The sequence below is a fragment of the Salarias fasciatus genome, assembly GCF_902148845.1.
Source record: "Salarias fasciatus chromosome 23 unlocalized genomic scaffold, fSalaFa1.1 super_scaffold_20, whole genome shotgun sequence".
NCBI lineage: Eukaryota > Metazoa > Chordata > Actinopteri > Blenniiformes > Blenniidae > Salarias > Salarias fasciatus.
In genome coordinates this window covers 13,010,056-13,138,534 of record NW_021941230.1, presented here as the reverse complement: position 1 = coordinate 13,138,534, position 128,479 = coordinate 13,010,056, and the positions used below count along the sequence as shown (strand labels likewise).

The following is a 128,479-nucleotide window of genomic DNA, read 5'->3' as shown; positions in this document are numbered from 1 at the left end:
GTAGCAGCAACATTTAGGTATGGGAGCAAAGTATTCAGACAGTAAATCAGCCTTCCAGACTGCTTTGTTCCAAACTTCATGAGGCTATATCTCTTCATTGACGCAGCAGGCGAGCAGGCGGGCAGGCAGGCCGGCTAGCAGGAGTCGGGCTCTCGCTTGCTCTCATTTAAGAGCAGATTTACAAGCTGTTTGCGACAGGAGCTTAGGTGCCTTTTCAGGATGCGTTGTGCCTAGCTGGAAGGAGGCTGCCTCGCGAATACATCTGTTGTGTCATCCAAAGTGCAGCAAACAAGCTGTCAGGCATTCTGTCTTATGAAATTGAAAAATCTGAGCCCTCTAATAGCTCAGGTGCTTTGTTGGTTTGCTCTGAGGGGAGGATTTGTTCCTTGTTGGAGGGATTTCTCTTTTTTTTATTATCATTATTATTATATTCATCCATACACGAGCACACATACAGCACTGTTACCTCACAATTACACTAATTTAATGCCCCATTCCCCTCTATTAATGCTGAATTCTGTCCACATTTTTATTCTTGTTTTAAATGAAGGGGCTGCCACATGCATCAATCCCAACAAAAGGGGAGGTTAGATTTATTCTACATTTGGGGCAGTGTGGGTGGCTGTGGGGTGGGGGGGGGTTCATGCATGGGCATAACCCGGCCCCTTAAGGAAGGCCCCCGCTGCCAGCTGCCAGCCATAATTAAGCAGCCCTGCCATGTCTATCACTGATTATGTTTGACCTGGCTAATAAGGCGAGTGTGTGTCACCTACGTGTGGCGGGACAGAGTGTCACGGCCCACGTGACGGCGTCCATTGTCCTGTTTCAGATGGGTTTATTAGTTTGATGTATTAAAAATGACAAAAAGGAGAAAGATGAAGTGATTTTATGAAGGCATGCTGTGTGTGACGACAAACCGTAAACCGCCTGTGTGTGTTACATAGGACGACGTGGTGTGTAAACTTCAACTCAAGATGACAAAGTCTGAATTACTTCATAAAATCATAAAATTTACATTTAGGTTTTCAGAATATACCTGTTATGCCCTGATATCTATCTTTTAGAGCCTTGTTGTCTCGAACAAAGGAAGAAATCTGTGACAAGTTGACATCAGTGTGAGCGAACACGGTTGAAGCACTGACAGCAGCCTCAGTTTTCTCCTGACAGAACTTAGTTAAACGTGGTTTCCCTTTAATAATCACTGTTGAAGTGTGATGCGGAGAAGCACACACAACGACACCTATAGAAGCATTCATTCCTGCTCCTGTAAAGATCACTGTGTTCCCAAATGGCAGTCTCGGGAAGGGGTATCCTTCAGTAACCGCCTCCGTCTGCATGTACACCAACATTGCAGCAATCAGTATAAATTAATAATAAGTAAATCAAAGTGCTTAATTTAATGGAGGCTATGAAAGATTAATATGTGACATTATCCAAGCTGCTGTGCTGTAAGGGGAACCACCCATGCCTGAGGTAAACCAATCACATTTCTATGAATATGGCATTAGACGCGTTGATGTGATGTGTTACATCAATGTCAGCGAGTCTTCAGTACACCAGGTCTGGGCGAAAAGTCCACTGAGTGTGACTGGTCTATTTCTGTCTCTCCTCCCTCCCTCCCACTGCGGGTCTAGAGGCGAGAGATCAGTTCAGGGTGGAGGAGAGCTGGTGTTTGGCCTGCAGGCCCCTTGGACACAGATTCTGTCATTGTTCCACAGCTGCCACTCCGCCCCTCCCCGCTCCACTCAACTCCACTCGCTGGCTATCCTCACCTTGAGGGCGTTTGCTGCTACCCCGCCTCCCTAATGAAGAGTGACACGCGTCCGGAGGATCTGATCTAGTCTCAAACCGGGGCCCTTGCCTCCTCTGTTTTGTCTCCTATTATTGACTGAGCTGGCTCACACTGAGTTGCTGGTGATGAGCGTGCCATATACCCAAGAGGCATCGCTCCCAAATCGGAGGGGGGGCTCAAAGGGCAGATTCAATTGTATGGAATCGTGAAGACCTAATTGTCTTTATTCATGAGCTGTGTGATTGATATTAGGGGAAAATGAGACACTCTAATTGTCCTCTTATATGAAGAATTTCTTACAGGCCCACACTGCGTGTGTCTGTGTGTGTGCACGCATGCACGCACGCGCACGCATGTGTGTGCGTACGTGCGCACATTACTGGGTGAGATATCAAACCGACAACTCCTAAAGGGCATCCATGCAGCGGTCTCCCAACATATCACTTGAAATAATTCACAGTGCCTTGTTGTCTCTTCTGACAGCTTCTTGCCTTTATGGCATCCAGAATCCACAAACAACACATCACCAGGAAGAAGAAATGGATACACGGCGTCGTGGAAAAATGGCAAGCAACGCTTCGGTTATCCTCCAGGCCACAGACCACAATTTAACACTGCTGCAATTTTTTGGGAAGTGGAAAAACATAGTGATGGTACACAATACTGAGTATATTTCAAGTATTTGCCTCCAAATTTACAATAATTTCAACACGTATAAGCAACAAAGCATGACCTGGACCTTAAATATTTACAATATATATCTGAAAACTGAAAAAAGACACAATTCTACAACCAACACATTGAATTCTGGTAAGACTTTAAACATAAAACAACAACTTTGTTAGACTATGATTTGTCCGACTGCTGCACAACAGAGACAGATACCACACACGTTTCGAGTTTAACCACATTCGGAGCATTAAAAACACTTAATTTGGGGAAATATACTAGTTTAAGTTTAAATATCTATTTTTGACATAACTTTATTTATATGTGTGTGATGAAAAAGTACATTTTGTCAGTCATTGTCAGATTTTGTGCTGAGATTGCCTTCATAATATACAGTTATTGTGACTAACTCCTGCAGGAGCAGTTGGGTTTGAGTAATCCGTTTCTCTCAGATAAGCGGTTTGTTTAAGCACCGGGAGGTCCCTGTTTGTTGGTCTGTGTAGCTTGAATACTTCAAATTTTTTCAAAATGTTCCTTTTAATCACGTATATGAGCAACAAATACTTTATTTTTGTGACTCTACATTGCTGCCATCACAGTCGCTCCTGCCACTAGTTGTCACCATAAACATCACTTTCTAACTGCACTCGAGCTTCTTCTGTAATACGCTGATAAAATCTGCTGCCATTCAATTATCCTGACGGTTTAGATCTGCCGACTGTGTTTTGAGTTGGCATTAAGGCATCTGAATGCAGCCACAGAAATATGAAACAGTAATGGCTCCGGTGTGAGTCTGTGCTTCCATGTGTCGACAAAACAGCCTGCCGACTGCACCTTTCTGCTCCACATACGGCTTCCCACTGAACCACAATCAGAAGCCACGAGGGAAAACACCTTGACTGGCTCAGGCAAGCGTAAATTAATGTGTCCGTGTGTGTGTTTATGTGGGCCAATGTGCACACATCCGACCCCCAACAAATGAAGATGAAAGCGGTGCGTATGCATGTATGCGTGAGTACAGGTTTGTGTGCGTGTGTATGTGTGTGTGCGTGTGTGCGCACCCACCAGTGTAATGTGATAAGCTCCAGCAAAGCACATACCTGATGCCATTAAATGCAATTTCCCCTGTGTGTCAGCCGAGCCATTTGTCAGCTGCTAACACTGCACGCTTTATTAAAAACCTCATCCGCTTCAATTAACTGCGCCCGCAAAGCAGTTTAACTCCACTCTAATCCCGTCAAGATGTTTAAACAGGCCTTACGTACAGTAGGTACATCATTCCAAACCTGTCAGTGACTTTTTCAGGATTACATCACTTAAAGTGTGGGTTCAGATAAGGAGCTTTACATGGCGACTGATTCTGTTTCCTTTGCTGAGGCATCGTGCTGATTCTCACTAACTTTTCCAGTAACGATATGTCTTCAGTGATACTCAACTTGCTATGCTCTGGCCCTGAATGTTAACCCCGTAAATATGAAATTTAGGTCTGTGACGGTAAAATCAAGCCTTAATTTTGGTGCGGTGGCGAGCAGCTGTGTCCCTCCATGGTTTGTCTCATTGCTTAACTGGGTTGTGACTGACAGGAAGCGCAGTCGCGGCCAAAGTGTATGTGGGAAGGAATGAAAAAGGAATCAAGTTAGGAAAAAGTACAAGGTAAGGAAAAGCTGAAAACTTGTACCACAATCGAAGTGGAGAAGATGCAACTCTTCAAGGCCAATTGTGTAACAATTGGTTGCTGTGAAGGACAATTTCTGTTTACACAATTGTATCTGTCACTATTACAGGAAATATTATAGACTCTCTTTCATAGGTTAAATTCAACCCCGTAAACGATGGTGCTGGGTGGTCAGCCCCAAACAAAGCATCAATCACCTCCAAATGTTTCTCGACTTCAGATGTGAACAAAAGCTTTCTTTCCAGAACAGTCTCTTGAAAAGAGAGAAAGAAAGAAAAAAAAAAAGAAAAAAAAAAACCACAATAAAAAAATCCCCCTGCAAACATGTACCCAGTCCGAAGGTCTGAAAATCACCTCCCCCAAGGACACCACACATGCTGCTTTCTCACACACTCACACACACGCACACACACATGGTCAAGCCAGCAGGGAAGTGATGGTTAGCATGGTGCTGTCACCAGGGGATCCAGGGTGGGGTTTGCAGGAAAGGGAGAGGTGTAAATTGGGTGAATGCTGGGTGCAAAGTCTTCTGAGTGAAGGCTTGATGCTCTTCCTCTTGATGCACACACACACACACACACCCCAAGAGATACAGGTGGTGTGTAAGGTGAGGAGAAAGAGGAAGCAGTTTGGCTCAGCTGTCTGCGCTGTATTATGTTTGTATTAGGACGCGGAGCTCCTGAGTGTGTGTCTTTCACGGCTGCTCTTTCTTTAACCTCTTTGCCTACTTTCCTTGTCGCCCAACACGCTTTGAAACACTCAATTAGATTTCCAAAGCCAGAGCAGAAAAACAAAATGTCAGGCAGAACGGGGGATTGAAAGTTGGGGAAAAAGATGAGGATTGTGGCGGTGGCGCTGACCACAAGTGGACAGGTTTGTCGGGTAATTTCATATCCATCCACTTGACGTTGATCAAATTTGAAAGTGTAATCAGCGAAACGAAAGCTAAAGGCGAGCAGGTGTGACTTGCCTTTGATCATAACGGAAACCAATTGCAATTAGACCCAAAATGGCCTGACAGCGGTATCAGGGGGCTGTTTGCAGATTATGTATTTTTAATCAGAGCAGTTAGCATCTGTGATGGATGCCCGATTTACTCACACCAGCATCTCATGACATACGTCACGTTCGCAAGCTGCCAATTATCACCGTGTGTGAGCTGTCCTTTCGCGATGCACATTTCCCCACTATGTGACTCACCGCCTCATACTCTGTGCGAACTTTTTCTGCCAGGTGGAAACAACAAGTGGCGTCGACGCATGTTCCGTGGGTTTTAGACTTCCATTGCTTGTCTCTTTAAGAACTCCTACCGTCTCTTTATGCATGTGTTGCTGTTGCTGTTATCGCCAGTGACAGCACCCATGCAGTTCATTTCAGTTATTTCTGGTTAACATGTAAATATATAATATATATAATAATCATAGTGCAAAGACCCAAACAAGTTGAAATGTTTGATCAAAAATAAGTACAACCCTAAAATTGAACTATTTTTAAAAATGCAAACGTGGAAAATACAGTGAGAAGTTCTCCAATTGCAGCATTTTGCAATATTCGGCATGCACGTTTTTACAAATTTACCATCCCAGTATAGCTATGAAAACTGTATATGAGTGAGGATATGTGTTTATGCTCTTTAGTCCAGGACACATCTCAAATCGTCTCCTCGGCCAAGTGGCTTCATGAGTGTTTTGTCAAGGACGAAGCATCTGATGAAGCCGCTGGAATACAAGGCAAAACATCTTCCAAGACATATGATTTAAGTTAGGCAGCTTAATGTTACCATCGTCGTGCAGTCGAGGGATTTTTCAAATCAGCTGAAGTATGAAAATCATTCCAATAATCATTTATCTTTAGATTACAACTTCCTACAGTTTACACAGAACAAATATGGCATATTTACAAAGACCAAAGGCTGTGTTTGTCAGTTTGAGCGTGTGTGTGTGTGTGTGTGTGTGTGTGTGTGTGTGTGTGTGTGTGTGTTTGTGTGTGTGTGTGGCCCCTAACTCGACCATGTGCTAACCCCACACAGCTGCAGAGCCCCCTTGAGGGTTTGTCGTACAGGCAACAGAGGATGGGAGGAGGAAGAGGGGGAGGGAAGGGGGAAGGGGGAGGTGGGGGGGCTGAACACTCATTTCCATGCCACACTGTTCTGGCAAAGACATTGTACACCGCTGTGGTTGTGTGTCTCTCGTGCTATTGCTCAATCTTTTTAGGCCTGTCAGTTAGGGTTTCCATCAGACGGTTCTCTGGGCGCCCAGGCTGGAAAGCTGATTGTGTACTTCGGTGTGGCACATGTCTTTCCTCTGTGTGTTAATGTGTGCGTACAGGAGACCGTGGAGGAGACACGGGGACTCTACAAAAGGAATTAAAAAGGACAACATTTTATTGTTTATTTTGTTGCTGCAAGTTAAACGCTGATTAATTCCGTTTCATGTGCCGCAGCTGAATGAAAAGTCCGATTGTCATAAGACTTCCCAGTCAATATTTTCATGAAAACGCTGAGATATTTTTTCTGCAGACGCACAGGGGCTCAGTGTCCAGCCTGAAAGCAGTAATGGAGAAACCAAGGAGTTTCAGGTTCCTCAAATATCCCTGTCAATCAAACGCCGTTTCCTCTGAGTGCGTTTTCTATCTGTCAAGGGTCATAGAGAGTGAGGATGAGACTCATCCCCCCGCCGCCACCCCCCTCCATTTCCTCCACCTCCACCACCACCCCTCCTTCCCGTCCCTCCCGCTCCTCAGAGGTGTATCTCTACCTTGTGCATCACGTCTGGGCATGACCTGTTGCTAGGTAACCCTGGGTCACAGCTGCACACTATGGCAGACCCTTTTTTTATTTATCAGCGAGTTATGTGGGAGACGGGGGCTGTAATTTATTAGTTTGATATTGGGCAGGCAGCGCAAGTTTGGGATTGTAAAAAGAAGAGACGGCCTATAGCTCATCAAAATGCTCATTCTGATCCCAGGCCTCGGCTCGCTGAAGAGATTCACAACAGAGGGGATCACAACATTATAAATTCATCTGCTTTTTTACTAAGAAAATCAAGCATCTCCAACAACAAAGCCAATGGTAATGCACTTTCCATGCTGGTAATTGAACAGATGTGGTCAGAGCTTAGAGGGCCGAGAGAGAGGAATTCATCTCAGTACAGTATGTGACTGATTCATGTCCAAGGATGAAGTGGGTGCAGACAAATAGTGTTATCTGGCTTTGTAGTCAAGATATTGTGAATCTCTGCTGCATAAATTTATGCAAAACTTGCATCAGACAGATTAAAATGTTTCCAAACAGAATGGATTTTCACACAAATGAAACAAACATTTGCTGGAAAATGTAAGAGCACCGCATTTTATTTGGTTTGTTTTTAAAAATACAATTAAATTTGGAACTGATCTAAATTTCTCTGATCGTGAGAGACTTTTCATGCCTTCAGACAACCACAATTAGTTGGTTCAGTTAAAAAAATGTTTTGGTCATAAAACTATAATGATGTTTGAAATACATGCAACTGAACAACAAAACTCTGCAGGTGTCGAGAAGGGAGCGAGGCTGACCTTCAACACACTCAGAAGTCTAAAAATCACTAGTTATTACTGAAGTTGAATTGAAACCCTCTGTGTTGGGGTGACTGCAGGGATACCACATCAGCACTGAGTCTCACATCCTTCATTTGGGCAGATAGTGAAGCCTCATTCATTCAGTCATTCTGTGATTTGTATTTTTTATGTTGTTATTTGGGCAACAAAAACAAAAGTAACCACAGCACAACAGGCTTTACGAACAAGCAAAACTGCACGATCTTCCAATTTTACTCTATTTTTATGTACTTGGCAGTGAAATAAAATTCTGCATAAAAAAAGGTTCCCTCCACGATTTGCTGTATTATCTTATTATCAACACCGATTTTGGGCCAAACTGCTTCCAAGTGAAAGTTTGACAGTTTTTGCAACACTTTGGTGTGACATTAATTTGTGCTGCATCTGCTGCTGTTGACTCAGTCACACGTCTCCTCCCTCTCTGTCCCAGACAACGCAGCGCTGCATCCCGTGTCTCACCCACAAAGCTTTTGTTAAATCCTCTCTCTCCCTAATGTGCGTGTGATGAATATTTTTCAGATGCCTCCTTCAGGCCATTGCTGATCAAAACAAATGCACCTGCACTTTTTTCTCTTCCCTCTCTCTCCTTGCAACTGCAACTCCCCCAGGACGGGTAAAAATTGACTCCCTGGCTTCCTCCACCAGGCAATTACGTGCCATCTGTTCCCATCTTGGTTGTTCCAGCTCGTTTTGTTTCTGCGATTGTTCGTCTAATATCATAGGCCTGAAAGTGTTAGAGAGGATGGAGTGTGTGTGTGTGTGTGTGTGTGTGTGTGTGTGTGTGTGTGTGTGTGGGGGGGTTAGCGTAAGAGTGGAGGGTGAGGAGGGGACACAAAAATGAGGAGTGGCATGAAGAAGAATTAATCGAATCTAACAGCCGAACCAGATCTTCCCCTCTGAAAGGAGATAGTCCCTCCAGAGTGAGGACCATTACCATATTCATCACCCAATATTGCCTGCTGTATGCAAAGTGGAGGAGAAGAGTGCAATATGACTTTCTTGACCATCTTTCTAATCCCATTTGTGAAAGCGTGCAGACTTTATTTTAATTGTTGGCTGCAACAAGTCGGTTTTGTACCTGCGCTGCTGATGGTTTTTTTTTTTTTTTTTTTTTTTTTTTTTGGGAGAACAGGTAATAATAACCTATTAGCTTCTCTGTCACATATCACACTGATAGATATATATGGTTGTTGTGCTGCCATGCTGAATCACATTAATGTTTTGTTACAGTAACTATTGGGCCCATTACTCTCTGCCACACACACACAGGCTTGGAAGCAGCGCTATATGGATTTAATTGCAGAGACGTTGCTGGCAAGGCGAGCAGCTGGACCGCAGATTTTAACAGTGATATCAATAACGGAGCGCCACCTTAGGCCCATATAATATCCAGTCTTTCCTGACAGAGTACAAGATAGAAACAATCAGTCACAACACCATCCCAGGCAGCCTGTAGGACCCCATGTGACATCTAGCAACACTGATGGTTCAGGACCCATCTGTGTCCAGGGGCCAGCTCTGTGTGTGTGGGTGAGAATAATTGGTGAGAAGACGCTGTATCCTATAAGAGGCGGGAATCTGTTACACTGCTCAGAGGCTTATACAGTAGATACTCAACATGGCTCGATCAGCAGAGAGCAAGCCATCTCAAAAGTACGTTCAGTGCCAGCTTTGGCAAACCAAATTCATCGATCAATGCTTGCAAGGTTGACCAATAACACCCATCATCCAAACGCAGCAGACATTTATAATGCTTTTTTTTTTTTAATTACACAGGCAATTTTAAATAGACAGCTCAACTCCGAGTTAAACACTGAAGCTGAAACTTGTGGAGTAATTTTGATAAATTGCAGTTCAAACTTGCCATCCAGACTTGAGAGCTTCAAATCATCCATGTATATAAACAGATTTTTTTTTTTTTTTTTTTTTTTTTAGAGGAATGTTTGAGAAATCCTAGTAAGACAGACACTTTATACAAATGAAGTTGAAGAAGAATAAAACCAAAGGGATCTACATTACACCTGTTTTAAAGAAAAGATCAGCCATGACCGTCTCTCTGGTCAGACACGTTAGGTAATATACAAGCTAAACATTTCTGCAAACTACAACAACTGAATTAACAGCCTCCTCTAACAGTTTAAACACACTGCGTTGATGTCTTCTTCTTCTCTAATTATATCCCGAGTCTTTCCCCAACAGAGTTAAAAAGCTAATTTGGTTGATAAAGATAGCAATTAAAGCACTCCAAGTCAAGCAGTGAAAATAAACATTGAAGGATGCATCTGGGTTAAGAACTAAATATATATCATTATCTCATTGGAATCGTTTCATTTCTCAGGCTCTTTTGCTTTTGATGCTTTGTGTTTGCTGCCACCTAGCGGTCAAAATGTGCACAAGCGGGACAGGAGGCCTCAGTGAATCTGTTTATTCCAGGGGTGTGAAACACGCAGCTCTGGAGCCACATGAAGCTCTTCAGGCCCTGAAACATTCACACATTTATATGTTGACAAACATTGTTATCTTGGTTTTTTTTTTCTTTTATTCAAACACCAGACTCATTTTCAAAATGACCCAGAAAAGGTAAACGGCTAAAACAGCTACATAAACAATAATCAAAAAGACGTAAAACGAAAAAAATGGCATGAGAGTAAAAATAAATTTTAGCTCTTCAGGCTTTACAAAAAGAGGGGGGTTGTAAAAACCAGTTCAAATGGATAAAACCACTAAACCCTTAAGGTGTTGCTGAAAATGAATCCTGAAAGCACTAAAAACTGTTGGAATTGTGATAACATTGTTTACCGTTCCAAAACTGTTTCAGGGTCTGTTGTATTGATGGTTAACCACTATTCCAGTGAAAATCAATTTGATGGAAAGTGACAAAGCTGGCTCCTTTGGTCATAAAAGTTGCAGACTCCTGATTTATTCAATAAGACCACAGTTCACATATAAATGTGCTCACTTCACAACTCCTCCGTATCTGACAGCTAATTTGCAATCACTTCCCAAACTCATCAACTTGTGATGTATTTGGTTTAAACTTTATATCCATTCAGTCCTCATGCCACTATTCGAGGACAAAAGAGGACTCTATGTTCAGTGGCTGTGGTCTGAGTGAAATGACATCCAGGACATGCAAACTATGAAGAATGAAATAAAAGAAAGAAGGAGGGACGAGGGGTGCGATGGGGGAGTATCGGTCAGAGGAGGAGGGAAAAGCTCAGCGCTGCAGGACAGAGGAAGCGCGGCAGAAGAAGAGGCAGCACACACCTTCCACCCAGGTAGGACTCAAACTTATTCATCACATTGACTGTACTGTAAATTTCATGACTGAGCAAATTTTCATTATGTTGAATATTACATGTCTGAAAGAGCCAATGCGATCTGTTCTGCAATCAAAATGGAAAAAGAGTAGAACTTTGGGGGTAATTTTGCAGCTGACAGATTTCTTCAGCTTTCTGACAGCTTTCAGTTGCTGTTTCTTCATGTTAACTGGACTCCTCTCTCTGCAGCTCGCAGTTCTATAGCTACACTGTGTAGTTGGGATGTACTGGAATGCTCCTGACCGTCCTGCGTAATCTGCTCAATTATGAATGGTATCATTTATTCTATAGTCTCAGCACCTCGTCAAAGGTCGCCTGGTAACTTAGCAACGAGCGCCGCTCATTCAACATTAAAGTCGGGGTAACATGAAACGATGAGGCCGCCTGGCTGCAGGGAAGCGACACGGATTTCTTATTGACACATTTACATTTTCCCTGCGGCCAGCAGAATGATCCTTCTTTACATCAGTCTCTTAACCCATCCATGCACTAAGTATGTTTTCTTCATCACTTCCACAACTTTTAACTTCCCCTTCAGGGTCTTTTTTTTGTGTGAAGTCAAATCTGTACTTCCTAAACAATGCTTTATGAATGTCACCCTCAGATAACATCTGTAACTTCTCTAAATGTGGGAAAAAGATTTTATCCATTGACACTTTGAGGTCACATGTTTCCAGGGGGACCTGACAGTGAGCAGGTAAACCTATACCACCTCCTTTCATGCTTGAAAAAGCCTTGTTGTTTACGCTCGAGGGGAGGCAGAACACACTCTGGCCTCGGTCTACATTGTAAACATACACACACTCCTTTTCCACAGATGCCACCTCAGAATATGACCCATTTATGCCGGGGCATAAAAAACCCGACACCTCCGTCACAAAGTGCTGCCCCCTCGTCTGGCGGCGGGCCACATACCTCGTGTCGGTGATGAAAGACGGGGTTCAGTTTCCGTGCTCTGAGCAGATAAGTGCTGCTGTTTCCACCACAAGTGACAATGGAGGCTTGTGCTGCGCGCGGAAGCAGCTACTCCAGACTGGTGCGCTTTCACGATGAGTGATATTAAAAGAGGGGGTTTGGGGAGTAAAGACTGAGCCCCAAGAAGCACTCAAGTCTTTGAAGTCAGAAGTCACAACTACACATTGTTCAATCAGATACGTTTCTGCAAACTGTTGATTACCATCGAATTTAGGGCATTTATAGTTGTAATGGTAAGTGGCTGTCAGCGGAATCCAACAACTGAATATAACAATGACCTCTGGGAAAACAGAAGGATGGTAACCTAATAGCACCTTGGAGTCTCGTGAGGAACTGGATATTGTGTGGGACAGATAGAGTTGCAACCAAAGGGAAAGAGTGTCCCAGTTTTAAAGCTGTGACAGTGACGTTCACAGGTCAGTCCTCTTGAGGTTTATATGACACTCCTCAGTCAGCAGGTGGGTCATCAAAGAGTACATTTACAAAACAACACAGGATGACTGCGGGTATGGTGTTTCAAATGAATGGTACTCTAAAATATGGACATTTCAATAAACACATGTATGCTCCTTCAAATCTGTTGATGAAGATAAATCATAAAGCATTTTTAAATCAGGCATTCTGAATAGCACTGTGCTAGGGTAGACTGAGTTCACTTCAAGCTTTACACACTGGGAAGGGGGCGCAGACATTTAATATCTTTTTTTTTGTGTTTGTTTTTGTCTTTGCAGATAAAAAAGAGTAACAAGTAAACCTCCACTTCAGTACAGGACAGTTCAAGTCTATCTATCACCATGTTAATGAGGTCTCACTCTGAAAGAAGAGCCCTCCTTGGGTTCTCAGCCCTGCTGACACACAGCACCCCAAAACTAAACAATGAGTCTGCCTCAATGTCTCTCTCTTACACCCCACGGGAGTCCATTTTCACCCCAACGTCCCTGACTCCACCCCCTCCATGGGTGACTCAGGCTCTTACCAGCCTGGAGAAAGGGGAGCAGGAGCTGCAGAGCCTCAGGGAGAGGCAGCAGGCTGAGGTGGAGGAGGTCAACCGGGAACTGGACAGTGCCGTGATCGAAGCACAGCGAGAGGAGAGGCGTCTTCTTGAGAAGATCGAGCACGACCACCGAGAAGCTCAGCGGCAGCTGAGTCAAGTGAAGAGGGAAAACGCTGCGGCGGTAAGAGTCATGCAGTCCCTCGTCGATCAACAGCTGCGAAAAATTATACAACTGAAGAGCCAGATCCAAAGATGGGGGAGTACAGCAGGAGGAGCAAATAAAAATCAACTCCAAAGAGGGGTAGCAGAGGTCACCCAGCCATGGGAAATCTCTCTAACACTGAAAAGGGTCAACTTCTTACCCAGCTCCGAGACCTTAAGCTTAGGGGAAGTTGATGTTCATGAGCAAGGTATGACCTACCCCATTGGAGTCTGTGGGGTCCAAGGTCAGAAGTGTGCCTTACACTCAGGAGATGCAGCATTTTCAAATAAAACCCCCCTTGAAATTCGAAAGGAACCACAACCAATCAGAAGTGGGCCAAAGAACGGTTCCCAAGAAAGCCTGAAGACAAACAGTGGAGACCTGCGTGTTGTTCGGAAACTACAATTGTCAAACTCTACAGAGAACGAAGAAGATCTCAAATCACCCAAGTCTCCAGTAGAAAGACATCGTGGAGTTTCGGAGTCTTCCCAGGACGAGGAAGTGGAGTCCCTGTGTTCAGATACACAGGGACTAGACCTCTTTCTGCCAATCCCACCGGTTTCCAGTCAGGGTGAATCTGAAGGTGACGACTGTGACGGGAGACTAAATGAAAAGAAGACACGAGCCACAGCAAAAGGTCAAAGAAAGAGCAAGGCCCTTGTCTTGGTTTCTTGCGAAGAACCATCCTGTCCTCCTGAAGAAAGTGATGAAAAGGTCAATGATGTGTCTCCAAAGCCGAGACGCAAAGGTTCACTAACCAGGCAGAGTCTTGTTAATGTTCCCACTAAACAGCTCAGAAAAAAGAGCTCCAATGAATCTTCAGTGGATAGTGGTAGCCCTCCATCTCCGGTTGACAGTGAGGAGTCCAGCTACACCTACACCGTGAGTTCTCCTGTGAATGAACCCTTCAAACAAGAGCGCTTTCGTTCAATGTCTACTGCTGACCTCTCTGGAAAACTACGCCCTCTCATTAAAGAAGACAATGATGAACCTAGAAGAATCCGAAAAATCAACCGAATGCGTCTCGCCTCAGAGTCATCAGCTCTTGACCAGGGAACAGTGCAAAATCTGACAGGATCACCACAAGCTCTGACGAACGACAGTCCCAGTCCCAGACTCGTGTTACAAAGGGTTCAAACTTCAACCGTGTGAGCAGATCTCTGTCCATGTCAGCCATTGAAGGTGACAAGTTACACCAGACCAAGGAACAGCAGCAGCACTGCAAAGACAAGAAGGAGAAAGTTGAGCCAGCTTTGAGGGAAGTTGATGAAGAAGGTGGTCCAAGTGCGCTTGACGCAGCTTATCTGGTTAGACAGTTTGGAAAACAAGGATCGGGCCGCACCGACTTCAACCTGCCAAGTGGCGTCCACGCAACTACCAAGGGGCAGCTGTTTGTGGTCGACTGCGGTAACGCCCGAATCCAAGTGACAGACCTGCAAAAGAACGTTGTCCAGCAGGTATCTCCTTTAGGCTCAGAGAGGTCCTCACGTATCTGCAACTATTTTGACGTTGCCGTGAACTCGAAGGGCCTCATTGCGCTGACCTGTGCCGCTGAGCGTGCCGTGCTCGTGTTCAGCCGTCACGGACGCCTCCTGCAAACATTCGGTGGCACAATGATTGGTTCCACCAATGAAGAGCTGGACGCTCCCCGAGGCGTTACTGTCAACCGCTATGACGAGTTTCTGGTTGCCGACATTAAACGTGGCACCTTAACGGCCCTGAAGCTGGACCCCAAAACCGGGGCCAGGCTGGAGCGCACGGTAGTGACGGGGTACCACAGACCCTACTTGGTAGCGGCATGTCTCGCCACCGGGCTCATGGCTGTATCCGAACGAGGCAACGAAACCGGCCGAGTCCCATGCATTCGAGTCCTGGAGCCGAGCTGGAACACCATTCGTATCCTGGGAGTGTGCTCTGGCCTGGGGCCCGTCCTGACCTGCCCCTGGGGCCTCTGCATCGACAGCGACGGGGATGTCCTGGTGGCAGATTGGGGCAAGCAGCACCACCGTATTCTGATCTACCCAAGCAGGAGTGTCGGATGGCCTCTGGTGGCAGACGGCCTCAGCAGTCCGAGGGGCCTGGCTCTTCTCCCCGACGGCCACATGGTGGTTTCAGACAGCATGAATCACTGCATCAAGATCTACCAGTACAAGTGAACTGGAAACCATGGTGGAACCAAAAAAGGTAGAACCAAGACAAATCAATGTGATGAATGAGGCGTGTTTCACCTTCAAGTCTGTTTCACCTCCTCTACCTCTTACCTATCTTAAACTAAATATGATCAAAAGTTTCTTTGACCCAGTCTTGAAAAAGCAGGTGATTTTATTTTTCTTCAATAGAAATGTAAATAAACTGATACACTAAATCTTCAAATTAACAAAATATTAGATTAGACTTTCCTAAGAATGACTTCTAATCAGTTACCATGATAACTTTAGGTGATTGTTTAACATAATCGTTCATTAGTATTTTTACTGCTGTATCTATATTGCTTTATTATCTCACACAATTTAAATATATCTCAAATAATTGAAGAGGAAAAAGTCCACCGTCAAAGAATTGTGGAAATTAAAGGGGGGGAAAAGGAAACTGTGACCAGCAAAAATAATGCAGGGTTCAGTTTAACTGATATTGCTTCACTGGCTGGAGTGACATTTACCTGGAGGGACAGGTTAACACAAAAACAGGGATTGATCTTTCCTAAATAATATTATAATGTAGATCTGCCATCTTGATACAGAGTCCCTGATTTTCTTTATTTGTACTGTTGTCATAGTTAATGGATTGATCTTGAAATGGCGGAAATCTACAAAGGATATTGTGGGGAAGATGTTTTCAGGTTTTAAAGGAGACAATGCATTTTGATTTCATCATAATTCAGAGAGATGAGTTATTGAAGTGTTTTTCCCTGTATTTCTGAAAATCAATTTAAATTAGAGTTAATTATATTGGCACAATTTCCAGTTGAGTGTTTGTGTGTTTGATTATTTTGATGCACAATGGTATGTAATGCTGGCTATCTGAATCATGTATAAATTCTTCCTTTAAATTGACTGGATAAAAGATAAATTTAGTTTAGCATTAATGAACACAGATAAATAGTTTTGTTTTGTTTTTCTCAAAAATGCATAGATCCAGATTTAAAAATAAGCAAGGATATGTTAGGAAATCAAAATCCAAACTGTGTTTTATAGATTGAGACAAAAATTACATTGGAGTTGAGTCTCAGCTTTGAAATGTTTGTTTCTTCACTCAGGTTTTATGAAATACATTGTCACATTCATAAGTGTGGGTTGGAATTACAATAGCTAAGTTTGACAACATTAATAAAGATTCAAATTCAGAACAGTAACAAACCTATATTCTACTTAAAATAAATAAGAAAAACTTGTTGTAGAAAAAGTGGAAAATTTGGAGCATTATAAAATTCTGATGTATTGGATTTTTAAATGTACTGAAAAGCAAAATCAAATTTATTACTGATCATATTTTCAATTTATGTAAAAACAAATTGCACAAGACAAAATCATCTAGGCTTAGAATTAAAGTCAGATTTCAAACTGGTATTAGTTTCTAAATTTTGGTGCAGCAATTTAGAAATTTGGAAGATTTAAATCAGGTTAAAAAAAACAGTGCGACTGGCTTCGGATTGGTTGGCTTATTATGACTTTGTACTTTGTCAAAGTAATTAAACATTGATTTATATCTGATGTTGCTGTTTGTGGACTTATTTTGAAACGCAATTGCAAAATCTAATTCTGCGGGATGATGAATCAGTTTCTTGGTATCAGTATTGCAGCATTAGTATCCTACTGGGAAATATATTTCAGAAAGGCAAACGTGTTTGTCCAACTTCTAAATATCTTGTCACACTTAATATCAAAGTAAACAATGTTTTTGTTTATCAGATGAAATGTTTCCAATAAGTAAAATTAAATTTAAAAAAAAAAAAAAAAAAAAAACGTGGAAAACTATTGATTTGTATGTGTTGAAATATTCTGGCTGAAAACTACACACACACACACACACACACACACACACACACACACACACACACACACACACACACACACACACACACACACACACATTTGGTAAATACCTTTGAAAGACAATTCACCAAAATGAATTCCAAGTCCAATAGAGGTTAATGTTGATGGCCGAGCTGTAAAATCCATCAGAACATGAACTCATAAACTACTGTTCTCATATTTAAAGGAAATAGAGGCAAGAGGCTTTTTCCATTGGTGAACTGAACTGACTATGCCAAAGGCACATTGCAAGAACAAAAAACTTCCAATGGTCACTCTGAGTAAACACAAACAAAGTCCAGACAAACACACCCACACCCACATTTCCAGATAAAAGCCCATGTTGAGCTGCTGCACCGCTGCACTTCACTCCTGCCCCAGAGGACCTGATCGGGACGGACATGGACATGGACATCACCAGGACGCTGCTCCTATGCCTGGCTCTGGCCCTCACATATGCAGACCACCATGAGTAAGTAGGAATCAGGGCCATGCGTTTAGACAGCTTCCTATTGAAAAAGTGTTTTTCCTTTTTGTTTGATTGTGATTCCTAAACCCTGCACACCTTGCATCAGATGCACTGAGCTTTAAGATTTCCAAGCTCTCTGTGAAAATGTGGCATAATTATACGTGAAGTTCATCAACTCTCTCAGAATAAATCTGTAATACAGCAACATAATGCCAGTTTCATATGAAGATTTAATGCTTGGCTTTTACTTATTTCATATTTCTATTTGTCAATTAACAAAGTCCACAGAGCAGGTCGATTGAGTAAATCCAGCAGCGTTGCATAACCCTGTTGTTTGTTGCTGATTGACTCATAGTTCAGGTTACAGAGATCAAATCTAATGCTGTGCCATCTGTTTTTTTGTTTTTTAACCATCCATAGGGACCATGTCACAGCAGCAGAGGGTGGGTTTTTCATCATTACACGATGTTACAGAGAACACGTTTAATGCTTACTGAGTGACCTTGTTGCTTTAACAGTATTCTTCTTTTGTTATAAAAAGATCCAGCTCTGCCAGATCGTTGCCAGGGCCTAGAGTTTGACGCCATCACTCCTGATGAGAATGGAAACACTTTCTTTTTCAAAGGTGTTTTTTCTTTGGTTTTTACATTCTGTCAGTTATCCATTGAGAGTTTCATGACTGAATCAATTTCCATGGTTTGTCTGATGCTGCCTAACCAGGGTCCCATGCATGGAAGGGTTTCCACGGTCCAGCCCAGCCCTTCAGCGAGTTCTTCAAGGGGCTGGAGAGTCATCACGTCCACCACGTGGACGCAGCTTTCCGCAGGCATGATGAAGAGAACAAAGATGATCACGATCACGTCTACATCTTCCTGGTAGAACCGATGCAGATTAAAGCAATACGACCAGTGATAAGCAGGAGGTGATATTAATTCTGGGTCTTTTGCGTTGACCTTATGTCTCAGGATGACAAGGTTTTCAGTTTTTACAACTCCACTCTTGAGGATGGCTATCCAAAACCCATGCAAGAGGACTTTGATGGAGTGCCCACTCACTTGGACGCTGCTGTCGAGTGTCCCAAAGGAGAGTGCATGACCGATTCAGTCCTGTTCTTCAAAGGTATGTCTTCATCCACAAACTGGGAAAATTGCTTCATGCATAATAAAGATAATCCTGCCCTCTCATGGCGAAAACTGGTCACTACAGGAGCACTTCATGATGAAATTTAATGGTAATGGTATAATAACTCTAATGTAATGATAATCACTCTGTTGCTCTGTATGGGCTCCCTCAGAGCAGCCCTGGGGGGCATCAGAGTAATTAAAGGAATATCCAAAACTCTGAGCAGCAACATCAAAAAGAGTAAAACCGGCCATCGAGTGACATAGAGTAAAACAGCACAAACAAAGCAAAACCTACAGTGAAATGACTGAGCCTGAAACTTCTGTTGACAGGACAAGATGTACACATTTATGACATTTCCACAAAGACAGTGAAGACCAAGACGTGGCCTCATCTGCCTGCCTGCACCTCCGCCTTCCGCTGGCTGGAGCACTACTACTGTTTCCATGGAAACAACTTCACCAGGTTTCACCCTGTAACCGGAGAGGTGAGTCCCGGATACCCAAAAGACGCCCGCAACTACTTCATGAAGTGCCCAGATTTCGGTAAGTGTGTCGAGAGAAGGAAAAGGACAATAACATGACTTAGAATGAGGAAATGCCACAAGCGATTGGGTCCACTGACTGCAGGTCATGGAGGCAACGGAAGAGTCCCCAAATGCAATGAGGTCAAACTGGACGCCATCACAACAGACGATTCTGGAAAAACATATTTATTCAGTGGTAAAGTTATATATTATTTTTATTTATCCATTTTCTATCTTAACCTGTTGCCAAGCTTCTCCTAAGATTACAGTTCACTTTACTCAGGTCCCTTGTACATGCGACTGGACACCCACCGAGACGGCCTCCACAGCTTTCCAATCACCAGAGCGTGGAAGGAAGTGACCAACGGCGTAGACGCAGTTTTCTCCTACACCGACAAAATCTACTTGATTAAGGTAGAGGGACAGAAGAAACCAGACCGAGTTCGTCCAGAGGTTTAACTTGGCAGGGAAACTGAGAGCTCTGACTCTCCGCTCACAGGGTGATCTGGTTTACATCTACAAAAGTGGTGCGCACTACACTCTGATCGCAGACTACCCTAAAAGCCTGAGGGGTGAGCTGGGTGTTGAAGGCCAGGTGGATGCTGCTTTTGTCTGCCCCAATGAACACACAGTACATGTAATCCAAGGTGAGGAAACCGAGAACTAATAATTACATCTTCAATGTGCTATATTCATAATATTTATATTTGAACCAATAGGAGGCAGGATTCGTGACGTCGACCTGACTGCCACGCCCAGGGTTATTCAAAGGGACCTACCCCTGCCTCTGGTCGGCATTGATGCCAGTCTGTGCGGTGCAGATGGAGTGAAGATCTTCAAAGGGTCACATTATTACCACTATGAAAGCACAAGGACGCTGAGCACGGCCAGGATTGCTCCTGAGCCACTGCCCATCATTCCAGCATTGATGGGCTGTGACGATTCGCAGTGAAGAGGAGGAAAGAAGAGGGAAGCTGCTGCCAGATTACCCTTGGATGTAAAACTCTGAATAAAATGTTCCATTCAAAAGGTGTAATTGAATATTTACTTCACAAAATATGAAATCCTTTATAAGTAGTGATGATGGAAAGGCTTGGCTCACCGACAGAATCCACAGTTTACTGAGCAATTATTGAGCGATGTCAGAGTTCGGCCACTAGAGGACATACTATAGTAAAGCAAGTGCGATAGCAGAACTCAGCATGTAGTCATGATACAGACCTAGACGGATGTTTTTAGACTGAAAAACATATATTTTAATCTTCGTTTCCAAAATTTCAATAAAAAAGTCTGATTAAAAATTAGTTAAACCGAACACAAACGTTAGAATAAATATCAAACAGCAAAAAACGTAACTTGGGTAACTTTAGCGAAACATATTTCTAAATGCAGGTGCAAGTTGAGCTCTGCAAAAGTCACAGTGCTGAGTGTTATAAATGAACCTATGTGTGTGTGGACAATGGGAATTGAAGAGTGCAGCGTGATAGCTTGTGTGATAAAGTGTACTTTTGAAAGACACCATACAGTATTTGAAGCAGCCGCTGGTGCTGGACAGTGTGGAGATGTGTGCAGAGGTCGGGACAACACCAGCAGCCATTCAAGGCCTTTTCACACTCTGGAGAGGTTTTTTTGTTCAGCCAAAATCCCTGGGACTTTCAGCACTCATAAAGGAAACGCTGGCCTCAGCATAGCGCCACAGGCGAGCCAACGGGTACACGCATGCATACACACACACACACACACACACACACACACACACACACACACACACACACACAGACTCGTGCACATAAAGACATCAGCATGTGGTCACACAGAGCATGGCAGAGAGCATCAGCCAGGCCTTAGTAAGAAACAGCTGTCATATAAATCCAAAACTATTAGTTTAAAAAAAATAAAGTTAAATTAGAATGATCAATTTCCTCAATGGTCAGTTGTGTTTTTTGTGGTCAACGTGGTTTTGGAGCCCAGTACATCCTGAAACAAACAACAAATATGGTACAAAAAGTTTATTTAGTAACAGTTTTGTAAACATCTGAGGTAAATGAACATTTACATCAACATGTTCTTGAACAAAAGGTGCAGACGCAAGGCACTTCTCTTGAAAGACAGTCATGTTTCTTCATGTTTAACAGGTGGGGAATGTGTGTCCCTGTCCGATGATAATCCCATCACACAATCTCCAGTTTTCCAATCAAAGTGGTTCAATCCACATTCAAGACAGAAAAAGATCAACTAAAAATCACTTATCGTTTAATCCATGTCTAATTTTGGTTTTCAATATATATATATATATAAAAAAAACAAAAATATGTTAAAATCCTCCTCACAGGACACCCTCTGTTATGTTTTCTTCTCTATTTATAAATCTCTTCAGACCCTCATCTCACTGTGCAAATCTTTATCTACATAGCAAAGGAACTAAAACAGCTCGGAACAACAAAGTTGTGAAAAACATTGTTGTGAAAGGAATAGGAAAAATAAAACTAGTTTCAACAATATTTAGAGACAAAGTTCAACATGATGTCTTTCTTGGGTTTAAGTGTGGGGCTGTAAAAGCATTCCTGTTGGAGATATATGATCGCTTCTCTTTGGTTTGCTAAATATCTTCAAATCACAAAAAATCTTCACAGTGAATAACTTTTCAGAAAATACAAATGAAGTGCTTCAGCTGCCTCTCTGGGCTGAAATTTTGTATTGCCACTAAAGTCTGACCATAATCATGACTTTCAGTGGTTTATCCATGATAACCTGCAGGCTGTCAGCTCTAACAGTGATTTTTATCACAGGGTGATGATAGTTATACAGATTTGTCCAACAACTCGCCTCAACTTCATCTAACTGCTTGGTTTGGACGTATCAGAAGCTTCAGTTTTTCATGAAAGTGCATCTGAATACGCATGCAACACATGAACATATCAATAATTAAGAAGTGAGTATGAATGGCAATATTGAGCTCATTTACTTGGATCACAGTTCCAACTGTGGAGCCACTGAGCAAACTCTCAATCTCACGAACACAACTAAATTAACTGTGTCTTTATCTCTTCATGGTGATTCGTGGCACATTGAGAGTCAACAACTCTACTGGAGCAGCCCTTCAGCACCATTTCATGAAAGGCAAGAAGACATTGCCAAACTAATGATCAAAATATTTCATATGGCCAACTTAAAACTAAAAAAATAAATTAAAAAATCAATGACGACCCCAGAAGGAAGCACTGGAAAAAGCCAGAACAAGAAGAGAAATTTTCTTTTAAATGTCGATCATGTTGCCCAGAGCGCTCACACAACTTACAATTCTGTCAAGCAGTTCTCTAAGTGCTCCAAACAATTTCTCCCATGCTTATTGTTTCAGGGTTTTCATACAATTAAATTCCTATCGACGATAGAAATAAATGAATATGAACTCTTAACTCATCCCAATAACCTATTTTCTCAAAATCTTTTGTCTATTTTCGGCAGGAATTGAAGAGAAAAACGGTTAAAAAAATTCCTAGTTAGGATATCCATTAACCTAAAGTTTAAAATAGAATTCTTTCATTAATTTTTACCTCCAAAAAAAATCTAAAAGCTACAATATATTCTACAGCTCATCTAAGAAATGAACGTGGAGTTCTCTCATACAGAACCCAATAGCTCTTTAACACACTGCAAACACAACCATCACAAAGAAGGTGTACTGATATGTTCAATACTATTTTCAAGCTGCAAAGCTGAATACGGGGCACTGTGGCATTTTCTCAGCCCTCAGTCCTGTGCTGTGCCTGAATCATTCTAACACTGGGTTTGCATAAAGTGACTAGTCAGGACAGTGTTTGAAAATACCAAAGTCCTTTTTTTGGTTTTCAAAGGTAAAAGTAGTTATAAAATGCAGCTTGAGCAGACACCCACTTAAAAAAAAAAAAAAAAAAATCAGAAGTTATGTATCAACAACTTCTTGTGCATATTATCCATAGTATATTTACATATTTATATATTTGATAGAGTTTACCCTGATGTAACTGCTGAGATGTCATTTTGTAAACACTGAAACAACACACGCGCGCACACACACACACACACACACACACACACACACACACACACACACACACACAGGCACACACACAAGCACTGACACACAGCCTGTCAAGCCTGCGGACTTACACCTCAGGGTGGGATTGCATCACTGTTTGCCTCAAGTTGCCCTACACGCATACGTGCATCCCTCTCTTCATTGAAACTACAGGCTGAGTGAGACTGACACTCCATGACTGAGGGGTCTGAGACCGCTCGGCTCCACCAATGCGTCACAAAAAGAAAAGAAAGAAAGGAAAAAAGAAAACAACAAGTGCAACCCTTTCCTCTGGTGTTTCCCAGCAAAGGAATACAAAAAATCTTGCTGCTACTAGGATGTAAAACATTTTAGTACGAGTCTAACCATCACCACCATCATGATCATCATCGTCATCATCATCACAATAATTCTGTCTCTTATCTGTGCATTCTCTTTGTGTAATACAGCTGTCTGCTTGTTATAATCACCCTTTAATGTTCCTTTTTTTACTTTCATATTTTAAGTTCTATTCTAATCTATTATTTTTAAGTGTATTAATATAGTATTTGTTGATGTTGTATGAATACCTTGATACCTTCAAATCCTGGTGAAAAACTCTGACAAAACTTGATAAGAATTACTCTGTGCTCGTGTCTCAAGTTTAGAAACTCATGTAAATATTATGGCTGTAATCAAAACTGCCTCCTCCATAGTCGAGTATGTACTGCATACATGAAGGAACTGTCAAATCACTGTATTTTGCCGGAACCACGGTCATGCTGCAGCCGTTTCTAGTTAAAGTTAATAAGGACGCAAGACAAAGTCCTTACACACTGAGTGATGAGATGCTATGAATCTGGGATTCATGATTTCACAGAAGAGGACATATTCTAAAAAATTGCAATCCTGTGACCTCTTTTGTGATTCTGTCCAGCAGGGCAGTGGCTGTGCATCATTTCAACTGATTGAGTGCTACAAGGATAATGCATTTATGTGGCTAATCCCTGCAGTAAGGATGCACCTGGTCCCCGTGACCAAAAGCAGATGGGATTTTTACATCCATTTCTCAGATGCTACAGAAATTAATTCTTTGTTCAGAAAAAGTTAATAACATACATTTTAAGTCAACAATAATATGTAGAAAGCTAATGTTGAATGCTAAAAACAAATTACACTGCTACTGTCAAGGGACTTTCACTCACTAAGCACTTCTACCAAAGTTTTACCTTATGACCTCACCTGGAAAAAAAAACTACAAACACATCTAACTATGAATTGGGTAGTTTAATTTTGAATAGTTTATCATATATGTACAAACACAAGAATGTGATGGAGGAACATTACATGTTTAGTGGTCTGACATATCGTCTTGGACTGACACTGTCACCACTGGGTAGCAACTCCGTTTTCAACGATACGTAAAAACCTTCAAAAAATTCACCAGTGGTGTATTTAGTGATGCATACAATTAAATCCTACAGTTCCTGTGTTTAGCACAGTCCTTATCTCAAACATCAAATCAAATACACATTTTTAAGGAAACCCATCTATTTCAGAACAAGGGAACCAGAAGCACCAGTACTGCTAACTGAAGTCTGGCTTTTGAGATCATTTCTGCATTCCTATAATACTACTGCTGATGTAGCAGGCAGTTTCTGATACAGCCACAGTTTTCTTACTGTTATGTAGGTATTGTATCTCTGGGACTAAACTCTTTATGCCCTTAGATAGATTCACAACTCTGAGGTTAAACTAATCAGCTGACACCTGATCTGTGAAAAAACTGCATACTGCACTTGCTATGTGTATGCTTGGTTGTGTAAATGACAGTGTGTGTGTGTGTGTGTGTGTGTGTGTGTGTGTGTGTGTGTGTGTGTGTGTGTGTGTGTGTGTGTGTGTGTGTGTGTGTGTGTGTGTGTGTGTGTGTTTAGCTACACTGCCAGGTCATCGGGGCGAGCACGGACACCGCTGCTCCTGCCGGCCCGGCTTGGTTTCCGGATGTCGGCGGGAGGCTGATGGAGCTCCACCCTGGTTATCACTTTGGAGTCGTCATGTGGGATCACGGAGGGCGCAGTGGCGGTGTCGTCTCCCTCGTCCACTGATGGCTCCTTCGGCGAAAGCGGTGCAAGAGGGGTGTTGCGGGGAAGGGTGGGAAAAGTAGAAGGATGTGGAAACTCCTCCTGAGGAGAAGAGGAGGAGGAGTTTGGAGCAGAAGAGGGTTGATGATGAGGAAGGGTGGAGGAGTTCTTTCCATTCAGATTGTTGAGCTCCAGTGCCCTGTTGCTCCAGTTCTGTTCTGCTGCAGCCAGATGTCCGTTGCTTGCATTCTCACTTCTGCTGAGAAAAGAAGCCGGCGAGACCTCCAGCGGGAGGTCATCTGGGTGGAATCCTGTGCCATCCATCTTGCATTCACCAGGCACCAGGGCAGAGATCACCGTGGGGCAAGACTCAGCTAGACTGTAGGCTCCCTCATGAGCTGCTCCACCCAGCACACTTATGCTGGCATATGCTGGTAAGCACTCAAACACAGATGGAGACGTATGCTCAGGAACAGTCTCGATTTCCCCGGGTTTCTCTCGACCCAGCAGCGACTCACTATCGGATACAAACTCATTGGTAACCCCCTGCTTGACTTTCTTCCAGCCCAGGTGGTAAATCTCAAGCAGATTGAGGACCAAAGAGATGCAGGCAACCACCAGCATAAAGATGATGAAGATTGTTTTTTCAGTGGGCCTGGAACAAGAGGAGAACATACACAGATTTAATCTTAAAATGCATTATATTAAAATTCAACAATATGTACAAAAACAACCTGAAGTAATAAAATAAAACTTATGTATTAGACAAATTAATGTACATATTAAAGGTAAACACCTTTATTTATCTAGCCTGACAACACAGTTTAGCAAAAATGGCAGGTTTAGCTCAATTTTAACACTGCTTTACCCACAAATAAATAACAAATAGAGATATGTTCAAAAACTCAATAGTTTGGGAAATGCAGCTATAAACACGTCAATACACGCAGAGAAGAAGTCATGTCAAATAAACTGCTTAAATTGAACTTGCTTACTTTGACATTAGTGTGACATTTGAAAAATCAAAATCATCAAAATATATGTTATCTACTCAGTAAGTGCATTATTTAGAGACTGTTTATTCTTTATGGGAAACAGAAGAATTTTTAGTTTCTAAGCTAATGTTGCGAAACATAGCACAACAGCCGTTAGCATTAGCATAGTAAAATTAGCAGTGAAAAATACAAAGTTTTCGTCTTCTTTTTACCGTGGGGTGTAGCTTTACCCTCTTTCTTCTTCCAAAGATTTTCCAAAATATTTAGTTAAGTGTTTAAGTAGTTGTCAAATAAATCACGTAAATGAACAAGATCGAGAGAGTTGTTGCCATGGCAACAGTAAAGGGCGGGGCTGAGCACGTGAAGGTAATGTAAAGCACTCACAGTATATTACAGAGATTTTTTTTTCGTGTAATATATTGTAATTATCACGTTTTACTCTTCACTTTTTTTAGTTGGAAAGGCTTTTTCCAATGATTTTTGTTCATCTCCTTATAATTCTTTTGCTTTTGTTTGCATCTGCCTCTGTTTTGCTGATTTGGTAAGAAAAAGCACTCAGTAAATGTCCTAATTAGTTAAGTCCAACGGTTACTATTGTTGTTGTTGTTGTTGTATTTATTATTATCTCTAGTAGTAGTAGTAGTAATAGTATTAGAAGTGGTGGTGGTACTGATAGTAATAGTAGTTATAGTAGTAGTCTGACCTAGAGATGAAGCAGTCCACAGTGTTGGGGCAGGGCCAGCGGCCACATTTATAAAGAGGCCTCAGGTGGAAGCCATAGAGGAAATACTGTCCTAGGATGAAGCCCACTTCAAACAGAGTCTTGAAGATGATATTGAAAATGTAGGTCCTCAGTAACGCCCCACGGATCCGGATCTTCCCATGCTCGTCACGGATTGGTGGCTTCTCCTTCTTCCCACCACCTCCATCACCAACTCCATTGTGATAGAGATTGTCATGGTCCTCCTGGTGGCGCCCGGCCTTTCTGAGCTCCTCCTCTCTCTCTCTCCTCTTCTCCTCCATGCGGACAATGTGCAGTACATGGCCCAGGTAGATGAGGGTGGGCGTGGAGACGAAGATGATCTGCAGCACCCAGAAGCGGATGTGGGAGATGGGGAAGGCCTCGTCATAGCAGACGTTCTCACATCCAGGCTGCTGTGTGTTGCAGGTGAAGTCTGACTGCTCGTCGCCCCAGACTTCTTCAGCAGCTGCACCCAGGACCAGGATGCGGAAGATGAAGAGGACAGTCAGCCAAACCTGGGGAGAAGGTGGAGAAACACAGTCGGGTTCGACCCCAAAACCTGAAAGTGTCCCAAATCTGGCAGATTCAGGAAATAGATTATTTGAAATTATCTTGGTCATTTTCATGTTTTCCACCAATCAACACACCAAAATATGAACTAATCCAATCCAAAGTCACACCTGATACCTTGGTAAATTAACTCCGGGTCTCTATTTACACCTCCTGCATATCCAGGAATTCAAACTCATCCTGAATCCATATAAAATATTTGACTTTTCTGAAATAATCCAAGGGCCAGACACAGGATTAGCAGTCACTCACCTTTCCAATCACAGTGGAGTGTTCTTGAGCATTCTCCAGCAGCCGCCCCAGAAAGCTCCAGTCACCCATGCTTCACTTGGTTTTCTAGCCTGCAGAGAGCAGAAGAGTGCACATCCACAGCAGTCGGGATATTAATACTCATCTGTTTGATATTCAGATTTTTAAAATTTCTCAAATTTCAATCATTGGACCAGAAGAAGGATATTTAATTACAATGTATTTTGGATGAGAATCATTTCCATTTTCATAAAATTCACAAAATTTGTTCTATATTTGCTCACAGGAACAATTCAAAACTATTTATTATAGTCAAGGACTTAAGCAGAGATTAATTTGATATAATTCATATAGCTTTCATACTTGCAAGTAAACACCATCATGTGATTGTAATGCTGCATCCTTAATAACATGAATTCCCATGTGAAGTATCTGATGAGTATTGGCACTGAGTAAAAAAAGGAAATTCAGGCTTACTAAAATATTGTTGTGCTGTCACTGATAAATCCATCGACCAGAGATGAGAAGGAATTCTACACCTAGAAAGGAGATACAAAACAATTTTTGCACCTTTAATACACAATGTACATTTGCTTGCAGACAAATGTGTGTGTATGTCACTGTGCTGGCTGCTGGCAGACAATGGGCAGGCATCTGTGGGAAGTGAATGAGTGGATAACAGGTCGCTGAAGCTGAATGCCAGACTCATCACATCCCTGGAATGCTGAGGGGGGCAAATGCTCCAACCGTATTCAATGATCCAAACAAATCTTGAAAGTTACGGTTGTACGAGATGATCTTGTGTGTGTGTGAGATGTGTGTACAGCGTTATTATAAAGAAAACTTGACAACTACTTCAGTTTTCACCTGCAAAACTGCTCAGCCGTCTAAAGATATGAGAGCAGCCTGTGTGTGGACAGTCACACGATGTGTTGACATGATGAAATACCAGCGGACAATAGAGAAGCTGCCAGATCGGCTTTGTCCGTGTGTGTGTGTGTGTGTGTGTGTGTGTGTGTGTGTGTGTGTGTGTGTGTGTGTGTGTGTGTGTGTGTGTGTGTGTGTGTGTGTGTGTGTGTGTGTGTTTGATAGATCAGAGGACTTTGTGCTAAAACAGCCCAAACCGTTAACTCTTGGCCTGCCATTTTGCCATTTGCACCCTGAAAAAGTCAGTCTTCTCCCTCCATTCTGAACAAATCGTGAGTTTTCTCATTTAGTGTCCATCTGCATGTTCACATAGCTCAGCTCATCGTCAGCAAGAGGTCATTAGGACATACACACAGAGGACAAAGTGGGTCAAGATACAGAAAATGCCAAAGTATATAAAGGTGTGAGAAATTTTATGATGGTAACAAAGCATAAAGCTGAAAAAAAAACTGTATTAAAAACAGATGCAATTATGAAAATGTGCAAAGAGTGAAGGTGCATACATAATAAGAAATTATTGCCTTCACTCACTGTACCGATATTTCGGTCTAATTGGTTTACAAAAAGTGATAGTGATGAGTAATTGCAGTGATTTTTGTATAATAATAGTATGTAAGGTAAATCAGTGATGCTGTCCAACATCACAAATACTGGGATGAGAAACCCTTTAAGAAGTTGCATTCATTTTTGTTGATATGAGGTAAAGTTCCAGATGTAGCTTTATAACCAAGTAGACTTTGCAGCAGAAAGAGGCTGACTATTTCAACACCCCCGTAGCCACCACAAACCACATTTTCATGCACAGACTTAAAATTAAAAATTAAAAGTGGAGGTTTTGTCAGTGCTTTAACACCTGACACGACTTTCTTAAGACTCCTGTCTGGTTGGAAATTCTTGTAACCTAAAGTGATTTAATATGAGTAAATCTAAAACCTCGCAGCACTGCTTTCATTTCAAAGACACATCTGTGTTTTTTTTTTTTTTTTTTTTGGTATTGAATATTACTGCCTGCCTTCTTTCCCACAGGAAAGTGAACGCAGCATGAGAGGCGCTGATATTCCAGCAGGTGGAAGGATGATAATCCCTCCTCTTCCCTCCCACTTCAGCCACAACAGCATCACTCCAGCATCCACCTGCTTACCCCTCTCCCTTTTGAAACGCGTCTCCCTCCCGGCTTCTTCCACTTCCACGACTTTCCTTCTTCTTTCTTCTTTTTTTTAGTCCCACGGGTGCAATCAAGAGAGGTGGCAGGAAAAGAGGAGGGAGGGAGAGAGACACACACAGAGAGAATTACAGAGTTACAGAGAGGGTGAGAGAGTTTCAAAAAAAAAAAAAAAAAAAAGACAACAGGCCAGTCTGGTGTAAAAAGGGAGGAGGGAGGAGAGTGTGGGCAGAGGCAGAGGCGAATCACCCATCACATTCCTGACAGGCCATCATGAAAACACAAATAAATCAACAGCAAGTTTACCTTTACATTATAAAGATCACATAATTTATATCAGTGATTCAATGTTTGGAGAAGTTATACAATTTTTTTTTCCCCAATCATGGTTTTAAGTACAATAAACAGTCATTTGTTACCAAATTTAAGAAAAGTTTGGTTGATTTTTCTGAATTTGTATCACTTCTTCTGTCTGTAAATTATCATGTAAATTACATTTCTAAAACATTTTTCCCCATGAACATAATATGAAACATATTCATTTTGAATTTGAAGAAGAAAACCATGATTAAAACAAATGATATAACCATGAAGAAAAGCATTATGGACTGTTTAATATCCTCTTGAACAGACAAGTGTTCTTAGAAATGTGAGACGATGTCAATATTGCAATAGTTAGTTCTGTCATTTCACAGCGAGCACAGCTGTGTTTGACACGTCTTGGTGTGGAGTTTGCATGTTGTCCATGTGCCTGCATGTTTTTTCCTTCCATAGCGTGGAGACATGTGTCAGGGATGTGGCTGTGTATTTGGTCAGAGTTGCATGTGCATGTTGACTATGTGAAGGACTGAAAGTGTGCCTGAAAAAAACAGCAAATATGCACAATGCTGCAATTCTCACCTCTCATCAGCTGGTGGCAGCAGAGAACCGCATCAACGGTGTGTTTGGAAAATCCTGCTCAATCTAATTTCATTCAGTGATGGGATGTTTGGTGTTTGGTATCAGCAAGTGGTTTTCCACAAAGAATCAAACATGAGAAAAAAGAACTCTGAACTTTATTGGATTATGTGAACCGAGAAATAGTGAGTATTTTCATACACAATGAATCAATATTCTATAAATTAAATGGAAAATAAACTATTTCCTGTGTATGTGTGTACAAAGTATAAAGTAGCTGCAGGTGAATACTCACATTCAGTCTCTTGTGACCTTTTCTTATTGCCCAGTAGTTGATAATGCCTCTAAACTAGCTGTGTTTATGAGTATCATTGAACCAGATATTGTATTATACAAATATTAAAAAAAAAATTATGGTATCTTCACAATTTGAAAACTTTTCATATTAATTACAAGAAAAAAAATCTAATCTGACTCACTGACATCTTCTCCACCACTTAAATGTTGCATCTCAACAATTCGGGTATCACAGAAAATGTTTTTCATCATTTACACGTGTTTACAGTTTTATCATCTGTTCATCAATTCTTCTTCTTGCTGCCTCTTCAGAGCGAGACACTCACTTTCGCATTGGTCCTCTCTTTGTTGGATTTCCTCTTCTTTGAATGGCAGAGACTCCTGCAGAACAAAGGTTGCAGTCATTTGGTTAGACAGATAAACAGCTGTCGTCTTAACAAGCCTTTTTGACATCATTCAATTGGATGATTTCTCAAAAACAATCATAATTGATGGAATTATTGCTGATTAATCACCTGACTGTCTGACCGATTAATACTTCTACCTTGTGACAGCCTTGGCCACAAGATAAGCCAGTTCCACCATGTTGAGGACGATACAGATGGAAGAGGCTGTGGCCATGAAAACCGTGAAGATGGTTTTCTCCGTCGGCCTTGAGATGAAGCAGTCCACCAGGTTAGGACACGGCCACTGGTCACACTGCACCAGCCGGGGCATCTGGAAACCGTCGTACACCACATACAGGGCGTACCTGGACAGACAGATGTCAAGTGTGCCACACTTTGCATGAGGAAGAGTGAAACAGACTTCCAGCTCTTACATGAATCCTCCTTCAAACAGCAGCCTGAACACCAGACTGCAGGCGTACGTCCACCAGAGAGCACCGGCGATCGGGAGTCTCCGCTTCTTCAGGGTCTCCAGCTCCTCCTCCTGGCCTTTGGCGGCCAGAAAACCGGCTCTGCCCGAGCTCTGGTTACAAGATGCCATTGAAAAATTCCTTCAACACACCTGGTAGTCATGACTGGCCCATTATCAGGCTTTCAGACAAAAAGAGTAAAAACCTGATGACCACACATAATGCCATGCATTTTAAAAATCAAACAGCGGACACACCTGAAGGAGCCTCTTCTTGTCCTTATGGTTGCGGTAGGCTACATACATGGCAACCAGGAGCGTTGGAGTGGAGACGAAGACAAGCTGAAGGCACCAGAGTCGGATGTGGGAGACGGGAAAGAATTGATCGTAGCAGACGTTCTCGCAGCCAGGCTGAACAAGCAAAGCAATACAGATACCAGCAGGCAAAGGTGAGGTCAAATGTCAAAGTTAACCCGAATAAAAGACAAAATATGCAACACATTACTGTAACAGGCCATTTCCATTAGGTCCTTCCCACATGGGTGACCACTACCTACCTGCAGGGTGTTACAGGTGAAGTCGGACTGCTCGTCCCCCCAGACGCTCTCTGCAGCCACGACCAGCACCATGACCCGGAATATAAAGAGCACAGAGAGCCAGACTTTACCCAGACTGGTCGAGTGGCGGTTTGCGCCGACCAGCTGAGCGTACAGAGCGGGCCAAGACATCCTGAGGAGGGCACACACAGAGCAAGGACAGTCAGAGGAGCGGCTTGCTCGCCGAAAAGCTGCCGCGTAAAGACATCCATCTGTGCTTCCTTGGCGAAAACTTGAAAGCAGAAAGCGGCACTGAGACAAAGGCGAAGTCTGAAAGAGGATGAAAAGGAATGAAAGTGAGTGGAGGAGGAGTGGCGAGCAAGTGCCAACATTCATGTGAACCCATGAACCTCTCTGCCCACTGTGGACTGCACTGAACTGAACCCTCTCTGCTAAAACTACTCGGTCCTCACTGAGTCACGACCATCCACACTCAGCAACTTACTGATTCACTGCTCTGATGGTTTAAAATGACATGCTGTGGACTGAGAGGGAAACTGCGTGGACGCACCTGCTTTCTTCTTAAAGACTGCTGATAATAAAGCAAGAGAAGGCAAAAAAAATGTGAGAGAGTTTTCTTACCTTTTGTCTGGAGCGTCAGGTGGTTTGGCAGAAAACCCTCCTCATGGTACTGTAAATAAATGTGTGGTCACATCAGCTCTGTCCCATTTATAAATGAACACAGCATGAGACAAACCTGCAAGTCCTCCTCTCTGCATGAAGCTGTAAAGATGCTGTTCAAGAGAGAAGTGTGTGTGCAGCTGTAACTGGACACAGGTAGAAAGTCCTTGTGCCTCCTCAGATCTAAACCATCGCTTGGCAGTAGTTGGTCCTCAGGACAGGGCAGCTCTGTGTGCCGCTGACAGCTGTGACCGATGAGCCTTTCCCACAGTTTGTGAAAGTGTGGGAGCAAAAACCAACTTCCTCAGCTTACACTAGCACGCTCGCAACAGAGACACCAGGACTTCTGGAGGCAGTGTGTGCATGGTCTGTTGTCGCTAGTGTTCAAACAGCAGTAAAGACTGCACAACAAGTTCATGCAGAACGAGGGGAAATAATCTCAAAGGGCAGGAAAAGTGAGACAGAGAGGGCGTCTGTGATTCTAATGGAGTCATTAGAGGAAAAACAGCAACACTTCTTCCTGATGCATATCAGTGAATGGGGATCAGTGTCGGGGGCATACTCAAAGAGCCACTGTTTGGTCTCTCAGTCAGGACAGGGCTTAAACAGAAGGATAAAAGGAGAGAGGTGAACCACAGCCGATTGTTAGAGTAACTCCAGAGAACAGAGAACAGCACTGTTAGGAGATACACAACCGCACACTGTCCGGACGCACAATCACATACTGTACAACGCTCACATGGATGTAACTCCGGAAACTACACACAGTCACCCACACGCAGTGTAATGGGTGAGGGGGAGACCGAGTGGCATGTGACTGAGCAGCAGGGTCCACTTCTGGAGGTGGATTTAATCACAGATCAGTCACTCTGTCACTATCAGTACAAATGCTGCAAGAGGTCACTGATGTTTTTAAAAACATTATTTTTTCCCCATGTGAAAAACTGTAAAACAGCACACAGAGGGCCCAACCACAAAAAATTAAATGCAAACTCCCACAAAGAACTCACAAAAGAAAACTATATGAATATACATATAAATACTGTCCATCTTCTATTCTACTTTATCCTTTTTAGGGTTGCAGGTCACTGGAGATAACTATGAGTGAGGTCAGGGAAGGGAAGGTACACTTGGACTGGTGAGGAAAAATACACCTGGACACATTTCCAGACCACCACAGCACGAACACAGAGAGACGGACGGTCATACACCAAGCTGCAAAGGCTCACCAGTTGAGCTTATATGCATATTTTTAGACAGTGGGAGTACCTGGAGGAACCCCAGGCACACTCGAGGACAACATGCAAAGCACACAGACAGACCCAGCCATCATTTCAAGCCATGACCTTCTTGCTGTGAGGCTAAAGCAACAACCACTGCTCCACCATCTGAAACACCAAAAAGATAATTGAAAGATGGTGATTGCTTTTTAGAGATAATAATAAATATGTGAAAAATTGTTTTACAATAGAGTGTGAAGTTACCAAAAATACCATAAATGTTGTTTGATCATAAAATAATAATGAAAAAGCCCCAAAGTGACAGAAAAGGAAAACAACAGTAACACACTTACTAACGCACATGAGCAGCAGTACCATCCCCAACACCAGGGGGCAGTGAGACGCTACAGTCAGATCGATTGTAAATCAACAAAGAAGAAATTCCCTGTGCCCGTAAGTGGAGCCGTTTTCCATGTGAGCAGGCTAAACCTCTCCGTCATCATATTTATATCTGTGCAACATAAGCATGGCTCTTGAATCCCGGATCACACAGGAGGAGATAAAGAAGGAGCCCGAGAAGCCCATCGACCGAGAAAAGGTAGAAGAAGCAGCTCTGTGCAGCCTGTTTACACGTCGAGCTTCAAGCTAACTAGCTAGGCTTTGCTAGCTCTCGACTCGAAATGTTCATGGCTGGAGGATTGAAAATTATTTTCAAAGTGAACATAAAGGCGCAGAAACGCATGCACTTAATTCAGATGCTGTTAACATCAAGGGATCTTCCCTTTTTCGCTTAGAAGGTCTTCACAGACCGGAACCTACGGAGAATGCTAATGCTAACGTTGCTATGAATGGAGGACTCCGATGTCGACCTGCAATAATGGTCTCAAAAGCAATACAAATAATTATAGAATAACAATATGAAAGCTCATGCCGATAGGAGAAGATTCAATCGATGTCACACAGTGGTCCAGCTGTTCAGCAAATCCGGTGTGGAAAATTTTCATGAAATCGCCAAATTATTAGTTTCATTGTATCAATCAAAGTAGGTACTTTAACACTGATTTGTCTTTCTGTCTGTCTCTGAGTAGTGGTGCTCGTTATATTGGTCAGAGAGGACCATCATTACTAGTATTCACTTTTATATCAAGCAATCTCTATTTCAGACTCATAGTCCATAAAAAAGAACAACAGAACATTGTATACAGACTCCCAAGATGCAGAGCGTATTTAAATTCTGGTTCATTAAAAGATTAGACAAATGCAGACATTATCTAAGAGCAACAAAAGCTACACAATCGAAAGAAACAACATGAAGGAGTCCACATGTACCCTTAAAGCAATATCATTCAATGGGACTTAAGCATTTGTTCAATTTGTGTGTTTCTGTTGCTTTGTGTACTCAGAGGTTTTACTTGCTTCATTATTCTTTCAGACCTGCCCCCTTCTGCTACGAGTGTTCACCACCAACAATGGTCGACACCACAGAGTCGATGAGTTTGTCAGAGGAAACGTTCCGTCCAGCGAGCTGCAGATATACACATGGTGAGATCAACAATTGGTCTTTTCTTTATTTTGTAGCCGGTTTGTGCTAACCAAGGACCCAGTTAAAATGCAATGAAACAGAGATGTGAAATGTTGGTATGTGTGGTTTTGTCTCAGGATGGATGCCACTCTAAAGGAGCTGACCAGTTTGGTGAAGGAGGTGTATCCCGAGGCCAGGAAAAAAGGGACTCACTTTAGCTTTGCCATAGTCTATCCAGATCCTAGAGGGAAGATGTACAGGTCAGTTGGTAAATTGCACTGCCTGGATTCTAATGGCTCATGTGAAGCTGCTTCTAAAACCGTGTCTCACCTTCTCTCAGGTTGAAAGATATTGGAAGCACTATGTCTGGCAGGAAGGGTGCGGATGACTCCATGACGCTGCAGTCTCAGCGCTTCCAGATCGGAGATTACCTGGACATCGCCATTACACCTCCCAACAGAGCTCCACCCCTCAACGCAAGGATGAGGCCGTTCTGAGCACACACAACACAAAAAACAAGACACACATGCCTGTTTTTTCTTTTTTTTTTCTCTGAAGTCATCTAACATGGTCTCACCTTGGTGTTTTTTAACTGATGTGTAATAAAAAGTTTGCTTTTTTTTCCAAACCGTGTCTTTCTGTGATGTGTCTTTTGTCAGATTTGTTTTGAAATTAAAGCTCATGAAAACCAGTATGAAAGAGAACGTGTTAACAAGGTCAGGAGAGCTGATGGGGTCAAAAACACATTAAATAGACACATTTTGAACAGAAGATGAGACAAACTCCATATTCCATCCTGCTTAATCCTGGATCCTGGGGGTGTTTCAGCCAATCCCAGCTAACTAATGACTAGGCCAGACTGGAGTCTGCCACACAACAAACAGGCAGACAACCTGTTGGAATTTGTTCTACATTTGTATCTGTCCAACTATGTTGTTGGGAGTTACTTGCTGTGGCTGCCAAATAGCACACAATCACATGCACAGCTTAACACTGCTTTACGTGCACTAAGACCCTGCTGAAATATTTTGGGGTTTTCTATATTTATATTTTTTTGTGAAGGAATAGTTTTTCAATTTTCTTTGTAAATATAGGATATAGACTTATAATAGGGTAAATAAGAATTATTTGCTAACCCGAGCCCGTTGCAGCTCCTCAGATTTTTTTATAAACTTGTCGCCTGTGACAGGAAGTTGGGATTGCGCATGCGCAGAGCCACATCTGCCTGCTCGCAGTCCGAACCGGGTAGGTTAGCAGGAGATAGCCCAGATTAACGCTGAAATCAGCGAAAAAGATGTTCCGAAGGAAACTCACGGCTCTGGATTATCACAACCCGGACGGCTTTGACTGCACAGGTAGGACCGGAGCTCAGCGGGCCGCTCTCCAGCCGCACACCGGGGCTTGATAACGTGGAACCGGCTAACGTGCTGTCAAGAGTCCCGGTGACAACGAGCCGCCAGACTCCATTCAGAAAAAACTCATTTTTTAATACTTTTCACCCAGTAACTAGTTTCTTTACGCCGAAACTTCACCGAGAATCTCTCGAAGCCTCTCGATATAGTAACGTTTCCAACGGCATAAGTCACCTTGTATTTAAAATACGATAAATATGATATACATTAGAAAGAAAAAGTCGAATTGTTCTCAATCTTATTTCAATCATCCGTCAAAATTCTACTTTATGGCATGAAACAAACGCAAAGGCAAACAAACTGCACTTCTTAGCCGTATCATTAAAGATCTGTTATCTTGTTGCTGTTTTGAAGGTTGAAATCTGTTTATTCAGATGTGTCTATTTTTAGTACACGTCGCCTAATGACAGCGAGAAGCTGATGTGTGAAATATCTACTTACTTTCTGCTAAGATGAGACTCAGTACAGGAACTGCATCGTGTGGCTGGAGGATCAGAAGATCAGGCACTACAAGATCGAAGACAGAGGAAACCTGAGAAACATCCCCAGCTCAGACTGGCCCAAAGCCTACCAGAAGGTGAGACCACTTCATCCCAGGTCCAAGGTCAGAGGGACCACCAGAGTGACCCCAAACAGTCACTTGTCAATACAAACTGAACTCAAAGATATTTATAACAACTGGAAGCAGACTGACATAGTCACAGTGACACCGGAGACCAACAAGGACAGAGAAATAGCAGATCCAGCATAAATACATTCAAGATGAAAGTATCTCAGTGAGGAAAGACATGTCACGATCAACCAGAAACAGACAAAATAATCACTAAGACATGCAAAACGGCCATTTATGGTGGCAAATCTAACAAGCTTGGAACAAATAAGTGACAGAGATTATAAGCCTCTACCCAGCCACCACCCAAGAATCACAAACTGACAACACAAATAAAAAGGAACATGATGATAAACGGACACAAAGGCACACTAAAGGCTTTATTATGATGTGAAGAGGATGAGGTGTGTCTGATTCTCCTGATCCACTCCTGGGTGACACTTGGAGAGATCTATTCACAGACAAATTATGAGCTCGTACTGATTGGAAAGTCATCGGTGTCTGCTTGTCTGCAGGGTGTAGTAACCAGTTGTGCTTATGTGTGTGTGTGTGTGTGTGTGTGTGTGTGTGTGTGTGTGTGTGTGTGTGTGTGTGTGTGTGTGTGTGTGTGTGTGTGTGTGTGTGTGTGTGTGTGTGTGTGTGTGTGTGTGTGTGTGTGTGTGTACAGTACCTGCAGGACGTGAACTGTCCCTTTGAAGTTCAGGAGAGGCAGGAGGCTCTGGACTGGTTACTAGGCCTGGCTGTCAGATATGAATATGGAGACAATGGTGAGCAGTTGTAACACCTATGATGTCCAGTAGATGGAGACATTGCCCATGGAAATACCGTATGTCTTGATGTCATGTAATTCAGCTTGTTTATTGGTTTATGCATTTATTTGTGTGTGATCTCAGTGGAGAAGTACAAAAACTGTCAGCCGCCGCCGGCAGCCAACAGCGAGAAAGCAGCAGACCCTCTCATCAACCTCGACAGTATGTAGGCGCGCTGCTTTTCATCCTCCCTTTTCATTCGCGGATGAAACGTGACCACATCTTTGTGTATTCTTGAAGGCAATTCACCAGATTTCAAAGCAGGGGTCACAGCTTTGGCCAACATCCTCAAGATACAGCGGCATGACGACTACCTGGTCATGCTGAAGGTGAGAGGGGAGCGTGTGTTTGCAAAACTCATAATGTCATATTTGTAAGAATAGAAGCTGCTGCTTAAATCCCTCCTCTGTGTGGTTTGAGATATTAGTGATCTACTTCATTTCATCATTTTGTGGAAATTTAATGAATACCTGCTTGAAGAAAATTATTAAGAAATCAACTTGGTGTTCTGGTAATCTAAAGAGAGTCACGGTAAAGTTGCAAAATGCATAGTATTGTACAATTTCAGTTCATAGAATGTACTGAATGCTTGGTGACATGCTTTATGATAGTCTCAGAGATTTAAAATGGATTTGTTTTTGTTTCCAGGCAATTCGTATTCTGATCCAGGAGAGACTCTCTCCAGAAGCCATCAGTAAAGCCAGCCAGAACAAAGAGGTGAAACTGAGGACACGTTCGTGATCTGCTGATGTCAGTCCATCTCTGTGCTTGTTGTTCATTCGCCTCGTCTCTCTGCAGGGGGTTCCCGTGGCTCTGGATCAGCATGTCTTGGGCTTCGACACTGGAGGTAAAGTGCCAATTTCTGATCGCTTTCGTCTCACTGAAGTTCCGCCTGATGAAAGTAAGACGACCTGCTCCTGTGTCCGTGCAGACGCCACGCTGAACGAGGCGGCTCAGATCCTGCGGCTGCTGCACATCGAGGAGCTGAGGGAGCTGCAGACCAAGATCAACGAGGCCATCGTGGCCGTTCAGGCCATCATCGCCGACCCAAAGACGGACCACAGGCTGGGCAAGGTCGGCAGATGAAAGAGAGGATGAAGGACTGTACCGGGCGGTTTAGTTTGATTTGTTTTCAAAAGGAAAACCTGTTTTTCTTCGGTTGTTTATTGAACGGATGTGAGTGAGTTTGTATCCTTCTGTTGGTGCATGACATTTCGCTGGGTGACTTTGCAGTTTAGAAGAAATGTGTTAAGATAAACTCCTGCCATCATCTCTTCTCCTGAAGATCCCTTTCTGTCGTTTGCTAGCTAAGTGATTTTTTTTAATCACTGATGGAAGAGTTGTTTTATTTTGGAGATGTTTACAGTGATGCTGCAAGGGAGAAAATATATGAAACCAGCTAAGTTTGGTTCCTGTGGTCATTGTGTGTGTGTGGCACCTTACCTTGGATTGTGTGTGTGTGTGTGTGTGTGTGTGTGTGTGTGTGTGTGTGTGTGTGTGTGTGTGTGTGTGTGTGTGTGTGTGTGTGTGTGTGTGTGTGTGTGTGTGTGTGTGTGTGTGTGTGTGTGTGTGTGTGTGTGTGTGTGTGTGTGTGTGTGTGTGTGTGTGTCGCACGCGCCCATTTTGTTGGACAAAAACATCAGGACACATTCACTTGTGAAAAGCCCGTGAAGCATCACATCACATTTTATTGTTATAAATATCACATCTTATGAAATGGTAAAAAAAAAAATACTTGGCAGAAATGACATGTTCGGGTGTAAAATAGAGGTTTTTAGTGCAGAGGATCGTGGGACGTGCTGCGAACCGGACACAGGCAGTGGAGGGAAATCTGATGACGGGCATCTGAATGCACAGGTGAGTGTAAAGACCGTTTATAAACAGTAATCCAGCAGTTTAAGGTAACGCCATCACATGATGGGGACCCAGGACACAGACGGAGCAATCCTCCTCACACTCTTCACCTTACTTGATGTTCATATTGCATGTTTTATTGATCACTTTGTGTTGGTTTTGTTGAGAACTTGGTTGTTTTTGGTGGATGTCATTATGGATGTTTGGTGTCCTCAAGTGGCTGATTTGTGTCAGTTTCCATGAAAAGTTATTGCGATCCTCTCTGTGAACTGAATAAGGAAGAACACATTAAAAAAAAAAAAAACAAACAGGGAAAAACCTACACTCACGTATATTTCAAAATGTGATGTTATTATTCTGTAGCTTTAATTGATAGAAAAAAAACTCACAAAAATACAAAATACAGTAAAAAAAAAAATAAAAATGAGGTATAAAACAAATTTACAAAGCTGTGGGTTATATCTTTAAAAGGTGAGATAGTGGGGAGTGGGGACGTGTGGAGGGGGTAAGGATTGGCTCTGACTGCTCATCGGGATAATGGGAAGCCACCTCGCTTCCTCCTGAGCATCCTTTCCTTCTGAGGGACACCGGAGACAGCTGCGGTCCCGTCCTCTGTCCGGGGATGGCTCCCCCACCGCCCCCCTCCACAACTGACCATTAGCACCAAAAGGACCCTGCGGCCGCCGGTCCGTCGTTAGAGGCTCTCTGTCAGAAAAACAAAAAGCACACGGCTCCGTCACGTCATTTCCTCGCGGAGGCGCGTCTCTTCACGTCGGGGTGGAAACGAGGCGTTACGGGGTCCGAGTTTCCTTTCCTGTGTGAGTCTGAATGCGGCGTAATGACAGAACAAACAGCCCCTCCGTCCACCCGAAGCCCTGCACTTATCCACTCACGCTGCATGAGAATTAGCTGTGTGAAGAGCGTGTGCGCTCTAAGCCCTCGACAAGCGGGGACGCTGGGCAGATGTGCGCCGCTTTCCACGGCAACATCTGCCAAGGTGCTACTTTGGGGATTATCCTGTGTTTAGAGGCCTACTTTGTACTTTGGAGGTGTTTAAGGCGAGGCTTTGAACGGACTGGAGGCCATCTGCAGGCATCAGCACATCAAACACACAAACTACAGGTAGACCGCTCGCACACAGCTGTGTGATCTTTGCTCTTTGGTCTTGTTTGTGCACACGCACACACATACACACACACAATAGTCACAAGTAGAGGGTGACACACAGCTGTGTAATCATTGTTCATGAGTATTTCATACCAGAGTCTTAAGTCACCACACACACACATATATATATATATATCGGTGAGGAGTTGTGGGTGTGAGCCAGCTGTGTGGCTGTTTTCTGGATGAGAGGTGATGAAACAGATTTTTTTTTCAGACAAAAATAAGCTGATTTTATAAGTATGTGACGCTATGCTTTATTTGGTTGCTGCTTTTGTTACAAATTTGAGCCAATCTCCTGTAAATATTAAAAAAAAAAAATGCAGCTCTGTCAGGAACTGATGTTGATTTATTACAAAGAAAATATTTAAAACATCCTTCTTTGGAGCCCAAAATCTCAGGCAGCAGAAATAATGATCAAGATGATCGGTTCATGAAGTTTAGGACTTCGTAGGATTTGATCTGTACCTTCATATACGCTGAAATATTTCATGTCGCTCTTAAAATATCTTCTGTATTTTGCACAACAGAGACATGAAATCAATGAAGTGTTATTTTGAAATCGTTTCGAGGAACTTTTCTAAAGTCTGTCTGCTTGACCTCGGCTTTCTTCCTCCATCGAACACACATCCATGAGAACAAAGCTGACTTCAAACACTCGACTCCAGAATTCTCTGAAAGAGGTGCATTCCAGAGGGAAACTCTGGTGACCCACATTCAGTGCTGAACCTGAATGCACCGTGCAGAGGAAGGCGTTCGCTCCTCAGGTGTGCAAATGGAGGCTTTGAGGCTGAAGTGACATCTGGTGGGGTGATAGCACTGCACACAGACCAATGGGTGTGTGTGTGTGTGTGTGTGTGTGTGTGTGTGTGTGTGTGTGTGTGTGTGTGTGTGTGTGTGTGTGTGTGTGTGTGTGTGTGTGTGTGTGTGTGTGTGTCAGATGCGGTGACAGAGTCCCTAATGACAGTAATCACGTCGGTTTTCTCGGTATCTCACCTTCTAGACAGTGGCTGCTTGCTATTGCGATGCCGTACAGATGGGAGCGCTGATCGGGGAGGTACTCGTCTGTGAACTGACTGCTGTCTTTGCTCACTGCGATCACGCCGTCCCTGCGAGGGAGAGACGACAGAGGCGTTGTGCTCACCGGCTCACTGATGAGCGCAAACAAAACGTGAATGAACAGCGAGGAACTTTTACCGCCTCCAGTCAGTGTAGTAGAAGTGGTTCCGGTAGTACACCATGCTGAACGGGTAGTTGAGGGTGGGGTGGACAACTTTCCGACCCGAACCGTCTGGAGATATGCACTCCAAACGCTTTGTACCTGACACACACACACACACACACACACACACAACATAGAAAGCAGAATGAATTCATCCTCAGTCTCAGGAAGTACAGTGCAGATACCCACTGTACTCGTGCTCACCTGCATCAGCCCAGCAGATCTGTCCGGAGGAAGAGTCGTGAGTCAGGGCGTTCGGCAGACCGATGCCGTCAGACACCAGCACTCGGCGGTTCTGACCGTCCACCGTGGAGCTCTCGATCTTCGGAGCCTCTCTGTTCCAGTCCGTCCAGTACAGAGTGCTGCCGGGACACGACGACGCAGCGTCATAAACACACACACACACGAAACGCTGCTTTTAATTCCAGCCTGACTGGGTTCACGTGAAGTTGCTCGATCTATCAGATAAATTCTGCAAAATGTCAAAACAGTTCAAATCAAGCATTTAAATGAGAAGGTGAAAACACCGGGATGGACTTGTTTTGGCGCTGAGAGCTGGGATCTGGCTAATATGAGGAGACAAATGGGTACAAGAGGGTATGAGAGCTCAAGGCTCTGGGGAGCAGCTGCCTGATACTGATGAGGTCATGGTCAGGTTACTCTGAGTAACGTGCGACCTTTGACCTTTGTTCTCTCGGCACTATCATTTTGTCGCATACATTAGAGAGGTTCCCAGTGTCTTCCTGTTTCTCATCAATGTCTTTTCAGTGAGTTCCCAGGATTATAAAACCCACATATTTGTTCCTTGAAATTGGAATGCAGCATGAATGTGTGTGTGTGTGTGTGTGTGTGTGTGTGTGTGTGTGTGTGTGTGTGTGTGTGTGTGATTGTGAGTGTGTGTATAGGCTGCTTATGAAGCCAAGCTGCATGCCATGTGCAGATGATGGCGTACATGTGGGGCAGTCCTTTGGGAACTACAGGTAATACACACCACATGAGCAATCAGCGCACAGACGCACCGTTTGAGCACGAGTGTGGCGAAGGTGCACGGCCGCAGATGCTTCGCTGTGTGTGGTTGGAGGAGGGAGGGAGGGAGGGAGGGAGGGAGGTGGGGGACGAACATGTGTCGGCTCAGACTTAAAACGTACCTACGTGAAGCCATAATTACCTTTTGAGACTTGGCTTTTTGTCAGGACACACAAACACACACACAGTTTGGCCTTGAGGCAAATAATAAACGTGAAGCTGTCAGACCGATAAAGGCGAAACAAACACTGGTGGTTTTATGATTTGGATTACCGCCGCTGTGTTTAATCGTTTGTATCAACCACATTAACACACACACTCATGCGTGCACGGAGCTGTTGATTATGTGATTAGCTGTGATGATGGAAAGCAGATGTGATTCCTGGAGAGAGCTGACCAATGAAGCCGAGGATTAATACCATATAGAACAGTTTTCTTGGCTCGCTTCGACGCAACACCCACAGAGAAGACGCACAAAAAAAAAACTTCTATGACTCGACTGTCAAACATGTGTTGCTGAACCTTCCCGCCTCGTCCCGGTGAAGTCACTTTCAGGTCACAGACTCGACCCGCCTCCTTTCTGTGAAAAGGGCTTTACGAACATCGTTTGCGCTGCGCTAATGAATGAAGTGCAGGCCTGCTCTTGTGTTTGTTGTGTTTCACGGCGCTGCTAATGGACTGAAAGCCATCTGTGGAACCGTCTCGTATTAAAGCTCTCGTTCTGTGCGAGTCCCTCCGGGACAGTACTTTTGATCGCAAGGCGAAGCACGTGTTTTTGTTTCTTACTCAGGGAAGATATTTGTGCGTGTTTGCAGATCCAGACTAAACTGTCCCAAGTGGCACGGCTGATGGTTTTAAACAAGCCAGAGGTGGAATCACTGCACTTGATATTAGTTTATACATGGCCGGACTTCAAATCAAAGGTGAAATCCCAGTTAATGGAGCCTGTTCCACTTCTATGTGTCAAGTTACTTTGAAAACATTTGAATGCTGGAAATAATCAGCTACAAGGACAGCTTCTCATCGTTTTTAGACGAAGACTCATTAACAAACAGGGTTTGAAGAGACGCCTGATTGCAGGACCCAGTAAAAGTTTGGAGCTGGAGATTCAAATCATTAGATAGAAAAAAGTTAAACGGCGAAAAACAAAAAGGCGCTTTTTCTGTTTTACCCGGTGGAGGAAACCACGATGATGGCCCTCGGGTTGACCAGGTCAGATTCGAACAGCGTCCGCCTCCCGCTGCCGTCCAGATTGGCGCTCTCAATGACGTCGGGCGTCGAGTCGACCCAGAACATCAACCTGCGTCTGACGTCCACGGCCAGGCCCTCCGGACTGACCAGATCTGTGTGAAACCAGGCGTTCAGGTTGGTCCAAAAAGGTGGAAAAAGCCGTCATTTAAAAAAAAGAGTGGTCAGAGGGGGTTCTTACTTGTGTTGATGAGTATTTTAGGCTCGGCTCCAGTGGTCATCGGAGCTCTGTTGATCGTTCGTGCAGACAAATCTGTCCAATAGACATGATTCTCTTTGCAGTCGTAGGCGATACCCACAACAATTGAACCCTGAGGACACAAAGAATCATTGCATTTCACAGCAAATTCCCTGAAAATTCATGAAAAAAGGAGGGTGAAATAATAATAATAATGATAAAAAGACCTAACTCAGGCACATCACTCACATGTAAAGTCAGCAGTGTTTTAGAATCGGTTGCGTCCAGCCTCGCCCCGTCCAGAGGCAGAGCTCCTATTTTCTGTCCCTGAGCGTACAGCAGTGTGACGGCGGCGTTCGGAGGAGGGGTCACAACCGGGCGGGGCAGGGGCCGCACGGTAGGCGGGGCCACAGTGGAGATGCCTGGAACGAGCGCGGATCCATTTTTAAAAAGCGACTCAGTCACATTTGACTTCGCGTGAGAGAAGATGGGATATTTTACACGCAGGTTTGACGACGTTGTGCGATCTGGTGCCAGAAATCTCCCGCCCGTCCTGGTCCACACACCAGCAGTAGGTGGTCTCTCCGTAGCACTGGACCGGACTGGGAGGAGAGCAGCAGGTTGAACGGGAATCAAATAGTCATGTGATTGATTCTGAAAACAGCAGGAAGGTGTGTGACTTGTTGTACCTGAACTGTCCGTCCGGCTCACACTGAGGCACGTACTGCTGAGGGTCCGGTTTCCCACCGTAGTGCTCGATCAGACTGGCCCTCCATCGCTCACACACACTCTCAGGTTGAGGAGCCACGGGGGCTGCAAGGAAAGGAAGAAAAAAAGTGCAACAACAGAATTAAACATAGCTTCTACTCCGGCCCACTCGGTCATCGTTTGTGCGGTTACGGTGACTCTCTCGGTGTCTCCGAGTTCATCCTGCAGTGATTAACGACGCAGCGATGCCCCAAAGTTAAAGACGCACACACATCTTACCTTTGTCAAAACTGTTTACAGCGTTTCAGTCCCTTTACTGAGCCGCTTTATAGCCGCGCTTTAAAGCCCAGCCTGAAACCACTTTAGGCTCCCGGTAATGTTTATTCTGGCCGCTCTGTCTCCGACATCGGACTCTTCAGTTTGTAGACGGAGAGGATTAAAAAAAAGATACAGAATAACGGAGAAACCGTTTGCGCGCTGTGAGTCAGCTGGATAATTCACCACACAGCACGAAATAACAGCAGACTGGTGACTCCTCGGCCCTCAGACGGTGTTGGCAGCCCGCTGCATTAGTAATGCATATAAATACACACTCCCTGCAAATAGAAAACGCTGAGGGTGTGAGTGACCAAAGTAGCTTTTTGAATATAGGGTTTGCGTACACTCGGTGCTAAAAAGACGAGTGGAATGGAAAAAGAAGAAGTTTTTATCACCACATTCAACCGGAGGAATAAAAATAATCAAACCAACAAAATGTGTGTGTCTTCCTGTGCACAGTCTGCAGGGAGGGTGTAACACCAAGTCGTCACTGCACGTCTTGGACGGCCCCCGCCGTGTTTTGGCCAGGTTGCTACGGCGACGACGGGCAGCTCATCGTCCCACAAACGCACCGCTTCAGATGTCCTGACGGTCATAAATGGGATTTACAGCTGGGGCCGAATTTATAGAACGGCCTGTGTTTACGCGTGAGTGAGAGGAGGAAGGAGGATCGTGGAGTCACAGACGGGGAAGAAAGCATCATGGGATGTTTGTAATGCGGTATAAATGGTACAAAATGGCATTTCTGTGCCGAATACAGACTCACCTGGCTGACGGCAGTCCACAGGCGCCGTACCTGGACCAGTCCTGGTTCCGGCTCTCTCCTCACCTCTGCTGTCCACACACCAGCAGTGTCCAGTGGAGCCATGGCACTGCCGCAAATAACAGCAGAAACATCAGTATGGACGCGAACGGGTCAGGTCAGGAAAAAAAAAAACTGATCTGTGAGCATCACCTGTTGAGGTAGGTACTGTCCTTCTGCGTCGCACTGAGGTACGAAACCTCCCACGATGGGCTGTCCGTCTGGACTGGAGGTTTGGACGCTGTCTCTGTGGTGCTCACAGTGAGTTTTAGGATGCTCTGATCGACGAAGAGGAAAAAAAAAACCAGTGACTAAAGTTGAGTTTGTGTGGAGCAGAGGACTCTCCTCAGCTCTCACCTGGCTCATCGCAGTCTTTGGGCGGCGTCCCGGGTGGGGTCCTGGTTCCTGCCCTCTCCTGCCCGTTGCTGTTCACACACCAGCAGTGACCCGAGGAGCCGTGGCACTGAAATGCCAAACCAGTCTGAGTATCACATATATCTTTAATGGTCATAAACGATGCAGGTCCGACACACACCTGTCGCGGCAGGTACTGTCCGTTTGCGTCACACTGTGGCACATAAGCTCCGACGATCGGATAGCCGTCGGAGGCGGTGGCCTGCGCCTTCTCTCTGTGGTGTTCGCAGTGGGTTTTCGGTCCTTCTGGCTCATCTGAAAGACACACACACAGGTAGTTTGTAGGAATTTACAGGAAGCTCTCAACACCCCAGGTTTGATTTGTTGAGTAAACATGTCAGCGTGACTCCATCTCGGCTGAGCTCCTTATGCTGCACTGATGACACACGACCGTCTGGGACGGCGGTGCCGGTGGCGGGTTCAAGCTCTGCTCTTGTGTTTTGAAAATACCGCAAATCCTCCAGGCTGGGATCCATCATTAACCCTTTGTTAATGCCTACGCCCAAACCGGAACACAAAAGCTCACCGGGAAGCCGGTTCGGTCGTGGTCGTGGTCGCAGTCTCACCTGGTTTATCACAGTCTGTGGGTTGAGTCCCGGGTGGGGTCCTGGTCCCAGCTCTCTCCTGCCCACTGCCGTCCACACACCAGCAGTGACCGGACGAGCCGTGGCACTAGGACAAGTACGAAGACGAGCTATCACCACTGGGAATGACGAGGAGCGGTTAAAATCCCCGGTGGCCTGCTCACCTGCAGTGGGACATACTGGCCCTGTGCATCACATTGTGGCACGTAGGCGCCGACGGCGGGGAATCCGTCTGCGCCGCCACCCCGCGCCCTGTCCCTGTGGTGCTCACAGTGAGTCTGAGGACGCTGCGGTTCATCTGAGTTCAGAAAGACATTCACTCAGACTGTTGGTTTTCCATGTTTTAATACACCCTGACTGGTGTGTGTATCCAGGCCTGGCTTGGTGGTCTCACCTGGTCTGCTGCAGTCTACCGATGGGGCCCCGGGTGGAGTCCTGGTTCCAGGTCTCTCTTCCCCTCTGACGTTCACACACCAACAACGTCCGGTGGAGCCGTGGCACTAAAAAAAAAAAAAACAAGACAGAAAAACAACAGGAATCACAAACTGGAGATAAATGCGACACACAGAAATTTCAGGTGGTAAGAATGATACACACAATCAAAACAAGAAGCTATAAATTACTTTAAGCAAGAAATCAAAAGATCAAAATGTTATGAGAACACTGGAAAATGTCTGATGTTTTAGATCTACATATTTATTACAGCAAAAACAAATAAGAGATATTTAGTTTTTCACTTTTCTTTCCTGACGGAGCCACACGGTTGATGTTTACCTGCTGCGGTGTGTATTGTCCGTCTGCGTCACACTGAGGAACAAACGCTCCGGGGATGGGTCGGCCCTCGGGGCTGGTGGTCTGCACGCTGTCTCTGTGCTGCTCGCAGTGAGTTTTCGGACGTTCGGGCACATCTGGAGATGCAAAATTGTTCAGGTAAACGTATTAGCTGTGATAGGTAACGTCTGCGTCGTGAGATGCTCGTGATCTCACCCGGTCTGTCGCAGTCCTTCGGGACTGTGCCCGGCGGCGTCCGGGTTCCTGCCCTCTCCTGCCCCCGACTGTCCACGCACCAACAATGCCCACTGGATCCGTGACACTGGAGGAGCGACAGACGTCACAGTGAAATCCCTCCGTTCGTGCATGCGATGGTTGTGAAGGAGCGCGTGGGCGCCAGGCGCAGACCTGCAGGGGTGTGTACTGTCCGCCGGCGTCACACTGCGGCACGTACACTCCGATCAGAGGAAGCCCGTCGGCGCCGGTGGTCTGAACGCTGTCTCTGTGGTGCTCGCACTGAGTTTTATGTCTGGCAGGTTCATCTGGGGGTAAAAGTGGCGGGATCTTTTAGAGCGCACAAGACAATACTCGGGGCACTGTTGGGACTGTTTGTAATGTAAGCCGAGGATTATAAAACTTTATTCATGTTTTCTACCTCTGTCCAGCTCGGTCTGGGTATACGTTTAACCCCCCCCCCCCTCCTCCCCCACACACAAGCAGTGAGATCACCTGTTTTTCCAGGCGTTCCAAGGCAATGACCCAATGACCTCCGCAGTGCACCACTTACAAGGTTACGCACACACTCGCCGCGCAAACGTGCTGCGTGTTTGACTTGTCATTGAGCTGATGAATTAGGGGGGGTTCACAGGTCGGCGTTTAACAAGAAAACCTTGGAGAGTCATGACATAATGCACCTGCTGACGCTCACTCTGCGGATAACAAAACAGGCCCGGGGGCTCGTGGGAAGATAAACAGCACAATGGTGCATCGGGAGCCATGGGGAGGTTAAATTTCAAGAATGTAGGAGAAAAGTCAAAAAAGAAGAAAATGTTTTTACAATATTATCACTGATCTCTTCATCCCTCCTCACCTGATTTATCGCAGTCTCTGGGTGGCTCACCAGGAGACGTCCGGGTCCCCGCTCTCTCCTGTCCCTGGCCATCCACACACCAGCAGTATCCGGAGGAGCCGTGGCACTGCAAACACACCGTTCTTCATCACTGCCACTGTGAAACTCGGCGGGAGATCCTGCGTGAGCTGAGAGGCGCTGACCTGCAGCGGAGAGTAGCGTCCGTCCACATCGCACTGAGGGACGTAGGCTCCGTCCGGACTGCTGCTCAGAACGCTCTCTCTGTGGCGCTCGCAGTGAGTTTTAGGGCGCTCTGGTTCATCTGAGGGGAATCGGACGCCACATAAAGATCAGGGACGGTTTAAACGTTCTCTTTAGCAGTTCCACAGATGTGAAATGGGCAAGATCTAACCAGTTCGGTTAAAGTAAATGAGTGAAACGAGGCATCAGTTCCTTCCCAGAAGCAGAGTACCTGTCCGGTCACAGTCTTTGGGTTGCGTCCCAGGTGGGGTCCGGGTCCCTGCTCTTTCCTGCCCCCTGCTGTCCACACACCAGCAGTGTCCGGTGGAGCCGTGGCACTGAAAAGGACCAATCCAGTTTTTTTTTTAAAAAACGCTTCGCTTATCTTGCAATGTGATGTACTTCTGAGAAGCCGGCGGATTTCCACCTGCAGAGACCGATACTGTCCATCTGCATCGCACTGCGGGATGAAGGCGCCGATACTCGGGCGCCCGCTGGGCTCCACGCCGGACTGCAGGCTGTCCCTGTGCTGCTCACACTGGCTCTTGGGACGAGCCGTCTCCCCTATACGATGTAAATAATTCAACTCCAGTTACACAGTTTGTTCTTTCCCCTGTGTAAACAGTCATCTTGAAATGTTCTTTTTTTTTTTTTTTTACGACCACCATGTCCGTGCTTTGGTGGCGTTTTCACCCACCTTCCTGCTGGGAACAGAAGAAGCCGTCCCCATAAAAGCCGAGCTGGCAGCGACACTTGAAGGACCCCAGCTCGTTGAGACATCTGGCATTGATGTGGCACGGAGAGGAGCTGCACTCATCCACATCTGAGGAATCAGAGGGAGTCGCAACAAACTCGGCATTCACACACGAACCGAAGAAAAACTCGAATTCGGATCCCTGCAGCTGCCGGCTTCATTTAAAGTGCATTGAAAATATGATTTTTCATGGAGGGGAAGTTTCCGATGAGGTTCACCAGGAGTTCATCCTGATGGTTGAGAGGAGGACACACACACAGGACACACACACACACACACACACTAACACACACACCGACAGGAGTACCTCGCTCCTCCACACATTCCAATCCAACAAATACATTGTGCCACTGCTCCATTTGTCTTTTGCTTCACACCCCCCCTGTCCTGCCTAATCTCACCCTCTCATTCTCACATTTGTCATCCGCCCTCCTCTCTCTCCCTATCTTTCCCTCTCTCTCTCTCTCTTTGTGTGTTTGTAGCTTTTGCAGCTGTGCCTGGCTGTTGTGGGAGAAGAGCGCTCACACAAATAGGCAGGTCTCTTCCAAATATTCAGCCCCGAATGGATCGTGCAGGACATCGAGTACATCAGGCACATATAACTGGACCCCCGGGGCTCAGACAGGGATAACGGCCCCCCCAACCTGACTCAACACACACTGACTCTTTATCTTTAGAATCGCTGCTTCTTTTTTTTTAATCCATTTTCTGTCTCTATGTTAATGCTGTGCATCAGATTAGTGTTTTCTAGTAAATGTGTGTTTGTGGCAGCTTTTGGGTAGTTTGTGTTTTGCATGTCACACTGTGGCTTTCATGTAACTCCATGTGCTCATTTTCTGATGTTTCTGGTTATATTTTAATAGTTCTTTGTGGTCGTTTTGTGGTAGTTTCATGTCATTATGTGGTCACTCCACATCTTCCATGGCATCAAACGGACTTAGTGGTAATTTGTGTGTTGATGTATAATCTTTTACGCTGTGATTTTGTGCCTCATTATGATAGTTTTTTAAAGCATAATTATATCTTTTTATGGTCATTTGGATGTTTTCGCGGTTGCGTTTTGTGTATTTGCGGTTTGGTTTTATTATTGCCAACCCCGTTAAAACTGGACTTTTCCAAGAGGATTCATTCTTAACGCTCACACACTCTTTGTGTTCCTGTTTCCGGGAAAACCTTCAAACTCACCGACACAGGTACGGCCATCGAAGCCGAACTCGTAGCCGTTCTGACACTGGCAGCGGTGGCTCCCCGGCAGGTTCACGCACTGAGCGTGAGCGCCGCACGTGGTCAGACTCTCAGCACACTCGTCTACATCTGCAGCGGGAGAGACAGGGAGGGAGGGAGGGAGGACTCTTTTTTAATGATCTCACACGTCTGCAAACCAGAGATCCCTCATCTAACAACACGTAGCGTGTCTACACCGGGCTAAAAGCTGTAATTAAGGGTCATTACTGCTGCACATACGTTGCTGCGGCGCTTGTTTGTGGTGCTATAACATGAACCCCTGCACCTGGATTCCTAAATGCACATAGGATAAAACCACGCCGGCATCATCCGACCAGAGAAAGAAAGAGACGGAACTCTGGGAACCGAAGCCGAGCCTGCGGCTTTCCTAGACCTGCTGCTGGGCTAATGACAGGCCATGATCCGGCTTTCAGAGACGAGAAGAGAAGAGAAGAGAAGAGAAGAGAAGAGAAGAGAAGAGAAGAGAAGAGAAGAGAAGAGAAGAGAAGAAAAGATCAGTCCAGCGCTGAATCTGCACTCAACCCTTCGACACTCGATGGACACATGTTGAAGAAACACACACAGCCTTGAACTGTCTGTGTGCGAATCAAAAGCAGAGTTTCCCCATAAACTGCTCTCTGTAATGCACATCAGGTGTCGTGATGATGCACACACAAAATATGTCAACATTACGTGTCTGCGCAGCACATGTCCGGCCGTGCAGACGCGCTGAAGATGCGTTACCGTAGCAGTTGCGTCCGTCTCCTCTGTATCCCGTGGCGCACTGGCACTGGAAGGCCTGGCCCTCCGACGGGATGCACTGGGCCGTGGTGTCGCAGTCGTGGGTCCCGGCGTAGCAGGGGTTAACCAGCTGAGGCCCCGAAGGCTCCACTACAAAGAAAGGGGAAAGAATTTCTTTTACTGTGCTACAATGGGCAGAATTCAAGGACGCCCATGGTGGCGGCTTGTCCGCTCCAAATGTCGCAGCGAGATGCAACTCCCTCATTTCTCCTGGAGATTCTGTCACAACTTGACAGACTTTGAAATCTGAATTCATTAAAGAGAAGCAGAAACATGGATTTTTGACGCTGATAAAGCACCTACTACAGCTTATTTTGATTCATTTGGCACAGGCAGTAATAAAAATGATTAAAGAAACCCATCAATAAAGTCATTACACTGACCCTCAGGACCTCCTCAGCACGACGATCCAATCACAGACCAGATTTACAGAGCTTTCCAGTATAGTTAACTCCTACATGTTACTGAACAAAAATCCTCCTCTCTTTGTGCTCTCACTGAGATGTACCGCTTGACTGCACCTTGAAGATGCATGAAAAGAAACAGCAGATATTTCCAAGTGTAATCTCAAAATTGATCATGAAAACACAGACAGCCAGAGGCCGTCTCCACCACTGCGAGGCGGGCTGCACAACGGTCCCAAACTGAAGTGAACTGAGGCGGAGATTATTCGGCAGTACAAGTCTGATGATTAGAGCGATGATTACAGGACAGCTTAACCAAACGCACATGTCAAAATCACCCCAGACAAATTCCCATAGGACGGTTTCCTCTTAGGAAGCGGACTGCCTTCATGTTCCCAATATTCAACATATGGACGATGTTAGACACACATGTACATGAGAGGAGAGGCGACAGGAGGGGAGATGAGGGGGCAACGGCACACACGCAGCGGGGATGAGTGAGCAGGATGTGAGTTTGGGGTTTCCTCGTCACCGCTGCGTGACTCAGACAGACCTTTTATAAAGAAAACCTCAGACTAATTTGCGAGAATTGAGGAATAAAAAGCAGCAGACTCAGGAAAACCCATGGGGTTCTTGAGAAAAGGAATGCAAAAGACGTAGAAGCAAGTGCTGCTGCGGAAACTGACCTGAAGCGGGCTGACAATACGTAAAGGCTGAATCTTGATTTCTGCATAACGTCAACTGGAAAAGAGTCCAGTCTGCGTAACTCTGCAGATATAAAGTGGCTCCACTTTAAAACCAGTATTACACCGGGCTCACTTGCCAATTTTTCAATGAAACTGCTTTGTTTTTCACACTGAGCTCTTTAAAGATTTCTGCTTTACACGAACTTGCAGAAAAAAGCCGCTATACATGTGGCGAATAAAAGCAAACCTCCAACAGAGCCTTTACGGCAATATCTGTTTTTAATGATGGTGAAATGTGGACCATCGGGGGTACCGTCCACCATCAGCAACACAAACACACAAACGCAGCTTGCTTTCATCTCCGGAGGCCGGAGAGCAATTTTGGCTCATTATCAGAGACTCTTCAAAGTCTGAATGTGGCCGAGAAGAAGGGGAGATGAGAGGGTGAGATACACATGGATTGGAGAAAAGACTGAGGGATAATTAGAAAGAGAGAGAGAGAGAGAGAGAGAGAGAGAGAGAGAGAGAGAGAGAGAGAGAGAGAGAGAGAGAGAGAGAGAGAGGTGACGACCTTCATGTTCCACCTGTTGTCTTTCACACACAACCGCACAATCTCAGAACACATCGCATTTCCACTTACAAACCTTAAATTGCAATCAGCTTCACAAAGATACAGACAGATTAACGTTCCTGCACACTCCGAAAACAGTGCAAGGATGCAGACAGTTTAATCTGCGTAATAAATCCACGAGCTTAAAGGAGCGTTGCAGTGATTATCTATATGCAACTGGCTTCTTCCCACATGTCGAGTTCTCAGCCAGGAAAAACAATCCTGTGAAATCCTCTCTGACTCGAGAAAGAGCTTTCAAAAGCATAAGAAAACAGTCCAGATATTGTCAGGATGAAACATTATGTTCTGCCTGAGCACACCAAGTAAAAGTTCACACTGTCTTTGCATAATTATTGACCAACCAAGGAGGGACGTCTTTGTTATTTTAAGAGCATAACACACACATCGAGATGTGGTGCACAGATGGAGTCGATCCCAGACTTGAAGAGAGGTTTGTAACCGTTGTGTCATAATTTATGAGTCTTATATGTTGATGTTGCAGCAAAACGGTCATCTGACACAGGAAACTAAACAAATAAAGATCAAGGACAGCGATGAAATAAAAATATTTTTTCAAGGTAATTCCTTAAAGAGTCAGCAGATTCACTGATTTGATAAAATTAAAAGTCATTCAAACCTTCTTGCTGTGCAGCCTCAACAAAGAAATGGTATATTTCTTGGAGTTGTGTTCAGTAAATTACATTTATCTCCAGGAATTGTTTCAAAACCGAGTAAAACTTTTTCTTTCTTTTTTTTTTTATTTTTTTCTAAAGCTGCTTGAACTGAAGCCAACATGGGTTCTACGTCTTCAGCTTGTCTGATTCTCATGACTTCACTGGGCAGCAATCCTGCCCAGCAGACCCCCGCTCTCAAAAATCTGTCATTGGCCGGGATATTATTTCCCCGAAAAGTGTAAGAAACCAGAAACACACACACACACACACATGCACAACCACACACACCACTTAACCCGTGTTTACAAAACCCCTGATCCCAGAAAGCTCTTCCAGCTGTGCGCAGGGTGTACCGGTGTGTGTGTGCGTGTGTGCGTGTGTGTGTGTGTGTGTGTGTGTGTGTGTGTGTGTGTGTGTGTGTGTGAGCATGTGTGAGATGTGTCATCATAACCTTCTTAATCAACGTGTTGACGTATAAATGACAGAAACTTGGGCCACATCCAGGAATTAAAGGGGCGAGAGGGGGGTGCCTGTCTCTAACTCGTTCCCTTCCTCTTCATCTTCTTCTCTCTTTTGTCACTCTCTGCTTTTCATCAGGTAAAGAAAAAAAAAAGAGCACACACACACACACACACACACACACACACACACACACACACACACACACACACACTTCTCTGAGCCGTTCTTCAGGTTTCTGTGAACGAGGACAGAAAATTCAAACAGTGAAACTTAGCATTAATGAAAATGTTCAAACCTCGGAGGCTCTGGTCAGAGTGTGTGTTTTCACTCTTCACTTGGGTGCAATAAAGTCAGAACAGCCATGGAAACATAAACTGGAAAGGTCACATCCAGAGAGCCTGTCAGCCGAGCACACACTCCCAAACACAGACACACAGCAGAGGAAAGTCACTCGGTGCATTCGCTCCACTTTTTTTCTTTACCCCATTCGGTGCAGTGAAACAGCCGCTACTACAACTTTTAAAAAGATCTTCAGTCTTGAAGTCCAGATGTAGGAATCTCAACCTGCTTCACAGCTGGAAGAGTCACGGAGACTTCTTCTACCTTCACTGTGGGGCCTTCAAAACTTTCTCCACCTCTCTGCTAGTCAAATTACTAAAGTACCTTTAAATACCGAGGCGGACACTGAAGAGCACGTTTTCTCTGAGGGTTCTTTTTTTTTTTTTTTTTTTATCAAAAGCTAAATGCACATCAGAATTTGCTGCTCATTCTAACTGCCACTCATCTGAGCTGAATTGGCTTTAACACTGAGAGCCGCCGGTGACGCACACCCTCTGAGAGGTGTAGTTCGGCGGTAATTTAGACATGTTTTCTATTCTTTCAGTGCACCAATTATCAAAGTCCCCGGCGAGCAGCGTGTGTTAGAACCTGGCCTCTGTCCAACGCCACGCTGTGGGTTTGGCTGAGGTTTTGCTGTGGACGATGATGTGGTCGCGAGCGGCGCTTTAGAAGAGAGAGATTTCGCGTTTTCAGTGCCTCGGGTGTGTTTAAGCACTAACACAGACAGTGAAGCTCTGGGATGGATTCCAGGCATCAGTCATACTGATTTTTCTGGGTTTATTGGGCAAACGACCGTCTGACGGTGACGCTGAGGGTTCACTGATCCCGCCAGACTCACCTCCGACCGGACTGATCTTGTTGGTGATGGCGTATCTCAGGATGCGCTCCTCCTTGACGTACATCACAAACACCCTCTCCATGGTGATCTGCAGCGTCTCCAGGGCAGCGGCGGCGGCGCTGGCGTCGTGCCGACAGTCGCGGTAGGTGATGTTCTGCTTCAGCTGGAAGGAGAAGGACTCGGACCCTCGGTCGGCCGAAACGACCGAATACTCCCTCACAGAGGTGGAGGTGGCAACTGCAGGAAAAGTGGGAATTTAAAACAATTTGGCTGCACATTTACCTTTTTTTTTTTTTACATAGAAATAAAACGTTTGCGTACCAGAGGGGTAGTATTGATAGGTCTCCTTGAAAGGATCCATGGTGATTTCAGACCCGGGGGGCAGGAAGGGCACGCTCCCACTGACCACGGTGTCCACGGCGAGGTGGTTGTGCTCGTCGAGGCCGCGGCCCGTCTGGGTGATGGACAGGCGCTGGTTTCCGGGATAAAACAACACCTCCGCACGGCGGGTGAACTCGGCCCCTGGACACACAGTCGGCTCGGCGCTTCAGGTTTTTTTGTTTGTTTGTGTGCAGGTGATGCAACAGCGCGGCGGCATTTATGTGAAAAAGGGTCTGCAGTGGTTGTACACAGTACACAGTACACACACACACACACACACACACACTGAAAAACACACTGACACACACAAAACCAGCTGTTTCCCATTAGGAAAGGGAGGTGCAACCCTCATATCACATCACATCCCTGGAGACAATACAGCTGGCTGGGAAACTGAAAACACACACACATACACACACAGAAATAACACAACGTCCTTGCTTTTACAGGACTTTCCTGATTCCTCCACAGGATTTATCAAACACAACAAAAAAAACAAAAAAAAAACAAATGAGCCTACCTGTGTTTTTGAATCCCGCTTGGCTGTTGGGCAGCTCCAGAGCGAACAGCCACCCGAACAGCTCTCCTATCGGGGCAACGGGCATCAACGCCCAGCCCACGGGTTCGGGTACCTGACCCACCGGGACATTGATCGCGTTAGATTCACTCCGTCGATGTGTCGACGGAGGCGGGCGTGTTTCCGGGCTGCTACCTCGCTGATGGCGGTGTACGCTCTCCCGTCTCCCACCACGATGTAGGCGTGGAGGTCGATGTTGTTCAGGTCCACCGGGGTCGATCCCACTGTCACCGTGCCGCTCACCTTGCCGCTGACGCGCTGCGGGGCGCCTGCGGGACGAAGCAACATCAGGTCAATAAATCACAACCTTTCCTTCTGTCTCTACCGCTGAAAACAGTGCAGCTGTCACATTTTTTGGAAAAAAAAATTAACTTTATAATATTTAATTGCGAGAAGAACAGGCTCTATTTGGTGTTTCATATGAATATTTTGCCGTTGAACATCTCTCACCATCAGGCAGACAGTGGCGTCCGTTTCCGTAAAACCCAGACCGGCAGTGACAGCAGTAGCCCGTGGCGTAGTCGGAGCAAAATGCATTCTGGGAACACTGCTGCTGGAATCTAGAAGACACAAGGTGTGAATGCTAATGGTTCACGTAAACTGAAATCTTAAAGCGTTTCCACATCAACTTTCTTCGGCTTCAACGTACCTGGCACAGGTCTCCTTGTTCTCTGTCGTGTATTGAATCACTGAAAGTAACGGAAAACAAGAGGTTTGTTATCACCCAACATGTACACACACACACACACACACACACACACACACACACATCTCTCCATAGCAACATGGAAGAACAGCGGAAGTCGCAGGAGGTTGACAGGCGTCTCCTGTCATCTGTTGGTCCCTGGTGTGTATGAGTCTTCACTTTCCCCACGATTAAAGCTGCGTTTATTTGGAAACCAGGAATGGAAATAGACAAGATACAGGAACACATATATATGTTACATATACACACACTGCAAACGCTCGAACAACACACAGCCTTAAAAAGGAACCAGCTGCTGCAGGCCGGCTTCACACACCCACTTAGCCACCGAAACATGTGCGTGTGCGCACACACACACACACACACACACACACACACACACACACACACACACACACACACACACACACACACACACACACACACACACACACACACACACACATACAGAAAGGTCCGACCCTTTAACCATCTCAAATGCATGGTGAACCTCAGCCATAAATTGAAGCAAACTCTGACCTCAAAATGAGGCCTGAACCCTCAAACGGCACGTTAAGGTCGTCTACAAGTCCTCGCAGAGGCCATAAACACAGAAACCCTCGAACACACAGAGGCTCCGGTCCTAATTCATTCAGAATAAAAACAAACGGACTGCAGAAAACTGACCTTGAGCTCACATACTCCAAAGATCGGCTCCCTAAAAGTGAAATTGGACTTAAAAAAACCTCTCAAACTGAACAGGCTCGTGTTTTTACTCTCTCCTCTTGACATAACTCAGCTCATTCGCTCTCTGCTCGTATCTCTGACTGTTTGTCTTTTGTGCTAATGGCCGGTTTGGGATTGAAATCCAGCATTCTATCATCCTACAGGGGCATTACACTCACACAACGAGCAGAAGTACAGCTGAGCACAGGATGCCGGGGGATTTTCACAGGAGACAGATGCCGATCAGAGCTGCGAGGAAAAGCCTGCGGCCTGCGAAGCAGTATAACAGCTTGTCTTTGCTGTCCGCTGCAGATGCGCTCATTTTTCTGCCTGTTTCAGGAACTTTAGCCATTTGAAAATACACATTTAATCTCACTTTGCTTGATACTTTTGTTTCAAGATTTTTCACTGTGTTCAGCTTTCATCTGTAATCGCTGGTTTAAAAAACTTTTACTTTTCATATATTTATAAAGTTTTAAAAATATCTCTCTCGGGAGGGTACTAGCCATGTAAATTAGTTCTGAACAAAATCCCCTAAAATCCCCTCAGCAGCCCAGAATGTGGTTAGGGTCCCACCCACATGGATATTTCTTGCATTTATTTCCCCAACTTTTGTGTTTGTCTCTCAAAAAACCCAAACACAAGTGGAAAAAAAAGCACTGACAGGAAAGGCTCGTGTCCCTGAAAAACTGCCGAAAAAATCTTAATTCATTCATTTTTTTGAGTCTTATGCAAGCAGGCGAGTCGACTGAGAACACATTCTTATTTACGGCGAAATCCCGTGGGAGTAGTTTTCGGGGAGGGAGCGCTGAGCGCACACACACACACACACACCTGGGAGCTGCCCGCAGCACAACGGCAGTATTGTACTGGCAGCTGCTGAGGGCGAGGTACTGTTACCGCCTCTGCTCTCTCTGGCCGTCCTTTCATCCATTCATAACTTTATATGCATGTAAATGTAACAGTATATAAGCATTGTGGGGAGTTGCGTGCGTGGCGGCGTTTGACTTCTTCTGCAGCAGGATGAAGAGATCGAAATGTTTGGTGACAACCGGGTCTTCGGCTGACCTTCTTGTTGAGGTGAAGTTTGCTTCCACCACGAGCATCACTCCGTGAGCGTTTCAATAGAAAAGTAAAATATTGGGTTTATATACACAGAAGCCAGTTTTGACGTCACAGCGTTGAAGTTGAAATTTGGAAAACAGACTTTAAGTGTTGTTTACGCGTCTTTTAAAGTCGCCGCAGTAACTAAAATATTTAAAGAACAGATCAAAATCTCATCTTGGACCTATTTCCTGTCCTCTCGTGCCCGGTTAGCTTTACCTCCTGTGTCGAAATCCACGTCGTCCTCGTCGACGCTGACCACGTGGCTTCCCGGGGAGAGCGGCGCCTCGTCTCTCCGAGGGGGGTACGCGTCCGCCGTGTCCAGGGGGGGCTGCTGAGGGAGACACGGTCGTCACTGTAACTCTCTCCAGCTGCTGCGTATTTTACAAGTCGTGCGGACGAAGTCACGATGGCAGCTTTCACTGGGACAGCGCCGCGCTGCATTCAGAACAGCCTTCTCCGAGAACCGCAGAATTTACATGAAGGGGCTACAGTTTCAAATCACTATTACAAAACGCTGACAGAGCTGCCGGCTTAAGATTCCTTCTTGAAACGGTCTGAGATGTTTTACATAACTGCGGCGTAGCTGTTGTTGTAATTTGAAGGAAGGAGAAGTCAGTGAGCGCTACCTGCGGTTGCTGCTCCTCGGGGGGTGCGGCGCCGCCCTCCGGGACGCTCTGAGGTGGATCTGGGGGAGCATGCTGCCTCCCCGACGGCTCCGGGGCGAACCTGGGTTCAGACGTCTGCGGCGCATCTTCTCCATGAGCGCGGTCCTCCACGGGAAACGGCCTCGGAGGCCGAGGCTGGAATTCAGGGTCCCCGCCCGTCAGGCGATAATCCTCCTCCTCTTCATCGTCGTCTTCCTCCTGGGCAGTGGGGTCAAAGGTGTAGTCCGGATACTCCTCCAGCTCAGCGTACTCCGGGGTGGTGGTGTCCTGAAAGGTGAAGGAACACATTCAGTTTAAGACAAGCATCTACAAAAAAAAAAAAAAGGAAAAAAAAAACAACTCACCTGTGAGAGGAACTGTCCTCCGGGCGGAGGAGTGGCGAGGAGGCCGACAACCGACGCAGGAACAATGTTGTCGAAGGAGTCACGGTTGCCTGTGTGAAAAAGCCAAACGCCGGGAATTCCTGTATTACCAACCCTGGAGAAGAAGAGAGCAGTCAGAAGGAGGACATAAACGTGTGTGTGATTGTTCAGTCAGGAACAATCCAACATTTCAACTAAACCATTTCATTTTCTGGAAATCTGGAAATCTGAGCTCTCAGACATAATGTTTCATGAAGACCTGGACGGCCGCTGCTTTTTAACTCACTGATAGAGGTTTTTAACACTTTGCTCATCACTGGTAACACTATAATGAGGGCCTTCCGTCCGGGAGAATATCAGGTATGTAATTTCTCCTCTGCTGAAGCCGACTCGAGCTGGAAGCTGGATCTCCACGTTGTATGATTCCTGGAAGATCAACGACAAAAACGTCAACTGTGACAGTGAGTTTAAAGGAGAATTGTGTCCAGAGGAAAACATCTGGCCAGGTTACCTTCGGGCGTGTCCCAAAGAAGTTGAGACCTCCTTCAGGGTAAAGGAAGATCACATAGGAGTCCGTCTCGTCGTAGGAGATCACCGCCTGAAACGTGTTGACCTAAAGAGAGGAAGAGATGTTCACGAGCTTCATATAAAACCAGCTCCAGCTCACCTCACTCAGCTTTTCGTAATGAATTTAAACGCTCAATACGTCAGCTGAACTGAGGAGAAGAGGTCAGCTCGGTTCAAACTGCCTGAAATTATCCCCGTGTTTAAACTTCACACCTCTCTCTGCCTGTCCTCCCCCCGTCTCTCTTCCTCTGCGAGGTAAAAACTTCTCACCCCCCCTCTACTCCCCTCCCTTACCCCCCCTCCTTTCTTGATCTCCTCCTCCCAAACATCTATTTCACTGCAAATTAGGACAAATTAAACAAATTGGCTCCGCATGGACAACGATGAGGAACATTTGCTCACACAACTGTCGTCTCCTACGCCCCTGATCAGTGGGTGGGGGGGTGGGGGGGTGGGGGCACCTAACCCGGCCCTATCCGCCTCCCCCATAAAGCCACAGTTGAAAAAACAGAGATTTTCATGAATGAAGGGGAAGACTGTGTTGTTTGCCTTTGGGATACAATCTGATTATCTGTCCACACACACACACACACACACACACACACACACACACACACACACACACACACACACACACACACACACACACACACACACACACACACACACACACACACACACACGTTGTCCTCTCCACCCCCAATCCAGATGTTGATCTACACAGCTGTCTTCCTGTGCGTCCGAACATGCAAACCAGACATCATTACGACATGAGCCACAGGGTGCAAACACAGATGTCCCCTCCACCTATATCCATCCCATGTGAACGTGTGTGCATCTGTGTGTGTGTGTGTGTGTGTGTGTGTGTGTGTGTGTGTGTGTGTTCCAAATTGTTTACATCAACATCTTTAAACTATCTTGTTGTTTGTGGGCGGGGAGGACTCAGTAGCCCCTGGGCTCGGGGTAATTAGTGAGGAGGGGGTTTTTATTTTCTTCTGTCTTCTTTTTTTTTTTTTTCTGTCTTGAGGGAAGGAGGAGGAGAACGGACCGGAGCTCCAAGAGGAGATTAACTTTGTCTTTTGTCCTGCTGAATAAGAGAAGAAAAGCCGAACATGAAGATATGAAGATGAAAGAATGAGGGAGGGTGTAAGTCGAGAGAGAGAGAGAGAGAGAGAGATGGGGGTGACGGAGAAAAGGACGTCCAAACAGCTTTGAAAAATGCTTACTTTGCTCTCTGTGCAGGACAAACAAATCAGATATAACGTGGGAAAGAAGGACCGTTGGACAGTCACTTGGCTCTTGACGCGGCAGGAAACAGGTATATTCCATACGACGGCCTCCTCTATCTGTGTGGTCAGCCGCCGTCTGCCTCGCCGTGTGTAAAGCCGTCCTGCTGCTCTTTACACACTCACAGCTGGAGAACAACAAATTGCAGCTGACGCACATCAAAGACGTTTGGGCAGCGAAGTTCGGTCACAACACTCCCCACAGGCCCTCTATCACACCTTTTTTTGTTTGTTTTTTTTCAAACAGCCTCCTCGCAGTCTTCACACTGGCCAGACTCTGACATTAATTGGTTCTGGGGGCAACAAATGTTTGCTTTCGGGGGTCACTGTGAAATGCTCGGAGGTGGCAACATCACTCGTCTGCGAGGTTCGTCTGCAGCGCAGCGGGGGGGCTTCAAAGTCTGGAAATACCAAAGGGCTTAAAGGAGAAGACCGGGAGTTCATTTGGACCTTCTAAACACACCGTTTCATCTAATCCGTTATCTACTCCTGATCTATGTTTCATCTTAATTCCTTCTGCTTCTGCACATTCCGACATGTAAGCACACAATTTTTCAAGTTAATGCAACTTGCACAGCGGTCAAGACGAGTTTCAGTTGATGAAATGTGTAAATGGTTTCTACTGACTGAAAGCTTTTTAGAGATTTTTAGAATATCGGTATTTCATGTTCCTCGTCAAGAAGGTCCTTCTTCCCGGGGCGCTGCAGCAGCCCCTCCCGGACCACAAAGACCTGCTCCCGCTCCAGATGGGAAGGTTTTTTTTTTAGGATTAAGTGGAAAATCGTCAACCACCTGGAGCACGATGTTGATTTCTAAAATCCTTCTCTCCGGTGCACCCTCCCACGTCATCCACGCTTCCTGCTGCCACAGGCTCACCGTCCTACTGGATCTTTTATCTTCAGCACCAGCCTGCACTTCCTCCAGTTGTTTCCTAACCTTAATTCCCGCTGCAGTCTTTGATTTGTCAATGCATTGCACTGTAGACAAACACTGGCCCACTCACGCCGACGTACAAAAGCAAAATATCCTATGAACGTCTCATTGTTGTGGTTTTCTTTGACCTGTGCAAATTTAGTTTTTGTCAAACACAGATCAGGCAAAGTTTTCTGCCTTGGTTCTGTAAGTCGTACCCTGCAAGAGCCTGGATTTTTATGGTCTCATTCAGCCGATATGTCCAGTAAATGTTTCAGTCTCCTGCTGTAGTTTAATCTGTTTTGCCTCTCCCAACGCCCAGGATTCAGCCTTGCGTGTTTCAAAAAAAAAAGTGACTCAACACACTGTAACTGCCGTGCTGAATCACGTCGTAACCATCCGGAGCTGGAAGCCGCTCCGGCGAGCCGGGAAAATGTTGAGGAGCAGAACCCGGCGTGGACACGCCGCGCTCGTTTATTGACTTGAGTGTGTGTTCAGCAAACGGGCCGAGCGGAGACAGACGGCAGCTGCAGTCCAGTTGCCAGTCTCAGCACAACGCTACGAACAGGAACTGCCTCCAGCGTGGGAACTGGCACACACACACACACACACATATGCACACACACTTGCAAACACACACACACATGGCTGAGTGCAGGCTTGTGGCCAGGAGCAGTCCAGTCGCTGCTCCGCTGTTGTCTTATGAAAATCCCTTCTGCTGCTTTTTGGGGACTTTTCTGTTATAACGTCAGCTGCACTCCAAAGGATCTCTCGCTCATCTAAAGCCAGAGGAAATTGTACAACTTCAGGGCTTATGAAGGCTTCTCAAAAACCTTTTCGATCAATCCCTGTACACATGGAGGGTAAAACCAAAGCTTCTTTTCTCGGATCCGAAGCGGTTTGTGAACATGAACGTCTTTCACCACAGCTACGAACCAAAAGCCTGTGACTATGTGCTTGTAATCAGCAACGATCGCCAGCTTCTTCCAGCGTTGCAGAGTAGCAACAGACAGGAAATATTCTTCGTCCCGACTGTCCACAGACAAACGCAATCTGTGTCTTCGCTTCGGGACAGAATAACATGTTATGAAAGTTGCAGTTCAGTCAGTCTGAGCTTTGGATGCTGCCTGTGTCACTGCAAGGAGCCTCCCAGAAACAACAAACAACACTCGTGGTAACAACCCTTCCTATTGTGCTGCAGAGAGGAGAAAGCCAGAAACATGAGCTGTGAATGGATTTCATCTTCAGACCAGAGAAAGTTAAGGGTCAGAAACATTCTTGAACTTTTCCTGGAGAGTCTCGGGCACTCCCTGTCCTGGAGGGTCACAGTGCTGCACAGACTAGGGCTCTTCTCGGTTAGGTACACTTTAGTGTAATGAGTTTTCTACAGAGGTTTGTTCATTAAATTCAGGTTTTCTAGAGTAGTAAGACAAAAACATCCATCTGTTTCAGCTGTGAAGCATAGCTAAAAATGCAGCAGTCTCCCTCCAACTTAACCACGGCTGCAAAGAAAAAGTTTCCAATTTCATCTCATTGTATCAAATCATGTCACCTGATGTAACGAGTCATTATCTATTTTATTAAATCATATCTCATCACATCACATTGCATTGCATTGAGGGTCACATAGACATGTGAGAACTGAGAGATGGGGACTTGAACTAGCAACTGTGGGATTAAGAGTCGGCGCACGCTCAGATTTTTCCAGCATCAGGCTCTGAAACGCTGTTACTTTCATCAGAATGTATAACTTTTCCTGACAGTGTTTTCATTCTGTGATGCAAATTTGTGTCTTTCTTTCTGTATTTATTTATTTTTCACTATGTGGCTCTTATTTATGGGAAAAATATGATTGTCTTCTTCTCCTTCATGACTCATGATTTGTGGATATCAGACATCAGAGAATCAACATCAACATGATGAGAGCCACACCGGTTATTAGTAAACCTGATTTCTTCTTCTTAGATCCACGTCCAGCCTCGCCCCTCCCCTCCGCTCGATGCAGAGGAGCCCCTCACCCAGGACCGCAAACCAAACACACGGCTCAGGTTAATCAGTAGACACACACACATACCACCCCACCCCACCCAGCACCTCTGGCCTAATGGCTTCAAAAGGAAGATGCTATCAGTGCAAAGAGAGATCTACTGAAGCAAAACCAGGAGCCCCGGGATCTGATGAGCCTGGAGCCCCGGCCTCGGCCTCGAGACGTGGATCGCAGCCTTTAATTAACACTTCATGAACTTCGCACAGAGACTCGAAGACAACGCCGACTGCAACGTTTAGCTTCTGATCGGACAGTAAAGAGGAAATAAAACAAACCAGACTTGGAGAGGAAAGAAAACACACAGATGGGAGAGAGTGAGAAGGATCCCGTGGGTTTGTTCCACTGCCTTCATCCGTCCATCCCACATGCTACAAACCAGGAAGAACAAAGCTCTGCTTGTTTGATTGATAAGTCGCGGAGGCCAGGCTGAGCTTCGACTCCTCACCAGCGACGGGACTCAAACAAGTTTCCTGGGAAATTCCTCAAAGATGGGAGCTTCAGGCAACGTTAAGATTGTTTTAAAAGACGAGAGGTTGTTTTGGGAATCGTCGTGCACCTCTGACCTTTCGTCATCATCAAACCGTTACGGACAGAAACAGCAAGAAAAGCTTGTCGTGGCACCAACGTTTCCAAAAGTAAACACACTGAAAAATGTATATCCCACGGCTAACGGAGCCGCAGCATCACACATCCTGTTTGTATGTCTGAACGCCCCCCAACACGGTGGGAACTCGTCCCTCAGTCCCTCAGAGCACAGAAACACAGAGGAGGGAGGAAGAGTTGAGACATGTCTGCCTCCGAGAGGGGGATAACGAGGAGGCAGAGCAGAGGGCACTCTGATGACCCCGATAGATGACCTCTGACCTTTTAAAGAGGTTAAGAGGGAGATTAAAAGGGGAAGCGGATTTACAAATAGACCCCCCACCTCAGGCTGAATACAGGCGATGCACAGCCTTCAGGAATCCGTGTCCTACCTTATTCGACAGACTGCTGGTCCGGGTGGGCTCTTCATACGACGCCACATTCTCCCACGTCGCGACAACGGCGTGTGTAGGTGTGAACTTTGCATCCGGAAAACCCCGATGGACTTCCTGTTTGAGCGGATGATTGAACGATTGAATGAATGAAGTAATGAAGTGAGGAGATAAGAGTGGAGAGCAATGGACTGAACTAATGAATGAATGACTGAACAAAAAGAGAGGATCCAACAGTGGAGTGAACCTTTTTTCTGGATTTGCAGCAGTTCTGGTTGAAGCTAATGGGAACATACCTGAGCCACTCTGTTCAGCACGCTGGGTGTTTCGGTGACCCGATAGTAGATCTGCCCCCGGCCTCCGCTGGTGTCGATGTCGGCCAGGAACGGGGCGACCACGGGGAAATCTGTGGGGAATCCGTCGTCCACGTACTGCTTCTCCATGGGCAGGTCCTGGGCGGATATGATGCCATTGGTGGCCACCTGAAAGGAAAACGGGAGAAGATTTACATCGATAAAAGTTTAATCTCTGTTAAATACCCTCATAATCATGCGTCCCAACTGATGAATTAACTCCAACGAAGTCATTTACCTGAATCAGCAAAAACACTACAACTAATGAAGTATTCATCAGAAAGAGTAAGTCACTTTTTGGTAATATTACAACAAAATGTAATGGTTTTTCTTGGATTTAGTAATATAGTGACTTTCACACTAATAGACAGCGGCCTGCGCAAGTAATAGAAAGACTCGTGCCAGTCTGAGTGTATTTTATCAGCATTTCTAGGGAGTATTCTCATATATTCAGGCTACTTGTTTTATTAATGCAGCTAAAAATGACCTCCAGCTCTTTTCTATTTATTAATTCCTGCTGGCATCTCATGAGTCTGTGAAATTAGATCTTGCTTGAAATGTTTACATACATGCATTAGTGGGGGGTGATTTATGTGTGAGCATGAAGCCTGGTGGAATCTTGTGCAAATACAGCAAGAATAAATTGTGGTTCCTTCACACTAAAACAAACAGATGACAATGAACCGAATGGCCCCTCTCGCTTGTCAGTTTCTGCCCATTCAAACACGCTCATGCACTGCGGGTTTTCTGCCACTGCAAATATCACCTGAAGTGCCAAATGCAAACTTCAAGCTGCTTCAGGAGTTGAGTGCCAGAATATCATACCTCAGCTGGAATGAATGAACAGCAGTGCAGTGATACTCACATAGAGCTGGGAGAAGAGGGAGTCATAGAAGTAGAGGGGTCTGGGCAGGGACAGCACTCTAGAAGTTTCATCGTCGCCCTCAGCCAAAATTAAATCTCCACTTAAATTGCCATAAGGAAACAGGTCAGCCCTCTGGATGGCGGCGACCGGACGCAGACCGCAGCACCAGCACAGCAGACACACAGCCAATACTGTCCCTCGCTCCATCGCAGAGAGCCGGGGACGTGATCGGGGGAGAAGAAGGGAGAGAGGTACAGCTGGACTCTGAGAGGAGAGCTGAAAGAAGAACTCACTTACTCCTCCTCCGCTCCATCTGAGCCCTCTCTTTCTCTGCAGGGATGGTGGGAGGAGTCCAGGCCGGCTCTGATTGGTCTGAGGGTCACTGAGTGACGGGTAGGACCGGGTGCTGCTGGAGGTAACATCTGGCTCGTATTAGCCGGAAGACAAATACAGCATTTTTAATCCGGATGTAACTTTATCTGTTTCCCAACACTGACAGAGAAACACAATCACACACACACACACACACATACACAATCACACACACAGTCACACACACAGGAATATAACGTTTAAAATAGTAGTTAAATATAGAATTTCTAATTTACATGCATTTAATCACTTCATACAGGCACATTCAGCAATGCTTCAGTTACATGATAACTGTATATTTGAGTCATTCATGCAGTTTCTGAAAGTTGTGAATGAAACTTTTTCTTACTGGACATATTGCGCCCCCTCGTGTCACCAAACGCGTACTGCAACACATGAAGTGAGTAAAATCACATTTTAATAATTTATAATAGTAATAACGATGGTGTTCGTAGCTAATCTTTAGATGCAGAAAAAAAAAGAAAAAGAAAAGAAAAGAAATAAAAATAAACCTGGGAAGAGTGAAAAATTCTTGTTGAATTCCATTTTTTTTTTCAAAGTGTCATGGCCTGAAATCCAAACGGCCCATGCAGCCACAGTACATAAAAAGGAGCAATACATTCTTATATATGATTATAATATCGTTGACCAATGCTAAGAAGACGCATCAGATGCAAATGATAAACAGTGTAAAACTACCTTAGAGTTCATCTTCCAGTTCAACTTGCTAACAGGAGCTGGATCATTTTTCTTTCAGATGGAGTGATGTTATCTTCTTGTCCAGTTTAATCCAACTGCCTCATATCTGTGGGACAGATCATAAAACCAACAATTCACCACTAAAGTTTCACACAGCTTTCAAGGATAATGAGGAAAAAGAAGAACACATGGCACAATGCTAAGAGCTACAGAGATGCTATTGTACTTACTCAAATTAACCACTAGATGGAGCCAAACGTCAAACTGAGATTCTGAAACAACATGAGAATTTTATTACCTCTTAACTGTAAAAACACAAATATCTGTTATTTTTCAAGAATGTAGGCTGTAAATTGGCCTCGTTGATGAAATGTGCTATAAAAGTAATGTTTCCATGCACAAAGGTTGCTGTTACAAATTACACTCTAAACAAATCCTGGACAATCCACAACAACTAAACTACTGAGAAGTAGTTTACTCGGTGGATTTAAAGGTTTCATGACTATATTCTCATAAAATCACATTCTCGTTGCAGGGTCTGTCTCTCTTCCACAGTGTAATTACAGGGTGCTGACCGGTGAGGCTTCAGCTGTGAAATCCAATATTTACCAAAAATCAATGAACTCATGAATGATTCAGACCAGAACATTTACCAGGCTGCAGCACACACATCCATCAAGAGCTGCAGCGCGTGCGCGTGCACGTGCACGTGAAAGGCAGACAATACATGGAGCACTTGTCAGCATTTTGACTAGTGCCATGCCCTCAGCAAAGGCTGTTTACCAGCAGAAGAGCACGAGAGAGCTGACAGCTTCAGTACTGTGCTGAGAGAGAATATCCTCCTCATCATGTTTAATTTTCGGACTGAGCATGGAAATGGAAATTTTAACTTCCAAAGGTGTTATTTTATAAAGAGGTCAAAAGTGGAAATCTTTCTTTCTTATCGTGATGATGACTTTTCATAAGTGAAAGGAAGAATTAAAGAAAGAAGGTAAATTAGCAGAACCAAGAGTAATAAAGTAAGATCATGAGAGGAAAGACAGTGGAAAGGGAACTGAAAAAGAAAATTTGAATAGATACTGGTATATAAAAGAACAAAGAATGGGAACTGAAAGAGAGAAATGCAATATGGAAAAACTAGGAGGAAACAAGTCATAAAAAGGACATTAAGGGGAAAAGGAAAGAGAGGTGAGGAAAGGGGGTCTGTAGCATCGGCCAGAGGGCAGAGGAACGAGCAGAGAGAGAGGGACCCACAAAAGGAAAACAAAGAGCGATAGAGAAAAATACATATTAAGTGAAATTTCCTTTATGAAACAATGACATCCCAACTATAAATGCATTTAAATTCAGAGCAGAGAATATTAAAAAACCACAATGTGTGATTATACAGGAGATATTGATGGAGGAGGATGGGTTGAAGATGGGATGAAGTGATGCCAATACAGTACAATTAAGAAGCGGTTAATGGGTATGAATAAAAGCACCCAAGTGCTCTGGTCATTTGAGGGCTTTCAGTGTACATCACAGCCACTTTTCGGACCCTGTTAGTCTTTCATTCTATTTTTAAAAACAGTTGCATTATGAGGCTTTTAAAATCATGATGGTCCACGTCATGCTCGCTGTATTAAATGTATTAAATCACCACACACTCACCCACACACAAGAGGAATCAACCGATAAAAGCTTTATATTCAGCCCAATGGGAAATAACACGCTCTAAACCAGTAGATCTTTATGGGAACCTCAGACAGCAAAATGCATGTCCCACAGTCTTTCAGACATGCTTCAGATGGTTTGGCATCACATGTGACATTTGAGAGCAGAGCACAGACATGAGCACACACACTTGTATGATAATCCCAAAATATCACCTTGCACAGAGGGAGTATTTCAAGTTTAAGTCTTTTTTCTGTTGCATGTGGAAACTGGATCTGATACATTTGGGATACAGCAGGGACTTCAAAAGGACTGAGCTTCTCTCTCTCTCTCTCTCTCTCTCTCTCTCTCTCTCTCTCTCTCTCTCTCTCTCTCTCTCGTTTTAAAGGAAGCAGTCTCACTCATTTTGCACATTCACGGAAGAGTCAGCCAACCGGGCACAGTTACAGGGGGTGCAAAGGTCAAAGAGCCTCCAAGGGACACATATGATCATTAAAATGCCTGAAAATAGCACAGTGAGCACAAAATAAAGCAAGAAGACCATATAAAACACAAAATGACTGTGAGCTTTAGCATAAAAAGTGCAGAAAGACACAAAATAATTACAGCTATGTCCAATCCACTGACTGAAAACGGATCAAACTGGCATGAATGGTGATGAAGGGACTGAAACTCTAAATCCTGACATAATCAGGCAGCAAAACCAAAACAGTACAACCAAGAAAACCACAATACAAGTTAAAATGCATATTTTTTTTTTACAAGAAACACAATCACCAAAAAGATTTAAATAAATAAATAAATAAATAAATAAATAAATAAATAAATAAATAAATAAATAAATAAGACGAGAAAGTAATCATTAATCGTCTGGAACCGTAACGAGCCCCGGCATGTGCGCCCCGCAGAGGTGGGCTCACGCACACGTGTGACGTCAGCGCGCGGCCCCTAGTACCAGGTCCATTCATGCCCGCTTCATCACAGCGGCGCGCGCCTCGCCCCGCACAGCACCGCACCGCACCTTCCGAGACGGAGATAGAAGTGCCACACGTGGATTTATTTCACGACAGACCGAACCGAAAGCGAGAAAAAAACTGAGCCAAATCCGACGCGGCGGGACGCAACGAACGGTTAGGTGAGAACTTTATTTGTATGCTTTTTGAGCGCGTGTTTTGTTTGTCTCATACAGCGCGAGCTCATTCAAAACTCCACTTAGAGAGTGAGAAACTCTACAACCTAATAGTTCACGTTTCTTCCGGGTCATTTTATTCTTCAATTAACTAAAGTTCAGTTCGGCTTGAATCCACTTTACACGGATGTTTTTATTTCCATCCGGAGCGCAATTTTTGCCATTGACTTGTTCTCTCCTGAGGCGTGCAGTAATCGACAGACGAGTCTCCATGTCCACACTGGCACTCTAAAGTGAATAAACAAATTAAAATAATGCATATGAAAGTAAAGCTAGACATTTAAAATCACTGAACGGTGTTTTCAAGGGGTTAATTGGAAAACAAGCGTATTCTGTTTTTTTTTTTTTTTTTAATTCGGAGACACTTGAAATCCTTATTCCAGAAGAAAATTTAAGTGAGCCAGTTTCTTTGTTACACACCCATTGACAGCGAAGGCACACACACGCACCCTATGCCAAACAAGCGGACTAAAACACACAATATGATGGATTTTAAGTAAGATTCTCACGTTTCTCTGAGTAATGCAGCAGCTGTTTGGATCATGATCATGGGAAACAAGATAACCTCCGTGCAACTTTTTCTCTGACTCAGCGTGAATTTCTGTTGGAAAAAAACGGTGTAGGTGCATGTTTCTCTCTGAGATCTTGAAATGGACTTTTTCTTTTTAAGAGCTGGGGCAGAAGAGGAACTAATTGGGATTTCACAATCAGCAAAACTTAAACAATAACGAGAATGAAAGCACTGGGATTCTCCACAGTAGTTTATTTTTTTTGTTTTTGTGAGAGGTCAGGTCAGTGACAGAAAAACTCAGATGTCTATTTATACAGTGTCTGATCAGAGTCAGTAAACAACGGGAGTCATTAACATGCTTTACAAATGAGGAAACAATTATACACAATTTGAAGGAGTAATAATAAGTGAGATGCACTGAGAGATAATTCTAGTTGTATTCTAATACAAACACTAATGCAAGGTATTGATTCTGTGTCTTTCCGTGGTCGATCTACAGTATGTCTCCGTTCTGTCTCTTGACGGTTCCTTTGTGGCTTCTTGGGGTCAATATGTGTCACTGGTGGTCTGTTTCTTCTACTTATTTTTATCTCTCCATAGCTTCATGTTTCTCTCTGGACTTTTGGTGTCTCATTGAGGTCAATGTATTTCGTTGGCTGTTATAAAAGTTGTTTTGGGTTGTCTGGAGTCATTGTCAGTCTTTATAATTGCATCTCTTTGTAGCTTTAAATTTCTTTGTGGTCATTCTGGCTCTGAGGTGACTTCTGCCTGTTTGACTTTGCATATCTGAGGCTGTTTTTAATCTTTTCCTGATTACTAATGCCTCACTGTGGAGTTGTAGTAGTTTTGTGTATTTTCGGGGACATTTTGCAGGTTTTTGTTATTCTGTGGTGATTCGCTTCTCTTTCTGTGTCAGTCTTAAATATCTTCTCGTGATAATTTTAGATTTGATTTATTACCATAGGACAGTTCTAAGTGTCATAATTCTATCATCCTCTTTATGTTCTTTCATATTTGTCGGTTTGTTGAAGTGATTTCTCTGTGTGCTGATTTTATGTGTTTATTTTGTCTTGTGTCGTTTCGTGGCTCTTCGACCCCCCCGCTGTGGACTCGAGTGGTATTTATGGCTCAGGATCAACTTGTCCATGGCTGCTGTGTACACTTCGAGTGTGTTGCCTGACAAACAGAAGCCGCGAGCGAACTTAAACTGATGGCTTCATCTTTGGCTCTACTTTGTTCTGAAATGTAGCTCTCATGGGTACTTAATGTCCAAATAAATCAACTCTCAAATATCGATCTGTTTCTTTGCAGGATGGCTGCAGACGGCGACTTAAATTTGTATTCCTGATGCATTTTTGGAGGCATTGACCCATTTCCTGAGTGAATCGAGGCCGTTTTCACGAGCAATGCATTTAGAGGAAGAGCATTGCCACCAGAAGACCCACATCGACGCCACGAAGACCCCGACCATCAGCGCCATTATGTTTGGCGCGGGCATCTTCGGCAATGTGGCAGCTCTGGTCATCCTGGAGATCAGACGGCGCCGGGACATGAAGGCCGGGGGCACGTGGCGGCGGGCGCTGTTCCATGTCCTCATCACGTCGCTGGTGGTCACAGACCTGGCGGGGACCTGCCTGATCAGCCCCATCGTGCAGCTGTCCTACTCTCGGAACACCACCCTCATCGAGATGTCACGTGAAACTGTCAACGTCTGTCGCTACTTCGGCGTCACCATGACTTTCTTCAGCCTGGCCACCATGTCGCTGCTTCTCACCACGGCGCTGGAGAGATGCTTCGCCATTGGGTACCCGTACCTGTACAGCCGCTACGTCACCAAGAAGTGTGCCTACGTCACGATCCCCCTGGTCTACGTGCTGTGTACGTTGTTCTGTCTGCTCCCGTTGGCGGGATTCGGCGAATATGTTCAGTACTGCCCCGGCACGTGGTGCTTCATCGACATGAACCCAAAGAACCCCGAGGACCGAGCCTACGCCAACCTGTACGCCTCCGTCATGCTGGTGCTGGTGCTGGCCATCGTGGCGTGCAATGGCTTCGTGATGTACCACCTGTTCAAGATGTACCAGCGCCGGAAAAGGAACGGCTCCATGATGGTGACCGCCAGATCCAGCAGCGATCGCCGGCAGACGTCCATGGCGGAGGAGGTCGAGCACTTGATCATGCTGGTCTTCATGACCATCATCTTCATCGTCTGCACGCTGCCCCTGGTGGTAAGAGCTCCGCAGATTGCACACATTTGAACGCATCAGTGTGAAACGACACACAAGAGAAAAATAACAACTGGATCATTCTGTAATTAAGAGTCTACTTAATTTCCCCACTCTGTAGTGAAAATCCACAAACGTGTCTGATCTGAAGTCTCGTCGTCTCCGCTGACGGATGCTTTTGTGGTTTTGAGTCTTTTAACTAAACACTGTTGTCAGAAAGCAATCAACCGAAGACAGTGGTGTGTAGCTGCAGCTATATCACAGAGCATTTAGCGAACGTGCAGCTATTCATAACACAATAGGCCATTTAGTGGCTCTGATGCCACAGCGCACACAGGAAGCAGAGCTGACTCAGCTGCCTATTCTAGTACCATGTGTTTAAAAAATGCACCTATGCTTGAAAATACTTCAAAAAAACATGAACACGTCTGCTTGTTTCAGGTCACTGTGAAACGTTAACATCTAAATTAGTTCTAAAGACGGATAGGAATTTGATTATTATCAATGGAAAAACATGTTCAGTGGTTGTTGCCCACCCACAACCTGATTTTGATCTTTGTCTGTCAAATATGTACTTGAATGCCTCCTTCATTTCCACTCTGATGGAGCAGATTTTGCAACACACAGCAGAGTATTCTATGTGAAATTCTATCAAAATAAGCTTTTAACATGATGAAATAATCATACGTTTAAACAATGTCTGGTTTTGGAAAGTTTACTCAAACCACAATATTAATGAGACATGAAATTATCAGGGGAAATCATGGGAGCAGACAGCATGATTCACCGACTGTTCCCAGTGTGTGACGGTAACGGGACGTTTGGAGATTCCAGGATTTGATGGGTAATGTCATCAGGAAGCTATCTGGATATTGTCCCTAATGAGAATATCAGGGTATCTGGCTCTGTCACACTGACGACAGCTGCAAGGAGCCCAGTCATCACCGGGTCTTCCTGTTAGACGTACCGTTGATGGATCACTGTGACATTTTACTGTGACAAGACATGGCAGACTGAAACCTCAAATAAAACATAACCTCCAGGAATATCTACAGCCAATGCCAGTACGTACTTCAGATGAGTTTGCGCAAAAAGCGGTTACGGAGTTGAAATTGAGGAGCAGAAACTGCATGTTTGGATGGATCAAACTGCAAATGACTCATTGCATTATCCATTATTATGCTGTCTCAGCGACGCTCCTCGGCCATCGATCTGAAACCGCACGAGCCCCTGTGAGTGTCGCCTTGACTTGAAAATGGGAAATCGATAAGTTTCCCAGCAGATATGATGTTGTGCACTTTACAGCAGGCAGCAGTAATGGGGCCGGCGTGGCCTCGCGCACGCCGCTGGGTCGAAATGCAGACTCATAACCATCTTCCTGTGGCACGGCCGCCAAATCCAGCACTTCATTTAAGAGCGTGCACAGACACCGCAATCACAGATGTCGTGAAGACAAACACTTTTGTGAGCTGGAGACTTTTCTCCCCAGTCGGCTTTGACGCAACTGATTCGTTGAGTGTTTTTGTTGTTTTTGTCACATAGAAACAATCCAACACAGATGTTTTTATGACTAAATGTAGCACTGGAACAACTGAATATGGTTGTTTTCCTTCTGTTTGCAAGTAAATACCAGTCGATCACGTATTTAAAATCAAGTTAAAAATCAAGAAAATCTGTTTTTGCTGTCAGAAAAAGGAGCAGGTTGCATCCTTCACATCAACACGGTGTAAAATACGCAGGTAATGAGGAAGCTGTTTTTTACTGCAAAATTTGTAAAATTTAAAACCTTTCAGTGGAACAGCCCAGACACACAGATGTTCTAATGGGCTGTATTTTAACCCGATGTTAAGTTTCAGCTGCGTTGAGCTGGATTGCATCAAAAGTTGTCAACAGGGCCACAATATTGGAAACGCCTCAGTTTACTGTAGTTAGGATCAGCAGCATTTATGAACACAGCAGGAAATACAGGAAATGTTGAAATAAAACCTCTCAGAGGATCTTGAATAAAATTAACCGCCATTATCTCATAAAAACAGAACTGATAACGGAGCAGTTTTCCTGGATCACAATGGACTGCAATATGAATTTCCATTGTGTCCTATCAGGCGACTGTGAGCCTCTGAGTTGGCGTTTTGCATGGTCATCTCTAATCTTGCGATGGGTGATTCGTTTGACCCCAGCCTGTGTGCTGCAAGCAGGTGAAGAACTCTGGGATCAGCTTTCTAATGTGGCTTTAAGCACTTCATCAACAGGAGCCTGAGCTGAAGCGATGGCGAGGTGAAACAATGGCGCACACACAAAGACACACAGATCTGTCTTCAGTCACATCAGGATATTTAATGTTCTTGTCAAGTTTAAAAGCTGCATATTAACGCTTGAGTAGTTGGCTCCTGGAGGCACGTCTCCACTTGCTCTCATCTCGTCACATTTCCACAGAAGTGCCACTTTAGCTCATTTGGCAGGCCATTAGTTGCCCTTCAGGAAGACACGGGACCATTTTCCCGTCCGCTCTGCTTTCGGTAATTACACCGAGAGGGATTTGCTCGTCCCTTCATGTTTCTTACTCATGTCTACAAATGGATTTTCTCAGTTTGCTCTGGAAGGATCAGCTGGCGTGTAGGATTACTTTTTAGCCTGAAGATGCATCCGCCACTTCTCTGAAGACAATGACAATGTCGTCTGTACTAGTTAATGCAGATACAATATACATTTGATTGGAAGCAAGCGTTGTCTCTTATTTATGACAGTGATGCATTAGCATGTATTAAAAGTGGGACTTTTGTCAGATTTATGGGGCGTATTTGGATTTTAATGACAGTTTTGCTCAGGCTGCAGGTGTGACACGAACATACTGCAGCAAAATGAAGGGTTGAGTTGAATGTTTTAATATTAATAAATGCTTCATGTTTGCCAACATTTCCTGAAGAATTTTTATCGTCATATAAAAACATGTGTAAAGTCTTATGTATTAATTCTCACTTTACAACTGATAGTCTTCAGTCACACACCTTCTCATTGTGAAAGTGATGCAAAGATTTCTCGGAATAACAAATGACAAATCGCCCGTGACCTAAAAAAAATACACTAATGCAGGCGGTCAAAGTGTTTTGGGAAGGTGTGGCTTAAATATAGATTTTCAGGGCGTTGCATATTTACCTAATGGCTGCGAGATTCCCAAGTCTTCACGTTGGAACACCATGCGACCCACAACGGATGCATAATTAATGAAGCGCTTTATATAAACACTTATGCGAGTCCAGCTCAGCAATGCGATACCACAGTTGGAGGTCAGCGCGCACAGACACACTCACAGGAATCAGATTACAGTCTTCTCGTATCGAACTGATGTTTGCGTGCCTTGCGGCTGTGGTCTTGTGATCGCATTAAAAATTGAAAAGGCCACAGTGATGCTTTACCTCAGGGGGAAAAAAAGAGAAAGTGGGATGACGAAGGCGATAAAAACCAAACAAGGTACAGTAATGGAATTAGTAATGGGATTAGTGCTTTTTTTATATGAACGCAGCAACAGGATAACACCACAGATTAAGGTCTCAGTGCATCTGACTCGGCTATTTGCTCAGAACACACCTCAACTATTTAAATTGTTGTTGTAGAAAATGAAAGTCAAACAGGCGACAGTGTTCGGAGCCCTCCCAGACGCCACACATTAACACTTTTATTGCAGATCCTGTTGGAGCTCAGAGAGGAGAAGAAAATAAGCTCGCAGCGTGAAACACACACCTCACTGCTTGCTCTGGTAGAATTAACTCATACACACACGATCATGGGGAAAAACTAGATTTAAAAGGACGATCAGATTGTTATGAAGCGACTCCTCCCGTGTGTTGACAGTAGCGTTTACTGGTAGATTTATTAAGAAACAGTGAAAAGCAGAAGAGGGAGGATGATGAATAGGAGTCAGGTGATGAGAAATGAAAGTAAGGAAGTGAATAAAAGCAGCGTAGACTCCTTATGGTCAGATTTTAATAGCTTATATTGTTTCTATGAGACCCTGAGAGAGACGAGCTGCGGTGATTTCTGAACCTGTGAACTCGTCATGGCTTCCATGGATTGTATTAATGTGCTGGTTCCCGGCCTTGAGACCATCCGCCCAGGGAATTTACTGCCTCCTCTATTAGCCAATAACATGCAGAATGTTATTTCACTGGCATTTTTAAGCCACAGGAGTAGGAACTAATCAGTGAAAATCAGCTCGTTCTGGACTTATAAACACAGCTGCTGCTTTTTTAAAGAGGTCAACAACTTTACAATAGAACTATGTTCGATTATTGAGATGGAAAGCTGATTTTTGTTAGCTTTGCTTTGATGGTCCAAAGGTTGTAATCAAATGGAGCTGGTACACATTTACCAAGGCAACAAAAAGTATTTCCCAACCCTTTTAACTGGTAGTTAGACTATCTCGGTGATCTCCAAGTCATGTAAAGAAACAGAAGTGCAGGAGTGAAGTTTAGTGGTTTGGAGCCATCTGAGAAGCAAACAAAATGACGAGATGAGCAATTCTAACATCCTTTTTGATTTATAGCCACACTCTAAACATCCTGTCTGTGCGGCGGCGTTATCAGCTCGGAGGAGGATAAAATCAAGGAGGGTGCGTCGTGACATCGTTTAACACCCAGACGAAATGCGACGCAATGTTGTTCCTCAAGTAAAGCCCTGAGCCAAGTTCCCTCAGGATACAACTGACCATCACACTGACCTTAGAGTCAGTCTGCTCTGGAATCTTCTCAGAAAAGGGACAAACAGGAGTTGTCCGTGTTCGGCAGATCGTTGGGTCAAACTCAGCGAGGTTCCCTCATGATTTCACTGCTACGCTGCGTTCTCAAAAATGGAAATAAAAAAAAAAAAAAAAAATCCCATAATGTCCGTGTTTGTTGTACTCTCGGACCACAGAAATCTAATCAGTCCAGCTCCGAATAATAATGAATGTGTGTGCCAAGTTTAAAGACACAGCCTCTCGGGACTCTGGAGATATTTTGTTTATGAGAAGAAGCTGAAACATAATGCCTACAGGCCAACAGCTGCAGTCTGCATGAAAGCATGAAAAATGTGACATTTCCGAAGCTCTCGGACCGGCATTTCAAAGAGAAATTGGTTTGATTTTTTTTTTTTTTTTTGTCCATTTACCCCCATTAAATCTGTTCAGGGTTTAATGAGGGGTTTACAGCCAGGATGTTCACTTATCTAGTGGGATCTAATTTAATACACAGTTGCTGTTTTCCCTCCTCTTTCAGATCCGAGTGTACATCAACTCCACAAAGATCCAGGACGAGTCCCACCGCATGGACCTGATCGCGCTGCGCTTCATCTCCGTCAACTCCATCATCGACCCCTGGGTCTTCATCCTGCTCTCCCCCAGCGTGCTGCACTTCTGCTGGGACTCGGTGGGCCGGGCCCCCCTGGCCCTCACTAGGGGGTCGGTGTGTCAGTCCTCGGTGACCAAGGAGACCACGACTATTAACCTGGAGCTGTCCCGCTCAAAACTGTACCCCCAGGACTTAAATGCCGCGGGAAATGTATGACCGCGCTGGCTGCGTTTTGCTGTTATTTATATTTATTTGACCCAGGATCATAACGGGTGTTTTCCTGTCTGATCACTTGAGCTGCAGAGATCTGCCCTCAGTGATCTCCCTCCCATGTGAGCCTGGTCCTTATCAGTTCGCCGGGTGTTTTCATTCATTAATGGCCCTGATAAGCAACTCCAGAGTAGCTCAATCAGCTGGCGGTCGTCCCGAGGGCGCCTCCGCGCATTTCTGACGTTTCAGCTTCGTCGCTGCATGCTGAAGGCGAACCGACTTCTCTGGAGTTTGTTGTTGGTTTATTTGGAAGGCTCCGCATGTCGGCTCATATGCTGCCTGTGCATTATGTCAGTAAATCAGTTCGAAACGGCTGCTGATGCAAATGAAAAACTGAGACTTGAGCGCTGGATTGCTTCCCTCATATTCTGCAGCCAAATATGTTCAAACTCCGCATCACGATTTGTGAGCGTAACCTTCAGAACGTGATCGTATCACCCTGCTGCATCCTCGCCCGTGACCCCTGACCTCTGCCCTGCTTTCCTAACCCTCACTCCTGCAGAAAAGTCAAAGCCTGGAGGGACCGGAGGTCATACCCATGATCATTTCAGATTTTGTTTTTCATAAGATTTGACTTGAAAACACCTTCCTGTATTTACTGACAGTAGATCAACATTCTCTTTTTCGACCAATGAGGCGCCACTACATTAATGTCATGCAAATTCTAAAACTGTAACCAACAAAATGCCTAAAAGTGGACCTGGATTATTCTGAAAATTCAACAAGGTTATTTTTAAAGGTTACAGTTTTTTTAAACACAGTTGTGCTCATTGCAGTTGTGTCACCCTGAAAACGGATCAGTGTTGTCAGTTTTCAGGTGTTGCTAAAATCTCTTTTAATGTGAGTCATTGCACTAAAACATAAATTACGTTGAGAATTTAGAAAAAAAGACAGCAGCATTCTTAACTTTTTTGCTGATTTAAAAATAATTCTTCCATTCATGTTTGAAAACGGCTTTGAAAAGGCACCGTGTTGCACCTTTAATTTGTTTTAAGGGACAAAACTCCTCCACCTGTTTCAATGAAAGGGCCAAAGTTAACGAGAACATTTCATTCGTGTGGCATTCACTTTACAGAGGACCATGATGGAATATCACTTTTATTGCAAGTATTATAGCTCACATGGGAGACGTTTCCGTTGTTTTGCTTTCAGGTTCATCATTAAAATGCTAAAATTTGCAATGAGTGTTTCGTTACAGGACGGTGATGTCAGTTTTAAACGAGCTGCTAAAATCAGACTGACTACTGAGTTACTGGAAAGAAAAGCCGCTAGTTTTTTTTTTTTTTTTTTTTTTCCAAGTAGTTTGAAAGAAGAAGACAAAAAAAGAGCAGAGTCGCTTTGGGAGTCTGCTGCTGCGACAGCAGATCCTCCTTAAATTAAATTAAAACCGGGATCAAGCCTCTAGCGTGAAAATAAGCTACTAAAATATTTTGGCGGCCTCTCTGCATTCAGATCCCTGAAGAAGAATGAAAAACGCGTGCAGCGATGGGAGCCAGATTCGGTTACACAATAGTGCGAGTCTCGGTGTAAACAGTGGATTTAGAGTCGGTGTGAGAAAAGAGCGGCTGATTTTATGTCGCCATTGTTTTGTGAGAACAGCAGTTTATTGCCCGTGTTGTTGATTCTGAGTTCAGCATCGAAATGTTCAATGTTTACGACAGTGACTTACTGCTTCCTGCCACTGTGTGCACGTTAGTGCGTGTGTGTGTGTGTGTGTGTGTACGTGTTTGTGTATCTACATATGTGTGTGAAAGGCAAACAGCAAATGTAATGTACTCATATTGAAGCAGAATCTACCTACTTGGATATCTTGTACTCTGTAATCAAGTACTGTACATGAACCAAATGCACTGAGAGTGACTGTGTGTGTGTGTGTGTGTGTGTGTGTGTGTGTGTGTGTGTGTGTGTGTGTGTGTGTGTGTGTGTGTGTGTGTGTGTGTGTGTGTGTGTGTGTGTGTGTGTGTGTGTGTGTGTGTGTGTGTGTGCGCGCATGAGAGAGAGTTTTATGACTTGTGTAAATAAACATCTCATCCACAAAAAATTTCGTCCAACCTGCTTTGTAACCCGACTCTTAGAGACACACACACACAGGGATGGTTTCCAGATGTGGAGTCAGATCTGTCGATTTAAGCCCGACTGTTCCTTTGCGTCGTCCTTGAATCCAAGCTATTGTGCTCATGTGGAGTTTTTCCATCACTTTTTTTTTTATGTTTTGCACAAATGGCGGCCGTGATGATCTGGAGCCGGCTAATCGGCGAGCAACAGGAAACCGCAGAAAACTGCTTCAACGGAAAGCCCACTTGTTTTGCCGTCGCTTTCTCCAGAACCCCTTATCTGCACCATCACGAGTAAACAGGGTGGCACGCTTTGCAAAAAAGAAGCGAAGGGCAATGGGACTCCTGCCACGCATGTTTGTTTTTTTCCCCTCCCTTCAGATATGCGTTTAAATCTGTTTCAAAAGTAAAATAAAGGGCGCCTCGTGACTCATAACTGTGTTGTGACTCGTTCGCTCAACTGCATGATGTGAAGTGAAAGTACCAAGAGAAAGAGGAACTTCACATCCAGTCAAAATATACTCCTCAAAATCAAACCACAGAGAAAAAAAGAGAGAGATAGAGCAGACTGCAGGCTTGGATATGAGTCTGACAGTGAGGAGCGTCTTCAAATCGTCCCTTCCTCTCACCGTGACTCTCACATAATTCGATTGATCCAGAGTTATGATCCCGGGTCGCACATGCACACGTTAAAACGCCGCTGCCCATTCATCCGTACATCTCTCCTCTCTTTCGAGCCATTCTGCAGATTAATTTTTCTCCCTCCGGCCCCCCCTCTCTGGTTCTTTTCGTCTCTAATGAGCTGAGAGCCTGTCGGCATCAGGACCTGCTGCTCATGACTGATTGTTCTGGTGAATTAAAGTGCTGCATGTGCAGGAACCAGGGAGTCGAATGGAAGTGCAGCTTTTCACAATATTCAATTTACTGTTCCTAGCTTGAGATTTTTTATTTTGTTTTGCACAGATTCAATCCTTTTTATATTAATTTTGAAGTGCATTGAGGTATGGCGACTAGCACGAAAGTATAGATTGGAGCGCCGACTAACAGACGCCGTAATTCAAGTCCATAACACGGCAAATATTGCCAAAATTATGATAAGAATGAGCGGGGATAAAGACCAGGCTAGTTTGCCTGATGTTACATTTAGGGTTTTGGTCATAGATTGGAATGTTTTTGCATGAGTTTTGAATTTGGCAGGAACATTCATGGCTTAAAGGATATTTCAAAGATATTTACTGTTCCTGTTCCTCGTGTTCACATCAACCACCTCAAATTTCTATGACTGTTTCTGCATATCATGCACATGTGTGCAAGTTTTCACTGAGGTCTTCTGAAAAGCTAATAATCTCTATCTATCTAGAAAACCTCTACATCAGGTTCCTGAACATACCTGAAATCCCAAACAGACGCAGCCTGAAGCTCCTCCAAGCTGAAGATAATCAACAATCAAGGGACGGATTTTTAAATTGCCTGCAGGACGACTTGTCTCACTTTCAAGCCTTCTCTCATTGACACCAGCCAAAGGTCATACATGCATCTCAATTCATTGCCGTCTGATTATATTTTCATGGGAACATCATTTTCCTCTATATTGACATGTAATTCACCACATATCCTCTCTGGCTCTGTTAATTTATTCCCCCAGGCTAAATAATTACGGTGTAACTGTCTAACCAGGCATCAGGAACGTATCAGCTTTCGGTGGATTAATTTAACCTGCCTGGTTAATTGGATAATCTCTGATCATGAGATCAGAAAAGGAAGGCAGGAAGGAGTTTACGTGTGTGCTGCGTTCCATTCCTGGAAGTAGTGACTGAGAGATGGTGAGATTTATCTTAAAAAACATGGACTGTGTGAAATACACTGAAGAGTTCATCACCTGCGAAGTGGTCAGACGGTCTGTATGGTCCGTGCTCTGATGCGAATATAGAAGTGAAAGCTTTTTTAACCACTTCATCAAATCTTTTCTCATGAGAATCATGTCCCTCCACAATGTTGAGACATCTGAAACTGCACACATCTCTGTTAGAGGTTCCTCCATCCTCATTATCAAGAAAGAAGAGATTACAACCGTGGGCCTGGGGACGGGGAGGATGAGGTGCCCCAGATGTCCCCGGGCTGGTTCTGTTTCCTGAAAACCCAAAGGACACGTTCGTCTTTAACTTGCTTTTTAAACGGCAGGAAATGTTGTGGTTGAAGTGTCTGCTCAGAGTAAACAGAGATTAGCTGCTTTTCCTGGAGACAACTCAACGGTTATCAATCAGAGCTGAGGGATTAAAGATTAAAACGTTCTCAAATATCAGCCTCAGCCTGAAGAAAACCATTGTCGACACGAACGTGAGGGACGCAGGGTTAAACAGAGGCTGTTGAGATGAGCTGCTTTAAATCTGTCCTCTTCAAATTATCACCCGGACTCGCAATGAAGAAAGAAAATGAAAACAGAGACTGAGATGGGACATATCTGTTATTTTCCCACAGCTGAGTGGAAACAACTGTACAGCACTGATTTGGAGGACAGATCGAAACAAGAGCGGCTCGCCGTCTGACAGTTGGAGCGCGGGTCTGTTTGCCGTCAGCGTGTTTGTACATTGGCTCGATTTTCTTCTTTCCCCTCAGAATGGATGTCAGTCCTTGGCCTTCTGCAGAAGTTGCTCCCTGCCTCTTCTCACATTTGCACTTTTGCACCGTGTCCCAGACAACAAGGGACATTTATCATGTCAGCGAAACAACCGCTGAAGTGATGGAGGAAGTAGTTAGGGCTTGTCTGGCACCTCCATGATCCCATTTTTGACTTTTTCCCTGCATCGATGTCAGTTCAGAAAGCAGACAGGAGACGTGTATTGATCCAGAAGAGACAAAGAGAAAGAGAGTGGACACATGCCTCCTCTCCCCTCCTATTATGAAACCACTTCCTGTACAAACCACAGCGCCTCTCCCCTCCACGCTGTCTGTCACAAATCTCACGGCTCAGCGGCAGGATCGCCAACGGAGGGAGAAAGAAAGAACCAAAGGATTTCCCCTTTGTTATTACGATACAGAGAAAACAGGAGGACGATTGCTCAAGTCATAAATGTCCACTATGAGACACACATGAGGGCCTCATGTAGGCTTTCCTCAAAACACATGAAAACTGGAACATTTGCGAAAACAGAAATGTGTCAGCACATATTTAAAGACACACTAAACACCATTTAAAAAACACGCACTCTATAAATTGTACAGATTTTTTTTGTCCGGTATTCAACAGGTTTCTGAATAAAGGCGTTTCAGGCTGAGTTCAGTCGCCTGGTTTTATCAGTCTCAAAAGCCAAACACTGATATTCTGGTTTTACAATGTTTTTTGGGCAACTTCAAACTGATTTCTGATTGGGCTTCTGAAAGTTCTTTTATTTTACTGAGTTCAGAGTCAGTTTTATTGTCTTTAAAGTCAAGGTTTAAAAAGGCTTTGATTGGTTTTTGGGCTGGTTTACACCTGTTTTTGGTTAGTTTTTTGGACCAGGATTTGACCTTTAGTGACATATTTTCCGGCAGAGTTCTACTTTTCTGTGACTAAGTTTTGAACTGGGCTTAGACTTGTTTACGACTTGTCTTTGTAATGGGGTTAGACCTGTTTGTGACTTCTTTCTGGACTGGTTTCATGCTCATCTGTAGCTGTTTTACTTTCACTGTTCCTCAAAACGTAATTCCATTCCCTTGTGTGAGACTGATGTCAGGTTCAGCGGATCAAATCCAGAGACTTCCATGCATTTATCTTCTTCCACCTATCTTGACATTTACCTGACAGGCATTTATATTGACAGTGAAAATATGTATGTATGAGCTGCGGGTTCTATCTGCGAGGAATTTTATCAGGGAGGTTTGTGTAAACCCTCCATACTGCATCAGCTTGTTGTTTCTGGGCTTTAATATGAGACAGATGTGAGTCTGCACAACCATCTAAAGTTGACCAAAGACGTGAGTGTGTATGAAGCTGACAAGGTGTGAAGCCAGTGGCCGGTATATGATACCGTCTGTCTTGATATGCCTTCCTTCATTCAGCTCAAACTAGAAAAATGACTCATTCTGGGGTGAAAAATTACAAAGAGCTTCAACATGTTGACTGAGCTGACTGAGCACAACCACACTGACACACAGAACAATCACAAAAAGATGGATCATTACCACAAAAATACACAACGGACAACCAAGGGTGACACAAAAAAATACAATTATGAAAAGAAAGGACAAACAATAGAGCCACAAAAAGGATGCAACGTGTCCACTAAACAGACACACAGTAATAAAGTGCTAACAAAATAGATTAGAGTGACAGAAATACCAATATAAGAATGCAATTTGACCACAAAGATATACAAAACGGCCACGAAGAGGTACAAGATTTTTCATAAAAGGCACAAATGGCAACGAAGAGATGTAAAACCAAAAACAAAACACACACTGGACAACAAAAGAAACACTAAGCCAACCACAGGGTAACACAAACAATCTCCAAACTACCACAGACATGCAAACAACGGCAAATGAATTATTAAAGCAGGAAACATAAAAACAGAAATTGCAGCGCAAAATCCACAAAAAAGACTCCAAAGAGGATAAAAAAGACATTTCTAATGATATCAGGGGTCAGAACGTTTAAACGAGCTTAATTCACCATGAGAAGTCCTGAGCATTTGAGATGAATTAAGTCCTTCAGCTCCAATAAAAGTTCAAAAGTGTCTTCAGTTCCTCCCTTTTCCTCCTCCTCCTCCTCATCATTAAAATCATCGTCGTTTCTGTTGCACGTCCAAACACGCTCAGCTTCACTCAGTCACTGTTGCAACAGCTCTTCCCAGCGGTCATGCCTTCATTTTAATTTATTATTACACAAGCACGTCTCATGCAGCGGTTGCTGTGATGCAGTGTGAAGGATGCATTTGTGTTCATCACAAGTTCTTAAAGCACTGAGGATTCATGGTTTTACAAGTCCTGTGTTGTTCCTAAACAGAGAGATGCTGAGCAGACTCAAAAGAGATGCAAAAGGGTGAGCCTCAGACATCAACGGCATCGTCCCCCACATGGGGCTCTGTCTGGCGGTCCCCGGAGCTCGGCCAGCGTCGCTCTTCTCTTCACACAGAAGCAGACTGAGCTCGGAGGAATCGCTGCATCGCCGACCGTCTGTCGCTCGGTGGAAACGCCTGCAGAGCAGCGAGTTCCTGAGCTCCTGTCTGGACCTGTTTGAAGAGACCAATGTCTGAACAATGCAGACAAACAGGCAAGACCAGGAGTGTGCGCGTGCACACACACACACACACTCATTAAAGAGAGATTTAATGGAAAAAAGCCTGGGGAGGAAATGGAGCTCCTACAAATTATCTGTTGTCCTGAGTGCTGATGAAGTTTCCCCGCTGATGTTTTTGTGGTTACAAACTGAGATGTTCTTCATCAACAAACCATCAAAAAAAAAAAAATTAAAAGAAAAAGGTTTGGGTGAAGCCAAAGAGGCTGGAGACACGATGCCAAACTTATGCTTTTGCTCACATCGTCAGAATAATTCAGCTCTTCATGTTTGAAGCACCTCCAGTCCTGCATTTCCACTGAAAGGGAGAGTGTGTGACAGCTGCATGTTCAGGGTGTTTTATATCCCAGCAGAGCTAATTCAGGCTGACGGATGTGCTGTGGAAACTCGCTGCTTAAACTGTCATAATATTGGCCCTAATGGCACTCTTTAAAAAGAGTCGAAAATGTCGTGTACAGCTATTATTGCTTTAATTTATGACTGGGATTAGAGCTTGAGCTCTTTTTATTTACGCTGATGTGGTTATTGCAGGGTTTCTGCCAACTCTCTCCAAATGTTTTTATTTTCAAAACCGACCTTATAAAAAGCCCCATGTAGAAGAAAGTGCATTGAAATTAGAAAACTGTTATTAATTTAAAGCATAATTTTCTCTCCAACAGATGATAAAATGTGTTTCAGTCCTTATTATGTTTTTTTTTTAGTTAAGGAAAATTTTAAAAGAAACATTGTGTGATATTGGAAATTGACAATACAAACTTTGAAAACTAAACAGTCGTTTATTCTCAGGAGGAGTTTGATGGATTTGATTTGAAATTGTTGCTGGTGTATTTTTCTCCAAATAGTTCCAATAATAGACCGGGAATAATGTTTTCAACAACCGCGGAGAGCGAGGAATTTCTGCCACAGATCTTCTTTCTGATAGCAGCACATGAGCAGCAGTTTATTCCCACGCTGCGTTCAAATCCGCCCGGAGAGGACGCTCGTGCCGTGCAGCGCTGCTTCAAGGTGATCTGTCAATGGATGATAAACAACGCAAAAAAAATGATGCAGAGGTTGGGAATCTTCATGAAATATGCTCAAAACACCAGATTACAAGAAAAATGCTTCATCCTGTTTTGCATGGATGGAGTCGATCCTTTGGCAGTACTGTGGTGATTCCTCCTCTGAACACAAGCAGAAGAAAAGCATTCACATGTGGAGCAAGGTTAATCACTCACATCCACATCTGGGGAAGGAATTGCTTGTGTTTCACACATGCTCAAAGAATTTTAGCTCATCCCTTTGTTGGAGAAACATGAGAAGAGTGAAATCTGCGTCACCCTTGTTTACAAAAATCTAGCAGAAGAGTGTTTACATCGCGTTTGAGTCCAGGAACAGACTTTAATGTAGGAGCTTCTTGGCCCAACATGTCAAAATGATTCAGTTTCATAATCTCCACAGCCAGAGTTTGGAGTCTAGTGATGTGTCCTCTGCACCGTTCTCAAGAAATAAGAGGCCATTTTAACGCTCTTCCAGCTGGATGCTCTTGAAAGTAAGAGGACAGTGAAGAGGACAAGAGAAGGACTCTGCCTCATGAATCCGCTTCTGCGTCTGTCGGTACTAAGTTGGTTTAAAAGACACACCACATTCATTCAAAGCACAGATCTTTGTAAATCTTGTTTCAAAAGGAGCGTCCTCATTGGTATTGGACTCGTGCGCTGCGGCATGCAGCGTTGCATGTGCATGAGACGGTCTTAAAGAGACAGGGCGTCCTGGAAGTCTCTTGCTTTAGGACAATGCCGAGAAGGTCGATGAGCGCCGGAAGGGGTCGTCCAGCGTCGCGGCGTTTCATCCCAGTGCCAGTCAGCTCAGCCGGGTCAATTAGAATTGACCAACTTCATTAAATTTCTCGCAGACAAAACGCAGCACCGGACAAACCTGGTTACGAGCACATGAATCATGCGTCGATTAAAGGTCGGCGGGTCAACTAATGAATCATCTCAGGACTCTGATGAATGTGAAGATATGATTTAGTCGACCAACAGTTCCAGTCACAGCCCCCTTGTCCTCTATTTATAATTTACACCCTTTCTAGTTTGTTGTTTTTTATAATTCAAGAGGAAAAAAATTATGCGAAACTCATTGAATGTCAGTTGTCTGCCTGTAAAAAGCACAAACACACCGCACCTGGATGGGTGTGTGTCGCCTGAATTGTATTATTACAGTTGTGGCACAAATCAAGCTAATGACAATAAATGAGTGTGTTTCAGTTGGACGTGAGCTAAAGCAAACCCTCCGCTCTGTTCGGTGTGGGAGGAGAGACTGCGGCCGGTGGTCTGCTGCCGACACCGACATCAAACTGCTGCTGCAGATAGAAACCGAAGGCGGAAGAGCCTCACACGAAGGCTGCATGTACCACGCTCGAAAAACATTATTTTTTATCCTCCAAAGTATTCCTAAATATTGACATAGCTCTATCTATCGCTGTTTATCCACTCCCTTTCTATTTCCTCCGCTGTACCGTCCTCTGATGACTTTCCATGTCAAACTTCCTCTTCCCTCTGACCCCCTCATCATCCATTAATATTGATGGGCCTCTCTTTATCGCTCGTCCCTTGTTGCCCTCAGAGCTTCAGGAAACATTACCCAAGGTCACAAACAGCTCTGCTTCAAGGCCCTGGCGAGTTTGAACGGAAAATGTTCTAAAACTCACGAAAACCTTATGGAGGCCACAGCTACCAAATAAAGTCCTGTCAGTCAGAGGGAAATATTTTCTTTGGAAAGCCCTGAAGTGTATGAATAATGCACTACTGCCAGCAGGTTTAAGGTGTGGAGGCGTGCTTGATGATGATAACCGCCTGCTGCATATGATTTCTGAGATGGGGGTTTCATGATCTCTGCTGTCTTCAGGAGGACGATGGATCACATTACAATCTGCGTAGGAAACACGGTGAACGCCACCAAACACGAGCAGAGGAGCATTTCCCCCACGTCTGATGGACAAATGATGTTACGCTGTTCACATATGAGCCAGGCAGCCACACACTCCCATTGCCATTTATCTAAAGCGTGAGTGCGTGTTGCATGCAGTGCACGGCCGTCACATTCAAGTGATTTATCTGCAGTGTGTGTGTGTGCATGGAGAAGACTCTCCTCCATAACACAGATATCCTTCATCCTGTCTCCGATCTTTCTTCCGTCGATGACAAGAATAGAAAGGTCGCATGGTCTGTCGCTCCTCGCTCACGCCTCCATTCATAAATATGCGGCGCTGCATGTTTAATGCATGTGGGTCACCCGAGCTGCCACAGCACCGGAGCTATTTAAAGAGTTTTCTTTCATTCACAGTGTCCGTACAGCGGAGCTCACCTGAAGGACGAGCTGTGTTCCCAGGAGATGCCTTATTTCAGCTTTAAGTCTTTTACTTTTTTTCACAAAATTATGATGATTTTCACAAAACAATATGTTCCAAAAAAAGATTTTTCATGATTTCAGTACAAAAAGATTCTTGTACTTTTTGAAAACTTTTGTTTGTTTGTTTTTTTAAGCAGTGAGAAATTCTTTATATTCAGATTCTAAACTAAGCCGTCGTTTTATGGAATAATTTAATGTGACCCGCAAGTTCAGCCTTCATCAGAGAAGTTTTAATTCAACGTCACGTTTATTTTCGACCGGACGATTTACACTTTCCTCAGAGGTGTTTTCAAACATTCTGTGACTTCATGGAGAGGACAGTTAGTTGCTGGGTGTGTTCACACCCCCGTCTGCACGACTCAGACCGAAACTCCCTACATGACAACTGCGTGTACGGTAAGGTCGAAAAGGAATTTACATAGAAGACTGACGTCATTTAACACGTTTACTCCACACATCAAAGACAGCACACACACACACACACACACACACACACACACACACGGTTCTTCTAATCATGAGCATGCACTGTAGGACATTCCTGAGGAACACAGGCAGAGGAGGATGTTTACCAGGTTGTGCATGCGGAGACATAAAGGGGCACAAAGAGGAGGATGTTGTCTCTGCGGTCTTTTCATACACGGTGAGGAAATTCTGAGAGGAGCTGAGGCTCTGTAATGCAGTGCCCCCTCTTCTGCCTCAAAGCCAAATACAAACAGCTTTGTGTGTATTTGACCCAGAGGAAAATCCTAATGGGAGCAAATGATCGAGAATTCCAGCGCTATTTGGAAGCTGCAAAAATAATTAAATATATCAAGTTGAGCCTCTTGGAAAATGAAGTGGTCGGGTTTTCATTTTGCGGTTTGAGTGAAGAGGGTCCACAGCAGAGGTCGACCATCACAATCCAGCAAGCTGACTGAAGAGACATCGACAACTTTGACCCCAAACCGCAGACCTGCACACACCCATCGACTGGAGGGAAAATTTGCTATTCGCTCAGACAGAGTCAACTGAAGAGGAGGGTATGAAGCTTTCCCACCGTTACATAATTCTTCATCCTGTGTAATTTCCAGAACATATTTCGGGGGCGGCTGACAGATGGGTCATCCTAAATAGTTGGTAACACACGTTTGATTGGATCTATTCATCAACCTGTCTGGTAAGACTTACTCCGGACTGCGATCAAAGCGTCAGACCGAGGCCAAATGGGAGGTTAATGATGTGAATTCTTCTCCCTGAATATTGCGCAGTGTCGGATTCCCGTTTTACTGGAAGCATTTGGAGCCACTTACAACCAGTCCACCCTGGTGTCTGTGTGTTTCTGTAGAGCTGCTTTTAATTCAAGTCACAGTCTGAAAGAACAGACTTTTTTTTATGTCATCTATGACTTTTAAAGGGATATTGGATCATAGTTTAAAGAATTATTTCTGTTATTTGGGTCACAGATTAATGGAAACCGACCCTAAATTTTAAGCAATTTATTTTAATGAGTTGGTTTTTTTCTTACTACTTTGTTAGATCTCCATCTGGAGAGGGACTGAAACTGTCAAGTAAATCTGGAAACACATAAAGCGCAGATGCCTCGGCATTGCAACACTGCAAGCAAAAACCCAAACACACTTCAACTTGATAATAATGTTTGAGTCAAAGTTGAATGCCATTTTGTTTTCATTTAGAGAAAAGTAACACTTTAATTTCCTGGGAATTGTTTCACTCGACTGGATTTTGAGTTACTTTGTTAAAATTAAAACAAGGTGCAGCAAAATTGTGACCCTTGACTTTTTATGAGCTGCTGTAAAGGTGAGGATATCTAAATTATGGATTAAAATCTGTGGTCTTTGGAAGGGATTCGCAGATTGTGCAACCACAGACAGTCTGAAACAATTTAAGCCTTTAAGATGTCTGAAACTGCGGTTTGAAGGAGCCTGAAGCCACCGCACGTTTACTTGCCTGCCATATAAGGTGCTCACACTCTAATAGGAAGGACGTGGGGTTCAGTCTCGACGCCGGGACTCTTAATCACCTGGAAAAATGAAGCTGGGAACTGAAGAGCCAACCCTGGGCTGAGAGACAGCCTGTTCTGCCAACTTTAGCCAAAACAGCATTCCACATCCTGCAGTAACGACTCTCTGGGCACGAATCAAAGCTTTACTATCAGGTGAAAGTGAGCGGCCTGCCGCGTGTTTTCAGCAGGACGCGCTGAACTCCTCGCCGTCCGTTTGGTGACGCCTCTGGTTTGCCGCCTCGGAGGACCTGCAGGAATGCTGACCTCCGCTCTTCTTCATTCTGGGTCTCCTCCTCCACAAAACCCTCCCTGCCAATTAGTCTCCAATAAAAACATGTGTGTTTTAATCCTCGCAGATTTTGAAAAGCTCAGCGGGGGAAGATTCTAATCTGCCGGCCTCCTGTTATTGCAGCTGAGGGAAGAACTTCAGCCACGAAGAAATAAATACAGCAAGGCTACAAACACTCTGCGATTATCAGATCGTCGCTGTGACCTTTAGGGTTTGGGATGCTCTACTGGTTTTCATTTCTATTTCTGTCCAAATCGTTCTCTTCACAGGAAGCTCAGAAGAGGACAAACAGGATGGACTTTTGGAGCAGACTCTGCCTGCTACTGGAAATCAAACGTCTTTGAGGCAAAAGGAAAATATGTCCATGTTTGGAGAACTTAAACTTCTCCACTTTCGAAATGTTGTCACAGACATTTATAGATGCTGTGTTCAGCATACCTTTGTCAGTTCTTCAAAGTTAATGCAGTTTGGTTTGGTTTTTAAACAGACCGCCGTTTTAGAGAAGCAGCAAAAGTGCAATAAAACCAACATGAGATGCAGGAAGTCGCTCACATAAAAAGGGAGTAATGCCGCACTCAAGGTTTTGAAGGCTCGCCTGAGACTGGGTGAAAGCTCTGCACTAAGTGCAGCACTGAGACGGCGAAAATCTGCCCAGAAGGCACCACTTCAGGGCGCATTTCATTTGGTCAGACATTCATGAAGAACAACAAAAACACTGATAGGATCACAGCAAAGGTCTGAAAAATCTGGCATTTTTAAAAAAAAACTTGTTCCCTTAAAAGATGCAGTACTTGAAAATTTAAAAATAACAAAAGATAGAACAATGTCCAACCTAAACCTTTAAAAGCATGGGAAGCTTAAATCTAGAAAAAATCTGCACAGAGGACAAACGTTGTGTTTTCAGTGCGGTTCTCAATGTGGAAGAAAGAAGTTCAATATCAGATCAGTTCCTATCATATCATGTTGAAGGCGTTCGTACTGATAAAGGAAGCAGAAAAAGCCCCAAAAATCACCCAAAGCTCAAATTTATGCAGACTGTAACCACACTGTAGAAACCAGAAGAAAAACAAAACCTGCTTTATCTCCTTCTGTATCTCGCTGCACTTCTTCAAAAAGGCTTCACAGAGGCTCAGTGTCAGCCAGACTTTATCTTCCTCTCAGTGCCGCTGACACACACACATACACACACACACACACACACCGAGCAGAGCTTCTTTCTCAGCCCTTTCAATAGGTGCTAAAAGGTGTTGCATTGTGTTGCTGCCAGGGTCTGTAGGAAGCAGCTCTGGAGATATTTTCCCATTCAGTCAGCTCTTGGAATCACCACAACTCGTTATTTCACGTCGCAGAGAAAATGTCAAGCTTGACAGTTCAGATACAATCACTTTAAATGCTGTATGTTCATTAAAGTGGGGGGGGAAATGCAGCTGAATACCGTAGAAGAGAATCTGAGCAGGGCCCTGACGTGTTTGCTTTTTGATATTACGAGAACGGGGGAGCATCAAATCCTGGAAAAGGTAAAAAGCAGACTTTCAGAGCTGACAGCTGGATTGTCTTTGTCTCACCGCACACTTTTCCACTAAAACACCAAATTTCCTGAGCTCCCTCATAGCTGCCATTTATTATGTTTCTCTTCCCTGAATTGTGCAACAAAGCCCAATAAAAGCCTTTTAGATGTTGCTCTCCTGGGGCCCTCCGCGGTTTCCCACACGTCGCAGGTCAAAAATAAAAAATAATTTGGCTTTAGATATAATCAGGATGGAATTTTAGTGGTGGGAAGTGTATACCGGTTAAATCTATGGATTTACACAAGCATATTTCACTGTTTTAGTTTGTCCTTAAAGCATGACGTAATGTCCCAGAAATGTGCACATTGGTAATGATGTGATCCATCAACCTTGACTGCAACGCGAATTCTCCTCGTAATAAAGATTGAAAGCGTGTTGGGAAAATCTCTAAACTCTCCGGCAGTCGGGACGATCCTCTCACGCTATCGATTCATCAGGCTTCATTTCAAGAAGTTTCGTTGGAGATGATAAACAAGCATCGAGCAAATACCTGCTGGCACCGGATGAATCATCACGGCTCTGCTGAAGACACGTTTTCAACCCCGTCCTTGCTCTGATCAGCTCAGCAGAAGATTTTACACTGGAAGATTAAACTAAATATTTGTGTTCAGATTCTTCTTTTTTTTAAAAGTTGAAGCCAGAAAAAAAAAAAAAAGAAAGACATTCAGCAGCCTTCAGAAGATCGTCCGGGCATCTTTTCAGGGAGCCTGGCTGTTGTTCCAGTGCATCTGGAGCCTGGAGAGTGAAGAATGGGTGATTTGATTCACTCCAGATGAAGACAGCACTGTGGAGAAAAGACCATCCAAACAGTCTCATGCAGCTTAAACAGAGACGGCGACCTTCACCAGGACGAGTCCGACATCTGAAGTTTGGTTTCGGGGTGCCTACAGCAGCATGCCTGGACATCGGACAGACTCAAACAGCTTTTCACCCACGTGTGCTGCTTAGAGTCCAAATCGAAGTCGGTGATGTTACCTGAGCGGCCGTCGCACGTGATCCACCATCAAGAGCTTCAGAATTTAAACCTTCTCTTACTTTACATTGAAACTTATGAGACTTCTGATCAAAATCTTTACTTGTAACAGGCTATGATGATACTGATGAGACTAAAAATATGTGAAGTGAACCACCTCCAGAGCGCAGAGATGTTTTACAGTCATGTTCAGTGTGACTGATGACTTCCCTTTTCCGAAGAAATGCCTTTCAAACATTTTGACTCATTTCTCTCCTGATAGCAGATAGCCAGGAAACGTCAACCAGCGGTTCCTATGGCAACGCGGCGTGCGACCACATCCACCACGAATAACAGCTCTGACTTCCGGAGCTGATCGTGAATCCAGCGTGACAAAAATGAAGTCAGTACTTTGTCATAATCGCTGCGTGACTTTCTGATGACCTACGTGATAACGCTGGGGTTTTTTATTCCCACAAGTGAGAAAACTTCAGACACACACTGTAAAATCTTTCAAATGTCTGAATAGAAGCTTCAGCTGCTTTTTCTCTGCTCATTACAGATGCAGTCAAAAACTGAGATCAGCACACCCCAAGAAAGCTCTTTGGAAAACATGTCAACATCAAATAACGTTTTGTGTGACGGGATAAGTGAAGCAGCACCATCAGAACTGGATCATGTTCTCATCATTGACTTTTCTGGAAAATCTGAGCTTCAGTGTGTGTGCACTTAATGCTCGGCCTGGCTCCAACTCTGCGTTGACGCTGATGGACTTGAACAGCACTGAGTAACCTGAACAGTGACTCCAGCAGGAAGAAATCTCCTGCTGAGCAGGAGTCAGAACGAGACGTGTCGGTCTTTCTAAACAGATTTCCACCAAACGTCACAGATCGCAGTAGATGCCACAGGCGTGTCACAGCATTCGTACCTGACGGCGAGAAGGTGCACGGGCAGAAAGCACTTTAACAACACCAACAAAGTGACACATTCTTTCTTGTTTTAAAAAGGGAGACGTCAGCAAAGTATAAAACCGCAGACTTCACCAACAGGAAAACGCAGTAATTTAAGTAACAATGGCGTGACACACGACGAATGAAGAAAAGCAGAACACAAAAATATGCACTGGTAGAAGAAATAGTTATTTAAGATCAGTTCCTGTAGCCTTTAAAGACAGGAAATGTGTATTTTTTATTATTGATCTGGTGCTGTAGTTCAATAATTGTGTGAAAACAATGAGAGTGAAAAGTGAAGCGGAGTTCAGCAGTTGTTTTTATCTGCGCTCACATTTGGTTGGTATTAGTCTTCTTGCCATTGTCATAACGAGGAACACATTTATTGGATCTTCAGGGTGAAACAAGGATTTTGGGTCCATTTAATAAGATTTTTTGAAAGGTTTTAAAGAAAAGGTGGATTCATCGTCACGGGGAGGGGGATTTGGGCCACATTAAAGGAAAAAAAACATAAGGGGGAAGATTTGTTTTGGTTTTATGAATTCAAGAAGATCAGATCAGATTGAAACCATAAACAGGAGGACGAAAGGAAAACCCCTAAATGTCCCCTCAGTGAGATGTTAATCAACCTCAGACAAGTTCAGGACCAATCAGACAAACGTGAATACAAATCTGTGAGAGTGTCAAAATAAATGGTGTAAAACTGAAAAGAGTGAACGGATGAGAGCTGCTCGTCTTCAGGACCTCCACAGGGTTTTTCCAGAACCAACGCGATGAACAATGCTTCAGTGCAGAGAACAGAAATGATGTTGTGAACATTCCTGTGCTTTAAAAAGCCTCGACTCTCGACGATGCAGCTCCGCGGTTCAGAGACCTCAATGGCTTTACTCCAAAGCCCAAAGTCATCAGTTTATTGTCCTGCTCTTATCGGACACACTCAACCCTCTCGCAGCACAATGAAATCAAATTAATGTTCCTTTAAGCTCTTCTTATCTGAGAAAAATACAGCAATATCTCAGCTCCTCAATAGTAACAAGATTAAAGCCAAAACTTCACAGAGGAATTCATGATGAGGCTATTCCTTTTATTCATGAGCGCGCGTTTCCATTTAGATGAAAATTCACTCGTATCGGGACGTGGGAGATGAGTTGCTTGCACACTGTGGACACTGTGACCTTAGATATATATACATTAAAAGGCAATCTCTGCAGCGTTGGAAAGTCATCAGTGCATGTGGAGAAACAGAGTGGCGCTGCAGTTAAAGACCTGAGCTCCTGCTGCTGCAAAGACACATAAACGGCCTCAGACTGAAGTTCTGCAGTCACACGGCGAGTCGCCGTCTGTTGTTTGGTCCTCCCTCATATGCTGAGAGCAGACAAACGACAGATCATTACCTATTAACCCAACCTAAAAGATTTTTCTTTCTTCTTCTCCTATCTGCAGCAGCCACTGCAGCACAGCAGGCCTTGTCTTGGGTGGGTAATAATACGTCTCACCACCCCAGGATGGACCTGCCAGCCAGAGGCCAACCACCAAAACTGAAGCCTGAACAACATGTAAGTACTCGTTCAACAACTGAACAGAGGAGGAAGAGGAAGGATATCAGGTTTCCCACTGCCTTTAAGAACAAGAAAAGTTCAGCTTAATGACATCAAGTTAAAAGCACCAGCTCAGCCCAAAGCTCAGTCTCTCCTAATCGTCTCGGGTTTAAACTTCAGTAATTGTTGTTCACCACAGCTGCTACATCGTCTTTTTACAGCAAGAAACCTGCTGACGAAACTCTGAAAACACCTTAACCAAGGAAAATAATGTGAAGAATTCTCTTAAACCCTAAATGCGCTGTTAAACTCCAGGTTTCTGGGCATGTAATATAATCTGGGATCAGTTGATCTTAGGACAAGAGGAGCAGGGTGTGTTTTAGAGCTGAACACAACCATTTTGAGCCTTTAGTTTGAATCTATTTGTACTTTTGATCGTAGCTTAATCACTGCAACCAGATTATACACTCATCCAAAAATATGCTCTGAAACTTTGAAGTATGGACATCAGCAGACGATAGGATGAGACGAGCCTGAACCCAGGCAGATATAAATGAAGTGTTTATGCTTCACAGGACCAGAAACCTCTGGAAAACCATCTGTCCAACAGCATAAGAAACCTTTGAATCGGAGGTCATTGCACTGTTTACAGCACAGTCTGCATCTCTTCCAGTTACTGCACATATGGGGCTTGTTATCTGTCATATCTTGGCTTCACTTTCAGAAAGTTACCCGCATGAGATTTGAATAAAGGCTCACCAGCTGAGCTGCGGGAGTTTGGGATTTAAGAATTTTGGCTTTGAGATTTCACTCCGTTACCCTTTAGTCTATTGGCCGTCATCAGATAGAGTTTTATTCCCTCGCTTAAAGATGAACACTTCATCATTGTTTCTTAATGTAAACATGGCTTCACGACACACAGTGGTGGTTTACCTTTGGATGAAACCCATCAGGCTGTTTTCATTTTCATTCTTTCCTAATCCTTCAGATTTCACTGGGGAAAAAGCATCTGCCGTTCTACTGACGGCTATAGATTCTCAAAATAAAAAGAAACAAATCATTTTAATGATTTTACTATGCTTCCTTCCAACAACAAAAGATGCTTTCTAAATTCTTGTGAAAATATGTCGCCACAGCAAATTAAAAATGGTATTCTGCACTCATAAGCTACATCCTGTTCGATAAGAGACTCTTTGGCAGCACTACTTGTCCTGCACTCATTTCCCTAATGAATGTAAGCTACAGTGTGCCTGAAGAAAAATTGTCCATAAAAAAATTCAAGCAGGATGACTAATTGAAGAAGAATATTTTATTTGAATGTATTATCACGGCCTTGAAACGAAAGACTTGAAGTTAACCTTAATCCATCATGAGCCACTGATGCAGCCACAGGTGTTTAAACACTCTGGCCTTCCACTTTTTATGGCATCAAGACAAGCTGTGTTTGTAACCTGTTAAAAAGTTACTTGATTCAAAGCAGTAAGTAACCAAAAGCAGTAAGTAACCAGTTACTTGGGGTCAGCTCAGTGTGAAGTTAATCAAATGATGAAAAATGTGTGAATTTAGGACAAAAAAAAAACTTTTCTGTCACCAGTGAATTTCAACAAATACCACAAAGATTATTAAGATTCAACAATCTTGACACCAAAGTGTGAAAACTGACAGAAAACATAAGGTTGCCTGGTGCACTGAGTCAGGTTTTAACAAGTGGTTTTTCTGTGTTGCCAAAACATTACAAGCCCCATGGTAAGGAAAAAAATAGACACAAAAGCTTTATCAATTAGTGTTAAATTGTAGAATAAAGGCAAAAAGCAGCTGCTATGATTAGATCATGAGTCATAATTAATAAAGTATTTTGAGCTTAATTAGGTGACTTCTTCATGTATAGCTCTAAAGGAAATAGATGGGACAAAAGATGGGACACCGCCACTTAGTGACCAAAGTTTGTCAGTGCATCTAAAGATACAGTTCAGGGAAGTTTTTTCTGACAGGCATTTTCATATATATATTTTTTTTTAATAAAGAACGATAAACAAAAACATTTGTTTTCCAAAAGAGATGGTGCAATAAATTCTCTGTCATGTTAGGTGATTTATGTTGTCCAGAGTGCATGTTTTTAGAGTTGCATATTGTTTAAAATTTCATTCAATTTCATTATTTTTGTATTGGATTGTTTCATTTTCAAAGTCTCTGTTTTTTTTTTAACATGTTTTCATTATTTCAAATTATTTTTACATTATCCCACATGAAGAATTTTTTTCAGTATTTCCAGTACAAGAAATAAAGAGAATGTGGGCATGGAATGATAAACTATGAATTAGAAAAAGAAAGGTAAATGCGCACAAACATGACATATATACAAATGGAGGAAAAAAAGTTAGAAAAAAAACTGGGTTGGGCATTTGTTCCTATAGCACAGTCTTATTGCTGCATGTATAAATGGCCTTTGGTAGCCAGCTCTTAAAGTGTCATAGTAATTTGGATTTGCTGTTTTTATTGTTGTTGATTGTTCTGTGTTGTAAGTTTGAACATTTTAATGCTCAAATCTAAATATTTTAAATATAAAATTTAAAATTTGGTTTTAATGCACTGCATCCTCACCTAATTGATTTTTTTTTATTTTTATATTTACAATAGATATAATTTAGAATAAAATCAATAACTGTTTTGAGATCAGGACTGAAGAAACTGTGCAACATGCTCTTCTCAACTTAATTACATACACGAGGAAGAAAGGGAGATTAAAGAAGAGAACGTTCCAGAATAGTGAAGAAATTGTGAATAAATACTGATGATAATGAGGGTGATGAGCTATTTGAAACAGGCGGAAATAATCAGGAAAGGTGGTTCACACTCCAACCCAGACGGTGGCGGTAATGCTCCTTGAGACGAGTTGACACACCGGCATAAAACTGAAAAGGACGAAGAAGAAGGCGACGCGGACTGATTACGACACGTCGCCAGGGAAACCACCAGCGTTGATGTGCTGCGTGGTCAGAGCTGCTGCTTTCTCCATTAAATACCGTTTTAGGACATTTTAAAAATAACAGTCAGAACTAAACGAGTGCAGCAAGAACCGCGTTCACCGATTCTCGTCACATTTATTTTATTTTAAGACCCGTTAATGTCGACTGACCGTTAAAGACGACTGCAAACGAGGCGGATTTGACTTCAGCGCATGCTAAGAGCTGTTGTGCTAACAGGTGTGTTATTTATTGAAGATCGATGGATCTGTTGGGCGATTTGAGCCTGATAGATCTACAGACCCATTCCGCTCCTCACGTGCAGTCACTTAAAGGTCAATGCCCTGATCTCTCAGATGAATATAAATGTTTTTATGTGCTGCATTATTTACTTATTGAAGTTTTTATATTAAAGAAGCTGGGAAGAAGTATAGAAAATGTGCATATGTTGATTATTCAACCCATCATAAATCTGTATTTGTTGCACACCATGCCGCACACAACACGGATTTTGTTAAATACTACCTCAGTTTGTAGTTAGAAAATACACAAACACAAAAAGGATTTGCATCTTTTTTTTCTAGGATGTATGTATTAAATCATCTGGAATTTTGCACAAAGAAAACTGGGTAAATATCAAGCTACTAAAAATATACAAATAATTTTGAAGAGTTTTTTTTTTATTGTGCAATATTGACTATAAGCAAACCACATGTTTCATTTGTTCTTCCCTGTCTTTTTAGATTCACATTACTCAATTCCAAGACATCAGGATGGAGGAGGAGGAGGAGGAGGTGGCTGTTGTGTCCAAGCTGAGGAGGCAGCTGGAGGATGAAAACCTGAGCCTGGAGCTGAAGCTCGGCCTTTTGAACAGCGCTTTAAATGGTGAGCCTGACCCTAAGCTTAGTATGTATCCGTCGGTAGAACAGCTAAAATATAAAGTTTTGTGTCTTCCTGCTTTAGAGGCTTTAAACTCTGCGGCGGTGCAGACCAACGACAGTACTTTGGCTCATGTCAAATGTCAGCTGTATCACAGCGGCGTCCTCTCCCACTGCGTCGGCACACTCTCTCTGCCTCCCACAATGCTGCGGGGCAACTGGAGCTCTGCTGCCACACTGGCACAGCTCACCAGGTCAGAGCTTGCAAGAGATTGCAAGCAACAATAAATGTGTTTTGAAAATACAAATATACCCCCCAAAACATGTTTTACTTCATGAATGAAGTTTAAATGGTCTCTATTACTATTTACTGTTTTTTTAGGAATTTTAAGTTTTTTTTAATTTAATTTGACATTATGAGCTTTTACGCTGTTGGAGCAGATTGACAATTAGGGTCATTTATTGTTTGTTGTTATTTAAGTAGATTAAAGCTTTTTCATGTGTATTTTGAGGGGGAGGGGGGCTTGTGTTGAGATGTTTGTTTTTGTGCTGATGTTGTCGTGTGTGCAGCTCCTGCTGTGTCGGAGTGGAACCACACAGAAACTCAGAGGCTTTTTATCAGCTCTTCCTGCCGTCAGTTGTAGACGGGATTTTGTCATTGGCCGATCGGCTGATGAGAAGAACAGAGGTAGGCGTGTGGGTGTGTGTGCATGTGTTGTTGTAATTCTTGGATGTGTCTATATAGTTAGTAACTCGTGTGTGTGTGTGTGTGTGTGTGTGTGTGTGTGTGTGTGTGTGTGTGTGTGTGTGTGTGTCAGTGTGTGCCTCTCCTCATGAAGGTGATGGACTCTCTGGGCTGGCTGCTCTCCGCCCATCCTCAGCTCACCTCGCAGGGTCGGTCTTCTCTCTGATCGGCTTCACGTTGATTGATTAGAGGGAAAAGTTTGAGTCTCCCCCTCTTTCCTGACCCTGCAGTTCTCAGCTCCGTCCCCTACGGGCAGATCCAGATGTGTGACGACGCCGCAGTGTCCCTGCTCTGTGTCCAGATGTGGACTCAGACGTGCAGCGCCAACAGGTAACACACACACACACACGAACCCCGGCTGTGTTTTACAGTTGAGAAGAAATATTTCAGTTCTGTACATCATCCTGTATATTTTTGGTGTGTTTGCCAAAAAAGAGAATAAATAATTGAATCTCTCCACAGAAACTTTCTCTCGGCTTTAAGCAGCGACTCCGTTCTGCTGCTCCTCAACGAAGCCGTCGGCCAACTGGCCATCAGTGCTGACCCGGCGGTGGGCGGAGCTTCTGTCAAACTGATCCTCCTCATGTCCAGTCAGCTGGAGCACCGTCTGCTGCCCCTCCTTCTCACCTTCAGAGGTCAGAGGTCACACATGTGAGCCTGCAGCAGGTGGGGTCAGCCCCAGGAGCTCAGAGGTCACTGTGTCCACAGGTCTCGACAGCTTATTGGACAAAGACTGGAGGGGGCGGGGCTTCGAGCAGGACGTGGATCAGCTGATCGCTCTCATCCAATCAGAGAAAGATGCAGCGAGTCACTCCGAGGTTCGTTTACTCTTTTTAATTTTGAAAAAGACAAAGTTTCTATAGCTTAAAAAGACAGAGATCTTCACAAAACCAAAATTTAAGACTAAAATAAGGGGACTTGGTGCTTTGGTAAAGTTTGAAAACACATCAAGTTTGATACATTTCACTGATTCATTCTGTGTTTCCAAAAAATACATAAATATTGTTCTTTTTTCCAACATGTTTTCAATATGTAAACTGCACTTTCTTAATAAATATTCAAGTTTTAAGTTTAGTTTTTATAGCATTGTTATACTTCAGAATACGACTTTGGACAATTTCCAATCTTTCTAGGAATTCATATAGTCAGCATTTTGACAATAGTTGATTTATTGAACATTATTTTGATTCATGTAAAAAAATGTTCTTTTCTGATTTGATTGCAGTTCCAGTGGCAGCTGTAAGGACGTGCTGTGATCCAGTCTGATGCGTCTGTCTGTCCTTCTGCCTCCAGCCGAGCTCAGCTGAGCTAGAGCGAGCGGCGTGCGTGATCCAGGCGGCGTGGCGCTCCCATCAGACGCGCCGCCGAGTCAAGAGTCTGAGCAGGGCGGTGAGCTCGCTGCAGAGGAGATACAGGTAACATCTGTCTGCAGCTGTTTGGCACGTGTGAGCTGATGCAGGGCTGATGCAGGGCTGAGGCTCACCTCCTCTGTGGCGGGGTGGGCGGGGCTTCCAGGGCCCGCAGGAGGCGGCAGCGGCAGCAGGAGGAGCAGCAGCAGTGGGAGGAGGAGCTCAGGTATCAGGTGAGAGGCTCCTCAGAAGAGCACAAAGACTAGTGCCTCATTTCTGAACAGAGAAAGAAGCCACTCTGTGTGTGTGTGTGTGTGTGTGTGTGTGTGTGTGTGTGTGTGTGTGTGCAGGTGTGTGTGAGGCGTCAGCAGGCGAGGAGGCAGTTCCACCAGAAACACAGAGAACTGCTGCAGCGGCTTCCTGCTGGTAAACATGCAAAACATCTTCAATCCACATCATTCAAATCATTCTTTATGTTTCAACAGTCAAAAGAAATATCTGAAATACTTAATAATCCAAACGTATACTATACAGTTATAATAAAACATGTGACAATAATCGTGTAATACAACAATTCATGTTTTTTAATACTTTTATTCATTTTATTTCAAGCTTAATAATATAGCAAGATTTTTTTTAAGCATGAGTTGAGATTATATAAAAAGTTTTTCACATTTTTAAAATTTTTATTAGTGTTTTGTTAATAACTGTTCAGAGTGTTTTGGCTGAATGTTCGTAATTTGTTTTTGAGGTATAAAAGTATTCATAATATGGTAAATCTGCCTTTAATTTACAAATTCATGAACAAATGATTAGAGTGCTCAGTGAAGTTAAAACACATTGAGGACATCAAAAAAAATATTTAAGTGAGACAAAAAATTTCCCATGAATTTCCAAATACATTTTGCATACAGTGTCCAGATTTTCAGCAGTGCATTTGAACGTTGATGTCGCGTCTGGTCCTGCTCTCAGATCAGGTGCAGCCGTATCTGCAGGAGTGTGAGCGGAGAGCCGCCGTCCTCATCCAGAGCTTCTGGAGAGGCTGCAGAGAGCGGCGTCGCTATGACGACGCACAGCGACGTACCCTGAGGCTCGCACAGACGCAGCAGCAGGCAGCACACACACTGCAGAGAGCGGTACACACACACACACATTGGGAAACAGTATAAGTTTGTTCCTGGTGACTCTCCTGCTGCTGGCTGACGTCGCTCGCCTCCTTCAGGTGCGTCGTTTCCTCCAGAAGCGGCGAGCAGCCAAGGCCCCGCCCCTCCCCGGCTTCTGGATTGGTCAGGAAGGTTTGACGGACGGCCGGAGGGTGGAGCTGAAGCGGCAGGTGGAGGAGTACGTCGCCGCACATCCCGTAAGAAACTCCTTCACACACCGCTCCGACCCAGCATGCACTGCTGCCGCGTGTCACCCATTACCAACTGCTAATTTGTGTGTTTGTGTGTTTTTGTGCATTTGCAGTCGACCCGTGTGTCTACGGAGGAGTGTGTGCGTCTCCATGAGGAGGTGCAGCTGCTCCTGTTGAAGGAGCTGCAGAGAGGGGAGGAGCATCGGAGGGAGGAGCAGAGGAGGGCGGCACTGCTGGCTCACACACACACACAGCTGGAGAAACTGACAGGTCTCTCACACACACACACACACACACACACACACACACACACACACACACACACACACACACACAATGTTGACAGTGCATTATTCATCGATGACCTCTGTGACCTTTCATCTTGCCCTCGTGTACAGATGCCCCGCCGCTCTCGGTCGTCACGGTGACAGAGGCCGACTCGTTCCTCAGCCCATCGGGCCACGTCGCCGCTCGCGCCCGGGACGCTCACAACAGGGTGATGCAGGCGAGCCGGCTGCCGTGGTGGAGGATGCTGGGAGAAACGGATCCCGAAGGGGAAATATTTGGCTCCGACCCCCTGGAGATGCTGGAGGCGGAGCTTGGAGGGCTGTATGTGGGGGGCGGGGCCTGGACTGACTGACGCTGATATTATTCTGAATACTGTAAAAGTGAACTGATAAAGACAAATTGTATTTATTTTGTACTTCATACAATAATATGTTTCAAGTATTGCTACAATAAACAAGTTATTATTATTATTAAAATGACTGATACTTGAAGTGTTGATTTCAGAATTGATTTTTAATGACATTTTTATCAGTGGATGACATTTAATGTATTTAGTTTAAAAACTACTTTAATGAAATACTTCAAAAACACAAAAAATAAATGATGCCTAAAGTGGATCAGTACATTCAGATTCAAAACAGGTGCTTTTATTTTGCTGAACTCCTGCGGTCACTTCCGTTTATTGTAATGTTACATCTCAGCTGTTTTCAGTTTAAAAAGAATTTGAGGACAAAACATGAAAAAATATGTTGGCATGAAGTCTAACAAGGAAGCTCCTGCTTCAGGAATCAAACTCCAGTCCACTGCTCCAGGAGTGCTGCTCCTCACTGAGCTTGTTTATGAGCATGTTCTCTTTTATACTTTAAAGTACCAGAAACAATGAGGAGGAAATGTACTTTTTTAGTCTTCCTCTGAGCATCTGAAAAGCTCTGACTTTATGTCTACATTAATCAACATTTGTTTAAAGAGACAGTTGAACTTCATATCTGAAAAGAGTTGCTTTGGGAGTTGAACCCAAGCCCACCACACCAAGAACAGTGTTACTGCTCACTGAGCTAACTGACATGGCAGCTAATTCTAAGATCTTTATTCTAAAACATCTAGCTGTAGCTCTCTACCTGGCTTCCAGGTCTATTATATTTATGTCTATAGAAATAGAAGAGTAGATCTTTGAGGAGCCAGATTTGACATAGAGCTATGTAAATAGACCGCTGGCTCAATGAGTCTATGTCTATAGCTCTATGCAAAATCAGGCAATTTGGGGATCTACTCTTCTATTTCTATAGAGCTAGATAAAATAGACCAACAATTTGGATCTTGTAAATATAAATCCACGGAACTTGGAGACCCGTTTCCTCAACCTTGGCTAGCTCAGTGAGCAGCAGCGCTGCTCCTGGGGCAGTGGACTGGAGTTCAATTCCTGAAGCAGGAGTTTCGGACTTCATGTGAACATATTGTGTCTTTAGAGACTTGTTTCTTATCCCAGTCTGAGTATAAAACTGTAGCAGTTCAGGAGTTACCATGACAGAGAGAAGAAGCTCAGTGGGAGGCACTGCTGTGGTTGGAGTTGTCAAATTGGGTTCAAAATCCCGCTTTCCTTTCAAAATTGTGGAATGTTGTGTGTTTTCGTAGAGAGCCGTGAGGATGACAAGACTTAGTCCAAAAGCCATCCAGGTGTGTGGTGGAGCCAGTAGTGTCAAGGCGCCAGGGGGAAGGAGAGTGGGGAGGTTAGGAGCAGTCCGGCCGCTTTTACTGAAATTTATCGAAATAAATAAGACAAAATTTCAACATAAGTCTTTCTTTCATTTATTCCATATCTTCCACTTCAGGTTACATTCATATTTGGTAGAAACTATGAGGGGAAAAAAACACAATATAACAGCTGAAAGGTTGAAGACTGAAGCTTCTGATTGAACACACGGTGGAGCAGTGGTTGGATTGCGCCCTGGGCGGTCGCCCACATTGCCCATAGCTAAAACCGGCCCTGGTCTGAAGTCTCACACTCGGCCACGTTTCTCTTGTTGCAGGATTTGTGCAGTCCTCATCCTGAAGTCCTCAGGTTTCCCCCATGATCCTCTGACAGCCTGTGTCGCCCCCTGGTGGCTCTTCACAAGCACAACAACACCAAAAGCTCCAGGAGAAAGAAACCAGTGAATTCAGTCCATTCTGGAGATGTGGACTTCCACATCTTTAAATTTTCAAGAGTTTTCAAGAACAGTCAACACCTGCTACAATTAAAACTCAACACAGAAACCAGAGTTTATCTTCTGTCACAGCAGCTTTGAACTAAAACAGCTTCAATTTATGGAGAAAGGCTGAAAAGTGAAAAAACAGACAAAAACACAACAAAAAGTCCAAATGAAAAAACAAAACAAAAACTGATGAAACAGGCTTAAATACTGTTGTGTCTTAAGGAAAGGATTTGAACATTTTGCTCATGAAGATATGTTTGTGTTCACTGAAGCAACTCTACGTTTGTTTTTGCGTTATTTTATATTCCCACATGGATTTATCAATATATCAAACTATTGTAATACATTATTTTTTCATTTATCAACTACGTGCTTTTTTTCCTTTACATTTTTTTTTCTTATTTAAATTAAAGTAACATTTTCGAAGTGCTGAACAAATTTGCTGCTAAATATATTTCTCTAAGTGAATCCACACGTCCAGAAATGTGGACAGAAATGTTTCAGTTCCATAATAAATAATGTCAAAATGTCAAAATGGATAAAAAGGGTCAATAAATGCAGATCAAATTCTGTCAACAGATGGAGACAGAGTCAACTGTCTCTCAGTCTCAGAGGATTAAAAACCACAAAAAAAACTTCATATAGCTCAAATCTGGAGATTTGGATTGTAGTTTAAAAAAGGTCAATACTTGGTCAATTATTTTCAGGATTAATTCCTGTTAAGAACAACAAATAAACACGCTGATGGATTCCACTCAGTGGAGACAGCCTGGCAAGTGGCGTCTAGCCAGACTGCCAAAAGCACAAGAGTGGGCCGACACAACGCTGATCATGTTTGAAGAAGGGAGGAAATGATTGGTATTTTCATACCTATGTGTGAACTGTTGATAAAACTCCACCAACTCACCTGAAACACTTCCTGCTCCACTCCAGTCTGCTGCTAAAGGGGCGGAGCTACAGGAGCAGGATGGAGCAGTCCACTGTCTGTATGGTGGGACAGTTTACAAAACTGCTTGTATCAATAGATATCTTCGGGGAACTATTGGCAATTTGGCAGTTAATAATAAGTTATTGTGTCGTCTATTTGAATTGAACTTGGGATTTTGGACCAATGTGTGCATTTGATTTCCTCACCTCCAGATGCAGAGGTTCATGTCATCCTTTTTCCCTTCTTCTGATGGTTGACACATGAAACATTCTGCAACACGATGAAGGGCAGAAGGACATCTCCCTTCACGTTTCACTCCAATCTTCTCTGCAGAGAAAACTGGTGGAAATCTGGACTGCTGTTGTAATTTCTACATCTGTCCACAAGAGGGCGAGAAAACAGGGGGAGAAATGGAAGTTTTTCCTCCGGTGACCACAAGTAGGAACTCCTACCACCACGTAAACCTGGAAAGAAATAGATTACAATCAAACTTCTTGGATTAAATTTGCAGTCAGCTAAAATCTCCACATTTAAGTCCCAGTGGCTGCTGTGGGTTATTTATTACTGCCCTCTCGTGGCCACAAATTGAGATTACAACTAAATTGTGAAGGAAGGTCTCTCTCTTTCTCTCTCACAGCATGTGAAAGTTAAGAACCAGGTCTCCCTCTAAAGTGTCTGAGTTCAGTCACTGATCTGACTGTGAGGCTCCTCACACCACTGAGAACATCGACAAAGACTGTTGTCTGTAACTCAGAAACACAATCAAGCCAATGCCATATGGTTTCAAACCATCCATGACTTTGACATACCCAGAATGAATAAATAAATGAATTTGTTTAAAATGACTTTTTGTGTTTTTCATGTGTTTCTGGTTTGATTCATTCCATACATGGTTTTTGACATCACTTGAATGAATTAACAATAAATAAAAATATTGAAAAATATAAATCAATTAAGATGTAAATATTAATAATAAATTTGAAATAATGAATCCAAACTGAGTGGAGTATCACTTAAACAGTCTGATTTTTGTTGGAGGTTCAGCAAACTGGGTGAAATCTGGATTGTTATTGTAATCCCTAATGTGTCCACAAGAGGGCATAAAATCAGGAGGAGCTGTTCATTGACAAATGGAAATTTGCCCTCTGGCGGTCAAAAGTATTACCGCCGTGTAAAAAAAGATTAAAATCAAAATGCCTGGATTAAATTCAAAATTTAACCCATGTTTATGTAGATGTCCTGTCACTGCTTAGGGATAAACTTAAATTCGTTTATCAAAGATAATTCACTAAATTCTTCAATATGTATTGTTTTTCATCGACGCTGTATTCTTGATGGGTGGACGATCCCCCTCTGGTGGCCACAAGTGGAAACTACAACCAAAGAATAAAATTACAGAATTTGAATCAGCATGACACTTCCTGTTCGCTCCTTCAAAATAAACCTTCACAAATGACGGGGAAATGCACACACTTCGCATTTATTTTGAGTGAAATAAATTCGCCTTTTGTTCGTTTCTGTAAATACATTTGAAGACATTAGAAGATTACAGAAGAAGCACCTTTTGTGAATCCTGGAAAACACAGTGTTTCGGGTTGTTCAATACATCTTGCAGAGACAATAGTGGAATGACTGAAAATTAAAAACACAGGACGTGGCTATTTGATCTGTGTTGTCTTTGCTGGAATTCTCAGGGAGAGGTTTTCAGACATCAGTTTTGTTGTTTGTTTTTTTTATCTGTTCATGGCAAAAAAGCGAAAACCAGCTGCTGTTCTCTCAGAGGCAGCCTCCTCTCTCTAATCCAAAACATAGCAAGGAGGCTATAGCTAACTAGCCTTAGCATAGCAATTAGCTTTACACTCAAATCGTGATCAAACAGATACTTAATGGAATAAGCTCTACAAAACTGAAGTAAAGTGATCTTGACACTGAAGTGTTCCACCAACAACACCCAGCACTGGCTTCAGACACAATGAGATAGTTGCAAAGACAAACATTTTTGGTGCTCACCCTTGACCTGCGCATGCGCAGAGCCCATCTCCGAGATGTAAATACAAACCTGAAAAACAATTGTAGGAGGATTTTAGTGAAATGCAAGGTATACATTCCATATTTTTGTTTTCGTACATGACATACAAACTGCAGAGAACGACAAAAAGAGAAAAAAGTGCAATATGGAAAGATGTAGTTGGGAGTACGGATACAATTAAAGTTATTCTTTTGATACAGTCGGATTTAAAAATGTACTGATGAATTTAACAAAATATAAAATAATTTAAAAAAAGATCAAAACATGGAACACAGCATCTCACCATACATCAATGAATATGAGCTTCTGTCTTTCTTACCTTTGATGACCTTTTAAATTTTAATGACACTTTTGTCAAAAGATGTAATGTTTTTAACTTGTATGAATTAATATAAAAATTATAATTAAAAACATGGAATTCATGAGGTAAATCGAGGTCTGTAAGTGTTTTTCCTGTGATTCATAGCTTACCTGCAGAGATCTGGCAGAAAAAATTACTATTAAAAGAACAAACTGTGTCTGCTAACATCGAAATATAACACACAAAAAACACACCAACAACTCAATTCTGCTTATTTTGTCAGCTCAGCAGTCACGTTTCCAAGGTGCATCAGGACATGATTCTGTTGCTGTAGTTTATTTGAAATATAATCAGAACTTAAATATAGTTACAGCTAGTCACAACCAATGTCATTAATAACTGCCAAGTAAACGCAATGATTTTTGAAAAGCAGTTTGAGAGTCAGTTTGAAAGAAGTTTCAGGTTTGATTTGAGCCTCAGAATAATTGATGACTGTCAGAAGGTGATTCTCTCTTTCTCAGTGTGGACGAGTGATTAAAGTTTTTATACTGTGTTAATGTAAACATATGGTGCTTTTTTTTAAATCAATTAGAAGAATAGAAACAACAGTTACATCTGGAGACATTTCTTCTCTAAATTTCCTTTGTTTGTCTTGTTTTTAATGAGGTTTGATTCATCTACCAAAACGACCCCACATGACCCCACTGCTGAAGGAAGCAGTGGATTTGATGAATATGACGGAGGTGGTGGAGCTTTTCTCCACGGGCAGGAGAAGATGAAGACCATGTTCATCTGCTCACCTGAGGTCCACAGTGAGCTGAGTTTTCCTTTCAAGGACACCGTCTGAACCCTCCCCAGCAGGCGCAGCCTCTTCCTCCTCTCCTCCTCCTCCTCCTCCCCGTCCTCTTGCTCCACAACACCTCTGACTTTTGAGATAAAAACGGACTTCATTGACATTTGTTACTTCTGATTTGGACAATTTCAATTCAGTTCAGATTTCACTTCAGTTTTTATCTGCAGAGCAAGCTGGCGCAAAATGCGGTCTGTGATTGTAATTCTTACATTTGTCCACAAGAGGGCAAGAAAACAGGAGGAGCTGTTCGTTGAAAAATAGAAGTTTGCCCTCTGGTGGTCACAAGTAGTAGCTGCTACCACCGTGTAAACCGAGAAAAAAGCATAAAATTAAACTTCCTTGGATTAAACTTGCGGCTTGTTTCATGTAATTGGGTCAAGAAAAAAAATCGTGATAAACTTTAACTCTATCAAAATCGGTTCGCTCCGGTCTCTGTCATTTGCGGTCCTTAATGCTGCTGTATATCATTGAAGAGTGGACGGTCGCCCTCCGGTGGCCACAAGGGGGAACTACAACCAAGAAGAAAGTTATGAAGTTGAGATCGACATTACACTTCAATATTAGCTCCTTATAAATGAACCTTCTCAAATAACAAGGTAATTGTGTGTACTTTGGTATTCATACCAGATTTTAGACCAGTTTCATTCTTCATTTGAGCCTCAAAATAACTTAATGACTGTCGGAAGGCGACAACATTCAATTTGAACGAGTGATTTAAGTGGCGTTTGTTTTACACTCTGTACCCGTGGAGGCGGGCGGTGTCAACACGTTTTTGCCGACATACACAACCAGGCAAACACATTACTTTTCAGGAATGGACTTAATGTTAACCTATTGGCGCTTTCACCTGGAAAGCATGGTGTTTGGAAATGCTTGTGGTCAATGAGAGTTCGTGGTTTGTTGTCGGATCCCCCGCTTGATCGAGATGGAATGTGCTGCTTGGCGCAGTTAGAAATCATCAGCCACTGTTGCTAGTAAAACAAACGTTTAACATCTACATATGTATGAAGGCAATAACTGTAAAAAAAATGTTGCTTCATCATAATTTAATCTGCACTCTTCTAAAATCATCAACTGTACTTAGTTATGTAGGGTTTTATCCATTACGTATCTGTTTGATCACGATGTGGGTGTAAAGCTAATTGCCATGCTAATGCTAGTTAGCTTTAGCCTCCTGCTGTGTTTGTTTCCAGGGAGGAGACTGTCTCTGAGAGCGAACCAGCTCATATGTCCCTGATATTTCCAGCAAGCACAAGGCAAAGCGAACCGTAATCTTCTAATGTCTTCAAATTTATTGACAGAAACGAACCAAAGGCAACTTTGTTTAACTAAAAATAAAGGTGAAGTTCAGTAGTACCCCTGTGATTTGTGAGGGTTTATTTTGAAAGAGCGAGCAGAAAGTGTCATGCTGATTCCAATTCGCGTTCACACCCGACGTGTCGCAGGCGTCGTGAGCAGCGCTTTTCTATGCAAAGTGTATGGCCACCAGAGGGGGATCATCCACCCATCAAGCGGCGGTGAGGACAAAAAATGTTGGAGATTTTAGTGAATTATCTTTGACAAACGAATGAAGGTTTATCTCTAAGCTGTGCTGGACCATCTACTTGAACCAACGTGTAAATTTAATCCTAAAAGTTTTACTTTAATGTATTTCTTTTTAAGTTAAACGGCAGTGGTAGTTCCTACTTTTGACCACCAGAGGGCAAATTTCCATTTGTCAACGGACAGCTCCTCCTGTTTTTACGCCCTCTTGTGGACAAATTTACGAATTACAACAGCAGTCCAGATGAACCAGTTTGATGAACCTCAAAAGTCAGACTGTTTTCAACTGAGACTCCACTCAGTTTGGATTCATTCTTTACAGTTTGTTAGGGATATTTAAACATTTATTTCTAATTTATTTTTTAAATATTTTTATTAATTATTAATTCGTTCCAGTAATGTCAAAACCATGGATGATATGAAACAAAATATAGAATTACATGAAAAAGAAAAAATTTACAACTTCTCAGACTGAAAGACAGCAAACTCTGTGTCTTTTGTCAGAATTCTATCACTGTATCAAACCTGTGATCATTAAAAAAAGAAATTATTACACACAGACAAAATAAACGCCTCTTGACTTAGTGAGTAATCTATATTGAGAAGGAAGAAATCACCTTCTGACAGTCATGAAGTTATTCTGAGTAGTGCTGAAATCTGAACTACAATATCAGTACTCCACATGTGACCTTTATGAAGTTTTTTCTTCCTTTTTTTTATAACTTTTCAGACGGAAAGACAGCAAACTGCAACTTGTGTCAGAATTCTATCGCAGCATGAAAACCTGTGATCATTAGAAAAAGAACAGTGATCTGTGAAACTGATTCCTCTGCTCAACATTCTCGTCGATGATGACTTGGAAATTATTCAGGGTCAGAATCAGAGATTGAGGCGAACCATGAGAAAAAAAACTGACAGACTCTGCTCTGTAATCTCAATCATTTTGATATTGTCTTTATTCTTCCTGATTTAAAAATAATCCTTCTGTGGAAAGTGACTTTATTTCTCTGTGAAATTGAGAAACACACACATCCTGTATATACTGAACTCTGCAAACTGTGAAAGTTGCAGAATACATGAATGTTTTGTCGTTTTGTGTTCCTCGCCTCAGATCCTGTGACGTTTCACAACATGAACATCAAATCATTCTAAACTCTCCTGTTTCTCCAAAGCAGTCACATTTTCAATGTTTCCTGGTCACCGTGCATCTCTTCTGAAGAAAACATCTCCGCTGCCAACACTGATCTGTAACCCAAGTGAGTATGGAGCTTTCATCGTCATTTCACTGTCGGTATCTTTATCTCACATCGTATTGTCCTTTGTGTAAGTTTACAGATGGGCGAATGAGCGTTATTCACAAGGGTCTTTGTTTAAATTGCTTTATACTTATTTTTATGTACATTTGAAAACTAACACATTGATTAAAAAAAGAGAATACATTGTCTGCTCTTTAAAACATTCACTGTAATCCTCTGAGTGAATTACAATAGTCTTTTAAAGTCCACTTTCATATTTCATCACTTCTGTTTGCAGTAAAGCGGAACATCTGAAGAGCAGTCCAGTCTTTCTGTGCGCGCTGTGCAGGAAATGCTCAGAATGGGAAGTTATTCTTTCTTCACGTGAGGTGAAACGTCGCTTCAAATGTGTGCAGAGAGCGCACGATCCCCCCGAGGCGGAGTGTGTGTGGAGAGCAGACCACAGAGAGCTTCTTCTCCTGATGGAGAACCGAGGAAATCCAACCTTCAAAGAGCAGCAGGACTTCAGTCTTTCTGCCTCCAGCTGGGCCAAATTAAACAGGACTGAGAATTACCAGGACGAGAACCAAGACCGGTTCCATTCTGTGAATGAGGCTGTGTCCAATCACATATGTGTGTTGTTTTTTTTTTCTTTTCCATCTGCTGATAAATACAGTTTCTAAGTACTCAGTAAAGGTGTGAAGCCCCCCCCCCCTCCAAAAAAAAAAAAAAAATAAGGGGAAGGCGTGAGGTATGCCTTGACAGAGAGAAGTTCATCAAACTGGTGAAAATCTGCACTGTTGTTGTAATTCCTACATTTGTCCACAAGAGGGCATAAAAACAGGAGGAGCTGTCTGTTGGCAAATGGAAGTTTGCCCTCTGTTGGCCAAAAATAGGAACTACAACCTCCCTGTAAAACCTTGAAAGAAAAAGATTCAAGTCAAACTTTCTGGATTAAATAATACTGTTTGGTTCATGTAAATGATCCGCCACAGCTTTGAGATAAGTTTTCATTTGTTTAGGAAAGATCATTCAATAAAATCTGAAACAAATAAACTGTCCTTACCACTGCTGTTTTCGTGATGGGTGGATGATCGTCCTCTCGTGGCCACAAGTGGAAACTACAACCAAAGGGTAAAGTTAGAAGGGTTTCTTTTTAGTGAAATAAATTTGCCTTTGGTTTGTTTCTGTCAATAAATACGAATATGTTGCATGATTACAGATAAAGCACCTGTTTTGAATCTGGATAAAATAGAGTTTGCTAAACCACAGTAACATCTTGCAGAGACAATGAACAGCGCAATGACCGAAAATTAAAAACACAGAATACATGGCTGCTTGCTCTGTGTTGTGCTTGCTGGAAATATCAGGGACATATGAGCTGGTTTGTTCTCAAAAAGTCTTCTCTCTCTCTCTCTCTAAAAAAAAATAAAATAAATAAATTTCAAATTGTTTTATCTACATGGCACACACACTTCTGTTTTTCATACTTGAAACAATCTTTGACCTTTGACATGAGCTGGTAAAGGGTGTCAGATGAGAACAAGTGAGCTGGCAGCTCCACTTCTGCTGGATTCACTGAAATATGGACAATGGAGGGAAAGTATAGAGGGCAGCAAATATATTCTAGAGAACAATTACAATGTCCAAACTATGCTGAGGTACAACTGAATAACACTGAAGTCACAGTAATGTTCCGACTTTTCATGAAATTCATATCCGGAAAAAAGTTGCAAGTACAAACATCTTATTCATGCAGTAAAATTGGAACTACTACCACTGTGTAAACCGAAAAAGAAATAGATTGAAATTAAACTTATTGGATATTCAAAGTCTGCTTCATGTCGATCGTTCAAAGATTTTTTCTTTGATGTTTCAATCATATGGAAACTACAATAAATATAGTTAGAAAGTTAAGGTCAGCATAACACTTCCTGTCCTGTCTTTCAGAGTATGAACACCAGGCGCTGTTCCAGTTGAATAATTCAGCGTTTGGCTCGTTTCTGTGAGTAAAGTGGATGATTTTAGAAGAGAAGTGGTGTAGATTAAATTACCATGAAGCAACAAGCTTTTTACTGTTATTGCCTTCGTACGTATGCAGATATTAAACGTTTGTTTTACTAGCAACAGTGGCTGATGATTTCTGACTGCGCCAAGCAGCACATTCCATCTCGATCAAAGGGGGGATCCGACAACAAACCACGAACTCTCATTGACCACAAGCATTTCCCAAACACCATGCTTCCCAAGTGAAAGCGCCAGTCAGTTAACATTAAGTCCATTCCTAAAAAAGATGTGTTTGCTTGGTTGTGTATGTCGGCAAAAACGTGTTGACACCGCCCGCCTCCACGGGCACAGAGTGTAAAACAAACGCCACTTAAATCACTCGTTCAAATTGAATGTTGTCGCCTTCCGACAGTCATTAAGTTATTTTGAGGCTCAAATGAAGAATGAAACTGGTCTAAAATCTGGTATGAATACCAAAGTACACACAATTACCTTGTTATTTGAGAAGGTTCATTTATAAGGAGCTAATATTGAAGTGTAATGTCGATCTCAACTTCATAACGTTCTTCTTGGTTGTAGTTCCCCCTTGTGGCCACCGGAGGGCGACCGTCCACTCTTCAATGATATACAGCAGCATTAAGGACCGCAAATGACAGAGACCGGAGCGAACCGATTTTGATAGAGTTAAAGTTTATCACGATTTTTTTTCTTGACCCAATTACATGAAACAGGCCGCAAGTTTAATCCAAGGAAGTTTAATTTTATGCTTTTTTTTCTCGGTTTACACGGTGGTAGCAGCTACTACTTGTGACCACCAGAGGGCAAACTTCTATTTTTCAACGGACAGCTCCTCCTGTTTTCTCGCCCTCTTGTGGACAAATGTAATAATTACAATCACAGACCGCATTATGCACCAGTTTCCTCTGCAGATAAAAACTGAAGTGAAATCTGAACTGAATTGAAATTGTCCAAATCAGAAGTAACAAATGTCAATGAAGTCCGTTTTTATCTCAAAAGTCAGAGGTGTTGTGGAGCAAGAGGACGGGGAGGAGGAGGAGGAGGAGGAGAGGAGGAAGAGGCTGCGCCTGCTGGGGAGGGTTCAGACGGTGTCCTTGAAAGGAAAACTCAGCTCACTGTGGACCTCAGGTGAGCAGATGAACATGGTCTTCATCTTCTCCTGCCCGTGGAGAAAAGCTCCTCCACCTCCGTCATATTCATCAAATCCACTGCTTCCATCAGCAGTGGGGTCATGTGGGGTCGTTTTGGTAGATGAATCAAACCTCATTAAAAAACAAGACAAACAAAGGAAATTTAGAGAAGAAATGTCTCCAGATGTAACTGTTGTTTCTATTCTTCCAATTGATTTAAAAATAGCACCATATGTTTACATTAACACAGTATAAAAACTTTAATCACTCGTCCACACTGAGAAAGAGAGAATCACCTTCTGACAGTCATCAATTATTCTGAGGCTCAAATCAAACCTGAAACTTCTTTCAAACTGACTCTCAAACTGCTTTTCAAAAATCATTGCGTTTACTTGGCAGTTATTAATGGCATTGGTTGTGACTGGCTGTAACTATATTTAAGTTCTGATTATATTTCAAATAAACTACAGCAACAGAATCATGTCCTGATGCACCTTGGAAACGTGACTGCTGAGCTGACAAAATAAGCAGAAGTGAGTTGTTGGTGTGTGTGTGTGTTTTTTTTTTTTATTTAGATGTTAGCAGACACAGTTTTGTGTTCTTATAATAGTAATTTTTTTCTGCCAGATCTCTGTGGGTAAGCTATGAATCACAGGAAAAACACTTACAGACCTCGATGTACCTCATGAATTCCATGTTTTTAATTGAAACTTTTATATTAATTCATACAAGTTAAAAACATTACATCTTTTGACAAAAGTCATCAAAGGTAAAAGGTCATCAAAGGTAAGAAAGACAGAAGCTCATATTCATTGATGTATGGTGAGATACTGTGTTCCATGTTTTGTTCTTTTTTAAATGATTTTATATTTTATTATATTCATCAATGCATTTTAAACCCGACTGTATCAAAAAATAACTTTAAAGCAGAACTTTGCAACTTTTTTTACCTCAATAAATGTGTTTGAGAGTCCCTGTGGGGGTAAACAAAGAATTGTCACGGTGATTCGCCTGTCCCTTCACTCTCCCCGGGGTCTGAAAACAGCGCTTGCAATTTCAGAGGAGCGGACCGACAACATCTCGCGAGAACAAACCTGCTTCACGGCACTCATACGGGATTACATGTATAAAAGCTGTTGGAGTGCGATATCTGTCATTGTGTTGCAATAGACGATCTTTGCACAATGTGTTGATTGGTTCTAATTTCCGTTTGGTAACTGAAAAGTAAAGAGGAGTGGCACCTCCTCTTGTAGACGTAAGCGCGAGTGAGTTCGCTACACTGAGCATCTCCGAATGTTTGTTTTCCATAATATGGAAAGCCAAAGGAGTCACAATTCGCCACTAATTCAACGCGTCAGATCCTTAAGACGCCGTAAAAAACGCCCGTTTTTAAATAGAACGCCGTAAAAAACGCGCGTTTAGACAAATCAAACGCGCGTATTTTACACCGCTCTTACCGAAGGCTGTAGAACGCCGTAAAAAACGCCCGTTTTAAAATAAAACGCCGTAAAAAACGCGCGTTTTAAACCAGTAAAACGCGCGTTTTTTACGGCGTTTCATAAGATGTTAATGAGCTCTGCCCTCTGAAAAACACAGCCAATAATTTTAATCTTTCTGAAGCCAATCAGCAGAGCACAGCGAGGCCACAGCAATGGATCCAAGAGACTTGTCAGCTCCTCTGCTAGAGGAAATGACTGAAATTCAGAGGATTAAAATATGGATCTGCACGAATTAAAACATCTATTTTGAGATGCTAATCGTTACACTTTCTCCCATGTCCACCAATAGTCAGTATCACCGTCTATCACCGTCTCTAATGTAATAATTGCAGGTTTAGCGCATACAGTCTATGGTTTAGCGGCCACATCTGATCTGCCAACAGGTCGTGCTCATAAGGTGATGTTATGCATTTTAACCATGGGGTGGCAGTAGTGGTTTAAGCAACTCTTTAAAATTCTTTCACGTTTTAAAAAGATATTAATCCTTTGTGATATTTATATTTTATATTTGTTATATTGTTATATTTCTTGTGCCTGCACTGGAAAATAGAAACTCTCCAACTGTATAACAACAATAAGACCATTCTGACTGTCATGGCTCCAGTTTCAGATTTCATGTCATATGTGGAAATGAATTATGATGCTTCTCTGTTAGAAGTGCCATTTGAAATGTGTATTGAAGCGAGCTGTTGTCGTGGTTTTATGATATTTACATGGTAAAAACATGAAAATAGTAGCATGACAATAATCTGCTTAACTCCATTGTGTTCCTCCACTGATCACAGATGAAGAGGCTGCAGTCCAGTGAGGCTGGATTAATTACAAATAACCACAAGAGATGTTTTTATTGTTCAGTATATCAACATATCTATTGATTATTTAAGACATTTAGTGTATAAATTCGGAGTGATGAGGAGAGCAATACAGGGCGACCTCTGCAAGTCATTTTTTGTAACTACTTTCATGGAGCCACGGTGATCCATGCAGATCGATATTTTTATTTAATCCTCTGATTACATTAGAGACAGTGATACTGATTATTGGTGGACATGGAAGAAAGTGTAATGATTAGCATCTCAAAATAGATGTTTTAATTCGTGCAGATCGACATTTTAATCCTCTGAATTTCAGTCATTTCCTCTAGCAGAGGAGCTGACAAGTCTCTTTCGATCCATTGCTGTGGCCTCGCTGTGCTCTCTGCTGATTGGCTTCAGAAAGATTAAACTTATTGGCTGTGTTTTTCAGAGGGCAGAGCTCATTAACATCTTATGAAACGCCGTAAAAAACGCGCGTTTTACTGGTTTTAAACGCGCGTTTTTTACGGCGTTCTACAGCCTTCGGTAAGAGCGGCGTAAAATACGCGTGTTTAAGTTGTCTAAACGCGCGTTTTTTACGGCGTTCTATTTAAAAACGGGGGTTTTTTACGGCGTCTTAAAGGGCAACTCCGGTTTTTTGACACCTGGACCTTATTTATCGGTGTGTGCATGCTCATATACTCACTCAGACAAACATCGTGCAGCTCGGAGTGCTTCAGCAGTTATAGACTGGGCTGTAAATTCAGAATCATTTGACCCTGTAGGCATTTTTGAGGAAAAGTGGGCAACCAGCATTTTTTGAAAGTTCAAGGTGTCCCAAACAAGAATCCACCGGTTGCCCTTCAAATCAGGCCCCTGATTTTCTATATTTCGTCCTCCAAGTTATCCCCCTTCCATGGTAATTTGGATGTTAGACACTGTTGCCTATCCTGGCTTAGGCTCATAGTTAGGGCACTTCCCAGTGTTCAGTAATGTTGTGTTTGGTGTCATTTTAAAGGGGACATTTGCAGCTTTCATTCAAATCCAATTATGAACCTTCCTGACACACATGGTGGTCACCAGAGCTCCTCAAATCACAAAGAACTTTTTTTTTTTTCACAAATTCCGCCTAAGTTTTTTTCTTTGTTTTAGCCCTGTGGTACCTAGGAATACCAGAGACACAAAAAACAGATACTGAAATACTGACTTGCCTATGGAGTTTCAGAAAATGTATAATATCACCATATTATTACAATCTGGGGGATTACTGTGAGCTTGGAACTCGACGAGGGAGTTACTGCAGACAAGAGGCCAACATGCATGCTGACAACTTTCATTACTTTGTATGTATCCATCTAAAGTAACTAACACTTGTTTTTTATTTGATGAAAGTGTTTTGTAAATCAATGAAGTTATTTGAAATCAGTGAATTCCATTGATTTAAGCTAGTTTCTATTTACGAGCTAGCTATTATTAATTCTTGGAATTCATTGATTTCATTGCTTGTCTATAGCTTACTTATCGCCCAACCCAAGTTCATTCAACTTTGTTCATTATGTAACTAATATTTTGTATTTATCTTTATTAAATTACCTTTGTGTTTATAGTTTACAAGTCAATGATGTAATTCTGAAAAGTCTATAAGATTTTAGCTAACTATAGCCCAGCTAGCAGGCTATACCCATGAGCATGTGGCAGAGGTAGTTATTAATAGGTAGTAATAACAACTATTAATTAGTTATTAGTCCTACTAGTTCCATTCCAGGATTGATGGACATTTTAATAAACCACATGAACAAGCATGGGAGGTGGATCCACCTTCCATGCAAATTGGGAGCGACATCGTAGAGCCTGTCAAGAACTTTGTGTACCTGGGCTCCATGGTGACAGACAGCGGGGACCTAAAACCAGAGATTGATCGCAGACGAGCCCGGGCAGCATCTGCTCTGCAGTCCCTCTGGAAACCACTCTGGCGGCACCAGACCATCTCACGCACGAAGAAGCTCCGGATTTACAGATTAGCTGTACTCTCCATCCTGCTTTATGGCTCAGAAACGTGGCCCCTGAACGACACTGTGGCCGCAAGAACCGATGGCTTTGATAGCAGGGCTCTGAGAACCATGGAGAACATCAGGTGGCCCCAGCGAGTTTCCAATGAAGTGCTTAGAGCCGCACAGGCCAGCCCTGAGCATCTTCCTTGGTAGCACAACACCGCACCCACTGGCTCAGCCATGTCCTTCGTCTACTCCCAGAACATCCGACACGAGCCATTCTCCAGTTTGACCCAGAGGCCGCAGGCTGGAGACGACCACAAGGGAAACCACTCACCCGATGGCTCAACGTCGTTGCGGGCGACCTCCAACAACACAGAGTTGCTGTGGAAGATGCAGAGCAGCTGGCACAAGATCGCCAGCACTGGAAAAATCTGGTTCACCTGGTCGGCTCAACGCACCAAGACGGGATACCCTGACCCTCGCTGGAGTACTAAGAAGAAGAAGACATTAACAAGCTGGCTAAATAAGCAGTATAATTTCTGTTTCAGCGTGATCATGGAAGCTGCTGGCACTCTGAAGGAGACCACTCTCTAGCTCTAGAAGAATGTCTCATCTGTCAGGAGACAAAAAATGAAAAGTTATCAAAAAGAGGACAGCAGGGGTTTGACACAATAAAAGGTGCTGCACAGGCACGAGACAAACTGTTTGATAGAGACAACCATCCAGCAATTGATCGTATAAAGAAACTGTCTATAACAGATGTGGAAAAACTCCAACCCCAATGCAAAGAAGTTCAACTCCAACTGTGAGAGAGACACCAATGTCTTGATTCTGCTGATCGTCTACTTCCACAGAATGCCATGCCAACAAATCTGGATGAAAGCAGGGACAGCAAAGAACAGAAAGTACATCCCCATCCGTGCAGTTGTGGAAAAGCTGCAGATGGAAGAAGAGGTTCTTGAGCTACTTCCAGGTTTCCATGCACTCTCTGGGAGTGACTTGATATCATACATTTCAGACCTGCTGGAATGTGTTTAGACAGCACAGCCATCTACTCAAGGGGCTTGGTGAAGGTCCTGAGCTTATTGACTCCACCATCATGGATGCAGAAATGTTTTTTCTGTAAACTATATGGCGCAAACAACACAAACAACATCAATGAAGTCCGTTTGGGCCTGTTTGTTAAAGGCATGACCATAGAGAGACTGCCATCCACCAGAGACACTCTGAAATTTCACATCCAGCGTGTTCACTTCCAGACTTTGGCTTGGCGACAGGCCCACCTGCAGTACCCGGTGCTGCCACCCCCTGAAAATATGGGATGGAAGATGGAGAACAACGTGCTTGTTCCTGAACTCATGCCGTTGCCTGCAGTTCCAGATGCCTGTGAGGAGCTAGTGACCTGTGGCTGCACAACTGGATGCAAGACAGCCCGGTGCGGCTGTAAGCCAAACCCATACACTGCATCTTATCAGTGCCGAAAGTCAAATGACGTTTGCATGAATATGTAATGCACTGAAGGAAAAAAAATATGATCACAAAGAACCTGTAATGCTGTTTTGATTTAATCATTACTATTTATATTTGTAATTAGTTGCTATCTTCAGTAAATTTTACTGTTTAAAAGGAAGAAAAATGTCTACCTGGCCTTTGATTATCATTGCATTAATATTAGTAATAATATCATTACATCTAAACAATTGGAGTGGGGTTTTTTGTTTACATAATGCAGGTGCAAAGAATGAAAGGAGGTGAATGGGCCTGAGCAGGTTACTGCTATTTTAAGGCTCACAATAACCTCTCACAAAGAAATATCATACATTTCCTGTATGTTCCTATCTAGTATTGAGACTGTTGGCTTTTGGATCCTTGATATCCCTTGATCCCACAGCGATAAAATAAACTATATAGTTTAGGCGAAAAAGTGGGAAAATGTGTGTAATTTATGGTTTAAAGAGGTCATGTGACCTCTGTGTTTGACAGAAAGATACAAATATGGGCTTAAATTAAAGGCTAGAAGGTCCCCTTTACAATGATACCAAACAATCATATGTATAATATTAACAAATATAAAATTGATAGCAATTTCCAACTTGTGAGATTAATCAATAATTATGCTAATTAATCAATAATTATGACTAAACGGTAACTTTTACAGCTGGGCAACTGGCATAAATGGATTCAGCACTAAAAAATCATATAGAAACAATGCTTAAAATGCTTTTCCTCAAAAATGCCTACCATGTCGTTTTCTAAGGGGCTTTTTCAATTTTTGGTCCTGACTATTATTTAGATCCAAACGATGTAGCCACACTGGGGGGGGGGGGGGGGGGGGGGGGGGATGCAGAGGACGTTTACGACAGTGAGCTTTCACAGGAGACCAGTAGGGGGAGCGCTACTGCTTTAAATGTATCTGAACTCCCAACATCCTTCCACGTACTTGCACTTCTTTTCTTTTTTTTTTCGTTCTCTGCAGTTTGTATGTCATGTACGAAAACAAAAAATATGGAATGAATACGTTGTATTTCACTAAAAACTCTATTACTGTTTTTCATGTTTGTGTTTACATCTAGGACATGTTCTCTGCGCATGCGCACGTAAAGGTAAGACCCAACTTCAGGTTTTTCTCTCAAACTTACTCATTGTGTCTTAAGCCAGTGTTGGGTGTTGCTGGTTGAACAATTCAATGTCAAGATCACAGTACTTTCGTTATGTTGGGTTTTATCCATTAAGTATCTGTTTGATCACGATGTGGGTATAAAGCTAATATACATAATAATATATATAAAGCTTGGGCGACAGTAGCTCAGTTGGTAGAGCGGGTCGTCTTATAACCGGAAGGTTGGCGGTTTGATCCCTGCTCCCGCAGGCGTAAAACTGGCGTTGTGTCCTTGGGAAAGACACTTCACCCACCTTGCCTAGTATGAAAGTTGTGAGAGTGAATGGTTGGTGGTGGTCGGAGGGGCCGATGGCGCAGTTTGGCAGCCTCGCTTCCGTCAGTCTGCCCCAGGGCAGCTGTGGCTACAATAGTAGCTTACCACCACCGAGTATGGTGTGAAAGGGTGATGTGATATTGCAGTGTGAAGCGCTTTAGGCTCTGTCATGCAGGGTAAAAAGCGCTATAAAAGTGTAGTCCATTTACCAAGCTAATTGCCATGCTAATGCTAGTTAGCTTTAGCCTCCTGCTGTGTTTGTGTTTCCAGAGAGGAGACTGTCTCTGAGAGCGAACCAGCTCATATGTCCCTGATATTTACAGCAAGCACAAGGCAAAGCAAACCGTAATCTTCTAATGTCTTCACATTTATTGACAGAAACAAACCGAAGGCAACTTTGTTTCACTAAAAATAAACATTTGAGGTGGGCGTGGCCAGATGCGTTCAAGTGCATTCCGGAAAGTAGTCTGTCAAAAACAGGCTGTTTTGAGGAGGGCTCCTTGAGACACACAGAGAGTGAGCAGAATTATAAAAGATCTGAAATGTCTTTTTGCATTGTGTTTATTTTTGTGATATTCAAGATACTGTGATGAGAATGACTTTATAATATCAATGTAGGCTATAGAGTCTGATTTTTAAACACTTTCATTTGTGGTGTGCCTCATCATTTTTTCAATGAAATAAATGTACCTGGCTTAAAAAATGTTGACAAACACTGAAGTAAAGAGTTGGTGAATGTTATTATGTTCTTCTGCCGTGTCTATTTGTGACTTATACATTCTTTTATCGAAATCTCTGAAGGTGATATTTCCTTCTGGGACTTGCACAGCAGGGGGTTGTTGTTTTCTCCTTGTTTATTTTCTATTGATTGTCCAGGAATCTTCCAGATTTGTTGTGATATTCCAAGTTCTCTGAGCTTCATTGCACCAGGAATTTTGTATTTTCATCAATAATTTCATTAAGCTGAAGTTTAGCTTTTCTTATGTTCTTCATTGTGTACTGTTCTGGAGGTACATGACCAGCATCCTCTCGACTTTTAATTTGAACTCTGAAGTTCTTTAAACCTCTTTCGTTTTGTTATGTGAGGAGAAGGAAATAATTTTCCCTCATGTGGAAACTGTACTGATGGAAGAGGATGATGAATTTGATAAATGAGTTTCCTGGAATAAGACAATGTCTGCCTGAAGCCGATGGCTCATTTTTAAATCTCTTTTCCCTTGTACCAGCTCCACGCACATTCCAAGTGGCAAAACTTAGTGTGTTCATGGCTGGACAACTAAAACGATTATTACATGCATCCAACTGGCTCAGACGGGCATCAAGGATAGCTTCTTATCTATGGCGAAAACATGGTCTATGGAGTCGTTCCCAGGTGGAGAAATGGCTCCAGGTGAATCTTCATTCCGCAGTCCGTCTGCTTTGGACGAAGTCGACGGGATGACGGTCCTGTTGTAGCAGCGATCTGTGTCGTCAGGCTGGCCAAATGCGCTCCAGAGTATACCTAAAGACACTAATTTCCCTACTTTTGGGAGAGTTTTAGTAGTTATGGATGAGTGAAGAATGTTTACGAAAGTAGATGAATAAATCTTTGAGCTTTGAATCTTTGATTCTCAAAGGCAGTAGCGTGCGTCACTTAAACCAAAATATGACTTTTAATAATATTTATGCTCCAGTAGGAGGTACAGAGAGGGTGATTTTTTTTAGACATTGTCAGTAATGTAAAGAATTGTAGCAGTCATGACAGTTAAAAAAAACATAAAAGGAAATTCCAAACTGTCTTCACTGTCATTTTCCCCTCTTTCCCGTTGTCCTCTTTTCCCCCTCCATTCATTCTTTCTCCATTCTGCTTTGCCTCCCCATCTTTTCTTTCTCCATTCTCTTTATCCTCTCTATCCATTCTTTCTTCTCTCATTTGCCTCTCCATCCTTTCCTTCTCTCTCTTTCCCTCTCCATCTTTTCTTTCTCATGTCTCTTGTCAGTCTCCATCCTTTCTATATCCATTCTCATTTGCCTCTCCTCCCTTTCTTTCTTCACTCTTTTGCCTTTCCTCCCATTCTTTCTTTCACTTTTGCCACTCCATCCATTTTTTCCCCCTCTGTCCTTTCTTTCTCCTCTCTCATTTGCATCTCCATCTTTTCTTTAGCACCTCTCTTTTCAGCCTCTTTTCTGGCTTTTTTCAACTTGGCTATCTGTCTGTCGTTTACGGAGGCGAGCCATGCCAGTCTCTTCATCCTGTCACGAAGAACCTGGATAAGTCCATTTGGCTCGTTCTGCTCCTCCATTCTTTGCGTCTCGTGAGAACTCCAG

General features: G+C 43.5%; 8 protein-coding genes across 9 annotated transcripts; 5 read left to right on the top strand and 3 right to left on the bottom strand.

Moving 5' to 3' along the window:
* Window positions 1-17,631: 17,631 nt before the first annotated feature.
* hpxb (hemopexin b) lies at window positions 17,632-20,334 on the top strand. Its single transcript, XM_030086197.1, has 10 exons — window positions 17,632-17,727; window positions 18,145-18,167; window positions 18,266-18,349; window positions 18,445-18,599; window positions 18,690-18,843; window positions 19,179-19,391; window positions 19,476-19,568; window positions 19,656-19,786; window positions 19,872-20,019; window positions 20,092-20,334. Exons 1-10 carry the CDS (start codon window positions 17,657-17,659, stop codon window positions 20,322-20,324), a joined length of 1,305 nt encoding a protein of 434 aa, XP_029942057.1. The 5' UTR covers window positions 17,632-17,656; the 3' UTR covers window positions 20,325-20,334.
* Window positions 20,335-25,342: 5,008 nt separating this feature from the next.
* LOC115383950 (gap junction alpha-3 protein-like) lies at window positions 25,343-28,117 on the bottom strand. Its single transcript, XM_030086172.1, has 3 exons — window positions 28,049-28,117; window positions 27,188-27,741; window positions 25,343-26,144 (listed from the first exon to the last, which is right to left on the bottom strand). The coding sequence occupies exons 1-3, from the start codon at window positions 28,115-28,117 to the stop codon at window positions 25,343-25,345; spliced, it is 1,425 nt and encodes a 474-aa protein (XP_029942032.1).
* A 3,551-nt stretch (window positions 28,118-31,668) lies between these two features.
* LOC115383996 (gap junction beta-6 protein-like) lies at window positions 31,669-32,911 on the bottom strand. Its single transcript, XM_030086242.1, has 5 exons — window positions 32,741-32,911; window positions 32,440-32,594; window positions 32,149-32,286; window positions 31,844-32,079; window positions 31,669-31,709 (listed from the first exon to the last, which is right to left on the bottom strand). The coding sequence occupies exons 1-4, from the start codon at window positions 32,909-32,911 to the stop codon at window positions 31,869-31,871; spliced, it is 675 nt and encodes a 224-aa protein (XP_029942102.1). The 3' UTR covers window positions 31,669-31,709; window positions 31,844-31,868.
* A 2,063-nt stretch (window positions 32,912-34,974) lies between these two features.
* On the top strand, window positions 34,975-36,770 carry sap18 (Sin3A-associated protein). Its single transcript, XM_030086254.1, has 4 exons — window positions 34,975-35,218; window positions 36,053-36,162; window positions 36,280-36,402; window positions 36,483-36,770. The coding sequence occupies exons 1-4, from the start codon at window positions 35,147-35,149 to the stop codon at window positions 36,637-36,639; spliced, it is 462 nt and encodes a 153-aa protein (XP_029942114.1). The 5' UTR covers window positions 34,975-35,146; the 3' UTR covers window positions 36,640-36,770.
* Window positions 36,771-37,339: 569 nt separating this feature from the next.
* Window positions 37,340-40,393, top strand: rtraf (RNA transcription, translation and transport factor). The gene is made up of 8 exons (XM_030086207.1): window positions 37,340-37,497; window positions 38,007-38,131; window positions 38,832-38,931; window positions 39,058-39,135; window positions 39,214-39,302; window positions 39,622-39,690; window positions 39,772-39,820; window positions 39,905-40,393. The coding sequence occupies exons 1-8, from the start codon at window positions 37,437-37,439 to the stop codon at window positions 40,057-40,059; spliced, it is 726 nt and encodes a 241-aa protein (XP_029942067.1). The 5' UTR covers window positions 37,340-37,436; the 3' UTR covers window positions 40,060-40,393.
* Window positions 40,394-41,245: 852 nt separating this feature from the next.
* nid2a (nidogen 2a (osteonidogen)) lies at window positions 41,246-69,138 on the bottom strand. The gene is made up of 40 exons (XM_030086508.1): window positions 68,871-69,138; window positions 67,949-68,134; window positions 67,653-67,769; window positions 62,378-62,479; window positions 62,153-62,292; window positions 61,849-61,981; window positions 61,466-61,771; window positions 61,056-61,167; window positions 58,971-59,010; window positions 58,772-58,881; window positions 58,457-58,590; window positions 58,265-58,376; window positions 57,685-57,885; window positions 57,364-57,600; window positions 53,294-53,440; window positions 52,511-52,639; window positions 51,269-51,394; window positions 50,999-51,135; window positions 50,804-50,909; window positions 50,535-50,653; window positions 50,353-50,458; window positions 49,671-49,804; window positions 49,479-49,584; window positions 49,266-49,399; window positions 48,886-48,991; window positions 48,656-48,789; window positions 48,474-48,579; window positions 48,029-48,162; window positions 47,851-47,956; window positions 47,647-47,771; window positions 47,458-47,563; window positions 46,355-46,478; window positions 46,167-46,267; window positions 45,915-46,087; window positions 45,669-45,798; window positions 45,411-45,582; window positions 43,418-43,575; window positions 43,189-43,312; window positions 42,988-43,100; window positions 41,246-41,532 (listed from the first exon to the last, which is right to left on the bottom strand). The coding sequence occupies exons 1-40, from the start codon at window positions 69,075-69,077 to the stop codon at window positions 41,522-41,524; spliced, it is 5,304 nt and encodes a 1,767-aa protein (XP_029942368.1). The 5' UTR covers window positions 69,078-69,138; the 3' UTR covers window positions 41,246-41,521.
* A 3,456-nt stretch (window positions 69,139-72,594) lies between these two features.
* On the top strand, window positions 72,595-83,049 carry ptger2a (prostaglandin E receptor 2a (subtype EP2)). 2 transcript variants are annotated; one of them, XM_030086588.1, is made up of 3 exons: window positions 72,595-72,732; window positions 74,609-75,525; window positions 80,775-83,049. In XM_030086588.1, exons 2-3 carry the CDS (start codon window positions 74,704-74,706, stop codon window positions 81,060-81,062), a joined length of 1,110 nt encoding a protein of 369 aa, XP_029942448.1. In that variant the 5' UTR covers window positions 72,595-72,732; window positions 74,609-74,703; the 3' UTR covers window positions 81,063-83,049. The 2 variants fall into 2 exon arrangements, with proteins under 2 accessions (XP_029942448.1, XP_029942449.1); XM_030086589.1 differs by lacking the exon at window positions 72,595-72,732 and adding an exon at window positions 73,217-73,282.
* Window positions 83,050-102,876: 19,827 nt separating this feature from the next.
* iqcb1 (IQ motif containing B1) lies at window positions 102,877-107,102 on the top strand. The gene is made up of 14 exons (XM_030086372.1): window positions 102,877-102,988; window positions 103,067-103,235; window positions 103,552-103,669; window positions 103,800-103,875; window positions 103,957-104,056; window positions 104,189-104,361; window positions 104,435-104,544; window positions 105,020-105,141; window positions 105,242-105,308; window positions 105,426-105,501; window positions 106,048-106,211; window positions 106,298-106,435; window positions 106,543-106,699; window positions 106,828-107,102. Exons 1-14 carry the CDS (start codon window positions 102,877-102,879, stop codon window positions 107,067-107,069), a joined length of 1,824 nt encoding a protein of 607 aa, XP_029942232.1. The 3' UTR covers window positions 107,070-107,102.
* Window positions 107,103-128,479: the final 21,377 nt, after the last annotated feature.

Bases quoted from the DNA above. Each gene is read 5' to 3' on its own strand.
- hpxb (XM_030086197.1), top strand. From the start codon at position 17,657: ATGGACATGGACATCACCAGGACGCTGCTCCTATGCCTGGCTCTGGCC. The intron at 17,728-18,144 runs GTAAGTAGGAAT...AACCATCCATAG, and splicing joins ACATATGCAGACCACCATGA to GGACCATGTCACAGCAGCAG. The intron at 19,392-19,475 runs GTAAGTGTGTCG...CACTGACTGCAG, and splicing joins CATGAAGTGCCCAGATTTCG to GTCATGGAGGCAACGGAAGA.
- LOC115383950 (XM_030086172.1), bottom strand. From the start codon at position 28,117: ATGGGTGACTGGAGCTTTCTGGGGCGGCTGCTGGAGAATGCTCAAGAA. The intron at 27,742-28,048 runs GTGAGTGACTGC...CCTTCTCCCCAG, and splicing joins ACTCCACTGTGATTGGAAAG to GTTTGGCTGACTGTCCTCTT. The intron at 26,145-27,187 runs GTCAGACTACTA...CTCTTGTTCCAG, and splicing joins GTGGACTGCTTCATCTCTAG to GCCCACTGAAAAAACAATCT.
- LOC115383996 (XM_030086242.1), bottom strand. From the start codon at position 32,911: ATGTCTTGGCCCGCTCTGTACGCTCAGCTGGTCGGCGCAAACCGCCAC. The intron at 32,287-32,439 runs GTGTCCGCTGTT...GAGCTCGGGCAG, and splicing joins AAGAAGAGGCTCCTTCAGGT to AGCCGGTTTTCTGGCCGCCA. The intron at 32,080-32,148 runs GTAAGAGCTGGA...CTGTCTGTCCAG, and splicing joins CTGTTTGAAGGAGGATTCAT to GTACGCCCTGTATGTGGTGT.
- sap18 (XM_030086254.1), top strand. From the start codon at position 35,147: ATGGCTCTTGAATCCCGGATCACACAGGAGGAGATAAAGAAGGAGCCC. The intron at 36,163-36,279 runs GTGAGATCAACA...GTTTTGTCTCAG, and splicing joins GAGCTGCAGATATACACATG to GATGGATGCCACTCTAAAGG. The intron at 36,403-36,482 runs GTCAGTTGGTAA...ACCTTCTCTCAG, and splicing joins CCTAGAGGGAAGATGTACAG to GTTGAAAGATATTGGAAGCA.
- rtraf (XM_030086207.1), top strand. From the start codon at position 37,437: ATGTTCCGAAGGAAACTCACGGCTCTGGATTATCACAACCCGGACGGC. The intron at 39,303-39,621 runs GTGAGAGGGGAG...TTTTGTTTCCAG, and splicing joins ACTACCTGGTCATGCTGAAG to GCAATTCGTATTCTGATCCA. The intron at 39,691-39,771 runs GTGAAACTGAGG...GTCTCTCTGCAG, and splicing joins AAGCCAGCCAGAACAAAGAG to GGGGTTCCCGTGGCTCTGGA.
- nid2a (XM_030086508.1), bottom strand. From the start codon at position 69,077: ATGGAGCGAGGGACAGTATTGGCTGTGTGTCTGCTGTGCTGGTGCTGC. The intron at 50,910-50,998 runs GTGGAAATCCGC...GGTCCTTTTCAG, and splicing joins GACAGTATCGGTCTCTGCAG to TGCCACGGCTCCACCGGACA. The intron at 49,585-49,670 runs GTCTGCGCCTGG...TCGCTCCTCCAG, and splicing joins GACAGTACACACCCCTGCAG to TGTCACGGATCCAGTGGGCA.
- ptger2a (XM_030086588.1), top strand. From the start codon at position 74,704: ATGCATTTAGAGGAAGAGCATTGCCACCAGAAGACCCACATCGACGCC. The intron at 75,526-80,774 runs GTAAGAGCTCCG...CTCCTCTTTCAG, and splicing joins TCTGCACGCTGCCCCTGGTG to ATCCGAGTGTACATCAACTC.
- iqcb1 (XM_030086372.1), top strand. From the start codon at position 102,877: ATGGAGGAGGAGGAGGAGGAGGTGGCTGTTGTGTCCAAGCTGAGGAGG. The intron at 103,670-103,799 runs GTAGGCGTGTGG...TGTGTGTGTCAG, and splicing joins GGCTGATGAGAAGAACAGAG to TGTGTGCCTCTCCTCATGAA. The intron at 106,212-106,297 runs GTACACACACAC...CGCCTCCTTCAG, and splicing joins CACACACACTGCAGAGAGCG to GTGCGTCGTTTCCTCCAGAA.